Source organism: Magnolia sinica, chromosome 5 (assembly GCF_029962835.1).
Source record: "Magnolia sinica isolate HGM2019 chromosome 5, MsV1, whole genome shotgun sequence".
In the NCBI taxonomy this organism is placed as follows: Eukaryota; Viridiplantae; Streptophyta; class Magnoliopsida; order Magnoliales; family Magnoliaceae; genus Magnolia; species Magnolia sinica.
In genome coordinates this window covers 23,030,699-23,174,877 of record NC_080577.1, presented here as the reverse complement: position 1 = coordinate 23,174,877, position 144,179 = coordinate 23,030,699, and the positions used below count along the sequence as shown (strand labels likewise).

Below are 144,179 nucleotides of genomic sequence, written 5' to 3'. Positions count from 1 at the left end.
AAACAAGGGAGCGGGGCCGCTGAGGTAGCGGACCACCTAAGCTCCGAGGAAAAGAAGATTACAGCCCTTTAGATTGTCTACATTGGCAGCCCATTCTATAATAAACTGCTTAGCTCTGCGCACTAGGGACTCCAACGATTTAGACTCATCTCTAAAACATCTGCCGTTGCTGGGAGAAGGGTTAAGAGCATGCTAAGAGTCACCATGTACTTTTGAGAACTTCAGGCCATTCAGCTTATGCAACAAACTATACATAGTGACTGTGACAACCTCACAAAGAATATATGACACTATAAAGTAGAATACAAGATGGAACAGAGTGAAAAATCAAGGCTTTGGATAAGTCGTTGAATAGTATTGTTTGACGCAAGCATGGAGGCAGAGTTTGATGTCAGAAACCAAAAAATAAAGTAAATAAAATCAGCACATACATAAAGTACTGTTAAGGGCGCTGGCATGCAACGGTTTCAATGATCATTAGCATTTAGCACTTTGAAAGTCTTAACTATTGCCAACCACCAGATACAAACTACCAAGATAGAATCAGCATTGTCCTGTTTTTTAAACACCATGTACAAATGAAATGTAACCATGAAGCTGATCTCAGGGGAATGAAACTTAACAATGAAGCTCTGTCACTTTTGCTCATGCTGGGTAAGATAGGATTAGAAACACCAAAACAGCCAACAATTTAACTCTGCATAAGTTCCTATCCAAGGTTTACAAGGTAAATCTGGATAAAGGGTTTGCTTGGTAATGCTTCAAGGACATATCCCCCCCATGGAAATACTTCTCCAGAGTTCAAGAGATGCAGAAAATACTTTCCTCCATAGGAAAATCTTTCGCATCCATAGAAATATCTAGCCCACAGGTTTCAAAACTATGGAGCGAATGGTAGTTTGTTGAGAAATTTGATGCATATAATATTTTTTTTAAAGTTCCTTTCAGATAGAATTCATGTAGAAGAATATCACAAAGCATTGAGTACCTCAAAATTTAAAGCATTTTCTATTTCTTCACTGACTAAGCAACCACATACAAAATTCCCTTCACTTCGGGAAGCCTTTATCAAGTTAACATTTACAGCTATGTCTGACACAACCTAAGAGAAATTTCGTCCACTCCAAAACAAGATAATAATATTGGAAAGGAGTGCAATTTCAATATAAGCATGTGAGAAGTAGCTAAGAGATGTTCCCATTACCACTATGAATCCGAGGCTTTCTATGTGGAGGTAACGGCTTCTTCGAATAAGAGCAGTTCCATTCCCCTCCACCTTGAGCATAATAGTCCATAGGATAATCCTGGCCATTTGTCTCCCCATCCGCATTGCTTTCCTCAACACAGTTACAGTTAGAGCAGGATTCTTGCTTGCAATCCAGACCATCTACCTTTCCACCATCTCCACATTTTGAATTTACCGACACTTTAACCTCTGTCCCTTTCTCCCACCAACCCCGAATGAGCCCAAGTGCAATCTCCGCCTCGAATGGTGTCAGCAGGGGCTTCCTAAAAGCATCTCCCCAATCAATCGAAAGCCGAGGGCATGCAATCTGTATCCAGGCATCAACAGAGTCTCCAAACAGTGAAATCCTAGCTGGTGAAATCTCCGACATCAACACAACCGTCCAAACAAAGCCCCTCTCTGCCATCTGTTTCTGCAACCGGTCAAGAATCCTGGGGTTCCCCTGCCGTCCAAGAGTCCCGAGCACAATCCCCCACCGACCCGCATTCCTCGCCTTCAAAATTGCATTCTTCCGAGCTTCCTTCATCCCTGCATGATCATACTCCTCCAAGAACAAGACTTTAAGATACGGGTCATACCGAAAAGCTTTGATTCCCGGGTTGGCAATCATAAACGCTTCGAGATGGAATCTCCCATCGGCAACAAAAACAACCGCATCGACACTGTTCTTCGGAATTGTAGGCGACGTGCAACCGAGAACCTCCCCAGCTGACAGTGGCTTCGACTGTGGAACAATAGCCTCAAACCCCGCATCTGACAATGCTAACTTTGCGGCCCGGATTGCAGTCGAGAACTGAATAGTGCCCGCCAGTGCGATCCTCTCCTTCCCCGGACCGAAATTCAGCTTGACCGTATCGACGAGGTGGCCGACATCAATCCCAATCTCGACGAAGACATACAGGGACGGGATCTTCACAGCATCGATCGGGACCAGGCAGCTGTGGCCGTAGTGGATAAGGAGGTCGGCGTCGAGTGCGGAGGCGGAGAAGTCGTCGACACAGCACGCGCCATACGTGACGTCCCCGAGAACGAAGCACTCGTTGACGCCGGCAAAGGTCTCAAAGATGTCGCAGAGGACGAGAGAATACATGAGGAGGCCCTCGGGGAATTGGAGAGCGACGCGCTTGGCGCCGGATGCCGAGATGCGCCAGATAGATTTGTGCACCTCGAAATTGTAGTTGGGAGGGAGGAGGGAGAGAGCGGCATTGAGGGCGGGGTTAGACGTGATGGAATCGGGGATTTGGGTCTTGAAGAAGCGTTTGGGCGTTTTTCTAGGGTTTTGTTGGGTGGGGATTGGAAGATTTGAGGGTTTTTCCTCTTCCATTTTTTGGGTAGGAAAGGAGAATTCTAGGGTTTTCCTATTCAAGGAAAGTAACGGAGAGGTGTGGGCTGTGAGATTTTCGGGTCTGAATTTCACGGGGTGGGGTTCGAGACCCGAGAGGCGGAGGAAGAGATGGCTTTTGTGAACAAGAAAGGCTTTTATACTCTGGCGGACTATGGTGGATGATACACATGTACTTAAACGATGATGATTATTTTATCACGTCATGGAAGCTTACAATTAGAATTTATTACATTATAAACTATAGGACATAAAAAATATATGTCAGCGGGGATAGCTCAGTTGGGAGAGCGTCAGACTGAAGATCTGAAGGTCGCGTGTTCGATCCACGCTCACCGCATTTCTATTTTTTTAAATTAGTTCTTGCTGGTTATTTATCTTTAATAAATTATGGATTTTTAAGGGTTTTTCATTCTTTTAATTGTTTTTTATTTTCTATTTACCTTTGCTTTTTATTTTTTTATTCTTTAATTGTTCTTCTATTTTATTTACTATTGCTTGTTATTTATCTTTTAAAAAAAAGAATTGCTGTTAAGGTTTTTTTTTTTTTTTTTAAAAATCTTTAATGAATTAAGGACTTTTGAGGTTATTTAATTCTTTTACTTATTGCAATATTTGAATTATCTCTAATAAATTAATGACTGTTAAGTTATTTGCTAGTCCTGTCTCTCATCCTGTCCGCGCTGATGGAAGTTATTTTGATAAACACTTTTTTACCTTCTCTTCCTGTCTACACTCTACACTAATTCAAGCGCATTGGTTTTTCTTATTTTTCTTCACTTTAGCTGCATGTTTTTGCCTTCTGCTCTAATGGAAAAACTTAAATACCCTTTTAAAGTAATTTCTCTTCATTAAATTAATGACCATTAAGTAAATTGTAATTTGCTGACATTCTTTTTTTCTTCCTATTCCCCAATTAATTAGTATAAGGCTACATTATAATGATGATCTTTTCTGCCAAATTGGCATGCTTTTAAAAATAATAAAAATAAAAAATAAAAAACTTTTAAAATTATTTTGAGGTGAGATTTCAAGGGGCAAGTAATTTGCTTAAAGCACGTGCATGCAATAAATCAGTAAGTAACAAATATTGTAGAAGAACACTATGGTAAGATCCACGGGGATTGTTGAAATCTTGAGTTAGTGTTCAAAGGTGCCTAAAATTTATGAAACATCATGATGTTTATGAAATTAAACTTTTATATATACACACACACTTGGGGTTAGCTTGTCAGTACAAGCAAGCACTATTAGGGGTTAGCTTGTTGGTACAAGCAAGCACCGTCCGTGTACACTCCTGTTAGCCACCCCCACTAGGGAATCGATACCAAGACCTCAGTGTTGCAATGAGGTATCTTCACTCAATCTACCACTTGAGCTATGGATGAGGGTGAACCATCGTAATGTTTACAAAATTAAACTTATATATATATATATAAAGAGAGAGGCCTACTCATATGGGCACCATCTTAGGTGAGCACACATTTAGATCCTTACTCTTGCTCCGATGGTAGATTCTTAGGGGTTGTTTGGCACCATGGATTGGAGGGGATTTCAAATCCCCCAGTTGTTTGGCAGCATAAAGTAATTTAGGGTTTCTAATCTCCTCTTAGAGGGGGTTTGTAATCCACAGTGAGAGCTTGGATTACACTTAAAATCATTTCAATAGTTGTAGGTGTAATATGTGTGTCACTGTACACTATCATTTTATTGGGCACATGGCCCACTAATGATGATCAGCACCGTCCAAACATTGTCCATGTAAATGAACGATTAAAAATCGTTGGTTAGTCACTCAGACATGATCTTGTGCTTGTGGCCCATCCGAGACTTGAAATTTCATCATTTTCAGGCAAAGCATATATTTCAATAGGCTTATCACAATCATTGTGTCAAAAATTACATATCTCACTAATTAGAGATATTAAAGTTGATTTAGTAATTAAATTCAAACCCCTGTAAATATATCATGGATAGGTACGTTTGGATTAAAGTTTATTCACACTCCAGGGTACCAAACACACGAGGAGGATTGCAAATCCAGGGGGTTTCTAATCCTGGGGGTTCCAAATCCACGCTCCCAGATGGGCCCTTAGGAGTTTCAGCTTCGATGGTAGACTCTTAGGAGTTTTAACACCCGGTCAAGGGTTCAAGTTTCCATAGGTGGTGAAATCCCACTATGGTGCAAGTGTATGGGGGTGTGTGCGTGTGTTAAAATAAATAAATATATATATAACAGAACGCTCACCTGCGAACCAATTCGTACAGACTACACACGAACTTTTTTGAGAACTCATCATATCTGATGAGTCTCGAAATTTTGAACGGTCCACATGAAGTAGAACCTCATAAAACCCCCTGGTACCAATTTTAATTTACTTTGAACCAAAACTTCGATGGGCCATGAAAAATGCAAACAATTTCTTCCCTTGATTTGAATTTCTCTTTGCTATGGCCCACCAGAATCTTAGATCAGGGTGAAAATTCACCCCCTAAGGTTTCATGGGATTACGTATCTTATGGACCGTTCGGATTCGACACCCATGACACATGTGCAAAGGTGCGCACGTGCGCATGCCTCTCTCTCTCTCTCTCTCTCTCTCTCTCTCTCTCTCTCTCTCTCTCTCTCTATATATATATATATATATATATATATATATATATAAGCCAAAAAAGAAGAAGGTGAGCACACATGTGCACCTTTGCATATATGTCATGGGCACAAAATCCGAACAGTTCATGTGATGCGGCACCCCTTGAAATTTTATGGGCCCAATTTTCAACTTCTTCCAAAACTTTAGTGGGCCATAGCAAAGAGAAATGCAAATCGAGATAGGAAATTGTTTCCTTTTGCTATGATCTATTAGAGTTTTAGATCAGGTTGAAAGTTAGGCCTGTGAGGTTTCAAGGGGTGCCGCATCACATGTATCATTCAGATTCTATGCCCATGACACGTGTGCAAAGGTACGCACGGGTGCTCACGTAAGAAGGTGTGCAGGTAAGCATTACTATACACACACACACACACATACTTTTTAAATTCCTTTTTGTATTTACAAAATTTCTTTTTCAGACTTCTTTCCCATAGTTTTTTATTTTTTTCAAGAACCCATATGGATTTTGATTAGAGGTGGGCATTTGGGACCCAATCCGGTTGATCTGACCCAACTCGGTACCGTTCCGAACAGAACCGATGGCTTAGATCGGCCTGATCAAGTCTGGCCACCCAGATCGGTTTGTATTTCGGGTTGGGTGCGAATAGAGGTGTATCCAGACCGACCCGACCCGGATACCCGAACCGAATGGATCCGGCCCGAACCGAACAGACCCGACCCGGCTGGTACTATAAATAGTCATTTTGATTTTTACCTTAACCCCACCCCTCTTTTCTTTCTTACCAAGTTACCCTACCGAGCGACCCTCTTTTCTTTCTTACCAAGTTACCCTACCGAACAGTCTTCAGATCTTCTTCCTCTTTTCTTACCCTACCCGATCTTCTTCCTCTTTAGTCTCCTCTTCTTCTTCAATGCCCGATGTCCGTCATTGTCCCGCCCGAACGAGCGCACGATCTGAACCTGAAATTCTCAAAGATTTGAATCTCACCATCTTGGTTTCTTTTTTCCTTTTGTGTAGGGAAGTAGGAAGAATCTGAGAAGGTTTTTTCAAGATCAAGAAAAGGGAAATGCGATCGGTCGGCACTTTTCGACATCACGAATGATTCACCGATCATAGGGATTGCGATGGGAAGCTTGAAAACACCCAATTTAGTGGCAAAGAACAGCTGTGAAGCCAAACAGACACCATGATCGGGTGAGGGGTTGTTGCGTGGCCAGGTTAAAACCCTCTTGCAGATGGTTGAGGAAGAGGCAGAGATTTTGAAACTCTCTTTCGATGCACGCCCGTTCCCCCCTTTTGAAGGCCTATTGAATCCGCCCATGGGTATTCTCGCTCCAACACCAGCCAACACGCCACTCATTTCGAATCTTTTGGATGGTGGAGATGCTAATGTGTCGCAGATCGTCACAATGCTGGTAGCCCATGAAAATTCCTATATAACAGAGGTTTGCATTCCACCCAATACACAGCTTCTTTCTTCCTTGTTTTCCCTTCCTTTTTTTTTTTGTTGGCTTTTGGGTTAGCTTGTTAGTACACACCCATGTCAGTACACACACTTCATGTTAGCCACCCCCACTAGGGATCGATAAAAATGTAAACATCAACCTTCCCTATTTTCTTCCCCGTTTTCTTGATAAATAAGATGAATGCTGGCGCAACCCTTACTGGTAGTAATGAACGCCCGACGTCCGTTACTACAACTTTACATAAGGGAAAAAAAAAACTCAATCCGAACCTGGGTCAATCCGATCCGACTCAATTTTCCTGTCCGAGTCGAACTCGGATCGGTCCAGGTCAGCAGGGTTTAGGATCGGATTGGGTCAGAGGACCTGGACTCGGTCCCAGATTTGACCGAGGTCGGGTCAAGCCATGCAGAACTCGGACCTGATCGAGTTGGGCCGAATCCAATTCGACTCGGTCCGATGCCCGGCTCTAATTTTGATCTTTACAAGTGATTGCGGCTCTCTCTCTCTCTCTCTAATTGTTTCAGTTCTTTCAAATCTCACGTATCTGCAATAGAGCAGCTGGATTCGTCTCTCTCTCAAATATCTTGTTTTTAGGTGTTAGTCACGGATTGGGCTTGGGCCGGACTGAACCACTTTAGCCTGTCATGGACTCCAGTCAGGTCTGAGCTGAACTTTAACAATACAGACTGGGCTTGGACTAGCCCAACCCTCACCTGACCGTTGACACCCCTACATTTAGATAAATTAAATTACAAAATCCATAAAGAAATCAATACATTAGTTTGGTTATTCTTACATTGAGTGAATTGTAGTGGGTTCGAATCCCACGTCGTCCATTATCATCCATGTGCTCATGATACTAACACATACCTGTCCCAGGCAAGTCCAAGTCATCGTCACCTGACGTCCACGGGTCCATGTGGTCATGATACATAAAGGCATGTACTGTCTCTTGATGTTCCCTGCATAGAAGCATGTGCATGTGATTTGGTGATCCAATGCGTGTTTTGGTTTTATTCAACTCATTGAGTGGTTTTTTTCCAATTTTGAATTTTTGGTGCATCACTTTCCATCCATAATGGGTCACCATATCAGTGGTCCAACTCAAAACTCAGCTGAGTCAACTCAACTAAGCGTTTTACTCAGAATGTCTATCAATGACATGAACCATCCATCGTATGGTGCCACCTTTACTTGTTGATCCCTTTGGGACCGTCCCATCAGTGGTAAGGAATATGAATGGTCCATATCAATTGTAAGAGAGAAGGTCCAATCATTGATACAGACAATTCATCATGTTAGGACTACTTCTCATGATTGCACATTCCACTTAAACAATTACTTAATTGGGTGATAATGACCATCCCATCAATGGCTAACCCATGGTCCATGTTTATTGTAATAAAGAATGGCCGATTAATGATTTAGACCATCCATCATGTGGTACCCATCTTGCTTGCCAATCCCTGACAAAATCACATTGATTAGGTTACTGTGATATCTTATCAATGGCTGTGAAACGAATGTTTGACAATTAGCCTCGACAATGAATTGTGTGGGGCCCACCTTTGGTTGTGCTTCCCTTTGAAAAGTTACTTGGACTGGATGATCCCAACCATCCAATCATTCGCTAGGAAAAAAAGCAGGTCACACAGTTTATAATCGAGAAGGTCCAATCATTGATTTAAGACTCCAATGGCTAAGATGAAGGGGCTGTATGGTCCAGCCACTAATTTGGAACGTCCATGAATTCGCACAGCGATATATATATATATATATATATATATATATATATATATTTGGCGGTGGTTTCAACGGGAAAACCTTTCAGGGGTTTGCTGGAAAAAAAATTGTGAAGTCACTCATTTCTAAAAATCTGTTTTGCACAAATATGGCTTCTTGATTCCCGGACAAGCCCAGTTATGCCCGTTGTTTTATGATTTTCAGTTCCAATAATATGATTAGTGCTGGCTTATCAGAATTGAATTTGCGGCTCAATTTGATTTGAACAAATATGACCCAAAGCGCCAATAGGTAGCTCCATAGGTCAAACCATATCGGTCGCCTATTCAGCCACTTGTTCAGTATGTAAATCGGAACAGGTGATATTCAGAGGGTAGGGTTCGTCCTCTAATGATGGGTTATACCTTTGGCTTCAAAATGAAAAGACTTTTCAATACAAATAAAAGAAAAACAAGAAATGAAACATTATGGTCGGTCGCAAAAAGCAGCTGCAGAACACCTTTCTAGATGGAGACTTGAATCCAACGTATGTGCATAGACCCAAATTACGAGTAAAATTATCAGCTACTTGATTAACGCCATGAATTATACTATAAAATGTAAACAACAAGTAAAATGTAAAGGATTACACTAATAAATGTAATTAACTTGTAGAATTGTAGATTAATTACACTAAACAATGTAAATGAACATAATTGAAACATATATTGAGTTTGATTGGGTTGGCATAAGACCAATTCTTCCTATTGAATTCATTTGCTATTTATAGCCTTGATCCGGCCATTTGGATGCTTCTCACATTCCGATAGTTGTTATAACCATTCAACACTACTTGGCCTTCGGGGTGCTACTCATGTTTTGACAGTTGTTATAATCGTTCAACACTAATTACTTTCTGGATGTTTCCTACATTCTGATAGTTATTATGACCAGTTAAGCATTACTGGCCTTCTAAATATTTCATTATAACCTCGTCACTTGTCTTAATAACCACTCCAGGCTTCCTTGTCGACTTGACCGCACTTCACTCGACCACCTGATCGACCTCTTAGACGACTATCGACCGCTTGATCGACCTCCTCAATGACTATCAACCTCTTGGTCAAGCTCCCGAATGACTATCGGATACTTGATTGAGCTCTTGGATGAATATTGTTCGCATGGTTGAGCTCCTTTGTTTGCTTTTGAATTCATATCAACTGCTTCCTATCTTTTCATCCTATTAGCTGTGATTATGTAAAAAGTATTCCAAGCATCTTTGAAAATATTTAGCCTATAATATTTTTCCCTTGCTATAACACGTGTCCTTTCTAATTGGATTTCTCAAGAATGATCATAAATACGGTACAACATCGCCCCCCATATCGCTTTGCCTTTGGTAAAAGGTGAATGTGGTGCTAATTCATTGTTTGGCACAATAAATACGATTGCTCAGCAATGTAAAAATATCAATTTAAACCATCTTGATCGAAAAACATTAAAGTTAGCCAAACTCGACCATCTTGGCCGAAAAACAACAAAATCGATCATCTTGGTCGAACTTTGTAGTCTTGGTAATAATAAAAAAAAACAATAAATTCAACTATTTTGGTCGAACTCAGCCATCTTGGTCGAAAAAATAGTAAATTCGAGTATTTTGGTGAAATTTGGCCACCTTGGTCGAAAAACAGCAAATTCAATCGTCTTGGTTGAATTCAGTCATCTTGATCAATAAACGACAAATTCGGTCGTCTTAGGCTCTTAGTCAAATTTGGTCATCTTGATCGAGAAACGGCAAATTCAGCCGTCTTGGTTGAACTCTCAATAAAGAGAAGAATAGCAAGCGCTAACTCAACGAATTGATAAAGGCAAGGGCAAGGCTTGAATCCATGGCTTCACGTAAATTCATAAAGATCGCGCATAATTAATGTCATACCAAAATTTCCAAATGATAAATAATTGATGTTGGTAAATTAAACAACCGCAATGAAGTTCACAGTATTATGAAAGCATATAAAAGGCAATATACTATCATCTTGAATCAAGTAAGCTTAAAGGAGAAAAACCCTCACCTTTGTAGTCAAATCCTTCCTCAACTGAGGCTAGATGTTTACGCACACTTCTTTAATCTCAACCTTATCCTAGATCACATGATTTGCAAGATCAAGATTTAGTCTAAAGTTGTGTTTATGGTCTGGGTTTTCAATTAGTGATTATATAAGTTGTTCAAGGTAACTTTGTGAATACCGAAATTTTCATGGCGGATGTATGAAATCAAACGGCTAGGAATACTTACGATGAGGAAAGTGTGCTCACCTTTCAGGATGTCGAACTCGACTTGACCCTGAGCCTGAGTTCAACAACTCAGTGATTTTGTAGGCACGATCCCATCACCTTGGGCCGCTGTCTCTTCTCTTTCTCTCTAACTTTCTTTCTTTTTCTTTTCTTTTCTTTCTCCTTCTTTTTCTTTTATTTTATTTCTTTCTCTTTCTTCCCCTGCTCTTTTTTTGCCTTTCTCCTTAGACTAGAATGTCTAGCAGTACCCGGACCATGCCCGACTCAGACTCAGGCTCTGAAGCCACAAAGGCAACAGGTTAACTCACTCTCAAACTCACTCTCTCCTTCCCGTTTCTTTCTTCTCTCTTTTGTTTCTCTCTTTTCTTTATCTCTTTCTCGTTTCCCTCTTGCTGGGATTTTTTATAGGTTGTAAGAGTTTCCAGGTTCTTCCTACATAATTCCTATGCGGTTGTTGTTGTGCAACGACGAAAACGGAGCAGCGAATCATTGTCTGTAGGTAGGGGTGTACATCGAGTCAAACCGAGTCAAGCTGGCCTCAGCTCGACTCGGCTCCGCCACTAGCTGACTGTAATGTCCTGGATTTTCATTATTTTGGATTTCCAAAAATCCTTGAATTTTTTTATATAATTAACTTATATTATCATTTATTGACCATTAATACTCAATGTTAGTTTATACATGGGTGATACCAGTAAAGAACAGTACAAATTCATTAAATCAACCGTAGAAAGCCGATGAACCCGCCCGATCAATAAGTATCGAGTTTAGCCTCGTAATTTGTTCACATAAGGCCCAAATCTAACTGACCTACCACTGATTAAATATAGCCCCTGGACCGCAGTACATGCACCATACTCAACTTAGAGATGAAATAAATACATTTAGGGGGACCCAAGGGGTCCCACGGAGCGAAACCACAAACCCCAGGGAGGTGGCCACCGCTGAAGGCTCCAGAAGAGCGCGGTGGCACCGCCACAACGGCGGCGCCCCACCGCCAATCCGACCATGTGGGTCCCTCCCACGTGTAGGGGTCCCCTCTACACGACCCTAAACCCCTTTAAACCCCTCTTTTACCCCTTTTCAACTCGTTTTCACTCCCCCAAAACCCTCCTTTACTCTCATATCTACTCGAAACTGAGTCAAATAAGGCCCGGATCTTGACTAATAGATCAAATCAACCCCATTACTATTTTAACCCAAAACCGACGGTTTAGAGTAATCATGGCCAAATTTTCATTGTCATTAATTATAAATAGACTATACTGTGAACTTAATTAATCCATACCTCAACAACTGTGCCTAAGAAATCCTCCTACTCAATTTATTCCAAAAATGCCCCGATTACCCAAACAAGCTCTATACCGCTCGTTAGTGGGCCACTAGTTCCAAAATTGTAGAGGAATGTCCATCTCACTGGACTTAATGCCCCACACAGACACCAGACCCTGGAAATGCCCTAAAATAGTCAAATTGCAGTGCCTAGCAGGGACTTATAAACTGCAAGTCGCCTAGCCTAATTTGGGGAAGTCTGAAATTTACCTATTTAGCGTCGTAACTGATGTTGCAATTGTAGGCTTTTCGTCCATCGAATCTTTGCCAAATTTACCCCAAAGGCTAGAAATAAATTTAGGACCACGCCTATAAAATTTGGCCGTTGATCGTGGAACGATGACCGTTTATCACAAACCGGGCCTCTACAGCAAAACACCGCATCCGTTTGCCTTTAAACTTCACCCAACCCTTCATCAGGCCTTAAGGTATCATCCAATGGCTTAGATGGGCCAAGGGTCCATCAGAGCCACCCCTATAATCCAAATTAGGTCCCATTTAGCCATTTTTGTGATTTTTCAAACCTTGGGGCCAACTGAAATAATTCCACCCATATAAAAGCTCCAACCCTTCTCTCGCAGCCATTTTCAGCAGCTGAGAGAGAGAGAGAGAGTGAGAGCGAGAGTGAGAGAGAGAGATGAGAGAGAAAGTGGGGGCCACCACCTTGCGTGCACCGCTGGCGGCTGGATCTCGTCTATTCCGGCATCTTTCTCCCCTTCTCGCTCAAAATCCCCAAATTTCTTGCTGTTGGAAGAGGGATTTCATCCTAATTAAGGTAATGTAGTGATTCTCCTTTTAATCTTCATTAATTTCAGCTTTATCTTTAATCCTTGTGCATCCTACACAATGTAGGGCCCCGGTACTTCAAGCCTACAGACCCGGCACAGTTAGGATCGCATCTTCACTCTCCGATCGTAATTAGGTGCGGACCATTATTTCTAAGTTTCCATTTATCGACCCTTGAGGGTCTCAGTTAATGATGTCTCGTGTTGAATGGGTTATAATAGCTAACATGTTCATTTTCATGTTTAATTGTATTATATGTTATTGGTTGGATATGGATGCTCATATGTTCGATGAAATGTCTAAGTGGTAGAACGTGTTGATTTGTCAATGTTTACATGCTTGATTTATTGCGTTAGTAATTGTATTACTTTATGCATGTCAGCATGTTTGATTTAATGCTTTAGTGAATGTAGTACCCTATGGATACTCATGTGTTCGATAAAATGCTTAAATAGATTTGTTGTTCCATTAATGCTTACATGTTTGATGAAATGCATAGGTCGTTGCGTAGTAGTATGTATGCTATAAATTGCATGATGTGGTGTTTGGTTCATATTGATGCGTATGATTTCTACGATGTTGGGTCAGTCGGTAAATCGCTCAAACCAATGGGTAGCCCGAGTTAGGGCGGCCACCCTAGGCTCATTCGATCGACCTGGGTTGAACACAGATGACCGACAGTAGCAGCTGGACTACACGGGCTGCTTGCACCCAATGTCGGTTGTGTCGTGGTTCTCCCAAGTCAATTAAATTAGTCCACTAACCGACTGATCATGTATGTTCATAATGTATGATACAACTAAATAGAATCTAGAATACCCCGTTCTCAATGGATCTGTCCATTCATAACCATTAGTGCAAACGATCCCACTAAGACTCATGAGTCGGGCATGGTGGTATGGGACAGTGTCCGAGCTGTCAGCCTACGCTAGGGTGACGAGCCTCTCCGTAATGACCAGTGAGCAACTAAGACTCATGAGTCGGGCATGGTGGTATGGGACACCGTGTCCGAGCTGTCGGCCTATGCTGAGGTGATGAGCCTCCCTATAGTGACCAATGAGCATTAATGGAGGTGATAAACCATTGTTCGAACGGCCCCTGTCAAATTACCCCGCTGATGATTGTGTGCTAGAGTACCGTTCGAATGACACGAGCGTGAAAGGAATTGGGTGAGGAGCCCTTTCCCTATGGTAATTTAGTTTTATGTTACAAGCCCATATCTCGGAACTGAGTAATCATACTCGGTTTGGGTGACGATTCATACCGAGTTGATCCTCATACATTTAGGTATTATGTCGTACCTTTGAAATTGTTGATTTGTGAGATAAATGGGTGATACCTAAAGTTGGATTAAGGGACACTGGTAATGATTTGTTACGTTCGGCAATGAGCCACGTGATCCAGATAAAGACTCGTGATATAACGTCGGTATCCTAGTTTCACCAATATACTGGATAAATTGAACTTAATAATTACTCGGCTAACATGATCATGCACCGCATTGCATTAGCTTAGAATGTGGTGAACATGCGTAGTTGTCACGTGATGAGGAAGTGTTGTCATTCGCGAAACAGGTGGTTGGAGTCACATGTGAGGGAGTATTGTTTGAAAAGGGCATCCATCATGTCAAATCTTCATATGCGCATTTAAAAAGAGTATTTAGGAAATGTTTGATTTTTTGTTTTATAATTACTTGCGTTGATTGTGTCGATAGCATGTGTAACTTAGAACTAATAGAACCATTGAGTTAGCTACTCACTCTCACCTGGGATAGTGTTTTAAAACACTAACCAGGCATATCATTAATGCAGGTACCAGTGAAACCTCAAATAGGTAGGCTTATATCAGGTTGTGCCAACGTCGTCACATTTTAGAGAATTGGGAGTAAACTGAAAGCTTTACACTTTAAAAATCTTGGGTATGTATATTGTGGTTTGTATAATCCCATTTTGGGCAATCATTACAATTGAAATTGTATCTTTAACTCTTAGCCCTATATTTCTGAATCTATTGTTATTTCTACCTCGCTTTGGATCCGCTAATTAGAATTGCGCTACTTTGATTATCTGTGTGTAAAATGAATTTGAATCTGAATAAGGACACACGTGTGTTTTCATTTGGATAATACCTGAGAACTCGGGATCGGAGTTTATGTACTCGGGTGCCGATTTTCGGGACGTTACACTGACCTCAACTCGAATTCGGCTCGGCTCGGTCCTCAAGCCTGACTGACCAGCTCGGTTTGATCAGTAACTCGGGCCAGCTCGAGCCGAGTTCACCATTGAGGCATTTTCACAAACACTTGGACTGCACCTTCAAAATCTCACTATATTTGAGATAGCAACAATGGTTTTACAAGTATTTTATCAAACACCTTCTAAGCAACATAAAAATCAAGAAAAAAAGGGTGTTGGTTTCATATACATACCTTCCTTTCCACCAGCTACACTTCTTTGAGTCATTTCATCAAACATTTGGTGAGCAACATCAATATCAAAGTAACCGAGTCACCGAAATGGTTCGATCCGAGTTCGATTTGAGCTAGGTTCGATCTGAGTTGAGTCGAGCTAGGGCCAGCTCGAACTCATTTTCGAGCAAAAAAAATCAGCTCGACTCGGCTCAAACTTAGCTTCGAACCGAGTCGAATTGAGCTTTTTCGAGTCGAGTCGAGCGAGCTAATCGAGCTAGGTCAGTTCATGTACACCCATATTCGCAGGCGCAAGATCTCCTTCCAGATCTTTTCTTCTTTCTTCCGTAGATCGAACCGGATCAGGATGGCCCATTAATCTGGTCGTCTCAGATTTCTTCCAAACTTGTAAGGTGAATCAGGTCATATCCGATGGCTTGTCATGACCAAAAATCTCGGAAGGAGACTTCCCTTTCAGACAACGTAAGGGCGTCCATCTTTACGTGAGAAACCGGGGAGTGTCTTACCTCTGTTTCTTTCCCTTTCTTTCAAGCTTCTTGGGAAGAATCGGAACTCCCTCTCCTCTGGTTTAGACGGTTCCAATCGGTGGATGGCGTGAGGTGAAGACTCCTCTCATGCTCGCAATCGCAATTTTCTCGTCCGTTGTTATAGCGAGCGGAATTTCTGTTTCCAATTCGAACACTAGTGATCAGGTGGGGTCCACTACTATGGATATCTAAGGGATCGAGTCTCTTCATCGAATTTGTTATGAGGTGTTTGTTGAAGAGCTAAAATATGAGGCAGGTCCGAGTTCTAGGTGGGCTGCATTATCAGTAAATGTGGGAGGGTTCTTGAACTGCGGCTGGTCTTTGTGAGTGCATGCACGCGCGTCCTCGAGTGAAACTGTAACGCCCTGAACTTTTCGATACTCGAGCATCGAAAGTCCTCAAGTGTTACCAAGAATTTAACGTAAAATGTACACGTGTACGATACCGACCTAATGATCCTGACCTTACACCTAGTCTATAACACCATTTGACCGTTAAGAATGATCCCCAACTATAAACCAAGTCATCGGACCGTTGATCATGTAATTCGATATATGTACTTTCCTTTGACTGAACTGGTAAACAACTCTTTATCTATAATGATTTAGACATAAGTTCTTTTGTAAGAATTACATAGAAACATGCCTACAACCAGATAGAACCATTAGATTCCACAAAACCTTTACACCCGTAAAAATTATGAGAATGTTACTAAACTAAACCCCTAAATTCAAGATCACATGGTTCCCACAACCCATTTAATACAGAACTTTACACCATGTCCTTATATCACGTAATAGCCGTACACACCGGATTTCGACCCTAGTTCATTGTAAAAATAACCCAATTGTAAGGATCAACTAGGAACCATTGATCTGGGGCCACCTGATCCTTGGATATGCTTCCATTTTGGGCCTAACCCCCTTAAACCAGATGGGAAAGCGAATGGATGGAGTAGATTTCTCTGGATCATCAAGGTGGACCCTACTTTCGCATGGTCGGTGCTCACGGCAGAGGTACACTCGCTGTGTACCGAACCAGCAGACCGGTCAAACAGCGTTCGACCCGTAAACTTTAAAGAGAATTCGAAGGAGCGGAAGATCCGCCATTGCGATGGGAAACAGAGGGCTGCAGGACATTTCAATGGGCCATCAAGATGGACCCAGATGGATGATCTGGACCGTCCATTCGAAGCGGAACGAGCTGCCGACCAAGACCTGACGGAATCCCGTCAGAAATCGACCAGGAAGCATTCCCAATCGTCCACAGCGTCCAATTGACAACGAGAATGGGACTCGATGGCCCACGCCAAGTCCGGATCAGTAACCTTTTCCCCTGGGTCTGATCTTCGTAAGAAACCTAATGGAAGGCCCAGATTTAGCAAAGGCTTCAGATTGTAGGCCCCACTGAGATTGCCGTAACCTGCTTTACGCAGGGAGCGTGCGTTCGAGGAAACCAGATGATTTGGCACCAAGAACGATCAAACCTGGGATCAAGACACTAATCCAGGCTGCTCAATCACCGGAGAGAGGGATTCTGCACACTTCCACGCTGTCGGATTGATTAGACGAAACAACCTTCCACCCCGAATTCAAACCGACACAAGTTACTTCCACACTTTCGCAGCGCAAAGTTTGCACAAAACGGCTGCGAGAGAGCTTGCTGGAATGCTCTGGAAGGGACGCAGCACCCTATAAATAGGGTGCTATCCAACGGCTGGAAGAAGGAAAAAGAGAAGGAAGAAAAGAAAGAGAGAAATAAAGGAAGAAAGAAAGAGAGAAAGAAAGGAAGAAAGGAAGGAAAGAAAGAAGGAAAGCGAGTCGACTCGCCAAGTTCGAGTCGAGGCCAAGTGAGGGTTTTATCCTTTAAACTTACATTAATTTAAGTTGATATATTTATCTTGCCCTTTTATGCCTTCATTCTAATTTATCACGTCTTTTACGTACCATCTGTCTTAATTGAGTTGATGCATTTTATCTTACCTTTACACTTGTCCTTTACATGCCTTTTATCTGTACTTAGATTTTCATTACTTTTCTTTTGTTTTCATTTTAAATTGTTATCATCAATTGTTGGCCCTTTTGATATTTTTACATGATATCCATTGTAAGAGGTTTTCCTAGATTCATGGGAGGCTATGGATACAAGCCTTGCTCTTGCCTTACCATTGATTTGGCTCTGCCACTCTCCGTTACCAAGAATATACGGTGGTCGCTCTTCTAATTACGGAGTTGGTCGTTGCCACACTTATTAAAGAATCGGCCGTTACCGCTCTTCTGTTTAATGAGTTGGTTTTAACCTCTCTCCTCATATTCAAGTTGACCTTCGTCACTCGCCTCTTATTCAAATTGTTATTGTCACTCGTCCCTTTTTTCCTTAAGGGTTCGGCAGATGTCTTGATATTCTTAACCATCCATGGATAAAGGAATTCTCTCTTGATACAAGTACTATGTTGGGAATCCTTCCTTTAGTGATCGATTAAATATCGTGGACATAATGCGTTTTCGATAGGGGCCCTGGGGTGACATGTAATTCTATATTTCTCGAGTGAGAGTGCAACATCTAGTGTGTGTAAATCGTTCTATACACGCGACACATCAGTTTGGGGAACTAGATGTCACTTAGTCGTTCCTTTTCCGGTTTTGGGGGTTGGATGTCGCTTAATCTCTCTAATCCGATTTTTCTTGGAAAACTGGATATCGCTTAGTCGCTCCTTTTCCAATTTTTAGGGGTTGATTGTTGCTTTAGTCGATCCAATCCGAGTTGCGAGATTCACCTGATCATGCGTGGTGTTCATCTTGGGACAACCGCGTAAAATCATGTTAAACATGGGACACGCCGACGAATCTCCATAATATGGGATGTGGGGCGAGTCGGATAACTATAATCATATTTCACATTGTGACGATTGCTAAGAGTGATACACCGCACATACTCTTCTAGGCATGCATCTCATATAGATTGCTTGTGCATTGATACCTCTTGTAGTATGGAGTACATGATGTATCAGAACATTTATCTTGCTTTCATGAATCTCTTCAATTACTGTTAATCTTAAAGGATAACCATGACTATGATGGATGGGAAGGTACATATATCAAATTACATGATGGATGGGAAGGTACATATATCAAATTACATGATGGATGGTCTTGTCTTAAAATCAACGGACAGATGGCTTGATCTATGAATAAAGACTATTCCCAACGGTCAAATTCACGTTGGAAAATAGATGTAAGGTTAGGTTAGCTAGATTGGGAAATAGATGTAAGTAGGGGTGTACATCGAGTCGAGCTGGCCTCAGCTCGACTCAGCTCGGCCACTAGTTGACCTCAGCTCGAACTCGGCTCGGCTCAGTCCTTGAGCCTGACTGGCCTGCTCGGCTCGGCTCGATTCAATCAGCAACTCGGGCCAGTTCGAGCAAGATCGAGCCGAGTTCACTTGTGCAGCATTTCCACAAACACCTGGACTGCACCTGCAAAATCCCACTGTATGTTTTTTTGAGTCGTGAATTGCCTGAGATGATGGTGCTATGGCTAGCTTCTTCTTGTTCTGATCTTGAATTTTCAGAGCTATCTGATAGGACTTATCCACCCTGTAAGGTCAAACCATAGTCATGTCTCATGGAATCTCTCATTCGCTCTTGGAAATCTGCTACAATAATGAGCCACTAGTTGTCATTGATTCTCATTCACCCTACAATGAATCAAAAGTTTTTTCGTGTTTTCCATAATATATATCAGAGGAGTGAGATAAGGTCCTTGAAAGGTGATTTTACAAGTATCTTATCAAACACCTTCTAAGCAACATAAAAACCAAGAAAAAAAGGGTATTCGTTTCATGTACATACCTTCCTTGCCATCAGCCACACTTCATCGAGTCATTTCATCAAACACTTGGTGAGCAACATCAATATCAAAGTAACCAAGTCACCAAACTGGTTCGATCCGAGTTCAATTCGAGCTGGGTTCGATCCGAGTCGAGTCGAGCTGGGGTTGGCTCAAACTCAGCTCGAACTCATTTTCGAGCTCAGAAAATCAGCTCGAGTTGGCTCGTACTCAGCTTCGAATCGAGTCGAATCGAGCTTTTTCGAGTCGAGTCGAGTGAGCTAACCGGGCTAGCTTGGTTCGTGTACACCTCTAGATATAAGGTTAGGTTAGCTAGATTGGTACCGTACACATGTACGTAATAGGTTAAATTTTATGGTAACTCTCGAGAACTTTCAATACTCGGGTAATGAAAAGTTTGGGGTGTTACAATAAATGTAGGCATGCCAGAATTGAATTTTCTACTCAATTCGAACCAAACAACTATGACCCTGAGCGTCAATATAGGTAGATACATAGTATATGACCCAGATCAAATGAGATCAGCCACGAATTCAGCCACTCGCTCAGTACGTAAATCTGAACAAGCGATATTCAGAGGGTAGGGTTCATCCTTTGAAGATGGGTTACACCTTTACCTTCCGTATGAAATTACTTTTCAATTGAGATAAAATAAAAGTAGGAAATGAAACCTTATGGTCGGTCACGAAGAGCGGTTGCATAACACCTTCATAGATGGAGACTTAAATCCAACGTATGAGCGTAGACCCAAATTACAGCTAATATTACTAGCTACTTTATTGACGTTGTGGATTATACAATTAAATGTAAATAATAGGCAAAAAGTAAAGGATTATACTAAGAAATGTAATTGACTTGCAGAAATATAGAGTGATTACATTAAGAAATGTACATGACAAGTAATTGAAAGGTTAATTGAAACATATATTGGATTTTATTGGGTTGATATGAGACCAATTATTCCTGTTGAATTCATTTTCCTTAATCCGGCCATCTAGATGCTTCCCACATTCTGACGGTTGATATAACCATTTAGCATTGCTTGGCCTTCTGAATGCTTCCAACATTTTGACGGTTGCTATAATCATTTAGCACTACTTGGCCTTATGGATGCTTTCCACGTTCTGACGGTTATTATAACCGTTTCAACACTACTGACCTTTTGGATGCTTCATTCTAAACTCGCCATATGTCCTAGTATCCGCTTCAGGCTTCCTTGTCGACTTGACCACATTCCACCTGGTCACTTGATCGACCTCCTTGATGACTATCGGCCACTTGTTTGACCTTCTAGATGACTATCAACCACTTTATCGAGCTCTTAAATGAATATCAGCCACTTAGTAGAGCTCCCGAATCACTATCATCTGCTTAATCGACCTCCTATATGAATATCAGTCATTTGGTCGAGCTCTTTGGTTTGCTTTTGAATTCCTCTCAACTGCTCCCTATCTTGTCATGTCAGTTGTGATTCCGTATAAAGCACTTTAAGCATCCTTGAAGATATTTAGCCTGTAATATCTTTCTTTTGCTATAACATGTATCCTTTCCAATCGGACTTCTCAATAACGATCAGAAATATAATATAACAAGGCTAGTCAAAACTACATTTATATTGATGGATTTTTTTTTTCAGTATATTGATCAAATTAACGATATGGATCATCAAACCATGGTCCCAAATATTCGAATCCATAAGGTGCGACCGACTTTGACACTAGTGGGCTATTATGGAGACCCTTATATTGTAGTTTTATACATGTACAATTCATCTTGTGCGACACTGCACCCATGTGGACATCTCTCTTTCCAAGTTACACCATCACATGTTGCCTCCTTTCACATCACCGTTCATTTCCCCTTCACCGGCATTGGTCCATCCAAGTTCCTTACAAATTTATTGCTTTGAACAGGCAAGGTCGATAACTCTGTCTCAACAAATAAAAGAGGATGATATTTGAACCATTCGTTATGGAATTTGGTTATGTGGTACACATGTGAGATTTATGGGCATACTAGAACCGATCGGGTCCAATTCAAACTGAGACCACTGACCATTGGTGTTGAGATAGAGCGGTGCTTGGTTGAAAATGCAACCAATTGTTTATTCAACCAACTGTTAAATGCGATGTCATGCTATTTACAGAGGTTGTGATATTCCTCCAATGAGATCATTTTTGCCATGGGAATCAATGACTTTTGATGGTGCAACAATTGTGTGACTAAGCGAAAATAAAACGAAAAATGGATGCGAAAATGCAAAAACCTACCACTAAAGCGGGATCACTAATCTCCCTGAGAGCAGTGGGGTGCTTCGTGGAGCAGTGCACTAATGAGCAAGGACTGAGTAATCTCAAAGTTTCAACGTACCATCGACCTAGAGTATAAGCATAGGTGGACGATTTATAAGGCTATGATCTTCCTTCATATCTAACACGGAGATGCATATGGAATTAAATTATAACCACAACTATCAATAAGTTGGTCTAGCATGATCGCAGGAATGAACTTGACCATTCCTGAAAAACTAAGGGTTCCACAACTGATGAGTGATGGAAAGAGCTAAGCTAACTGCCCTGGAGGACTAGATAAACAATGTTGCAATGAACTGATTACTTGTGTTGGGTTTGGTTGATTGATCGTGGATCATTCTCATTTATGCCTTCTTCTGCTATTTATAGATTTCTTGATGCAATCATGATAATAACCGTTCTCTATGTGGCTACCTCACATGCTGCCCATTGTAAAGGAGCAATTACCTTTATTTGATCGTGTGTGTCCTTTGTAAAATGCGTTCTTATCGTATCAATAACCTTCAATGTGTTCTCTAGTGTTGATGGAGCCCTACCGAGTATGAACTCTTATCATTAAGTTACGTGTGCGACGTACTTCTTCAAATATTTGTTCAACAATGAGTTGTCTTTTGTATGTTTAGCCCATCACGTGAAGATATCATTCATGCCACGTGGCCATATCTACATCATCCATCTAGGACTAGCATATCTTATCCAAACTGTGGGGTTCTCTTTGTAGGCCACAATGCTCATAATCCTAACTATTTAGTTAGATGGCCCAACTATAATCTCTGCTTGTGGGAAATTGGACTCCATTAGTGTTATTTTTATGATTAAGACCTCTTGACGAATGATCCCAACCATGATGATGTTCAAGGTCCAAAACAAGAAGAGAAAAACTTTGATACTTTGGCAAAGCTGGACGGATGATACCACATGAACTTATAAACTACCGTAAGTTGTATACATGGTGTTAGAATAAATGAGCGTATCATGTTTGGTAAACCTTAGATTATCATTATTTTTTTTATTTTAAAACTATTATAAATAAATAAGAGAGGAGAAGGAAATTTTTAAATTTCAAATTTGAACATAAATATGGTATAAGAGCAAGGGTTTTTCATAGTCTTGTTTACACCCATTTTTTGCACTCCCTCGTTGACCAATAAGATGCCACCACTTGTTGGCACTACATGTCGAGTAATAACGTAATCATACCCATGCCCAAAAGTAACTTTTGCCCGTTATCTTTTGATAACACATCACCTGTAAAAAGCAATGACATAAAAACGTATGCATGCCTCGAGAGAAAACAAAGCAATGAATAACACGTAGCCCTAATTTTTGTGGCGTGTGACCGAGGCAGCATGCATAACATGTTTATAAAAGACCTACCGGGTCAAGGAACTTGTCCTATATCTGAATATGCTTGGCCTTCTCGCATAGCCCTTTCAAAAAGAGAGATTTTCCTATATATATTCAATGCTCTCGTGGCGATTATGAAGATTCGAAGTTCAAACTAATATTTGGGCAGATGGGAGCCAATGGATTAAGTTTTAATTCGGATTTGTCGAGCTGGTCCCATCAAATCTACGGATCTTTCTAGTTGCGATGGAGGGATATCTAAAAACATTTTAGGCCGTGACTCAACCGGATGAGATAAGGCCTTAAAAGTTCATGAATCTCTATAACTACTTTGTTAAGAGATTTGAAAACAGTCTCTGATATATAAAGATCCCTTGGGCAGAGATGAATGATTAGAGAATAATTGAATGGCGTGGCTGCGAAGAATCTTATGTCATAAAGGAAACCTAATGAGAGTTTTGCCGCCTCCCGAAGTTATAAAAAGAGAATGTGACGAAGAGTTACAAGCCCACGCTAAACACAATTTACTTTCAGTCTTTATCTTTTATCATGTTTTGATTCCTCTACTCTTGTCTAGCCATGCTAAAGAATGTTTGAAGTTTATATTAGCTTAGATCACTATTGTCCAGTGCCATCGTTGCAATACACTTAGGAGTAACATAAATATTAACAACCTTCCGTGGATAAATATTCATAACCTTCCGTTCTTGGATCTCGATCAACCAAATCCTTATTTGGAAGATCACATGCCCTGATCATATACTGCTGACCTTTTGCCTAGATTATTTGTTTATACGGGCGATTCAGGTATTTATCTATCGTTTTATTTTATTTTCTATTATATTTGTTACTATGTCGATTGTGCAAAGTATCATTTATAAATGATTAAAATCTGTATTATTTATAGCCTCTTATGTTTTGATCTATTGATCTTCGCTCCATTGAGAAATACATTAGCTGCGATTACTGACAATATAAAAAAAGTCCTTGAACACACGAGGCAAACTATAATCCATCATGAGTAACTAACTTATACCTTTCTGTAAATCGCCTAATTGTTGTTATAACCGGTGGTTGAAAGGGTGACTGAATCTTATATTCAATTTTAAACATTCCGTCTCAGCATAGGGGCACCAACGTTCAATCAAACTTGAGTCGAGTACGACTTTGGCATGCCCACACTTCCCTAATCGTACACGTTAATCAAATACATGCTTTTGTTAACATGTGTGGTGTTTATGTTTGATTGACTTGCAATGACAACTTTAACCATAGCTCCGACCATTTTCTTTATAATCATCTGCATAACCCAAAAACCATCAACCCACATGTGTGGCCTGGAAAAAAAAAAAAAAAAACCCATCCACTTTTCAATTTCAACATGAACACATGGCACACGTGTAATTTGACTTGAAAAATGATCGAACACAATTAGTTGTACATATAATTAATTACGTGTAAGGCTTACCCATAACATTTGTGTAATGAGAGCAAATTAGGTGAGACCTCGGCCTCACCTAAGAGAGCGCGGCCCTTACCATGGGGCCCACATTGATGTACTTATTATGCATTCACGCAGTCCATCCTTTTTTCTGCATCATTTTAGTGCATGATCCAAAAAATGAAGCATATCCAATTATTGGGTGGACCTGTACCACAAGAAATAGTGGTGATCGACCATTAATGGACAACAAAAATTTTTTTTATCAAGGTGATATTTGTTTTTCCCTTCATTTAGGTTTATCTGACCATATCAACAGATTGGATGTCAAATAAACACCATGAAAACATTAAACTATGCTTTAGGAAGTTTTTAATGGCAGGGTTTTCAATCACTAGTCTTCTATAGTAAACTCTTTAATTTTAGGATCCCACTATAAAATTATCTAAAAAAACATACGGATAGCAAGAATACAAAATAGATACATCAAGGTGGGGCCTCATAGTAAGGGCCACATCATCTTGTGTGAGGTTAGGGTTTCACCTAATTCGCTCCCTTATATAATATATATCTCATTTAGCAAGGTAACTCCATTATGAAAATGGGATACTAAAAAAACTAGGTCAATCTAACTATTAAGCGGGTTATACTATAGAAATAATAAGGGATTTTGACTGTCCTAGCATTGAGGTGCGGTCAAAATCTCCAAAAGTAATGAAAGTATAAGATATTTTGAGAGTAGCCCGTTGGCAAGTTTTTAAAAGTTTTCTAGACCAAATTGACCCTGCTTTGAAACTCGTTGCCCATACAAAGCTTCTTTTTTCTTCTTTCTTTGTTGTTTTCCTGGGACTTTTTCATTTTTAAACATGTCTTCCAAGAACCCATCACCACCCCTTTCAACTGTATTTTCCAACGTATGTTCACTGCCACTAACTTTTCCGACGTATAGTCACCACCAACAACTTATAAGGCATTAAAAAAATATTATTTTTGCTCAAACGCCCACATTTCTTAGAAATAGAAGTCACTGATCGGAATACATTTTAAATGAATTTTTTATTTTTTATTTTTTATAATAGCATTTTTCGTATAGATGGAAGACACTTTTGGTTGTGGATATGAAAGGATGGTCGTGGTTGTTGTTGTCGTGGGGAGAAGTGAATGTCGGAAGGGATTTGAGGTAGATAAGGATGGTTGTAGTTATCATGTAGAAGACAATGAAGGAGATAGAATTTGGATTTTGTAATAGATTGCATTGGTTGAAGTGGTTGTTATATGTTAAGGGTTTGGATTGTTTGTGTTAAGGGTCTAGGTTCTCATATGTTAAGGATTTGGATTTGGGTTATCATGTGTCAAGAGTCTCAATTGTCATGTGTTAAGAGTCCAAGTTATCATGTGTTAAGAGTTTGAGGCATGGTAGTCATATGTTAAGAGTTTAAGTCATGGTAGTCATGTGTTAAGAGTCTGGATTATCATGTGTCAAAGGTTTATGTTGTCATGTATTATGGGTCAAGGTTGACACACAGTAACCTAGACCCTTAACACATGACAACTCCGTCTGTGACAACCTTGACCCTTAACATATGATAACCTTGACCATTAACACATGACAACCTCGACCCTTCAAAAGCAATGGCTATGGACTAAAGCCGTAGTTATTGTCTTTTCGCTATAAATATAGTCCGTAGTCTTTACTCCATTTTTTGTAGTGAATGCATGACAACATTGACCCTTAACACATGACAACCTCTACCCTTAACACATGACAACCTCGACCCTTAATGCATGATAACCTCGCCCCTTAACACATGATAACCCTCGACCCTTAACACATAACAACATTGACCCTGACCCTTAACGCTACAAGGACATCGTACTTGGAGCCCACTATCGAATATGTGTTAGGGGTCGAGATTATCACGTGTTGAGGGTATAGGTTGTCATGTGTTAAGGGTTGTGGGTCCTACCATGGGATGTGTCGATGATCTACTTCGTCCATTAGATTCTAAATTTAATTTAATGTCACGGGCTAAAGAATAAGTCACGTCTAAATATTTTATGACCCCCAAGAAGTTTTCAATGGTAGGTTTTCAATTTCATTGCTTTCTATGGCCAAACAATGAGTTACATTTACAGATAAGGTGAACCCCATCACAAGGAAATAATTAGGAGTGAACAGCCACTGACCATTGTTATTGCTTGTTGTGGGCCATCGTGGTGTATGCAATTTACTATGCCATGTATATCTTAATAGAACAATTTAGAGCATGAGCCCTCTAAGGAGGCGGACTAAATGCTTAAATGGATTACACCACAAGAAACAATGGTGATTAAACTCCTATCGTTGAAAACTTATTAAATGAACTACACCACAAGAAAACTTCTAAGGGCATTTGTACACCATTTGTGGGGTCCGTCACTACATATATGTAGAATCCACTCCATCCATTAACCATATAATTTAATGGAAGGCCATGGTTGGAAGCATGATCAACATCCGTTGGTCGCATAAACCACATCACAAGAAAATAGTTCTCATCGAATGAACGCCGTTATAGGTTTTCAAGTTTTGTATGCCACGCATAAAATTTATTAATTAGAGATTAGCATATTCTCATATAATATAAATAAAGGCCTACAAAGAAAATGAACGGACTTGATGTAGATTTCAGTAGGCATAATAACAAATCTTATTCGCTCGAAATATGTATAAGGATAAAAGCAATTTAATCCAAAGCTTTTAAAAACCTTACCATTAAAATATCTCTCAAACTTCCATTCATTTTGAGAATTTTGATCATAAGGCTAGTACAATACAAATCCCAGATAATACACAACCATCCAAAAACCTCCACATTTATACAAATCCATCTAATGTTAGGCTTGTTTTAATTTTTGGTTATCCTATCTTCATTCCGACAGTATGGTAGAAAGATAGGATGTCATAAAACCACTACAATTGAGCCTGACCAATCAACCAATTAGATTTAAAGCCAGTTGTACGTGAGCTTCTTCTTTTTCTTTTTCTGTTTAAATGGCAAGTCAAAATATAGGTTACCATGAGCTAGAGGCTTATTTGATTATCTGAATATCAGATCGGTGGATATTAATGCACGATTAACAAATGTAAAACATATAATAAACTTATTTCAACCAATAATGTCTATAAATATAAATGGTTAGTGGTTAGGATTGTTCGACCGATTTGATTTTAGGACGGAAAATCAACGACAGCCAATAGGTTCACTATCTAGATTATTTAGTTCAGTTAAAATTTGTCACGTGTGTAATTTATGAGTGCCTACATATGCATGTGTTAACTCGGATGCCGATTGCGTCCTACCCCGGCCGGATGGTAATCCATCCGGGCAGGGCTTTGTGGGGCCCACTGTGATGTAAGTATTTTATCCATGCCATTAATCATCTTTCTCACATCATTTTAAGACATGATCCAAAAACGTGAGGGAGTCCCAAGGCTTAAGTGGACCACAAAATGGGAACTGAACGTCCATCATTAAAAACTTCTTAGGAGCTCGAGAAGTTTCGGATCAAGCTAATATTTATGTTTTCACTTTATACTTGTCTACTTGACCTTATGAATATGTTGGATGGTAAACAAACATATTGGTGGCCCTTAGAAAGGTTTCAACGATAGGTGTCATTATCATTGCATCTTCCTTTGGTGTGGTCCATTGGAGCTGTGGACCTGCCTCATTTTTTGGACCATAATTTAGAATGATCTGATAAAAGCGATGAATGGCGTGGATAAAACACTTACATCACGGTGGGCCCCACAAATCCCTGCCCAGACGGATTATTGTCCGGGCGGGTAGGACGCAGATCGCCTCTGTAATAACTAGAGGTGGGCATGTTGGACCCAATCTGTGGATCCGACCCGATCTGACCCGACTCGGTACCGTTCCGAACAGAACCGACGACCTAGATCGGCCCTGATCGAGTTTGCCAATCCAGATCCGATCATTTTCGGGTCGGGTTCGGATAGAGGTGTATCCGGACAGAACCGAACCGAAAACTCGAACCGAAATGGTCCGAACCAACCCGACCCGACCCGACCCGAATGTAAATATATCTTTAAACAAAAATTTCATCGCCTAAGCTTTTCGTTCGGCGCCAAAAAGTCCCGCCCAACTCTATCTCTATATCTGTCTATCTCTCTCTATATTTGCCTCTCTGTCTCTGTTGAAGAAAAAAGTAAGAAGAAGGCTAATTAGATGTTCTTTGATAGATCAAATCCTCTTTTTTTGTTGTTGGGTTTTGTAGCTTCATGCTATTTCTCTGTTGGAGAGAAATATATACAGAGAAATGGTGTATAGTTTAATTCGAAAGAGAGAGAGTCGTACTCGTAGCAGGTTGACGGTCACACCCGAAGTTGACGGAAGCAGATTGGTTGGATCGGCCGGTGTAACAGGTCTGATCACGAGATATGTGTTATATCCAAACCGTCCATCTATTTGGTCAGCTCATTTTAAGGCTTGAGACAAAAAATAAGACAGATCTAACCATCAACTAGACCACACTTCAAAAATTAGTAGGTGATTGAACGTCTGCCATTGAAACCCCTTTTAGGGTCACATAAAATTTGGATCAATATGAAATTTGTTTTTCCTCTTCATTTGGTACTTAAGACCTTATGAAATTTATTTTTCCTATTCATCCAGTTACTTGTGACCTTATAAACAGATTGGATGTAAAATAAACGTTATCGTGGGCCCTACAAATTTTTTAACAGTGAAAATCATTATCTCTATTGCTATTTATGGTGTGGTTCAGATGATCTTTGGATATGATTCATTTTTTTGGATAATGCTCTGAAATCATCTCTAAAAATAGATGAATGGTGTAGATATAATAAATACATCATTGTGGGGCCCACGTAAGATGTAACTTTGATCTCCTTTGAACTGTTCTCACAACTCGGAGATCGAGGAGCGTTAGTGTTGTCTTTGCACAACACGTACCAAGAGCAGCTATAGCCCATAGGCTAGGGAAGCAGACTGCGTACTGAGTAACTCAGTACAATAAGCGTACTGAGTAAACTCCATGGGCCACTATGTCACTCGTAAATGGTATCCACTCCGTCCATTTCTTTTAACACATAATTTTAGGTCTCTATCCCAAAAATGGATTATATCTAAACCTCAAATGGACCACACCACCGGAAACTGTGAGAATTGAACATCTACCGTTGAAAAATTCTTGGGGACAACAGAGGTTTTAGATCGAGCTGATATTTGTGTTTTCCATTCATCCATGTCTTCTCATCTTATGAACAAGTTGGATGACAAATAAACATACTGGGGGCTTTAAAAAAATTTCAACAGTTGAAATCAATAGTTCCACTTTTTCCGGTGGTATGGCCCACTTAAACTTTGTGTATGCATCAATTTTGGGTTGAACCCATAAAATGATCTAAAAAAACGAATGGATGGCGTGGATAAACCACATGCATTCGCAGTGGGCCCAACTGAGTTTACTCGACACGATAAGAGCATACTACACGAACCAATTTCATAGGTTAGCTGATGCTAGCTACAGATAGCAATTATAAAGCTTCTCCAAGAAGCTATATCACCGGTGTAAAGCTTCTTCAAGAAGCTACATACTAGTAGTTTTTATTCAACTAAGTAAATTATGTGGGCCCATCGTGAATTTTTTTGGTTTTTCTACACCGTCCATCAGTTTTTTCAGATCATTTAAGGAGTTGATACTAAATTTTAAGTGAATTCAATTATCAAGTAGATCGCACCATATGAAGCACTGATATAATGATTTTCATGCCGTTGGAAAAAACGAACGATTTAAGCTTTTCCTAATCTGATCCGACTCGATTTTCCTGACCAAGTCGGAGCCGGATCGATTCAGGTCAACAGACGTTCGAATCTGTTCGAGTTAGATGATCCAAACTCGGTCTCGGATCAGAACGAGTTCGGATCAAGCTCTACAAATTTCAAATCTGATCGAGTTCGGCCGAATCCGATCCGACTCCGTCCAATGCCCACCTCTACTAATAACTCCCTGATACGAAGATAGACTCTAGAATTTTCTAGATTGTATGCGTTAAAAGCAGCATGAAATCTCTATAGCCCTGTTTCGTGCCACGCGTAAAACGCGGAAGTATGTGGGGCCCAGGAAGTTGTATAGATAAAATCTGCTCCATATATCAGGTTATGTCCTTGATGTCAAGACCTAATGCAAACAAATTTTGGCTAGATTTACAACTTATATAGAGCACACCACGTGGAACAATGAGAATAAAATGTCAACCATTGGTTTGTATGTGGGGTTATTATAGTGTGCATCTTGCATCAAAACCATTAAAAGACATAAATCAGGAGGATTAAGAGAATTTGAAAAAATAATATAGGTAACAAGCTCAGGAAAGTCACATCAAGCGAACTTAATGGTTATAGGAGAAATTATATTAATTTTCCATTATTGTGTATTATTGAGTTTTTAGTTCAAATTATATTATATATTTACGGTCAAAATAATTTATTTCATCTGATTAACGGAGTGGATTTCACTTATAAGACATAGTAGACCCTCTAGAGCCGAGGTGTTTTATGCGCTGCGGAAAACAGATGCAAGAGAATTCCGGTCCGTGGATTGCCTTCTTTTACGACCTCCGAGGTTGTGACTTGTGAGGTGTTTTACACGCTGCGTAAAGCAGACGCAAGACAATCACGGTCCTTGGGTTTTGATGCTGCTCACATCTATGAATCTCCTCTACGTACACGTGGCATTTATCTCAAATCCACACCGCCCAATTTGGGCGATTCATCATAAATTGTTCATTTCATCAAGATCAATAGATTAGATGATCTTGATCTTGTAGTAGTTTGGTATTTTTATTGAATCTGGACTGTTTACTTCCATTGCTTTACCGTGTGATTGGGTGCCCGTAAAGATGCCAGCCACTATCATTCCTTCGGTGTACTTTTTATATATATTTATAATCCATCTACAGTGGTTCCTGCTGATTGGGCGGTTTGGATTCGACGCACTTGCCTTGTGTGCGTATGGGAGCTTCAAATCCATCAAGAGCATACTCGAGTGCGCTACATCAAAGCCACACGAACATGAGAGTTGAAAGGAAAAGTTTACCAACTTACCATTCGTAATTCGTAAATGGAGGCTTTATCCGATCATTTACATGGTGGGTCCCACCCAATAAACGTCTCACAAGTTCCGCGCATACATAACAGGTGGTCACGTGTGGCTGGCATACGTGCAGTTGAACTGAAGTTTGATTGATTCTACAGTGAATAGATCGATCCAGATGGTTCATATTCGAAAATACTGCCCGATCAAGAACTTACTTGATGGGCTTCACACCTTTTCTCATTTGTGGGTCCGCCAGCCAATGGTTAGCTGGCTGGCCTGAACACGGATTGAGTAGGATTTGATTGGATGACCAAGTACAGTTGGGCCCTCCTTAGTTTGAAACGGATAGGGGCTCTGAGGGGCCACTGTGATGTAATTGTTTTATCGTCACCATCCATTCATTTTGCCACATGCTATTAGCATTCAAGCTAAAAAATAAGGCAGCTTGAGGAGGCAATCCCCGCCCATCTCTAGTTAGGAATGGGGATGAGCTTTGAGTAGCCACCGTGATGTACTTATCTTATCTACACCGTTCATTGAATTTTTCCTATCATTTTACGACATAAGCCCTTAAATGAGGCAGATGTAAGTGTCAAGTGGACTAAACAATGGGGATTAAAATCTTACCATTGAAAACATCTAGGAGCCACGAAAGTTTTGGATAAACCTGAAATTTGTGTTTACTCATCATCCAAGTCCATGTAACTTTACAAATAGGCTGATGCAAATAAACATCACGGTGGGCCCTAGAAAAATTTCAGCAGTGAGAACATTATCACTGCTGCTTCCCGTGATGTGGTCTACTTGAGCCTTGGAAGTACCTCATTTTTGGTGTGGTCCACTTGAGCCTTGGATCTACATGGTTTTTAAGCTTATATTCTAAAATGATACGAAAAACTAGATGGATCGTGTAGATAAGACTCATACATCATGGTGGTAACTCAAAGCTCCTGCCCGTTCTCACATGGGACAAGCCTGTTAGGACGCAATCCAGGTCGCCAATAGGAATAAATAGCGGTAAAAATGACAACCCTGGTTGAAACCTTCTTACGACCCACCGTGACAGTTAAGTGCCATGCAACCTGTTTATAAGATCACAGGACTTATACGAAGGAGAAACAAAAATATGAGCTTGATCCAAAATTTATGTGGCCCCATCACGTTTTCAACAGTGGGTGTTTAATCCCTACTGTGTAGTCCACTTTAGCCTTGGAACTGCCTAATTTCTTGCTCTTATTAGCTAAGATGATATGGACGAACAGTGTAGATAAAACCTATACATTACAGTGGCAGGGACGAGGCGGAGTAAAACTCAATCCACGTCCTCGCAGAGCATGCTTGGTACGGACGCGGACTTCTTGCAAAAGCTCTAGGGTAAAGTTCCTGCGCAAGGATGCTGAGTGGGGCCCACTATGATGTCCGCGAGAAATCCACCCTGTTCATCCCTTTTTCGAGCTTATTTTAAGACAAATGACAACAAAATAAGTGGATTCAAAACTCAAATGGGTCACATCACTGGTAAATTTTGGGAAAGAAATTACTATAGTTAAAACCGTCCGGAGCTCCAACTTGATGTTTATATGCCATCCAAACCGTTTATAAGGTTTTTATCATTGGGATGAAGTGAAAATATAAAAAATTTAGCCCACACATAGAATGTTCATGGCCACAAGAATGTTTTAACAATTCTCACCGAATCCCCACCTTTTCCTCTCGAGTGTCCCACTTGAGTTATGAATCCACTTTATTTTTATTCATATGTCTTAAAATGACCTAGTAAAATGGATAGGCAAGATAGATTTCTCACAAAGTGCATAGCATCCTTGCGCACGAACTTCTGCTGAAGGCTTTGGCAGGAATCCACGTCCGTTTGGTAGTTGTTCCTGCTGGACGCGGACGAGGGGGTGTTGCCATCACCACCCCAGCAGTGGTGGTTGATGTGTTGTGGGGCACAATATGATGTATGTGTTTTATATCCACGCCGTTCATCCGTTTTTTCCCCTCTTTCTACAGCATAAACTTAATAATTGAAGTAGATGCGAAGCTCAAGTGGACCACACTATGGGAAGTAGCGGTGATTGAATGCCGTCGCTACAAACTTCCCGAGGCCACAAAAGTTTTGAATCATGCTGATATTTGTGTTTCCCCTTCTCACATGTCAGAGTGACCTTATCAACCGATTGGATGACAAATAAACATTATGGTGGGCCCTAGAAAGGTTTCAACGGTGTCTGTCATTATCATTTTGTGGTGTGGCCACTTGATCTTCGGATCTGCTTCATTTTTGGGTTCGTACGCTAAAATTACCTGGAAAAACGAATGGACGACGTGGGTATAGAACACATGCATCACTTTGGCCCCACAGGGCCCAGCACATCAACACACACTCCTGGAGGTGGTGTTAGCTGCACCACCTAATCTGTATCCATTCATACTCGACAGGCCCATATCTGAAAGTGGCCCGCCCTCGCATATCGTGGTACAGGCAGAGGCAGTATACAGATCAGCGTTGAAGTAGCAATTCATGAGCTGCAGAGTCAGCATCCATGTTCATTGATCTGGACCGTCTAAATCGTAGGCCGTATCAACGATTGAACACGACTTATGGTCTACAAATAGATGCCTATAGAAGACACGTAGTACAATGATCTCCATTCATTTGACAAGGTGCTACGTTTAGATGGTTGAGAGCATGAGGCCATTTGTATGAACTGGGTACACAGGAACGCTACACTGTACGGTGGTCAAGCAATCCACCGTTGTCAGATGCACGGTCTGATGGGGATGCGTTTTGGCCGGTGGCCCCAGCACCAGCAAGCTAGCGGGTGTCAAAGTTCTATGGGGCCCATCATCATGTATGTGTTTTATCCACGCCAATCATTTATTTTGGGATCTCATTTTAAAGTATAACTTAAAAAAATGAGGCAGATTCAAATGTTAAGTAGACCATGTTACAGTGGTGTATTTGTCTTATATCCATGCCGCCATCTAATTTTATGGCATGAGCAAAAAAATAAAGTAGATTCAAAACTTAAGTAGACCACATAAAAAATGAGGGCACATATCATCATACATGATGCTGTGGTGTTAGTAAATATATATCTTGGTTTCATCTCACAATACGGCTTTTCATTATTAATTTACTGGCACAAAATTATATGTATACCTTTGGAGGAGTAAAATGTTGCATGCCATGTGGCAGCAATTATTAAGCCGAAAAGACAGCATGCCCAACATATATATAAAGACCCGCGGAGAGAAAAATTTCTACAATAAATCTAGTAATGATACACTTTATAAGAATATGTTTTTCAATCATTTTAAATTGAGAAATCTCCTTGGAGATGTTCGAAAGGTTTGCAATTAACACAAAAGTTTTGAATGCCTGATGATCAAATTGATGTTCTAGCATATTAGTTGTAACATGGATCCAGATTATGAGAGGGTTGACATGAGTATATTAGGTCCTTAGCCGTACATCAATCGGAATTTGAAGAATTAGAGATATTGATTCAATGGATTTAATCTCATCATTTTCACTATCATAATGGACTAAGATCATAAAGTGTTGGACAACACCAATTAAGGCATTTGGATGCACGTACAAACTAATTGATTTTGGGTTCGGAATCAACAATAAATGTCCCATACTCAATCCCAAGTCTAGACAATAAAGTCTTTAATGTCTCCAATATGATACCATCTACATAAAAGCAGTGAATTGAAAACCTACAATTCTAAATTTACAGAGATTTACTTATTCAAAATGTATGTCATATAAACAAATGATCATATATCAGCAAGGAAATCCACCGATAGTTTTGCTGCATTGATAACACATAAAAGGAACGTGTGGTGATGAGCTCAAGTCTCACACCAAACACAATATAAGATCGTTGTTGTCCAACGTCCGTCATTACAAGAATGTAGAATTAGATTAAACATCCATAACATTAAGTTCGTGAGTCTCGATCAATCGAATTTTTACTTAGGCAATCATATTTCTAGTCACGTCCCGTTGGCTATCCACTTGGATCATTTGTTCATGCGAATAAATTAGGTATTTATCTCTCATTTGTTTCTAGTTATTTTTACTATATTAATTATAATAAGCTTCATTCAAATATTAACACATTTGGCATTGTTCTTTCTTTTATTTATTAGTCAATATCTATTCATTTGAAAATTATTGGTTGTAATAACAGGTGAAAGAACAATTCTCTAAACACCACGCAAAAAATTTTGATTAGAGAAGATTAACCTCCACCATTTCACAAATCACTTAATCGCCAATCAAAATTGATGGCTGCCTCAACAATTAGATTTCTAAATCCTGTCTTACTCAATTATTCTAGTATAAGATCACTAATGTTTAATTAAACATTGAGTTGAGTATTATTCTAGTACACCCACAGTTCTTAATCACACAAAAAATGAATATATGCCCTCCATCGTACATGTAGCATTATTTTTGATTGAATTTCTGAAAATCTAAATCTCAATTGGCCCCACTATAAGAAATAATGGTGATTGAACGCTCACCATTGAAAATTTTCTGGGAGCCACCCAAATGTTTACTGGGCATACTATCTCTTAATAAGGTCACGAAGACCTGGACGAGTGGACAACACAAATATCAACTTTATCCAACACTTTTGTGGCCCACAAAAGTAAAGCTGCGTCCATGATAAGGGCCCACCTGAGAAATAAACAATATCCTCACTGACAGGTTCGTGCAAAGGTGTTAGGAACTGGTCTTACGAACCATTTTTGTTTCCTAGTCATGTTTCATGTGCGGTGAAGCTATTCCAATCACTGATTCACACGCATCGACCATTTAGCGTCGGACCTTCCAGATGAGCGGTCTGGATCATCCATTCATGGGGCAGAAACGGGCGAGACTCCGAGATCGAGCCTCAGCGAACCCTTTCACAGGGCTATCCATCGGGTCCAATCACCTGAGCTGCTACGATCACCCACGTCACCACACACGTGCACCACCCTTCCGCTCAGCCCTCGTGCGCGTAGAGCTTGCGCATCTACACGCAGCCACACGTGCCAAATGGCACACACGAACAACATCCATGCTGGACGCGGATTTCCTGCGAAAGTTCCTGCGCCGTAAACTTAGTTGGGGCCCACCGTGATGTTTGTCAGGAATCCACTCCGTCCATCAGTTTTTTGAGTTCATTTTAGGAGATTAGAAAAACATTTTGCACGATCCAAGACTCAAGTGAGCCGTACCAAAGGAAAAGGTAGTTAGGGAAATTTCTACCGTTGAAACCTCCCTCGGTTCGACAATGATGTTTACATGCCATCCATACCTTTAATAACGTCATTCCTACTGGGATGAACTGAAAACAAAATTGTTACCCTGATTCAAAACTTCTGTTGGCCCACGAATATTTCAACTATGGACGTTCAATTATCCCTTTTTCGGCCCACTTGAGTATTGCATATGATTCATTTTTGGTCTCATATCCTAAAATGTACTCAGAAAACGGATGGACGGGGAGGATTTCTCAAAAACATCACAGTGGGCCCCACCTGGGTTCTCAGTGCAGGAACTTGGAAATCCGCGTCCATCCATGCTTCCGACAGTTGGGTCCATCTGGCCATATCCTGGGAATAAAATATGGTACAGGCTGGTGTACAAAAACTATGGGACTGCTAAAAGAATATGTCCCAGCCGTCAAATTGCTCTGTACAGTGCGGTCCACCCAAGGAGTAAAACGGCCTGGCTTTTTGGCACGGATTAGGCACCCTCTATCTAGGAACAGACGAAGGCTTTGAGGGCTACTGTGATGTATATGTTTTATCCACACCGTTCATCCAATCTTTCGTATCATTTTAATGCTTGTGCGAGAAAATGAGGTAGATCCAAGTCTCAAGTGAACCACACCACAGGAAGCAACAGTGAAACCTTCCTAATGCTCACCGCAATGGTTAGCTGCCATCCAACCTGTTTATAATGTCACGTGGATGAAGGTAAAACACAGATATCAGCTTAATCCAAACTTCTGCTGCTCTCAAAATGGTAAGTGTTTAATACCACTGTGTGGTTCACTTGAGCCTTGGAATTACCTAATTTTAGAACTGTTTCCTAAAATGACACGGCAATTTAAATGGACGGTGTGGATAAAACCCATACATCTCAGTGGCATCGCAGAGGCCCCCTGTCAGTTCCTAACTAGAGATGGGTTTCCAGAATAGGAAACGGATTGGCTACTCCCCCTGCCACCAGCCCCGTGGCTGGTGTTCGGTCCTCTGTGGGCCCCACTATGATGTATGTATTTCATCCATTCCGTTCATCTATTTTTAAAGATCATTTTAGGGCTTTATAACAAAAAGTAGAGGCATATAAATCTCAGGTGAACCACACCACAGGAAAACAATAGTGATTGGATATCCACCATTAAAATCATCCTAAGGCCCACTGTACCGTTTATTTAACATCCAATCTGTTGATTAGGTCATACAGACCCAGATGAAGGGAAAAAACAAAGATCAGCTTTATCCAAAACTTTTTTGGGCCCCAAAAAGTTTTTAATGGTCTACGTTCATTCAACACTGTTTCCTGTAATGTGGTCCACTTGAGATTGGGGTATATCTCAATTTTGGTCTCATACCATAAAATGATCTATAAAAATATATGGACGTCATGGATGAAACACATACATCATGGTGGGGCCCACAGAGCACCGACCACCAGCCATTGCCTGGTGGCAGTGGGAGTGGCCAATCCGTTCCCGACAGAATATCTAAACAGTGGGGTCTACTTGACGGAAATCTCGGATCTCGCACAAGTGTGCCGGCTGCCTGTGATTGGGCAGATACACACGTGTCTGGCTTTTTAACAAATGAATATCTGATTATTAGGTTTCATAGGCTTTTACCCTTTCTTTTTATTTTCCATTCAAACGCAATCGCGGACGTGGTAGGGGCTGGAGCGAGCTGAGCGACCCCTTGCCTCTCCCCCTCCGATTGTGCGCATTTAACCCCGTATATAAGCTGATCGATCTCCCATCTCTCCAGAAAACAAACCCTAACCTCTGAATTCTCACAAAAACCAGATCCTTCGCCGCTCTCCCTCGAATCTTGAATCCTATTGTCGGCATCATAGTCTCTCCACCGTCGATCGCGAGATCGCGCCAGAAATCTAGCGAATTGTGGTAATTTCTTCCATCTCGATTCGATCTTTCTTTATGCAGTTTCTCTTCGGTTTCGATCTTTTATTGTTTGAAATTTGATGAGATTTCGATAAGATTCGGTTTCTCTTCTTCCATATCGAAGAAAGATCCCATCTTGTTTCTTCTTTTATTCCTTTTCGATGATTGTAGACGTTTTTAATTGCATGCGATGACAACCCTCTATTGATAATCAAACACGTAGAGCAAAGATTTACAGGAAATTACGTAGTTTCTCATAAAACTACCTCCAAAGATTTCTAGAAGTGCTCTTTTTTTTTTTTTGTAAGAATATTGATGGATTTAGCTGCAGCTGCGAAGTGGAGCATCCATTTGAGAAGATATGAGTTTTCTTCTTCTTCTTTTCGTGGTGAATACAATAAAGAATTGCCATTAGTATTTGTCTGGATTCATCAATTATGGTTATGGTGGGCTGCCCTGGACACGTCTTCGTACTCTTTCTACCTGCACTCTCTTTACGGGTCCGCTCCAAGCATGCGTTATGTAGGCACGGGGTAGGATACCGGAGTCAGATCACCAAACAAGGTGGTTGCAAGATTTAAGGCATTCCAAGAAGGCTTACTTTTAGCATATATCATGTGATGGTTGTTTGCTAGAGTAAAGAGGCTTGCCTCTTCTGGCCAATCATTTAGTGGCCTCATGCCTTTCGCCTAGTGGGTCCCACTGTGGATGACCCACATGAAAGAAAGTCTGACACTTTGGAGATGGGGTGGCTTCTCAGGGTCACCTATAGACAAGAGGGATCTGAAATTTGGAAAGCAAGAGGATAATGACTTTGAGTAGGTACCTTACTTGCAAGGTGGGGTCTTTGGAAAACATGGGCTTGACTTTTGGGTTGGAATTGGCAGTAAACTGCGCTTGTGGGAGGACATTGGATTTGTGAGGAAAGCAGCCCATCTCTCTATTACTTACCCTTGCCTAAAGGGGCAATGGTGAAGGACTGTTATGAACTTTTAGCAAAGCGTGAAGGGAAATGGCACTGGATTTAGGTGTGGCCGTGGGGAAACATGTTTCAAAATGTTAGCAAGCTTAAATGGCTAGGAAGCAGGAGCATGAATTCGAAGCATATTTGAAACTAGAGTGACACCTAAGTAGATGGTTTGTGCAACCAAGTGTTTGCAAGGTCGGAATCTGATGGACGAGGAGATAGGGCAATTTGAAGAGTTTATGTGGACATTAAAGGAGGTTGATATTGATACAACTGAGAAGGATCAAAAGATGTGGATGGCTACCTGCAATGCTGGCTTTTCATTAAAGGCTTTCTTCCTTTATATGGCTCATTGTATGAAATGAGTGTTCTCCATGTGCATAAGTGTGAGGAAATTACATCCTAGTAGGGTGGGGAATTTTCCTTGGAAGGTCATTGTGAATTTTTTTTGGGACATAACTTATGTAAAAGAAGCTTTGCCTTCCCAAACATGTGTTTCTTGTGTTGGGCGGAGGAAACTGTCAATTTTAGTTTGGCCAGAGATGTGTGAAGTAAATTTTTTTGATCCCTTCGGGATTAGTTTGTTTTTTACTTATTAGTGAATCCTTGGAGGATGTAATCAAATGATGATTTGAAGGTCCTTTCACAATTAGAGGCAACATTATTTGTAGAATGGTGTAGTATGGGGCAATTGTCCAAAGAAATTGTGGAGTTCTTGAAAAGTTTTCTTCAGGGAAATTGTTGAAAGAAGATTCATCATTATGTTTTTTAATTGGGCCTTCACAAGACTTTTTAAGGGGCTCTCAAGATTGATTTCATTAAAGAGTATGTTAGGAATTATTTCCTTTAGGGATTGGAAGATGGCAATTAGTTGTGGGGCTGAGAATTTGAAGGCTAAGGTTTCATAGAAGCATCTTTGGCCATTTCTAGAAGTTTAACTTTGATGGCTACTTCATTGGCACACAAGCCTTTTGAGGATGAGTGGTGGTCCATAGAAATGATAAAAGGTGCTATCGCTTTGACCTTTCTGGGGCCAATAATGTGGTTGATTTAACTGTTGGGGAGGCCTTAGCACATTGGGAAGGTGTTAGAAGTTCCACATTCTTGGGGTCCTTGGTGATAGAAGGAATCTTAAAAAATGTTCCTAATGGATGTCTTCTATGGATCCAGGTTTGTGGAAGTTCGCATATTGTTGCACAAATCATGAAGTGGAGTGGAAACAGATTTGGATGCAAGAGCAGGGAAGCACTTGTTTCAACCAAGCATAAACGACTAAGAAGCAGGAGTGGGAGTACAAGTCCAAAGTGTGACTTGAAGTGAGAGTGAGAGCGGCGCCTAGTCAGAAGGATCTTGCAACTATTTGAGATTAGGCTCTTGCCTCTGCCTAATAAATATCTTTGTTTCCCTTTTGCCAAGGATGCGAATAGTATTTGTCGATACCTTTATGAAAGAGTGAGGAGAGGGTCACTTGTAGCCAATCCTCGTTTCCCCTTGCTTGAGTCGTAGTGTTGGTCTCTTCTAATAAAATTTCAGTTATCATTACAAAAAAAAAAAGAGAAGAAGTTTGGAACTGCCTCCTGCGTCTCTTCGAGACGAACAAAGTTATGGTAATTTCTTTTGGGAAACTCAATGGAGGCTAGAGATATGGGATCACAACAAAGGGGCACTATTCAATTGAGATCTTTGTTTGTTGGCAGTGCTTTGATCAAATCTAGAAGGAGCAAAGGAACAAGATATTTGAGAATCGACCCAACAGTATCAAGGGTGTGATGGAAAAAGTGAAAGGAGAATAATCTCTTGGGCCCTAGTGTGCAAAGAGCTTGCTAGGGTGAAAAAGATTGATCTCAAGAGAGATTGGGTGGAAGCGGTCAATGAAAGCACCAACACTGAGGCTAGCAGACTACTATGGAAGCTCAAGCGTGGAAAACTGAAGTTAGGTTTTGATGGGTCCCACCTAGGAACCTGGACTGATAGGTATTGGAGGTATGTCATGATGATAGAGCCATTGCCAAGTGTATTGATAGTATCGGCCGATCTACTAGTACTACACATGACTGACATGATATCTAGGGGGATTTCTAAAAATCCCTCATATCGACGAAAATGTCACGTGTATTGAGTCATGTGTCACGATGTGCTGCATGTGACTAACACTTACCCAGGGGATATGTAAAGTTCCCCTTTATCGATAAAAACATTGCGTGTATTGTGTGATATATTGTGATGTGCATCTATATCACAATATATAGCACAGGGTCCAAACTTGGGAAATTCAGGGAAAATTCTGAAAATTTGTTACCATTGAAAAAAACCATTTTCCCTCATTTTTTTGGGTGGGAAAATGTGTGTTGGTGTGTTTCAACCACTCGCATTATTTCACACCAAAGCACAATTTTGGTGAATTTGTGCTCCGAGAGCAAAACGGGATGGAACCCACTCGGTGAGCAAAGTTAATTTAAATTCATTCCTTTTGTAAAGATTAGGAAGAAGATAGATGCAAATCCATATCCATGCATGATTTTCATGCACTGACATGGATTTGAAGCATGAATTTTTGAGAAAACGGAAGAAATTGGATTACTCCAAAAAACTGTTTTCACCCGTTTAAAATGCAAATAGAGTGGGAAAATAATATGTTCATCAGTGTAGGTTGATCTACAGATTCGCCACTCCTTTTATTTTTCAAAAAATAAATTTTAATTTCAAAATAGTGAGAAATGATTAAAAAAATGCATTTTATAAATATGTCGATCAGCTGGAATTGGCTGATCTACAAATCTGTTGATGAGTGTAGTACAATCTGCATATTGGGCATGCTCTTGTTGTGTTTTTTGAAAACAAATATTTTTTTATATAAATAAAATAAAAAAAGATATTCTTTTAAATGGAAAGAAATACAAACTAAGTGTATAAATTAGTGCATTATATGTGCCGAATGAGTGCATTATCTCTTAGCTGATGAGTTGTTGATTGATCTACATGTTGGGCACATTCTCATCTTTTTTGACAACAAATATTTTTATTTGGACATAAAAAATAATTAAAATATTTTTTAAAATGCAAAGAAATACAGATCTTAAGTGTATAAACTAGTGCATTATATGTTCTGGATTATTACAGTATCTCTTAAAAATTGCATTAAATGATATTATATAAATTACATCATTTTTGTGATAGTGCATAGTCTGGTCCTCTATGCAATGGAAACCTATTATGCATAGTTTTTTTTTTTTTTTTTTTTGTAATGTTTGGACTTTTAACCGTGTAATCCAATGTTATCAAAAGTGTACGATTCACGATATGAATTGTACAATTCATATCGTATCGCATGGGTGTACGATTTGAATCGTACACCTGAATCGCAAATTCTAAATAATTGTACGACTTGTATGATAATCCTATCGAATTGTACGAATCGTAAGATAATTGAAGATTGCGTAAAGGGGCCCAAAAAATACTTAAAAAAATCAATTTATTATTTTTTAATTCAATTTCTTCATTTTCTTTGTACCCTTTTGCTCATACAATATGAAAAAGGCTCTCCCCTATTAAAACTGTCTTATTTTTTCTTTTGAGAGAGAGAGAGAGAGAGAGAGAGAGAGAGAGAGAGAGAGAGAGAGAGAGATCATAATATCTTTTGATTCACAATGGAATCAAATGCCATTTTTTCTTTTTTCTTTTGAAGAAGTAACGGGCTTGTATTAAAAAGAAGGAACAGAAAAAGAAACAAAAAACAAAGGGACTGCTGAGATAGCAGAGCAGAAAACAACAAAGGGAAGAGAGAAAACTAGCATCCTAAAAACAGAAAATCAAAGCCCTTAAGCGCCGGCACATTAGCAGCCCATTCAATCAAAAGTTTTTTTGCCCGGGAACCCACAGCTAGGAAGGAGGAATGAGAGTTGTTGAAGCATCTGTCATTTCTTTCTTTCTACACCGCCCACCAAATAGCTACAATGGCCATTCTCCAAACCGTGGCTCTGTTTTTGCCCAAATTGAAGCCGTTCTAATAATCCAATAAGAGCGCAGCTGAGGTCGGCGTACACCCTATGACATTGAATCTTGACATAAAATCCTCACGAATGTGGGAAATAAAGGGCCAGTGGACAAGAAGGTGATCCACTGATTCCTCATTTTCCATACAACAGGGACAAATGTTGGGGAGTTGCAATCCTTTTTTCTTCAAGTTATCTATCGCGAGAATCCGATTCTTAGACGCGAGCCAAGCAAAGTAGATGAATTTGGGGGGAGTTGGGTAATGCCAGATAAAAATGGTAGCTCGGGAATGAGGGGAAGGAGGGGATAAAAGCGCATATAAGGATTTCATGGAGAAACGGCTAGATTTGTCGCTAGGCCAAATTGTTCTATACGGCTGGGATTGATTCGGAGAAGCGCTGGAAAGACAGTTGAGGAGGTTTGAATAGTCGCTTATCTCCCAATCATAGAGGTTCCTGCAACAAGGGATGTTCCAAACGATGCCTGAGTCCGTAACGGAGTAGAATTTGACTATAGGGGAGTCTTTGCTGACAGCGATGCGGTAGATGGAAGGGAATCTGTCCTTTAAGGTCAATTCCCCCATCCAGATGTCTTCCCAAAATCGGATAGCCTCTCCATTCCCTAGTTCAAAGCCCGTGTTTTGAACGACAATATTTTTGGCTTGTAGAATTCCTTTCCAAATGTATGACGCTCTATAAGCTGAGGAGTCTTTTGTCCACCATCCCCCCAAAGAAGACCCATATTTACCTTTGATCACATTGCACCATAAAGCATCTGGTTCTAAGCTTAGCTGCCATGTCCATTTCCCCAAAAGGGCTTTGTTCATTATCCTCAGGCTTTTAACGTTCGCTCCACCATCCCGAAAATGACGGCAAACCTCCTTCCAGTCAAGGAGATGGAATTTTTTCTGGTTCTCCTTACCACACCACAGAAAGTCTCTTCGCAACTTGTCAATCTGACGAAGAACTGAAGGAGGGCAGTTGAAGAGAGACATGAAGTATAAAGGGATATTCGATAAGGCTGCTTTAATGAGAGTGAGTCTGCCCCCCATGGAAAGGAATCTGCATTTCCACGTAGCAAGTGATTTGTGGATTTTATCCACAATCTTATCCCACATGGGGGGGGGGGGGGGGGGTGGGACCTATGGCCAGAGGGAGCCTAACGAACGTAGTTGGGAGTTTAGCGTGAGAACAACCGAAAGTTTCCGCATAGAGATGAAGCTCCTGGTCCGTAATGTTAACCCCAAAAATCTTGGATTTCGCCATATTTATTTTCTGACCTGAAACAGCCTCGAAGCATCTGAGAGTAGTGTGAAGGTTGATGACGGCTTCATCCTCTGCTTCGATCATGATGAGGGTATCATCACCAAATTGGATGTGGGTGATCGGGGTAGGGATCCCAGGCGTATAGATTCCACTGAATAGAGCAACATTCTGACCTTGCAACAACATTTGAGAAAGAGCCTCACCAATAAGAAGAAAAAGGAGAGGAGAGAGAGGATCCCCTTGTCGCAGACCTCTGGAAGAAGGAAATAAATCTTTCGGGACGCCATTGAGGAGAATGGAGAAGTGAGCCGATTCGATACAGGCCTTGATCCACGATGTCCATTTGGCGCCAAAGCCCATACTGACTCGCAGATATTGCAGGAACCCCCAGTCTATGTGATCGTAGGCTTTCTCAATATCGAGCTTGCAGAAAAGAGTCGTCTTTCCTGATTTGTGGCAGGTGTGAAGGAGTTCGTTAGCAATAAGGGCACTGTCAGTGATCTGTCTCCCTCGGATAAAAGCATTCTGACGTTTCGAAATCAATTTCCCTATCACCGCCGATAGTCTGGTAGCCAGAATTTTTGCCAGGATTTTATAAATACTGCTAATCAGGCTAATGGGTCTGAATTCCGTGGAGTTTGCTCTTGCAACTTTGGGTATGAGGGCAATGAAGGATGCGCCAATGCCCTTCGAAAGCTTGCGTCTAGAGTGAAATTCATAAGATCAGGACGAATCGTTTCCCAGAAACATTGGAAGAAGCTGATGGGAAAACCATCAGGACTTGGCGATTTATCACCTTCCATAGTAGCAATGGCCTCTTTAGCTTCCTGATCCGAGAAAACAGCCTCCAGCTTGTCAGCGTCCTCCTTTTGTAAGGAGAAAAAAGGGATCCCGTCCAAGCGAGGTCTATTCCATCCCTCAGAAGAGAGTACAGAGATGAAATGCTCCACAGCCAATTTCGAAATCTCATCTAGGTCATCTGTCTGGCAACCATCTTTGGATATGCTGAGAATGGCGTTCGCCCGGGTCTTCATGTTGGCTATGGAATGGAAATAATGAGAATTTTTGTCGCCTTCCGATATCCATCTTGATCTAGATTTCAGTCTCCAAGTGTGTTCATCTTCGAGGACTTTGGAAGGTAGAGATTGGATGATCTGAATTCGCCTGGAGAGAAAGTCATCTGTGAGGACGAAGTCTTCAGCCTTGAAGTCGATGTCTTGCAATTCAGCAAAGAGAGCATCAGTCTCGAGCTCTCGCTTGTGTAATTCAGATGCCTTCCACTCTTTTATTTTTCCCTTGATGAATCTGAGTTTGCAGATCACCCAGTGGCCTGTAAATTCGTCGGTGTGAAAGGAGGACCACCAATCCACAATTTTCTCCTTGAAGCCTTCAATGTGGAGCCATGCGGAGAGGAATTTGAATGGTTTCGGACCCTAATTGATATCGGACTCGGAGAGAAGGATAGGACAATGGTCTGAAGTTGTTCTAGGGAGAGCGGTCTGGTTAACGGCAGGATAGATATTGATCCAGTCTGAGGAAAGGAGAAATCTATCTAACCGAGATTGGATCTGGGACTTGCGGCCATTGGACCACGTATATTTGGCACCTGTGAGAGGGAGGTCCGCTAGCTCCTGATCTTGAATCTAGTCAGAAAAAAAATTCATGGCAGAATTGGATCTCCTTTTGTGGGAATGTTCCTCCACAAATCTAGTGACATTAAAATCGCCTACGAAGCAGCAAGGGCCTGAAAAAGACTGTCTGATGGCGGTCAATTCGTTTCAGAAAGATTGCCTTAGAGAGTAGTTGTTAGGGCCATAAATAGAGGTAATGAGAAAGGATAAGTTAGAATACTTATCTTTGAGAATGACCACTTTCGAGAAGGAGCCTGTCAACGAGAGATGTAAGTCCCACTTGGAGGATTTCCAGGCGATAAGAATGCCACCTGAGGATCCGACCGCATCTAAAGCCACAAACTGCCCGTCAGAAATACCCCATATTGTCGATAGCAGCGAGACAGAGAAGGAAGGGACCTTAGTTTCCTGCAGACATATAACGTCTGGGTTTTTTCTCTTGATGGATAGCTTAATCAAGCACCTCTTCTGTTTGGAGCCAACGCCCCTAACATTCCAAGAGAGGATGATCATTGGGGAACTGAACTACCCCGGTTTCCCTTACGCCCACGTCTGATGGAGGGCGTCGATGCTGATGTTGGAGACTGTCGAAGCCTGAGAAGCTCTCTATTGCTCGCGGTTCGGGGAGTTTGATTAGCCTGCGTCTTAGTTGGAGAGAGGGGTCTGCTTCTGTTCTCAATGAAGTGAAAAAGCGCAGTATAATCTTCAGGTCGTTTCTCGAATGAAAGACCCAGGCATTGACCCATGCAGCCAACTGCATCACGAATCCATCTTTTATTTCGGATTTTTTCGAATATTTCTTCTCTGTTGCTACTGTCCGTTGACCCTGCTAGGTTTTGTCGTTGATCCTGAATAGGAATATCAGTGCACACTTGCAATGGTTCGGCCGTGATCACATCGCTAGAGTTCTCCTCTTGAAACAGAGTAAGGGGACCCAGGTCTGCCCAGTCTCTCCTCTGTGCCTCTGAGGAGAGGGGATGAGGGGATGGAAGAATCAGAGCGAGATTCGGAAGGGTAGAGTTCTGACATATCTCCTCTTGGGTCATCAGCGGTAGGAATAGGATGGGAGAGAGTTGTGGAGTAGGGGAGTGGGAGTAGGTTTGGGGGTCGGAACGATACTGGTGGGATCTCGGGTCCAGGATTATGGAAAAGATGAGTATTGTGGGTGGGGTGGAAAGGAATGGTATCGGGTATGTTAATGGAACCCCATTTAGAGGATGGCAGACGGATTCGGGTATTGCATGGACCCGCATCAACGGAACTCAAATCGATTAGGGACGTCAGCTTAGGGGAAAGTGCACGCTCGTCCACGTGTAAAGATCGGCTATCTTCGAAGGGAGTAGAGGGTGGCACGCGTCGAAATCCTTTAGTAGAGGTGGCGTCTTCGAGCGTGTCGCATTGATTGGATTGCAGGGCTCGGCCACGTGTCATTACCGGCTTCGATCGAAGAGGAGAGACGGTCGTCATCAATCGAGGGGAAGTACGTTCAAGGGCACGTGGCGCGATTTCCATCGAGCTCGAATTCACCCCGCCGTATTCGGAGATATCGTCAGACAGGCGATTTTGGAACGTGGCTGGGGGGTTGCCATGTCTTCCTCGAGAAAGGAGATTTCTGTCTTAGATTGACAGGGTTGCAGATGCGCAGACGGCCTGATGGTTCGGTAGTCCAACGGTGGATGAGGTGCGTAGTCCTTCTTCCCGTTGTTTCTCATGCGATAGCAAGTGGGTAGAGTTCGTCGGCTCTCTGGCATTCCACACGTCTCCCCATTTGGGTTGAAATGAATTTGGCTGTTCCTTCTGAACCGGGAGATAGATAATCCGGTTATTAACCTGAACTTGGAGATGATTCGGAAGAGGGGATCCCTTTGATCTCCTAACTCGAACTCTAATAACGCCGAGATCCACCCCCATTTTCGTCTTTGAATCTACTTCAAGGATGAAGCCAAGAGTAGATGCTGCTTTGATGATGAACTCGTCGGACCAGCACTCCATCGGAATATCCCAGATGTGAACCCAGACGTTTTCTTTCCCAAAAATAGAGTATTCTTCCCAATCCATTATACTGATGACAGGGCCCGACACATGCAGATGGCCCGCCATTTTTAACATATCAGGATTCAAGCCTGGACAAACCCTGACCCACAACGCGTTGTAGCCCAGGGGTTTAATATCTGAGTTGCCATACTGAAACCCAGTGCAGGCTCTAATCCATTCCCTAACTGATGGAATCGTAGCATCTTCCGTCGTTAGTATGACCACTGATTTTTTCTAACCTGATTCTATACTCAAGAAAAGTACAAAACAATTTTTTTAAGGACTCTTGTATGTTTTTTATGGCAAAATTTTCAAAAGAAAACAAAGGAAAACAAAGGAAAAAGGCAAGAATCCTTTACTATCATGATATGTATACCACATACATTTTCTCAATTGATAATATCATGATATGTATAACTTTTTTGGTACATGTTGATGGTAAATGGATGATTGATGTGTTTTTTAATCTTTTATGATTTACTTATGTCTTTTCGTGTGTGTGTGTGTGTGTGTGTGTGTGTATGGGAAAAGGTTCTATACGGTCGAGCTCATGGGAACTCCCCATGAGGTCGAGCTGTGTGGGCCCCACCATGATGTATGTCAAACATCAACACCGTGCATTTGATGGGTACTCTTTAAATTATGGGATAACCCAAAAATCAGCCGTATACGGAACTTAGGTGGGCCATACCATCTAAAATCATGTGAAGACATGCCTAAAATATATAAAAGCACTCGGTGGGGCCCACCTGAAATTTGGATGCATCTAAAACTTGGTTTGACCCCTCATCCAAGTGGGACACACATAATGGATGGACTGAATTTGTGAACCACATCTTGGTGGACCCAAAAAATGATTATGAATGTTTTAATGGAGGGTAACCCCTCTCAGCTTTTGCATATGGTGTGGCCCACAAAAGTCACGGATTGACTTGATTTTTAAGCCCTAGGCCCACTACGGAATGGTGCATCTGACTGATGGGGTAGATGTTTGACATACATCATGGTGGGGCCCACACAGCTCGACCTCATGGGGAGTTCCCATGAGCTTGACTGTATAGAACCTTTTCCCTATATATATATATATTGTAAATCAGAACAAATCTTACGATTTACAATACGATTTGTGATTCGATACGATTCAACCCCTCTTACGAATTAGATAGTGTCCGCGACATAGCTACAACGCCATGTAGTGCACCAAAATAGTGTATTTTCTCTGTGGCGTGCTCGTAGTGTACGCTACAAGCTGCATAGCGTATGCTACACCCAGTGTTTTAAATATTGATGATATTGGCCGATATATCTCACGATATATCTTGTATCCCACTTGTGCGATACGTAACCCACAAGTAGTGGGATATATCCCACATGTTCGATCCGGTGAGCATTTTTATTATTATTTATTATTTATTTTTTCCCATGTAAACCATATTAAATCAATGTCAAATTGTTACAAATCCATGATTGTTCACGTTTTGCATGAAAAATCATGGATTGGGAGATTCGATTTTGAGATTTGGAGGAGAAGGACCAAGTTGCGGAAAATTGGAAAAAATAAAAATCAAACATGTATGTAACCTTATCTAGCGATTCTTCTTTTGCTTTTGAATGTATTGCTTTTGTTTCCACATGTCTTCTTTCATTTATAAATTATATGAATAGACTTTGAATATACTTGCAGTTTTTTTTTTTTTTTGGGTATGTATGGAGGTGTTTGGGTGGTTGTGCATCGTTTTCTGTGGCGTGGTTCATGTGATGGTTGGATATGTTTGGTTTTCTTAGGTTGCTCATAGTTGGCTATGGTTTTTACGGTGTAGCCCATTGATTGCCCAGTCTAGTAGGGTGGAATCATTTTTTTTTATTTTTTTATTTTTTTGTTGTGTTGTGGCTGTCTGTTGTTTTCTATGATCTTGTTTCCCATCACATGGCTGGCCATTGTTTTGGTTAAATACTTAAATGTTAGTATGTTTTTTGTTTTTTGAGAATTTAAATGTTAATGTGTTATTTGTTGTCTATTTGGATTTGTGAATACAAATGAATTTTTTAGGCCTATTTTATTTTATTTTACATTTATTCTTACTATTTAGGGATTTTTTACTGTTAAATTCCACACGGAATTTGATTTTACCAAATAATGCCTCCAATAACTGATATTCCCTGACAATGCTTTTTAAGTGGAGAAATTACACTACCGCCCTCCCTTGCTTTTTTCCTTACAACAAAGTGGAAAATTGAAAGTTGTGGGGTCTACATGGTATGTGTCTCACATCCAGCACATCTAACAGATGCACACCAACATTATGATTATTAGACGAACAAAAAAATATGGCGGGTGCAATCGTAAGGTGGGCCAATCCATAAAAAAATAATGTACACCATTGAAAAATCCCAATTCGAGTGTAGCACATTTGGTGATCTGATTGACTTGATGTTTTGTTCGTGTTATCATCATCGTATGGTGCATACATTTAATGGGTTGGATGTTATTCCCATGTGGGCTCCACAAGTGTTAGTTTTCTTAAAGAAAAAATTTAAATGAGGGCATTTTTATAATTTTATCCATAAAAAAGCTCCTCCATGTAATTTGTAATCATGGAGGCATTATTTGGTAGAATCCCTGCTATTTATCATATTTTCCCTATGTTTTAATTAAAAAATAGAGGTATGGTGTAGTTTACGCTACATGCTATAGAGGGTTGAATGCTACGCAATATGCTACACTATTTAAAACACTGGCGATACCCATACTATAAAACATTGGTCAGGTGGATCAATTATCTATTCATTGTCATCTTGCGAGGGAGGTTTGGAGAAGTATCCTTTGTCTGTTCGGTGTCCAGTGGGTGATGCCTGGCTCCTTGGCTAATTTGTTTCGGGCATGGCACTCGGGTGTATTGGGTAAAAAGAATTCTGCTAGGTGGAGGATTGCGCTCCTCGCAGGCATCTGGATCCTTTGGCTTGAGAGGAATGATCGCTGCTTCATGAATAGAAGGTGTTCATCTAAGGGTGATAATTGATAAGTACGGTTTATGTATTAGCAGTGTTCGCCATATCGATACTATATCGACCGATATTATTGGTATCGCACTCTTGCGATACGAAACCATCCGAAAGATATTTAGGGAAAAAAAAAATCAAGAAATAGCTGTTATCGATCAATATATCACTAAATATCGGCCGATATTCCTACATATCGCATGATATCACTAAAAATCGTGCGATATTATAACTTTTATCGCGGTTTTTTCGCCGATAGCTGCCACCTACCATAGTAAAAATTTGACAAAATCAGAGGAAAAATGAGTAAAAAATTTTGAAGAGGGAGGATTTGGTACCTGAACAGTGGTTGGATTTGATCGGAAGCTTCACTTGGTGGGCCATTCGAATCAGAGATTCACGTCATTTGAATCTCCTTCTCGAAAATGGAATCCCAAGCTTTCTGTATTCAAATGCCAATTTTCTTTGCGGGATTTGTAGAAATTTAGGGTTTCGGAATCGCGAAACCCTCTCCTTGCTCGACTGATACTTTCCCAAAAATAAAATGGCTTCGAGCATTCGACCCTTGCAATATAGATGGATGGACGCAGACGCATCCGACGCCGCTGGGATGATAGGTGGGGTCCACCTTGATGTTTGTGAGATATCCATTCCGTCTATCCATTTTGCGAGATCATTTTAGGACATGCGATAGAAAATGAAGGGGATCGAAAACTCATGTGGGCCGCACTAGAGGAAACAGTGGGGATTCAGTCACCACCGTTGAAATATTTTGAAGGCCACGGAAGTTTTGTATCATGCATAAATGTTTTATGTTTTCACTTATCCCTGTGGGAATGACCTTGTAAATGGGTTGGATACCATATAAACATCAAGGTGGAGCCCACGAAAATTTCAGCGATAGAAAACTCTTTCCCTAGTTTTCCCTCTCATATTGCCCACTTGATTTTTGGATCCACCTTGTTTTTTAATGCATTTCTTAAAATGATATCGGAAAACGAATGGACGGAGTGGATTACTCAAAAAATCAAGGTGGACCCCACCAACCACATTGCACATGAACTTTGTGCTACACGCATTCCGCGTGCCTTTTTTAAGGAAGCCAATTGGCTGGTGTAGCGTGTACCGCATGAGCTTTGGTACAGAGTAATCTTTGTGGGGCCATCTTGAATGTATGTGGCTTATCCATGCTGTCCATCCATTTTTCCAGCTCATTTGAGGGGTTGCGCGCAAAATTGAAGCATATCCAAAGCTCAAGTATACCCTACCACAGGAAAGAGTGGGAATAATAATTTCCACCGTTGAAACCTTCCTAGGACCCACAGTGATGTTTATTTGTCATCCAACCTGTTCATAAGATCAAAAATACATGGATGAAGGGAAAAAACAAGTATTAGCTTGATCCGAAACTTCTGTGCACCCCAAGAATTTTTCAATGGTAGAGGTTCAATTAATACTGCTTCCTGTGGTGTGGTCCACTTAAACTTTGGATGTGCTTCATTTATGGGATAAAGAACTACAATTATTTATTAAAATGGATGGAAGGAGTGGATAAAATACATAAATCAAGGTGGGTCCCACAGAGTTTACTCAATACGCTTAGTACCGAGTAAGCGTACTAAGACCGAATTACTCAATGCGCAATACAACAATCCACTTTTGTTCCACAGGGCACCTCTATTTACACCACCTAGCTTTGTAGGTCCCATCATGAGGTATGAGTTATATTCAAACCGTCCCACTTCACGAGCTCATGGTAAGGCCTGAGCTGAAAAATAAGACATCCAAAAATCAAGTGGACCACACCGTAAAAAGCAGTGGGGAATTGAATGTCTACCATTGAAACCCTTTTAGGGGTCACGGAAATTTTGGATCAATATGATATTTGTTTTTACTCTTCATCTAGGTCATTGTAACCTTATGAACAGATTGGATGGAAAATAAATGTTTTGGTGGGCCTTATGAATGTTTTAGCGATAAGAATCACTGCAATCTGTGGTGTGGTACACTTGAGCTTTGGATATGAATCATTTTTCGGATCAACATCTAAAATGGTCTCGCCAAATGGATGAACGGTGTGGATATACTAAAAACTTCATTATGAGCCCATTTTAACTTTGATCTCCTTTGAACTGTGGTACAACTTGAGCTCGAGGAGCGTCAGCGCTCCTCTTGCCAAGAAGGGTTCTGTCCTACCTCGCTCGCACCATACTCCGTCCGGCAGGCATCTGTGGGGTCCACCATGATGTAAAGGGTTTATCCATGCCGTTCATATCTTTTCTCAAATAATTTTTCCACACGATCCAAAAAATGAAGCAGCTCCAGAGATCTAGTGGACCACACCAAAGGAAGCAACGGTGATAACAACACCCACCATTAAAACCTTTCCAGGGGCCACTGCGATGTTTTTCTTACCATCCAAGCCATTCGTAAGGTCATGTAGACCTAGATGAAGTGAAAACACAAATATCAGCTTGATCTGAAACTTCTGTAGCTCTCAAGAAGTTTTTAATGGTGGCTGTTCAATCACCACTTTGTGGCCCACTTAAGCCTTGGTTATGCCTCATTTTTGGTTTCATACCCTAAAATGACCTTTACATCATGGTGGCCCCCCCAGAGAGCTCTACCTGGTCAGATTATAGTCTAGGCAGGGTAGTCCACTCCCCCGTTTTCGCACGACACGTACCCACTCAATTTTTACTTCTTTTGCTTTTCAATGAATTGGTTGTGTTTTTATACATGTCTTTGATACAATTATAAATGTCATGCATTCAATTTAAATATAGTTGCATTAGTTCAGTTAAATATCGCATAGCTTAGGACCCTATACAAAAGAAATTTATTATGTGCATCTTTTTTTTTAGATGTTTTGATTTAAAAGTGTGTATTGAGGGCTTTTTAATAATCCCTGAAGTTTCATTAAAAAATTCAACCATTTTCCCAATGTTTTTTTATTTTTTATTTTTTATTTTTATAAAAAGGATAACTTCATTCAAAAGAGATGGAAAAGATACAAAAAGGGAAGAGAATCTGCTGAGATAGCAGAAAACTAGCAACCTAAGAAAAGTAAATCAACAACCTTAAGACCGATTACAATCGCCCATTCAAAAATCAGATTTTTAGCTCTAGACTAGACGGTATGAGCCGAAGTAGCTTTGTCATTGAAACACCTATCGTTTCTTTCCTCCCAGATTGACCACCAGATGGCGAGGATAGCCAACCTCCAAATGCGAGTCTTGGCTTTTCCTATCTTGACCCCATGCAAGGCCGAAAGCAAATAGCAGGCTGACGATGGATTACACCAGTTAATGCTAAAACGACCAAAAAATTCTGCCCAGATTTGCAAGACAAAAGGGCAGTGGATGAGGAGGTGATCCACAGATTCCTCCTCTTTCATGCAACATAGGCATATGTTAACGATCTGCATGCCCCTTTTCTTCAGATTATCCACTGTAAGGATTCTGTTTTTTCCTACAGGCCAGCTAAAACAAATGAATTTGGGAGGGGCAGTGTACTTCCAAATGAACGGGGCAGAGGGAACTGAAGAGTTAAGGAAGGGATAATTGTGCGTAGAAGGAGAGAACTGAAAAGACTCCTCTTTTATCCGGAGACCATATTAGCTTGTCGGGAGAGGAGAGGTCTGGAGCAGCTTTGGAGATGAGGCCAAGAAGATCGATGAACTCGGAGATCTCCCAGTCATGAAGGTTCCTGGTGCATTTGACGTCCCAAACAACATTCTCGTTCGTGATGGAGAAGCAGCTGGCAACAGGAATATTTTTGTGCAGAGACAGATGATATATGTTTGGAAATTGTAACATCAATGGCGAATCACCTATCCAGGAGTCTTCCCATAAACGAATGGAAAGGCCGTTACCCAGCTCGAAGGTTATGCTATTGAAGAAGTCCTTTTTAGAACGCAAAATTCCTTTCCATAGGGGGGAGGCCCTATAAGCTGTGGAATCTTTGGTCCACCAGCCACCTGGGGAGTAGCCATTTTTGCCTTTGATTATAGAGTTCCAGAGAGAACCACCTTCAGTACCCAATCTCCAGGTCCACTTGCCAAGGAGGACTTTATTCATAATCTTTAGATTTTTGATGCTAGCTCCTCCTTGTTGGAAATGCTTGCAGGCCTCCTGCCAGTCGAGCAAATGGATTTTTTTTTTTATTATCCTTACCACACCACATGAAGTCACGTCTCAACTTATCAATGGTCGACAGCATCGAGGGAGGGCATCTGTAGAGGGACATAAAATATGTGGGAAGATTGGACAAAGCTGCCTTGATAAGGGTCAGACGACCCCCTATCGATAGATATCTGCACTTCCATCTCGCAAGAAATTTCTGGAATTTAGCAACGATTTTGTCCCACATCGATTTTGGAGGGATTTCGACAGTGAGGGGAAGCCCCACGAAAGATGAGGGGAGAGAAGCAGAATGGCAGCCAATAAGATTTGCATAGCTGGAGGTTTCAGCATCCGAAAGGTTGACTCCAAAGAGTTTAGACTTGGCCAGATTAATGCTCAATCCTAAGACTGCCTCAAAGCATCGAAGAGTAGTATGAAGGTTTTCGATGTAATCCTAGGATGCCATGGATATAATAAGAGTGTCGTCGGCGAACTGGATATGTGAAATAGGAGGAGACACCCTAGGCATCTTGATGCCACAGAGAATACCTGCCTCCTGACCTCTCAGCAACATTTTGGAGAGGGCTTCACCAATGAGAAGGAATATGAGCGGGGATACAGGGTCGCCCTGCCGAAGCCCTTTGGAACTGTTAAAGAAGCCAGTAGGCGTGCTGTTTAGAAGGATAGAGAAGTGAGCCGAATTGACGCATTCTTTGATCCATTTTCTCCATTTCTTGGCAAAACCCATGCGGCCTAACATGTAATCCAGAAAACCCCAATCTACATGGTCGTAAGCCTTTTCAATATCCAATTTACACAGAACTGCTTTTTCACCAGATTTATGACAGGAATGTAGGACTTCGTTGGCTATGAGAGCACAATTTACAATTTGTCTGCCCCTAATGAAGGCACTCTGATTCTTCGAAATGAGCTTCCCCATAACCTTTGATAGACGGGAAGAAAGCACCTTGGCAAGAATTTTGTGAGGACCCCCTATTAGACTGATGGGTCTAAATTCAGAAAAAGAATTAGCTCCTGCCACCTTGGGGATAAGGGCAATGAAGGACGCTCCTAACCCTTTAGATAATCTCCCTCTGTTGTGGAATTCGGCCATAAATTCCATGACTTCTACTCAGATGATGTCCCAGAATGCTTGGAAGAAAGCCATTGGGTAGTCGTCCGAGCTTGGAGCTTTATCCCTACCCAGCGAATTGACTGCCAATTTCACCTCGTCCTCCAAGAAAGGAATCTCCAGGAGGGAAGCTTCCATCGAGTCAAGCAATTGGAAATGAATGCAATCAAGGCGAGGCCTGGACCAACCTTTATAGGATAGGAGGGATTTGAAGTGATGAATGGCATGATCTGCTATCTCCTTTTTGTCCTCTGTGCGGTCGCCATCCGCTGTGATGCTGAAAATGGCCTTGGCATGGGCACGCATACTGGCAATGTTGTGGAAGAATTTGGTGTTTTTGTCACCCTCGTTGATCCATCTCACTCTCGATTTTAGCTTCCAAGATGTTTCATCTTACAGCGCCCTGGCCGATATGTCTTGGATGATCTGAATACGTCTACCCAGAGCTTGAATCGACATCGAGGAACCCTCGGCGTTCGAGTCAATCCGCTGGAGGTCCAATAGAAGCGCATCCATGTCAGCTTCTCTCTTGATCAACTCGCATGCTTTCCACTCCTTCAGCTTCTCTTTTAGAAGTCTGAGCTTGCATAAGAGTTTGTGACCAGCAAACCCTTCGACCTGGTAAGAGGACCACCATTCCGCTACTCTTTGGCTGAAGCCATTAAGAGTGATTCAGGAGGAATTGAATCTGAAAGGTTTTGGGCCCCAACTGTCATCTTCCAGCATCAATAAGATCGAATGGTGGTCCGAGGTAGTTTTGGGAAGAGCCACCTGAGACGCTGAGGGAAAAGCCTCCAGCCAATCGGTAGACAAAAGGAATCTGTCGTGCCTGGATTGGATGGGATGAAGACACCCTTAGTCCAGATGAACCTGGCCCCTGAGAGGGGAAGATCGACCAGTTCGTGGGATTGGATCCAGTTGGAGAAGTCCTCCATAGTTGAAGAAACTCTTCTCTACCTAGAATGCTCCTCTGCGAATCCGATAACATTAAAATCGCCTACAAAGCAACACGGGCCTGAGAAGGATTGTTTAGTAGAAGTCAGCTCATCCCAAAATGCTGGTCTAAAAGAGTCCAATGTAGGACCGTAAACCACCGAGATCAGACAAGAGAAGCAAGAAAACTTATCTTATAGAGTAATTGAAACCGAGAAGTCACCAATAGAGGAGGACTGAAGATCCCATTTGGAAGATTTCCAGGCTATAATAATGCCGCCAAAATTTCCTAAGGCGTTGAGGGTGACACACTTAGCGTCCTTTGCATTCCACAGAGAAGCCAAAAGAGAGTCTTTGAATAAAGGAACCTTAGTTTCCTGAAGGCAAATAATGTCCGGATTTCTGCGGCTAATTGAGTCTTTAATCAGGCACCTCTTCTGTTTGGAGCCCACCCCCCTCACATTCCAAGAAAAGGATTCTCATTGGGGCATCGGTCTTCCTTGGGATCCATCTTCCTTGCCTCATTGTGGAGGCCGACAAAAGGCCTGTGCTTGGTTGTAGCCTCTGAAGTTCCCGATTGCTGGTGGTCCTTGGGATGGGTCTCGTCGGAGTGTGATGAGGGGGCAGGGGTCTTCCTCTGTTTTCGATACTTTAAAAGAGGGCGATGCAGTCTTCAGGTTTATCCCTAAACGTTAGTCCGAGCAACCTACCAATGCGTCCCACAGCATCTCTAATCCATTTCTTGTTTTGTAGGGAGTCGATCTTTTCATCCCTACTTTTGTCTCCAACTGTAATCATATCTGAGGGTTCCTGTTGCTGATGGGAGAAGTCAGCACACATCTGCAGGGGTTCGGCAACAATCACATTGTCATGGAGATCTTCCTGGAAAAGGGTGATGGGCCCCATATCTGCCCAGTCTCGAGATTGTGGATGGAGTTGGAAGGGGATGATAATGCTTGAGAATCAGAGAATCGGCTGTTGGCGTCCTCGGTTCTGGAGGCAACTTCACCCATAACATAGGAGGAATGCATCCTGTGTATTTGAAGGGAAGAGGGCTGAAGCAGGGCTTGCGAAATTGCTGAGGGTTGATTGAGTGGGTTATCAGGGAGAGAGATGGTTTTAGGAATCGGAAGGAGAGGATGGGATTCGGGAATGGGACAGGCTGGTTTTAGATATGAGTGATGACCGAGGGCCCAAGAAGAATCCAGACCTGAATTCTGGGCAAGGCCCGCACGTGATTCTATTCTCACAGAAGCTGAAGGAGAGGTAATGTGTTGAGAATCGGATACGATTTCCGAAGATCTGGCATAGGACGCGTCTTCTAGAGATCTCTCCACGTGTCGGCATCCTGTGTAGAGAGTGCCATAAGACCTTGGGCGTCTCAAGAGGTTATGATGGGAGTGGATACGTGTCGTGCTTGGAGCCGCGCACGATGGCTTCTCCGTCAAAACATTAATTGAAGGACTCTCTACTCGAGGCGATGATTTTGAAAATGAGGCACGTGTAGGCTTAACCGGCATCAGGGGCTGACGCAAAGCGTCTCGAGATTCTTGGGTGTCAGAGGCCGGCGGCGAATTGTCTAGTATTGTGCCACCTGTCTTCAACGACTCAGGTTGAGGCTCTATCTACGATGGGGCCAAGGATTTTGACAGAGGCCACGCCCGGAGGTCCGCGAGAGTATGGGTTTTGTGCTCCTTCACTGTTCTTCTCTTACTGAACCTGAGCCGGAGGCGGAGTTTCTTTCACCCTCCATAGATCTCCCCACCCGAAATACACCATATCGGGCATCTCTGCCTACAACGGGAGGAAAATTTGATGATTGTCAATGTTAACTGACAAATTTGGGGGGGGGGGGGGGGGTGGGGTATGGGAAAGCCCTTCTTTCTTCTCATTTGAACTTTGATAACACCGAGTACTTCCCCCAGCTTCATAGCTTCGTCTTCGAATTGAGCTCGAGAAGGGAGCCTATGCATTTCGCGGCCGAGATAAAGAAGTCATCGTTCCAACATTCTAGAGGGATGCCCCAAATGAGGACTCACATATTCCATCCCAAAGAGGGAGTAATCTTCCTAGGACATGACTCTTGCCACCAGCCCTTCCGAATGAAGGTGGCCTGCCATGGTCAACATTTCATGATTGATCCCCAGGCATACCTTTACCCACAAATCGTTGTAGCCTATGGGTTTGATAATGTAATTGCCGGGGTGGAAGCCTGTGCATTCTTTAATCCAGTCTTTGACTTGTGAGAGCGTTGCTCCATCTGTTGTGATAATCACCACAGTATCCTGAAGCTCAGCTCTAGCTTGATTGAAACTATTCTGGTTGACCGGGATGGTGAAATCCTAATGTACTTCGTAATGGTTCTCTTTGGCTTTAACGAACGGGGCATTATCTACGCTATTGGATTGAGATTGGATTTGAGGATGCTCCAAGGGGGACGATTTATGAAGGAGAACAGCATCTCTAAAAGAGAGATCGTCCGAGCGCGTGGAAAGGGGGATCGGAGAGTGAGAAGAAGGTTGCTTAAGGGGCTCAGAACTGGCTGTCTTATGGTTCTGGTCTCTGTGTTTCGGTCCAAATCTCGCACGTTGGACGAGCATCGGAACATCACCATATTTGACTCTGTGGAGCATTTCGATTGCTCTGGCAAGCTCTGATTCAGAGCTCATTCTGACCAGAGCGAAGCCTCGATAACAACTGCTCTCCCAATCTCTTGGCATAACAACGTCCATGACCGCGCCTGCTCGCCCGAAAACCCTAGAAATGTTTATAGGGAGCCAACCATCCGGGTATCCCCTAACGAATAATGTAGGATAGGAATATCTACTCCTTCCCGCGGATGAAGACGATGAGATGCGCTTCGGATGGGAAACCTGGTTCCACTCGTTACCCCCATGGCCTTCCAGGTCTTCGTTGTCTTCGTCATCTGGAGTACACGTAACAACTACTGCTTTACCTCTGAGAGATACGTCTTTACCTCGCCCCGCCCTGGATACTGCCGGGCGATGATCGTTTTTATCATACCTTGACGATCGTTTTTTTCAACTCAGGGAGTTGAAGGAATGAAACCAACCATTTTCCCAATGTTTCCCCATGTTTTCCAAAAAGTGCGATAAATTATGCGATACAAACAATATATCCCATTCGATAACTGATACGTATCTGTATCCCAAGGGTGCGATACATAACGCGATACCGATATTTCGAACATTGTGTATTAGGGAGTGGGTACCTTAGTTGGCTGTTTGTTTTTTCCTTTTCTTTTGGCTTTTCCTTTCTGTTTCTTTTTTTTTTTTTTAAAAAATAATAATTTGTTTTTCCCTTTGCCTTTGTGGCTTCGATAAACTCAGTATCTTTCAAAAAATAAAATAAATAAAAGGTCAGGGGGGGGGTGTGGTTTCAGGCTAGTATGTGAGGACTCCAACAAGGCAGAGGTCTGAGCGCTGGTGACTGTTGGCTTAAATCAGATGATCGCCTGATTACCATGTGGTGATAAGGCGATTCAACTGATGCTGTAAGATGGATGACCTCTTCAGGATTGTATCATTGAAGGTGATCCAATTGGATCTTATAAATTTGGGGGATTTGTAGGTCCATTCTTGTTTCCTGCTCTCATATATGTAATGAAGCTGATGTGTTTGCAAAAGATGGTGGGGATCCTTGAGTGTTGGGACAGCTTACAGCTAAGCTATGGTATGTTGTAATATATATATTTTTTAATCTCTGTCTTTCTTTTTTCTCATTAATAAAACCCAAGTTGATGGGGAAAAAAATGCTGGTTTCTTTGCTGGAATAGATGGAAAATTTAACAATTAGTTGTTCTTCGGTTTCCTTTCTTGGTTTGGTTCAGTTGTTAACAATAGTTATATTATTTTAGTTATAAAGTCATCCATGATTGGAAATGCTTCTGTAGTATTTTTGATTTGTTGTTCACTCTGCTGCCCAGTGGAACTTTTGGATTTGTTCACTCTGCTGCCCAATGAGAATGATAAGTGTCAAATAATTACTTCGTTTTATTTATGTTTTTCCTCCCCTTTTGAGCAGATTGATGATGAATCTTGTTGGTGGTATATATAACTGAAGAACTATTAAGTTTGAGGTATGCATTGTGATTTGACCAGAGCTCAGAATTTTCTTTCTTAATGTTTTATTACATGTTCGATTGGAACTACAGAAGTGAATCATATAATTCAGGATCATCATGGCGATGCTATTGGTTGGAGCATGAGGTTTTCACATAGAAATGACTCACTCTTGGTTAGATGATGTGAATGTGCCTTCAACATCAAGTTCGCACTCTAGTTCTCAGCATGCAGTTCTTCAATTTTCATCCCCTTCTTCCTTGAGGCATGGGTGAGGATCATTGCACCATTCTTTGTGAAGTTTGTCAATATTAATTTTCCCTAATGCGACTTCCTTGTTTGAGGAGTTGGTTTTTATCTGAACATTCTTTTATGGTTGCCGGTTTTCATGTGATGTTTATGTTTGCAGTGTTTGTTGTAGTGCTGATTATTTATTGAATACTGAGAATCTCGGCAAAATTTTCTGTTATGGCATGATGATCGAAGACCTGTTTATGGTGATGCATTTAGTTTGATATTTGAGTGAACTTTATTTTTGGGTTCCTTTAATTTCAGGACCTTCTAAATTTCAAATATATGCAGTGAATCCTGATCATTAACCTTTTCATACATTCATGCCATTAGAATTTGGTAGATGGAGAGGCTTGGTAGACACAAGTGCATCAATTTCAGGGATTTTATACATGGATCGTCACACGGAACATAAACCTACTGATCATCTACCTTTTCACACGTCCGGCTAATCTTTTTGACGAACCAGGATTCTCAATGCTGATCCAAATAGCTTGCTTGGGCAAGATTATGATGATGATTTTTACTCGCTGTTCTAGTGTGTTGATGGTCATGCTGTTCTGGTGTAATATTTTGGGGACATTGTGCATTTACAATGCATTGAAACTATATTCTTAATCCTTATGAAAAACAGCATAATGATTCTGGCATCCAAGCTGCAATTAACATGCTTATATCTGCAAGTTGATTCTGCCTACATGCCGCACCATCCATAATTTCTTTGCAGTCATCACTGAATAACTGAATGTTGACCATTGTGTCTTGACTTTTTGGATCACTGAGCCATGCTGATCCTTTTCAACCTCAGTCACCAAATTTTTTCCTTTTCCTTTTTTGATTAACTTCTTTATATTTATTCTTATATTCATTGATATTTCACTGATGCCAGTGGAGGCAATGTCTACCGCTTGTTAGCATTGAGGGAGATCACTCCTCGAGCGAAACATTCAAAAAGGCTGTGGGGAGAAGCTTCTAAAAGGGCTGTTGATTGCTTTGGGCCCAAATGTGAATCAACAGATGCAAGACATGGTCTCATTACATGGTAAGTGTCTCCCTCTTCTGAACACACTATTTCTCTTGCAGTTATCTCGCTTTGATTTTACTTATGGCTTCACACTGGTTCATTAAAAAAATGGGACTAGTGTAGAGAAACTAAGGTTGGTTTCTTCTGGAGTGTCTGTAATTGTCTTTTAAATAAAACAATTATCATTATTTCAGGGTGGAAGCAGAGTCATTACGGCATTTATCTGCGAAGTATTCTCCTCTTGTTCCTCCTCCACGGTCAACTATTGCTGCAGCATTTAGTCCTGATGGGAAGACCCTTGCATCTACGCAGTAAGTTGACGCCTCCTTTCTTTGTTTTCATTGATGCCAAGAGGTTCCTTCTTATAATGATCGTGTCCTGCTACTTTGTTTGACTGTGTCCTGCTACTTTGTTTGCAGTGGTGACCACACTGTTAAGATAATTGATTGCCGAACTGGAAGCTGTTTAAAGGTGTTGAGTGGCCATCGACGGACACCATGGGTGGTATGCCTGCAGTTGCAATTATGCATCAGAACTCGCTGTTGATGCATTTTCTCATTATTTAACTCTTTATTAGAAAACAATCCCTAGTCTGGATGAACTGTTGCCATGTCCCTTTGGGGGCGTTTGGATCATAAGTTACTTAAGATAAGCTACTTATGCCTTAAGTAGCTTATCTTGATTTCTACTTATTAAACTGAAATGATTAAGTAACTTTAAATAAAAAAAACTACTTATAATTGATCATAAACCAAACTTACTTATCTCAAATAAGTTACTTATCTACTGCTGCAAGTAGAAAAACTAACTTATTTGGTGTATCCAAACGGGCCCTTTATGTCTTTTGCTGGATGTTTTGGTCAGAGATAATACCATGTGTCTAGGAAGTCTCATATTTGCATTAATTTCTTTAAAAAAAGAAGGAAAAAAAAAACACAGTTCTTCTCTTGGCCTTGTTCCTATTACTAGTTATTCTGCCATGTCTTTCTTTCCAAAAGGGGGATCCTGCTTCTAACCAGCAGAATCAATGCGATCCTTAGATGGCACTATGTCCCAGGAGGTGAGGGTGTTGGTGATTAGGGACCCTCTTGAATTCAGGTTTGGACATGACCTACTTGAAAGCCATAAATTGGATCTTCCACCAGAATATCACTGCCATCAAAGATTTTGCAATTCGTTCCTTTCCAAGCTCCCCATAAAACTGCATAAGGAATCATCTCGTTCTTCTAGAAATCAATCGAGAAAGTTTTTGCAACTTCTCCCATCTACTCGAGATTCTGGGGCTGTTCTTGTCATTAAGAGGTCAGAACTCCTGCTTTTGATGATCATATTATGCTTCAGTGGGTCCACTTTCATTTGGAGTTGATAACGGAGGATGTCGCTCCTTGTCACTGCCATTTGAAGTTTACAGTTGTGACAATCTCCAGTCCAGAACCCTCTACAGGGTTTACCTCAAAAATTTATAGATTTTTCTCCAGTTACTAAACTATATTTTTATTCTAATGGTGAATGGCATATGTATGATGTATCTCCTATATTTATGATCTTTCAAATCCCTGTTTTATGATCTGCTGCAACCATTTGGGCTTTCATTTTTGTTAATCTCCCTTATTTATGAACAACTGTTTATGTGTGTTCATGTGTGTGTTTGTGTCCCTCAGTTAACAAACCTGATCTTTTTCCACTTCATTTATTGTGGATACCCCATGTGTCCCTTGCCCCATAGTTAATAAACCTGATCAGTTCCCCCTCCATTTATAGTGCATAACCTATTAATCAATCCTTCAAACGAGCCATTTCTGGTGTGTGGCTGTGTAAGCATGCACATGCGTATGCAGGGGGCATGCGTGTAAACCTGATCTATTCCCCCTTTATTTATATTGCATAACTTATTAATCAATACTTCAAACGGGCTTTTCGGTGAAAACACTCCCATCTGTCCTATGTGATATTCTCTTAATGAATCATCTGCAGGTCAGGTTCCATCCTGTACATTCACAAATACTTGCAAGTGGAAGCTTGGATCAGGAAGTTCGCTTGTGGGATGCAAATACTGCAGAGTGTATAGGATCGCGTGATTTTTGTAAGTCTCTTGCCCTTCACCCTATCTGACATTTCAAACATGGTAGCAACAATCTCATATGTATTGCATGAGTTTAACTTGTTTGTTTTGCATTTCATTGGCATATCTAATTGTCTTTAATTTTCTTCACAAGCAGATCGTCCTATTGCTTCTATTGCTTTTCATGCCCAAGGGGAACTCCTCGCTGTAGCCTCAGGTCACAAGGTAATTTCATATTTAGGAATCTCACAGGATCCTTTGAATTATTTTATTTTATTTTACTACTTATTATAGTTGAGGTTTTTGGACTTGGGGTCTTGTGGTTTTCTAAACTTGACATTCGTAATCCTGTCTTAGCTGTATATATGGAACTACGACAAGAAACGAGAGGCACCCTCGCCAACCATTGTACTGAAGACACGGCGTTCACTGAGGGCTGTGCATTTTCATCCACACGGTGCCCCATTTCTTTTGACAGCCGAGGTCGAATGGTTTCAAGGTTCACTTTTCATTGACCATTTGCCTTTTCCTACGTACAAAATCTAATTTAGATGGCTGGTTTCAGGTAAACGATCTTGATTCTCCAGATTGTCCAATGACACTAGCAACATCTCTTGGTTACTTGCGTTATCCTGTTCCTACCCCTGCTGTATGTTTTGCAAATGATCATACTTGTGCCCATCCAAATTTGGAAGCTAAAGTGCCATCCACGTCTTTCCCTTACTTTCTCTGGCCTACATTTGTAAAACATGGAGGGATACAGCATGGAAATAGAGCCATTGGTTCGACCAATGGTCAGCAAAATGCAGAATTCTCTGTTTCAGCTAACCACCAAACGGATTCAAATATACGGAGCCAAAATACTTATTCAGTGTCCCCTTTGGAGATGTCCCCGGTGATACCTTCTGACTCAAGTACTGCGACAGAAGATGTAACTGCTAATGGTTTTCTGAGCGAAATGGAAAATGCAGTTTCTATGAGTCGAGTTCAGCGTTCTCTCAGTATAGCAGAGAAATCAGATGATGCCAGCAATACTGTACCACCCAATTTTCAATCTAATGGAGCAACTCCCCAGATGCCCATTAGGAGTGTTGAGGCTACTTCTGGCATCCAGCTATCACAGCTTTCTGGAAATACTCTTCAAATGCTCTTAAGAAGTGTGGACATTGGACAACTTCCTCAGTTTTCTTTTGGTGATCAAGGATGTTGGGAACTACCCTTCTTGCAAGGGTGGTTATTGGGCCAAAGCCATGCTGGCTTGCATCCATCTATACCTCATAATGATGGACCTCAAGAAAATTTGCCTGGAATTCGAGCATCTGATATCCTGTCATCGCGCATTCCAGAGGCTTCATTGGCTTCTTCAGCTATGGAAACGGGTTTTAGCCAATCTAGGGTCACTGGACGATCTGGTTCCCGACATCGTTCACGCACTCGTTTGATGGCACCTGCAGGATCTGGGGATGTTGCTGCTAATAACATTGCAAACATTGAAAGTGATCCTCAACCTGGTGTTCATAGAATTGAAGATGAACTTGCTACGTCACTGGCTGCTGCTGCTGCTGCAGAATTACCTTGCACAGTGAAGTTAAGAATATGGCCACACAATGTACAAGATCCTTGTTCGCCGCTCGATGCAGACAAATGCCGCTTAACTGTACCTCATGCTGTCCTTTGTAGGTATAAGCCATTTTTTCATGATTAAAAATCATTGCTTCTCATTAGTTGAGGGATGGAGGGATGAAGGGAGGCAGAGATTTCTATGGTGTCGTGCACATGATGGTTGGATTGGCCTGATTTTTGGGGCACCCATTTACATGGTGGGGCGATCTGCTGGGCAGGTTGGATGCCAAGGTTCTAACTAGTGCCTAATTGCCACCTGTCCAACAGGTTGACCTGACCTTGAAGATGGCCTGATCCACTCATCAAGTAGGCCACATGTATCAAAGTGGCTGTTGTTCATTTTTTTCTTTTGTGTTGCCCACATGCTGTTGGATCTGCCTGATTTATTTATCTGGTGTTCTTCATGGTGGGGCCAATGGATTGCCAACTGCAACATGCCAAAGCGTTTATTGACACATGGGATGGCTAACCGCTGATCCAGGCTGTCCAGTCTTTCATACCCCCAGAGGCAAACCATGGTTCTAAGATCACACCAATCTGATGACCTTAGCCATTCGATCAATGCTGATATCACGAAATGGACTGTAGGTTCAATTTTCATCTTGAAACATGTATACAATAGGCCTCACCGTAGATTGCGTATAATTCCAAAGGTGCATTTTGGTATGCTAACATCCCATTTATCGCTTCAAAAAAAAATGGATGGCTGTTACAAAATGGCCTGAATTCAATAGGGTTAGGATTATCTGATCAGTGGGGTTTTTGCACCGTGGCTTGCCCCCAGTGGTTTGAATGAATGGACCGGTCTGTATATGCGACCGGCTGTCACAGATGTTAATTAAAAGCGCTGGGAGGGTTGCCAATCCTCCCATGAAGGCAGGGTTGGTGTCCCACATGTCAGTTAAAAAGCTTTGGGGGCGTTGGTAATGTCCCAGGAATGTGATTAAAAATGAAAGCCTCAGGTCGAAGGTCCTATTTAAGTCCTCTTTGTAATTAAGAACACCATGCTTCACTTCAATAGAAACTCCATATAGAATTGATGTGCCTGCCAGCCCAAGTCTGAGTAAAGGAGTAGGTGTGGGTGGTCTTATATAAAGCTTTTTGTGAAGTAACCATGAAATTCAAATATGATTAGAAAAATAGAATCCATAAAGCTGAACCCAAGAACCCAAATTGTTGGGATGGGTCCTTGAAATGATCATATACAGGTACGTCGTCCATCAATGTGTAACTTGCCAAGTCTGAGTAAAGGAGTAGGTGTGGGTGGTCTTATATAAAGCTTTTTGTGAAGTAACCAAGAAATTCAAATATGATTAGAAAAATAGAATCCATAAAGCTGAACCCAAGAACCCAAATTGTTGGGATGGGTCCTTGAAATGATCATATACAGGTACGTCGTCCATCCATGTGTAACTTGCCAAGTCTGAGTAGAGGAGTAGGTGTGGGTGGTCTTATATAAAGCTTTTTGTGAAGTAACCATGAAATTCAAATATGATTAGAAAAATAGAATCCATAAAGCTGAACCCAAGAACCCAAATTGTTGGGATGGGTCCTTGAAATGATCATATACAGGTACGTCGTCCATCAATGTGTAACTTGCCAAGCTGTGCACAAGTTGTGTGCTGTAGGTGTGAAAATCAGGCTAATCCAGTCACTAGATGCTGACGCTTGTACCTTGAATTAGACCATTTGTTTCGATGATGTGGCCAGTCCAATGAGTGGATCTCATGATTTTCATGACTTGTGATCTTCATGTGACACTTGTGGGAAAGATGGGGGTGTATGTGGAAGTTTGCATACAAACCCTGTCACACGTATGGTCAGATACAATTGGTTGACTGCTACATTATGGTCTAATTGGCAGATTATTGCTGATGTGATGATGTCGAATCCTCCCAAGAGCAGATCCCTACCATAGTACCATTAAAATCACCTGGCACAAAAAGCAGGTTGATCCATTCATTAAGTGGGCTACACAGTAGAAAACAATGGGCAGCCGCAATCTGATCCAAACTTGTGGCCACCTGATGATCGGATCGGCCTTAGTTTTTCACCAAGTGGTGTTCCTGGTGGGGTCAGCCTTTTGGATAGGTTAGATGTCGGACACACATGACTGTTGGGTATAATGTGCTAGTCAAACTGTAATTTTGCGGTTCAACTATTTGTATTTGAGTATATAAAATTTAATCTAGTAAACAATCAAGATCTATCTGCAGTTCTGCACATCTGGTGTCCATCAATTTTGTTAGATATTTTAAATTCTGCTGTCACTATGTTATGGTGGGTGACATAAGCAATCTCTTTTAATATTAATGCATGTTTTTCTATGATGGCAGTGAAATGGGTGCCCATTTTTCGCCATGTGGGAGATTCTTAGCGGCCTGTGTTGCATGTGTGCTTCCTCACATGGAAGCTGAGCCTGGGTTACAGTCACAGGTGCAACATGATGTCACAGGGTTTTCATCTTCACCAACACGGCACCCGATATCAGCTCACCAAGTCATCTATGAGCTACGGATTTATTCCCTAGAGAACGCAACGTAAGGCTTCAGACCTCTTGCTTGTTCACATCACGTCTACAAACCCTTTTCTGGTAAAGCAGTGTTTCATATGTTCATGATAATTTGATGTTCTTTGCATCTACAGCTTTGGTTTGGTGCTTGCATCAAGGGCAATCAGAGCTGCTCATTGTTTGACTTCCATTCAGGTTAGTTACTTTTTGAAGATTCTCCCGTCTCCTCATATCTATCAGTCCCCTTTTATTTTTGGATATATCTTGACCAAGAAGTATTTACAGTCTTATCTACCTGTTATTAAACCTTTAAAATCACTGTCATGTGGATCTCTTTGTAATTGTGTGTATATTCAGCAACGTGCAAGGCAGAACTCTGCTCAAGTCTATCAGGTTTATGTCTTTATTAGCTAGAATTTTTTGTTCCACCATCCAAGATGTGTGCATTTCTTTGGATAATTGAACTACAGATCTTTTGAAGCCAGGGGGAATTGTAACAAGGAGGAAACAGTTAAGATAGATAACGTAGTTCAAAATTATAGATGAAGGTTATGCATGCAAACTTTTAGTAAATACAGGGAACCAGATAATTGAACTGTGCAAAATCGTGGAAGATGGCTAGAGGAATTGGAAATCCTCTTAAGAAGGAAGTACAACCACCACTAAACAGGAAGAGATGTCAGTACAAGAGATCAAGGTCTTCCAAACACGTGGGGGGACCTCAAGAAGAGCTAAAAGTTCAGTTTGCTGAAGCATGAGATATTTTTCCAAATGAGAGCCTTAAACATGATGGGGATGTTGTTACATGTCATTACTATGAGATCCACATTTTGCACGTTTTTAGAAGTCTTTTTCTTGGCAAGTCCCAGGTTTGGTACCTATCACAAAAATTTCTCTCCCATGTAAGTGTCCTCTACGCAGGTGAAATGAGTCGGATTTCCTAAAACGTATCTCTTGCCAAGCAGGTTCACTCTTTCTATGTGACGAATTATTTTTTAGGGCTCGTTTCTTGCCATGCAGCTTCAAAATGCCAAAAGCACTTGAGGGGACTGCCTGCCGACACATTTTATTTTTAATTTTTTGAAAAGTGAGAATATTATTAGAAGGGACCGAAAAGAGAACAACACAAAGGAAAAAGAAACAAAGAAAAAAGACAAAAAACAGAAAAGAAACCTAAAAATAAAAATAAAATACAACAGCAACCCCCTGGCTGAGCACAACAAAAACAAGAGAAACAAAACTAGGAAACAACAACAGCCCCACCGCAGAGACTGAGGGACCCCTAAATGAGCTTGCCAAAGCTAAGGAGCCCAATCCCTAAACAACGCGAGAACTTTTGAGAGCACCCCAATGGAGGAGGAGTGCTGATTCCTAAAGCATCGGTTGTTCCTTTCAGCCCACACAACCCATCAGAAGATGATCCTCCACTTTGAGTCAGTACTCTGAAAGATTTGTGATTATGCAGTGCATCTGAAAAATCATTATATATTAAAGGTAGCAAACTTAACACTTAGCTGACAATGGAAGCAGTGTCCTTGAACATTTGAAGTAATTGGAGATCTTGCAATCCTTGATGAATATAATGGTTTTCTCCAACTCATTGACTCCTTGACCTTTTGACAAGACCTTAAGTTTTCAGTTTTCTGTAAGGCTTTTGGACTATATTTAAGCTTCATGGCAAATGAACTTTTCAAGGCTCTTTCCATATTAGAGTTCTGGCCCATAGTTGTTCAAAGTGCGAGGAGGGGAAGCAGGAGTGGGTTTGGACGGGGGGCTAGGAAACATCTTGTTGAAAAATTTAGCCAATGTAAATGCCTAGGAAGTGGGTGCTGGAGCACGAGCCTAATACATGAGTGTATGCAATTTAGTTCTGGCTGCATGAAAGGCAGAAGGTGAATGTATGCTATAGGACTAGCACTAGTCTAGCTAAGTCATTCCGAATCCTCTCATGTTTGATGAATAACCATCATTGTTGACCAATCAAAGTTGTCACTCTCTTTAAAGTGCTGAACAGTTCTAACATGTGCCCTGCAATCCTTTTGTTTGGCTAAATCTTTCCATTTGCTTAAGTAGGATGCATGCGAGTATTATTGCAACGAGTCGAAAGAAAAAGAGCTTAGTATTGTAGCTAGAACTCTGAATCCTGAATGTAAACCTCCTCTAAGTGGGTTATTATGTTTGTACTTTGTAGGTGTGTCCAAATGTCAAGGAGTCATCTCTCTTATCTGTGGGAGAAGATTCTTGTCCTACGGTCTGTGGTCAGAGAATTCATTCCAGCCATGTTGTGCCATAAAGGTCATTATGTAAAGGTAACGGTGGCAACCGTTACACGTTTCGGGGTCGTAAAGGCCGTGAGGGCCGTTATGGAAAAATGATCCGTAAAGGCCATTACAACCCTCGTAACGGCCCTTTACGTCTCCCGTAAAGGCTGTAGAGGCCCCGTAGTGGTCTACTACGGGGGCCAATATCGGTTTTCCGTTTTTTTTTTTTTTTTTTTTTCAATCAAAAAGAGAGACTGTAACAGCTGTTACACCCTGCATAGTAAAGGTAATGGTGGTGGCTGTTACGGCCACCGTTACTGTTACCAAGTATCTTTAAGGTAACAGTGGTGGCCGTTACGGCCACCGTTACTGTTACGGAACACCTTTGCCAGACATGGGTCTGGTTCCCCATATTTTATTTTTCTTCCCTTTAGCTTCTGCTTAGGTTTCTCTGTTTTTTCTTCTTCTTCTTCTTCTTCTCTTTCTCTTTTTCTGTGTATAGCTTTTCGTTCTTGTGGGGGTCTTTCCCTGCTCTTTGTAGCACTTTTTCCCTTTTAATAAATTCTCATCTTTCAAAAAAAAAGAAGCTTAAACATTGTGAATCCACAGTAATGGCTTTGAATCTGATTTACATGATTACTTGTCTAGAAACTCAGATTTTAGGGATGTGCAGCATGCTCATTTTTTCAATAGTTGACAGAATTTACTAAATATCAAGGAAAATTTGAAATTAAAAATTAAGGAAGAATGTTGAAGGAGGGGCAGAGATTGCCCAGTACAAAGAGATGTCCAGCTAAACCTTCCCTGGCATGAGCATCCACCACCTCATTAGCCTGATGAGGAATATGATTAAAAATGCATTTGGAATGCCAGCCACAACCCATAACCATATGCTTGTCAGCCTCCATGAACCTTGATTCTTCCTCGATATCCACAAATTTAACTGAATTATCGAAATGACGAACTTCCTCTAAAGCGAGGAACTAAAAATATCGAGTCCTCTAAAACTGCTCATTGTCTACGCAAGTCTTTCACACCATTTTTTGATTGGTAAGTAATTCTTTATTAAAGGAGAGGGCCCAAAGGGTGAAGGCACATTACAAAATAAGCGCATTACAGAGAAGAACTGACCAATGAGATGCAGCAGAACCTGAATCAATTGGGTCAAGACCTGAGGCAGTCTTTTACATCTTTTGGTTTGGTAGGAGTGTCAGTTTTAATCACCCCTTGCTATTTTGAACCACTCCACCAATACGAGGACTTTGCAGGCAAGGGTTTTTATGAAGGGGAATTGGAACCTCCTGGAATAATTTCTTCATGGAACACCCAAAATAATGTCAAAGGTGCAAGATCCATCAGTCAACAGCATCTTACTGGTGTCAAAACATGAGTAAATGACATAGTCACAAAATGCCTTCACAGCACCATTACAAGACACTGCTTTGTTATCAAGCACCATTGTGAGACTGGATCGCAAGTTTGCAACACCACTGCTGCTAGTACAGAAGCACCATCGTGCAGCATACTTGATCAAGACTTCCATGCTGCACTGGAGATAACTTCCATAGTTGTAATCAGTGTACCTAATTGCCAGTCCCCTACGTTTTCTGTTCGAAATCGTGCTGATACCGATTATGGTCATTTGATCTGGATCACTAGTCTTACCAACCAGAATTATGGTTATTTATTCAAACTCTTGATTAAGATGTAATGTAAATTTGTATTTAGAATGTCAATGTAGAGATTTTTAAACTTTGGTATGTGTAAGATTTTTATACTTAAAGTACATGCACTGGAGACTACCGCCATAGTCACAATCAATTTACCTAATTGCCAGACCCCTGCATTTTTTGTTCCAAATCATTCCCCGATCCAGATTATGGACATTTCAATCTGGATCACTATTTTTGCCAACTAGAACTATGGTTATATACACTTAGTGTTGATTAAGTCGTAATGTAAATTTTTATCTAGAATGTAGACATTTTATACTTTGGTATGTGCAACAGCATGCATATAATATAACGCTATGCGTATGGGATCTACAATAATAACATTCACCATTTAATGTATAAATTGCAATATCAAGTTTGGATAAAGCTATATTGCATATGCTTGAGTATGCACTGGTGTGATCCCATGATCCTACCATTGTAACATGTACTGGAGGAAGCAGTGGTCATCTTACCAGGTTCCTGTACCTCATACTGGAGTGACCCCAATCCTAGTAACTTAAGTCATGATTGTAGTCCCTCCCCACACTGTCATGATCAACAGAGCATATTCCTGCTTCCTTGTTATGGTTTACTAGCTATTGTCCTTGATATCACCGTTGGTTTTGCATTAATAGTAACCCTTCCTATCCCGTTGCTGGGTTGAAGGGGGAAATATCTCTTTCAGTTCAACATCATTTAACAATGCAAAACATTGATTATGCACACAATCTCTCTCTCTCTCTCTCTCTCTCTCTCTCTCCCCCCCCCCCTCCCTCCAAAAAAAAAAAAAAAAAAAATGATTATGCACAATCTCTCTCCCCCAAAAAAAAAAACAAAAAAAAACCATTGATTATGTACTCAATTATAATGCGGAAAGTGAGACGTCTCAGATAGAGATACATTTTTCCTCATTAAGGCTTTTAGTTTTGAGTCATGGGATCTTTCTTTCTGATACAAGATGAAAGAGCTCCAGGACATTATTCTTGAAAATTGTAGTAATGGCAGAAATTACAAAATCACAAATTATTCTCTGCTCCTGAAATGGCTCTGAGCCAGACACAACCTTAATAACAAGACCTCCTATTCATCAAAATCTTAATGCCATATTGGCTCAACTGTAAGTATTATGAGGTTCTTGTTGAAATTTTATGTTTTTAATTGCTTAAATGTTGGAATTTTATGCGTTATTGCAGACCTTTATTGAGTTTGTGCTTCAACCTTTGTTTCTGCAGTTCTCACCCACATCTGAGCACATACTATTGGCATATGGTCGGCGACATAATTCCCTTCTTAGAAGCATCGTTCTTGATGGAGAGACGACAATACCCGTTTACACAATTTTGGAGGTATGAGTCCATGATGCTCATAATGTCAAAACTTGTCTTGGCCCATCTTGTTTTCAGAATTCTGACTTGAGATATTTCTATTAATGTACATTTATATTGAATGATCTCCTTCTTCTACTTAAAGTATGTTTTTTCCCTTATATTTTTGAAAGGTTATGATTTTATTGAATAAAGAAGGCCAAAACGGGCAAAAGAATTACAAAAAAAAAAACCTACAAAGCAGCCCAAGAAGATGAAGAAAGAGAATTTTCCAAAACTAAAGAGTTCAAGGCCTAACCTATAACATATAGCTTGGCCCGTCTAAAGACTTCTGCAACAACCCCACTGTGGTTGCAAAAATATTGGTTGTCCCCCACCCCCACTCACACAAAAGGCCCAAAGGCCAGCTAATAATGGCCTTCTCCAAACTTTCCTCCCTCTTTCCTATACCCCACACCCGTGCCAAGGGAGTAAGAACCTCTCAATCAACTCTGACATTACCCACGAAACACCAAAGAACCCAAGATTTTATCCCAAAACTCACTTGTGAAGGGGGCAGTGCATGAAAGGATGGTTGATTGGCTCCTCATTCCGCAAACAAGGGGGGCAAACATTGGTGATTATCTACTTCTTCTTTCACAGATTATCCAAGTTGTACCAAAGCGGTTACGTTTCAGCTGTAACGGCCTATATGTACTGGTAACAGCCAAGGCCGTTACACGATACGGGGTCAAACAGCCTGATCGAAAAATTGAGCCCATAACGGCCGTTACAACTTAGTATAATGGCTCTGAGCTGTTATGCATAGTAACGATAGAAGAAAATAAAAAAGTTAAAAAAAAAAAAAAAAAAACCTCTTCTTCTTCTTTTATTGCGGTGCCACGGTAGGGGTGCCGCTCTTCTTCTTCTGCTGCTGCTGGTGTGCTACTCTCTCTCTCTCTCTCTTCTTCTTCTTCTTCTTCTTCTTCTTCTTCTTCACCTACTAGAGGCTACAGCTGGGCTGCCCTCTCTCCCTCTCGTTCTTTCTCTTTTTGTGTACATGGCTCTTTCCGAGCCAAGTTTTTTTTTTTTTTTTTTTTAAATATTTTTTTCCTTTACTCTGGCGGCATATGATGATAAGTGCGCTTGCACGTTAGTGGTTGTTTCCCTGACCGTGGGGCCCACCTTGATGCATGTGTTGTATATCCACACCGTCTGTCTGTTTTGCCAGCTCATTTTAGGGCATGGTCCCAAAAGTGAGGCAAATCCAAATCTCAGGTGGACCACACCACAGGAAAATAATGTTAATTGAATGTTGCCATTAAAAACTTCCTATGGCCCACTGTGATGTTTATTTGTCATCCAACCAATTGATAAGGTCATGTAAACCTAGATGAAGGGAAAACACAAATAGCAGCTTGATCTAAAACATTTTTGGTCCCAATAAGTTTTTAAGGGTGGGAATTCAATCCCCATTGTGTGGTCCACCTGAGATTTGGATTTGCCTCATTTTTTGGACTATGCCTTAAAATGAGTTGGCAAAACAGATGGACGACATGGATATACAACACTCATGTTAAGGTGGGCCCCACGTTCAGGGTCTCACCCACTAGTGGTCCACCTGAGATTTGGATCTGCCTTATTTTTGGGAACATGGCCTAAAATGAGTTGGCAAAACGGATGAACGTCATGGATATACAACACATTCATTGAGGTGGGCCACACGTTCCAGGCCCTAAAAAATTGTACATGGGGCATATATGAACTCAAAATTAGCCAATTAAATTATAGGATCGTTGTTGCTAAGTCACAATCTCAAAATCAAATTGTTTGAATGATTTTAACAATTAATTTGCAAACACTTGTTTTTTTTTTTTTTGTTTTTTTTTTTTAATTATTTTTTATTTTAATGGGACCATTTGATATTTTTCCTTCTTCACCATTCAATAAATGTCCATTGATCCATTAGTGGGATAAGTGCGAATAGATTGCATAAATTTGAGGCTGATTTGGGGCATGGAGTTGTCTGCCAAATGGCCCCAAATTGATGACATTGTTCACCCGAATTTAATTTCAATTTTTTTCTTAGGATTTATTGGGGGGAAATGATACCAAATTGTTAGGTATAGGAATTACACGACACAAAAGTCTTTGGAATCTATGTTAAAATAAAATGTACGCGAATCGCGAGATATGGAATACTACACCAATACTGTAAATAATAGTAAAACTTGCAAACGTGAGATGTTTTGGTATTACATAAATTTAACATTGATATTATATAGTTAGAAAACTAGATATAGAAGTTTTACATTCAATCCTAGGTTGTTAGGTTCATAAATTTATCAGACAAACCGATACAACACTCTCACCAAGGAGTGAACCTTCACACCAACAAAAACATATTCAAAACAAAAAATAAATACATATTTGAAATATTTAGATTATTCTAGATTTTTGGATTATTTTTTTTTCAAATTTTTTTGAGCAAAATAAAATAAAATGAAATTATAATAAAATAAAAACAAAGGATTGATACGGGTGTAAGGGTCGTTATGGCCCCCTTTTATGCTGTTACGCCAATACGGGTGATGGTTATGACCACCGTTACCGATATAGAACATCTTAAGATTATTCACCCATAAGCACCTTCTTCCTACCCACTAGCCATGCTAACGTCGCAACTTTAGGGGAGGGGTGCCTGTAAGACCAAAGAAAGGAGGTGTGCACTTTTTCGTTGCTAGGAGAAGACCTACAGAGCAACCCATAAAAGGATCAAACTAGGAATTGCCCATACTATTTAGTGAAACAAACCATAGAATCTGAAGACGAATTAGTGGTAATGATGCCTAAGAGCTACTTCGACCAGCCAATGAACCTTTTCTCATCCTATTCCAAAAGATTCCTTCAACATGGAGGTATCTAAACCACTCTGTTATCTAAGGCCAAGGAGCAATAAGCAATAGGAATATCCATAGTCGGGGATAGAGTCATAGACTAGCTAACATCAGGGAATCATCATGTAGAGCTCCCTACCACACATCATCTCAAAATCTGTTTTTTTTTTTTTTATAAAAACCATCACCCTATGAGAATCCTGTCCCTTGAACCTGATGCTTAGCTTGGTGATCCCCTTCCACAATTTCATAGCCTTATACAAAGAAAATTCCTTTGTCCACCAACCCCCCTCCATTACTCCATGCTTGTAACTTCCTTCTAAGGTTGCTCTCCTCCATGGCAAATCTCCAATGCCATTTGCCCAAGAGTGCATCGTTCATCACTTCAAACTTCTTAATGCCTGTATCCCTTTCACCATATTTTTAACATACTAATTCACATTTCATCAAGTGGAACTTGTCCTTTTCTTCATCCCTTTGCCATAAGAAAGTGCATCTCATCCTCTCCAGCTTCTCCAAAACTTCCTTTGGGCACCTAAAGAGGCACAAGAAGTACAACGGAGGGCTTGCAAGCCTCAATTGTGTCAATCCGCCTAAGGAGAGATGCTGACGCTTCTGTGCAGGTAACTCCCTTTCCACTTTCTCAATCACCCCTTCCCAAGCCCCAAATATGATGAAGGGCCATGCTCTACCTTGCATCCAAAACCTTTGCAAGCTCTTGAACCTCCTCTATTATGATGCCGATACTCAACATTTCACTTTCGAGAATGTTCACCTCGAGAGCCGACACTACCTCAAAGCAGCGAATGGCCTTTCTCAAATTGTCCACCTTGGAAGCTTCAACATAGAAAAATAAGAGAGTATCAACAACGAATTATAGGTGGGAAATTTGGAAATCTCCTCTATCCACCTTGAAACAACTCAAGAGACCTGCTTTGAACCCCATTTCTAGCATCTTGCTTAAAGAATCCACAACCACCACGAACAAGAATGGCGATAGTGGATCCCCCTGCCTGGACCTCTCAAGGATTTAGAAAACCCTTTGGGCAACCCATTGAATAGAATAGAGAACATGACTGACCTAATACATACTTGGATCCACTCCCTCCATATTGAACCACAACCAATTCGAACCAACATGTAATTCGAGAAGTCCCACTCAACATGATTGTATGCCTTTTTCTATGTCAAACTTACAAACAATACCTTTTTTGCCTCCCTTGTAACGAGCATCGATGCACTCATGGGCGGTCAATGTACCATCCAGAATTTGTTTTCCTTCAACAAAAGCGCCTTGAACTTTAGCTCAGGATTGATTGAAATTTGATGGCCAACATTTTTTACTAGGATTTTATAAGGAGCTCCTATCAGGCTTATGGGTCTAAAATCCTTTCCCTCATTCTTTGACACTAAAGCAATGAACGAGGCACCCATCTCAGTCGAAAGCCAACTATGATAAATTCAACCACATCCTTTCTCACCAAGTCCCAAAATACCTCGAAGAACCCTAAGGGGAAGCCATCCATCCTTGATGCCGTGTCCCTCCCCATAGAATTCATTGTTGCCTTTATCTCCTGACTTTCAAGGGCATTCACCTCTACGACGGGATCAATGGGAAAACTCGACTATCCGGCTTCAGCCTATCCCACCCTTCCCAGAGAGAAGATCTTTTTAGAATTTAACAATAGTGTCGCAACTTTCAATTTCTCCTCCAACCTTACCCCCTTTACCACTACACTATTAATCTTATTATTTCTCGCCCAAACACTAGCTATCCTGTGGAAAAGCTTTGTCCTCCTATTTCTCTCCTTAAGCCATGTGGCTCTAGATCACTGCCTCCATTTGATTTCCTCTTCTTTTAGGCAATTTTTTTACTCAAGCGAAAGAGAATTCTTCTTAGCTTTCTCCTCCTTCAAGAGCTCTATCCGCTCTTCCTTGAGATCAAGTGCCCGAATTTCACTGAGATTATCTTCCAATTCCACATCCTAGCCTCCAAGTAGCAAGCACCTCCTTTCTCCACCTATTGAGTTTGCCTCTGGGAAGCTTTAATCTTTGGAATAATACAAATCTGGGATGACCTTCCACCACGAATGAGGTCTGCCACTCCCTCATCAACTTGGTGAAGCCATCCATTTTAAGCCACAATAACTTAAATCTAAACGGCCTAAGGCCCCAATCATCCGAATGAGGTCTGCCACTCCCTCATCAACTTGGTGAAGCCATCCATTTTAAGCCACAATAACTTAAATCTAAACGGCCTAAGGCCCCAATCATCCTCTTCTACCTCCAACAAAAGCGGGCAATGGTTAGAAGTAGGACTCAGAAGGCCATGCTGCCTCACGAGGGGGAACTTGTCCACCCAACACAGGGACACCAAGAACCTCTATAGCTTTGACCTAACATTCTTTTCTTGCCCATTGGACCAAGTAAACCTTACATCTCCGATCAGCAAATCAACGAGCTCATTCCTTTGCACCAACTCGGAGAATTCCCTTATGCTATGGGTGACGCAACCCCATAGATTTTTTGAAGGAGAACCTGATGACATTAAAGTCTTCTCCTATGCCACCACAAAAGCCCCCATCTCCTACCACCAGCATTCAACTCTTCCCATAGAAGACCCCTTTGACTTGGAATGTTCGGGCCATACACTATTGTGAAAACCCACCGAAACCCCAAGGCCACATCCTTGAAAAGGACCGAGACAAAGAACTAGCTGCACCACCAACCATCCCTCACCCAGACATTGGTGTTCCAGATCACTGGCATACCACACCTTTCACATCGACAACATTCAACACCACCCAAATATTTCATTCTCACACCCCATAGATCGTCAACAATCTTCTGATTCATGGGATGCATCTTAGCCTCTTACAACGTAACGATGTGTGCCTTATAATGCCTGCACACATCCCTAATTTGTGCTATTTTCTGAGGGTAGCCTAACCCCCTTATATTCCATCTTATAATCTTCACCAACCACCCTCTCTTCTCTCTCTCCTTTTCCTCACTTCTAGATGTGGATCCTACCTTGTAGTTAATTGACTGACAAGGCCTTTCAGGTCCCTGCTCCCTTTTGTTACCTTGAGACTTTCGGTCTGTTTGGAAGCCCGGGCCTTCTAGTAACCCCTCTCTTCAACGAACTTTAACAGAGCTAAATAATCTTCCTCACAATCCCCAAATGTCACCCCAATCAGCCTCCCACATGCCCCACTGCATCCCTTACCCAGCGCATACCTTTTGCCATTGGAATGTCACTCCCCTCCCTCTGGTTCAGAAGCCATATGTTTCACCTATTGAATGAGATGTGGGAGCTTTTACTTCAATCCTGTAAGCATTTCATATTCTCCCTATCCATTATGAGAAAAATGATATTGTTTTTTGTAAGGTTAAATGGTTATGCTAAGGAGGGATGAGAAGGGTATGCAAACTTCTACAGTTACCGACGGGGATTTGTAAAGCTAACATGAAATTGATGGGTTGCTGTTATGATGATGGTGATGCTAATGACCATAGAGTTCCCATGAGCACTTTGGGCACACATCTGAATTATTTTCTCCTTTTTGGGTGGGGAATTGCTTCTTTTTTCTTTTTTTTTTTAATAAAAAAGTTAGAGGTTCAAAGCATCAAAGAAAAAGTAGAAAGGGACTATGAAAATGATGATGGGAAATTATCTAATACAAAGTAGAAGAATCCCACTAGCTACATTGTAAAGCATCTAATGAGCACTCCACAACATTATTGGCTCTATAGGCCATTTAGCCATCGACCACGTAGCCTCGCGGAACACGTGATTTGAGGAAAGATCTTTGAAGGGCCTGTTATTAGTTCTAGCCAAATCAACCATATGATGGACAAGAGAACCATCTGCCATGACACCCTTTTCTTCCTTCCCTTCAGAACACAATGTGATGCAGGACAATTAAGCACTTGCTCTAAAAGCTTGAACTGATAGAGTATGGCGAATCAATTCCTTTATCTCATAGCACATGCCCTACATCCCATTGGTTAGGACCTCGGCCGAATTCCCCTTATGGGCTCCACATCACATGGGTTCTGCCTCATACAGGTGGGGCCCGCCTCACACGGGCTGCCCACCCCGTGTGCCCCTGCATCCCACAGGCCACCCCACTCGAGCCCTGTGTGAAAATGCCTCTGCATTATAATGCCATATAGAGGACAAATCCCGGATTTGACAAGTGATGGCCGAATTGACTTCTAAATTCTAATAGTGCGAAGAAGCTTTCCCACACTTTCCTAGAGGAGCAATGCAGGAAGAGATGATCCACATTTTCCTAATCTTGTAAACACAAGATGCCCCGTGGGAATTATCATCTACCTTTTCCTAAATTTCTCTAGTGTTAGGATCTTGTTTTATCCCACTAACCACCCAAACTAAGCCACCACCCGAGGGGGTCCTGGGTGCATCCAAATGTGATGGATTTCTTCTCAAGAGGCGGATTTCCGAAATAACTCCATTATGACATCTTCACTCCTCGTCAATAAGATCTCTTTTGAACGTAGGATTCCACACTGTTTATTCCTCCACCCTCCTGATGCACTGAGCTATAGAAGCATCTCCTCCCATGCTGCCTGATATTAAGTGTGAAAAATCCATGCTGAAAGGCCTCTCCCCACAGTCTATCTTCACAAAATCTTGATACGAGATCCATCTACAGGAGTGAATGAGATTTCCTCTCTAAAAGAATTAGTACTTTTAAGACAATGTGACTCCCTTCTTAATGTTTGAAGTTCCATAAGAGGATGATAAATCCCACTTTCCTCACCACACTTGCAAGCCAAAAACTTATTCTATAAACCGTCCTTTTCCTCCCCAAACCTCCACGACCACTTAGCTGGAAGAGCTACATTAAAGAATTTCAGCAATCTTATGTTGAGACCACCTTTCTCCTTTGGTTTGCAGACCTCGGTCTAGTTGACGAGATGTTCTTCTTTCCTTTTGCACCACTCTATATGAATTCCCTTGAGCCCTTTCAATTCCCTCTACAATGCTGGTGGGCCAATGAAATAGCAACATGAAGTGTCATATAGAGAGCCGCTTTGATCAACGTAATTCAACCCTGAAATATAAGTGCTTACTTTTCCATCTCGATAATATCCCTCGAAGGGGTTGTTTGGGGTGATGGATTTGGAGAAGGGACTTGTGAAATCTATCGATTTCAAATCTGCCCCGTTTGTTTTTTGTTTGGGGTTTGTCAAGTTTATGGATTTCCCAAATCCACACTCTACACCCATGGATTTGGGCGCAAATCCAAATCCCCCAAAAAACTAAGGACTCTGCAAATCCACAAAATGAGAGGCTTGCTGAAAAGCAAGAAAAGTTATTTCGTTGTAATAAATGCTCCAAATCCAATGCAAATCCATGAATTTGATGAGTTCATATATATATATATATATATCCCAAAGTGTCAAATCAATGGAAAAAAAATTCTCTATTTCCTTTCTTTTCCCTCGGATCCCATGTATCCAAAGCTTACCTTTCTTGCTCCCAAACATCTCTTCATTGTCTTTATTTTCATTATCGCTAAGCCACACCTCTAGAAGCTCACTCTTGTAAATGTTAATTTTTCTGACCCTATACCACTTGAAAGCAGACTATCTTGGGTGTGTGTGTGTGTGTGTGTTTATATATATATATATATATATATATATATATATTGAAACAATGATGGAATTTCATAAACAAAGGCCGAAGTGAAACACTGTACGAAAAAACAAAAATACAAATGTACAAGCAAAACCCTATCAAAACCCCCAGCACAAATTAAGAATTCGACGCTTCCACCCACTCCTTTACATTGAGGATCACCTTCCTCAGAACATCTATTACTGTACCCTTTCTATTTCTAAAACACCTATCATTCCTTTCCCACCTTAAAGCCCAAAGAACCGCTAACAAGCTTAGCCTCCATACCCTTTTCCCCAATTTCCCTATTCCCCCACCATGCCAAGAAAGAAAAAATTCCCCTATCGACCTCAGAAACACCCAATCAACCTCAAATTGCCGAAGAAGCTGAGTCCACACCTCCCTTTCGAAGAGGCAATGAATAAAGAGGTGATCTACCGATTCGGCATCTTTGTAGCACAAAAGGCAAACATTTGGAAGGATCATATTATCTTACGCAGGTTATCCATTGTCAATACTCTGTTCCTCCCTAGTCCCTACAAGCCATCCGAAAACCGCCACCTTCAAAGGAGCACCGTATCGCCATAGCAAAAAAGTTGGAGCTATTCCATCGGAACCATCTTTATCACACAGAAACTGATAAAGAGATCTAACTGAGAACAATCCTGACTTCTCTCATAGCATTTTATGGAATCCGGCTTTGAGACCCTTGGAGAAACCTTCTCTAGCATTTGAAGAAGCTGCAAAAGTTCTTGAAACTCTTCGTCATCTAGATTCCTTCTACAACACGGATTCCAAGTGACTACTTCCTCCCTCATTGAGAAGCAGCTACTGACCTTCATCCCCTCTTCCCTAGTTATCCCTGCTAAGAAAGGGAAACCTCTAACACAACTTCACATCTCCTACTCACCTATACTTCCAAAAACTTATATTTTTCCCTTCCCCCAAACTAAAACCTATACCTTCCCATGCTCTGTCTTTCAAAGCTGCCACTGATTTCCTGTCCACATGCATCTAAAGTTAATTAAATATGATTAGTAGAGAAATGATCCAATGCTCTCAAAGCACATAAGTTACAATGCTTCTAGTGCATCTGGAACTTGGACAGTCCAATTGATCAATCTGGACTTCCTAATAGGTGCAGCATGCATTTCATGTGCTAGAATGGACACTGACCAGATGATCCGGTCCATCCATAACTTGGATATATATATATATATATATATATAAAACCATCTGTTTTTCGAGCCTCAGATGGAATGCCAGAAGCATTCTCCATGACATGCCCCCAAAATTAGATCTCTCAAATTGATGATTTGGCCTTTTTTCCATGAAATCTTGACCATTCATCTTATAGGCTATTGATTAGATGGCTAGAATGGTCTGTTTGGTGTAGTTTTTACATGGTTATAGTGTTCTGGACCTAATGGACATACTGGATCAGTCAGTTGGACTGTTCAGATGTCCCAATGCAGCTAGAGGCACTATAATTTAGTGTGTTCTTAGAGCACTGGATCATTACTCTTAACTAGCATTTTCTGAAAATTATTCATGTAAAATCTTTAAAAATGTAAAGTTAAAGAAAGTATCTCTGCTACCATGTGGCAGATACATCTCTACCATATATAACGCAAGTAGCAATTGGACAATTTTGCCACCACAAATATTTTTAGGAGAGTTGTAAACCTTGAGATTTGACAGGACATTAGTAGGTTTTAATTGGACACTAGAAGGGGTTTCCAACATTGGCCAAGGGTATCTAGGGAATTTTCAAACTGTGCGTGCTTATCAACGGGTGGCTTGGATTTTGCTTGCTCTAGGTCAACGAGTGGTGCGGGGCGCGAGGGCATTCCTGCCATTTTGTATGCAAATAGCCTGCACCCTCTTCTTCTTCCCTGCATGTAGCCTACAACTGCTCTCTACAGCGTGTATCACACAATCTCCCTCACTCTGTCCATGGATGCATGTGCCATACCCACTAGTTTCCACAACTTAATGGATTTTTAAGTATTTCAGTAATTAAAAGGAATTATATAAATAACTCATTTTTTCTAATTTTAGTTATGTTTCATTGATTATTCTTTTCACGTGCATTTATTGTGCCTGAATGTGACATTGAATTAGCCAGTGAAAGTTTATTCCAGGCATTTTGGAGCTACCAGGCATGTAATACTGGAGTCTTTGGCATAATTGATATAACTGCATCTTGAGTTTTTCTTAGATGAGTCAATAGATCAACATCTCTTCTTTTGTTGCTTTCAGTGAAGCTACCAGTAAAAACTTGTTTTGTGTTATGTGATTTCCAGGTTTATAGAGTTTCGGATATGGAGCTTGTGAGAATTCTTCCGAGTTCAGAAGACGAGGTTAATGTAGCATGCTTTCATCCTTCAGTTGGAGGAGGTCTTGTTTATGGAACTAAGGTGAACACTGGAGAAGCAACTATCAGTCACTTCAAGGAATTGCATGCATCTACAATCTTGAACTCACAAATCTTCTCTGGAAATGCAGGAAGGCAAGCTTAGAATCCTTCAATTTGATGCTTCTCATGGCACAAATTCCGCAGGGCATTCCTTACTCGAGGTCGAGGGAGATAATGCTTGAGGTAAAACTAGTTTACAGTTTATTCTTCGTCTCTTTTTTTTTTTGTCTTCTTGTTATCCAAAAGTGTTAAGTTATCATTTCATCTTTCATCATGTTATAGCTTGATGATTTACTTTTCACAGTGATTGATATTTCAAATTGGCTATGTATCTGATTTGAAACATCTGCTTATTATGAATTTTATGGGTGATGTGAGTTTTCTTTTCTTTTTTTAATTGTTTGTCACAATGCTGGTGAGATGGATTGTACCCTATGGGCACCAGGATGTTGTCAGCGTCCCTTGTTTGGAGTTGAACTCATGACTGGGATGTTCCCTGAATTGTCTGCTTCCTCAGCAAATCATGGATGGAAACTCCAATTTGCTATCTTGTCCACTATTTCTAAATACATGCATCCCTTTATTATTTAGCCTTCAAAAAGGCAGTATGGCCTTTTCCAGCTTGACTTGCTTGGTTTTCCGAAGCGTTGAGCATCGGCTTAATGGAAATTTCTGATTTTAAGTCAACTGTAAAAAAAAAAAAAAAAAAAAAAAAAGGTCAACTTGAAAAGGATTTAAAAAAAAATAAAAAATCAAAAGCCACTGTTTTTTTTTTTTTTGACTAATCAGATAAAACCACCTGCAAGAAATTCTGCAGATGTATCCACCCACATGTGAGGGATCTCTTTATTTTACCACTTCCTGTTAAATCTAAGTAATGGCCGTTAGCATATTTCAAAAAATGATGGAGAAGCCCCTAAGAAGTGGCCATGGACAGGATTTGGACCATTGAAAAGTATGGGGACACCAATCTGGACTGTTCCAAGATACTGGGCAGTGATCTAGACTGTTCAACAGTAGGTGGCTAGCAATTTGGACTGTTCAAAAGTAGGTGGACAGCTATGTGGACCATTCAAAAGTATGTGGACAGCGATCTGGACCTTTCTAAGATGGCGGACAGTGATCTTGACCATTCCAAGATGGTGGACAAAGATCCGGACAGATTCTTCCATCAATATGTGCAAAGATATGACCACTTATTAAGGACTATTTTTGTCATTTTCAGAAATATGCTAATGGATGTGACTTGGATTTGATGGGAAGTGGTAAAATAAAGAGGCATCAAAATGTGGGTGCTAATATCTAAAGAAATTTTTTGTGTTCTATCTAATTATTGCATAAAATGGTCTATGTTTTTGAAACGGGGTAGATGATGTAATTAGGAGGATCGAAAGGCTAGTGAAATCCTGAGTGGTGTATCGAAAGGTCAGTTCAGCCAGTGATCTTTCTACTACCTTTGTGTAGTGTAGGGTTGTATTCTTTCCCTGCTTTGTTGGCTGTTTATAAATTTTTGTTATCCCTCAAAAACAAAAAAGAAAAGAAAACACAATGATTTTAAGTAAAGGCTGACTCAATGATGATCTGGCCAGTTTTTATACTTGAGTTCCTTATCTTCTTCTTCTTCTTCTTCTTTTCCCCTACTTGTTAAAATCCTTATATAAAAGAATCTCCTAAAATCACTTTTGTTATGGAAGAATCCAAAAGGTTACATTACACCTATCCCCATGATCTTTTCTTTTCTTCTTGTCCAATTTAGATTCCTAGCAACCCAAACAGCGAGATATTCTACTTGCATGGTGAGTTGGTGACATGCCCTACAGTAACGATGAGAGGCTTAGACAACAAGCAATCTAGCCTAAGAAGGAATATGGTGTTAGGCTGAGAGAGGGAGACTATAACGGTGAGAAACTTAGACAACAAGCAATCTGACCCAAGAACGAATATGCTGTTAGGCTGAGGGAGGGAGGGAGGGGAATCAGAGCTGAGGGAGGGAGGGAGGGGAATCAGAACCTAAGGAAGGAGAAGCAGCAGCAGAGGAGGGGGATGGGTTGTACTGATGCATGACATGCTCTGCATGAAGCAGGTTATTGATGCATGATTGTTGACAACAAGTTGTTGGTCAGTACCAAATGGGTGCATTATGTCTCTTCGGGATGTGGTAGCATGGATCATTTGTTCATGCATTGTGCCTTCATGCAGTAGAAGTGGATTTTTTATTTTTTATAAAGCTTATTTAAGGTTGAAAGGGTTGCGCCTTGTTCAATCAGGGAGATTTTTACTGAGTGGGATTTTGGTAGGAAAGGAATGGCGGCTTGCTGTTGTTGTGGTTTGATGGGTGATTGGTTTGAACCCAGTAACAGGACCTTTAGGGACAAGTGATGTTCATTGGAAATGGTCTTTTCGAAGACCAAATGTCTTCTGATATGGTGGGCTAGATCATCTGATATCTTTGCAAATAGGCCTGTGGATTCTTTCATTTGTATTAATTGGGCAATGCCTCATCATCCCCTTTGTATTCTTTTCCCTTTCTTTCTAATAAAACTCTCTCTCTCTCTCTCTCTCTCTCTCTCTCTCTCAAAACAAAAAGAAGAAGAAGAAGAAAGAAAGAAAGAAAGAAAGAAAAGTAGGAAGATGTAGTTGTTGAGAAAGGGTCCAGATGCTAGGTTCTTTCGGTGGAGGCTTTATGAGCAGGGAAGAGGGTACTGACTAGGATGGCTAAAAATAGATAGATTTTAAGACACTAATTTGTATATCAAATAAATTTCAATGCCAATTTCATTCATAGGAAAAGTTTTTTTTTTGAAGGATAATGGAATTTTATTAAAGGCCTGCACGCAACAGCGAAACAGGAAAAGAATTCCATTCATAGGGAAAGATAATTTAAACACCTTGAGAATTTTCAGAAATTGATAAAAAGGCCCATGTTTTGGACTTCTTTTCCTGTACTTTTCATGCTTAGTTTGCCTTTGTCTATAGAATAAGTTGACCTAAACCTTTTTCAGAAAGTTGGAGAGTTTTTGGAATAGTGACACTGTCAAACATGGAAACAGTTCACCAATTTTCATCTAGTTCAAGTTCTTGAAAATAGGCAAAAAGATTCTTGTTATTTCATGTTATTTATGATCGCATTTATTACCATTTGCTGTCAGCTTTACAATACACCACAAATGCCACACTCAAACTGAAGTCTTTTAATCCTGTGTGCTTGTTGGTAATGATGTAAAATATTCGTCCGAACTAGCCTCATGTCATGGAGCATGAAACGTCATAGCAATCCATCTTAAAGAGAACAAGTGCACTTCAAGTTTTGATACTGTATATATTTATCTGTTGGATGCAGAAACATGGGGGGGTACAGTTGGCAACCGTAGGTTATCTACTGCATAATTTATTGGCCTCAAGTTAGCCCATAGCCCATGTCTACTGTGTTTTGCTGAGGGAAGCCTAATACTTGGCACTCTTTGGCTAAGGAAACATTTTTCACTTGGGAATAACTTATCTTAATGGACGTATGTTCACCCTTTTCTATTTAATAAAATTTAGCCTTGATAGAAAAAAAAATTATATGTTTTTACTTTTGCTTACCTTTTCCTCAAATAAAATTGCTTCTAGCTGTTATCCTCGAGGATGTAATTGGGTTCTCTCCTGTTAACAATCAAACTTGAGTGAGTTGGAAGTCATTATTTGTTTATCACGGTGACTAACTTTATTTTGTTTTCTTGTGTTGTAGGTTAAGACACATGCTTCAGAATGCTGAAACCACTTATGTTGTGTCTGCTATGCAATTACAATCTCTCTATCTCTCATCTTGAAAGGTAGAATATTTTTGCTTTGTTAAACAAAGACTAGTAATCATGGTACATTGAGTGAACAATGCAGGAGGGTCCCAAGTCATTTTAGATAATGAGGCTCAATAATGGCTATTTTTATTCCAGCCATACCAAGAGCAAGACCAACTACAGAGTCAGATTAAGAAAACAAAAGCCCTTCTCCTTGAGCTACCTCATAATTTGAATACTGACCTTTTAATCATTTTTCTAATGTGCCTTTGTTGGTTTAAATCTCTCATCTGAACCCCCTTCCCCCCATTTTCCATGAAAAGGGGCTTATGTGTTATTGAAAACTTCCTAATAAATAATAACCTTATCCTTAAGAACTATCCCCATATGTAGTTTTCCAAGGGCCCTACTTTCATTGCATTCCAACGTTTCTTGTATGACAAATAGGGGCCCTTGCATTTTGGTTGCACAGATGAAATACCCCATTTTGCTGATCTTGTGCTGTGGCTCAAATTAAAAAGCTGCAGCTCTGCTAGGATCCATATGCTCGCTAGTACTTAATGTTAGCATTTCATATGTATTTTATCTTTTGGGTTTTGTCCTCTTTAAAAGAAAAAATAAAATAAAATCCATTGCATTGCAATCTTTCATTTTAGTAAAACTTGCAATCTAATTATTATTGCTTTTCTAGTAACAGCTGTTGCCTGATGCTTGAGGGAGAGAAGCTGGAGTTATTATGGAGAATGCTTGCATATACCCATTTTGCTGTAGAGAGCTTATTGGTGATTGCATCCTTCGCTTACATCTTACATTCCACCTGTAAAACGGAAACCCTCATTCATGTTTCACAATCTGAAGCATTTGTTTGTTCAAGTTACGTTTCTCCTCCAATGTAAGTTATAGTCCTTGTTTGTGCTGAGCAATATGAAATCGTGCCCCCTCGATTTATGCAGAGAATTTCAGGGATGGTTGTTCTTTTTATGATTAGGCAAGTATGTTAGCAATTGATGTTTCAGCTGAGGATCTTTTGCCATACACATCTACTGCAGCATCAGACATGCATATGCATGCTCAATTATGCGTAACAGGGAGTCGAGCTTATCGTCTGTAGACACGCTTGAGCATGGCTCCTTCTGCGAGATAAACTATTCTTACTTTGGAACCTTGACACATCCATGTACGTCTTCCCTTCCATATGATCTTTCCGAGGTTCTGAATCTGATACTTCTAGCGGACAGGGTCCCAAATTGGCCATTTATACATTAAATCACCTGCCCAGTGGTAAGTTGCGCTGTTGGCTTCTCCCTCTCTCCTCCAACCAACATGCCGCTTGCATATGACGTCTATACCATGCCAATGATAGGCCACACCACGAAGAAGTGCTGCCACAAATCAAGCTAGTATGGTCATCGGGTGAGCCACACCTTTTGGAATTAAAGGACAGTCAATGGTCTTGACTCAGCACATGTATGACCCACCTAATGAGTGGATCCAACCTGACATTCGACATGTAATGAGGCCTAACCTTTGCACGGTCAGGATTCTCTAGTGGCATGTTGGTGGGAAAGATAGGCTCCGTGGCAAGTTACCATGCAACTGGTGCTTGTATGTAATCAGCTATGAGACTGACACAATTTAGTACAAGGGAAGAACTTTGATACTCTGGCAGTGACGTATTATAGATAGGCACTTAACAAAATTACCAAGAAATTGCATGCGCTCTGTGGACGTTTGTCGGACGGGTTATAAGAAAACATCCAATGGTCCTATTTCAGCGAACAATTGTCCAAGAATTGGAGATTAGGATTGCAGCCAGTGTAAGGCTGCTGAAAGGGGATGGTGTCTTGAGCTTGATGCTTAAAGTTCACGTTTTTTTGATGTACCATGCAAAAACCCAGAGTTAGGAAGGTTACTTTACAAAAGCTACTTATGCCTCAAGTAGCTTTTATTTGTTTCTACTTACTCAGATTCAAATAGCTTAAGTGTCAGGAGAGTTAAATTCACATAAGCTACTTGTGACTCAAGCTTTTACTTACACACAGGATAAATATGTTTATTGATAGCTGAGCTTCTACTTATTCAGACTCGATAGCTGAGCTTTTATTGATTTCTACTTACAGGATAAATATGTTTGATAAATGACATACTTATCAGCCAAAAAGTCAAAAAATATATTTGGTTTCCCACGTCAGATAAGTACTTGTCCCTCAAGTTTTTTAAACCCACCCTTTAATATCTATCAGCCATCATGTGAAACCCACACTTGATGTGGATCGTCCATCATGTGGGCCCCACCATGGATGTGGGTCATCATCATCTACACCTTTGATGTGGACCGTCCATTATGTGGGGGCCACCTTGATGTAGGTCATCCATCGTGTAAGTGGCCCACCGAAATAAATTATCCATGTAAGACCCACCTTCAATGTCTACCACCCATCATGTGGACTGTCCATTGTGTGGGCCATCCATCATCCGGGGCTTTCCTTACATGCAGAGCATTAACCATTAGGGGCTGAAATCTGATGTGGACCGTCCTTTATGTGAGGCCACCTTCAATATCCATCACCCTTCATGTGGAGCCCACCCTAAGTATGGACCGTCCTTAGTGTGTGCCCCACCTTCAATGTGGATCATCCATCATGCCCTGCCCGCTTTGGATGTGGGCTATACGTCATTTGGTGGGCTTACCATTGATGCGGGTCATCCATTATGTGGGACCCACCTTTGATGCGGACTACCAACGTAAATAAGATTCCCTTGTAGACGTTTGCCTTAGCATATACCCCACGGGCACCTCCTTTACATTGGGGGGGAGACGCACTGCACAGACTGCTCCTGAATCAAGACACGTTCAGTATAAAGCAAGAGTACACTCGTCAGGCAGTGCCAATCATACACTACATGCTTGTTTAGGATTATTATATAAAATTAGTTGAAGAAAAGTGATGCATGCAATTGAGGTAACATGCGCACAAGTCTTCGAAAAACAATTTGACCCCAGTGCCTTTTAACAGTAGAAGCTACATAATTAATTAAGAAAGATCCAAAACTAAACTCTCAAGTGGGCTGCTGCACGGAAATGCCTACTGCTGAAACGCTTTCCTTTCCTTTCAAGGGGTGTTTGGTAATGTGTAACATATAATAACGTAATTGCTTTTCATGGAAAATCCCCGCTTTCCAGAAATGCATATTCAAGTTTTTCAAGAAAATTATGGCACCATCTCTGAAAATTCAACAGCAAAAAAATTTCAATCCATCGAAACCATCCGGCTTGGATACAGCTTGGATCCACCATAACCTCAAACCCACGCGGATGAAATATATTTTTCAGTCTGGACCATCCATTGGATTAGCTACACGTCAAGATGAGATTCATTTTTCAGTCTGGACCATCCACTGGATTAGCTACACGTCAAGATGAGATTCATTTTTCAGTCTGGACCATCCAATGTATTAGCTACAGAGAAGATGAATTCTACGAGTGGTAACTATCTAAAAGAGGGTTTGCCGGGTGGTGTACACAGATTTTTGCATGGTAATCTGGATAGCAGGAGAATTGCACAAAAGCTGTGTGGGAGGTGACTGGTGTCCACGACCATTATCACAAATATCATTTCAAAATATCCAAAAAAAAAAAAAAAAAAAATCTAATTATCTCAATATTAATGCAAAACTTATTTTAAATTAACTATTTCAATATTAATTATATAACTAGAATTTTAGCAGTATTGATTACCAAAATAACAGCTGTTTTGTTTTGTTGCTAATTTACAGGAGAGGAATGATCCTCCCCAATGCTTGTCTGCTGTGTACGAAGAATGCCCAAACAGTGGATCACCTCTATTCACTTCATGTCAAACTCAGTACATGTTCTTTTTTCAGCTTTGGTATGGTAGAATTAGAAAATGGTGTCTTGCTCTGTTAGCTGCCCTTTGAACTAACTAGGGGGAAAGGAATGACTGATGCTTTAGGAATAGCAGCCGTCTACAGATAAGTTATGTTGCAGAATTCCGTGTTTTCCACCCACAGAAACAGCCCCAGACGTCTTATCAAGGAAATCCAATTTCTTCTCCCCATGGATTCCACATATCCCCACTTGTTACCTTTTTTTTAAATGCATTTTGTAGTTTATTTTTATAGGTTTCTCTATGGTTTTTTGGTTCAAGAGATTCATATGAAGATAATTTTTCATTAGATCAAAGATATGTTATGATGGTGGTTTCTTGTCTAAGGAAATCTGAAATCAATCTGCTAAACAAAGGTGACATATCAGCAGAACTGGAAAACAGAGAGGATAGGGAGGGGAGGTAGCTACAGATCACTGCAGTCAAAACTGATTGAGTGGTAGAACAGTCCATGTTCTGAACTATATCAATCGGTGGGTCCAACTGGAAATGAGCAGTTGCTTGCAAATCATGCAGAACAAAGATTGCTCCTCAAACAGTTAAAGGCTATTCCTGTTAAAGGCTGATTTGCGACCAACATGCAGCAATATTCTTCCACACCATCCATTTGTGGGTCACTGCTCAAACAGTTGAGACATCTTGGAAAGCTCTCTCTGCTGTAACCAGTCCACGGTACGAACACAGCTAATAAACTGTCTGGACCATCACAAATAGCTTCACCACCCATACAACTCTAGTGGGACCTTACTGTAACACCCATACAACCCTAGCGGGACCTTACAGTGACGGTATACAGTGCACCACACAGCCAACCTCTTCAACAAAAAGTTATTTCTCAGAGGAAATTCTTCATTGGAGTTTCAGCTCTTCATCCCCTAGATCTGGTGGGGCTAGGCCAAGCCAACTTAGCCAATAAAAAGCAAAATCAACCATTGGAATTGTGTTGTAGTATAGAAACTGGAAAAAGTAGATAGGAATTTCCTTCCCATCAGTGATAGTGTCAGTCTGGTATTGGGGCTCTGTTGTTTGCTACAATTATAAGGGCTATTTTCCATTTTGAAATGTCGATACTGGGGAACTCACTAAGGACTAGATTTCGATGTCGTTACATTTGCTTTCAGCTAAATGGTGCATTCATCCAAATTATCATTGCTGGAGTTTTGGTGGGAGCTCAATTTAGGTCACTTGCAACTTGGAAAAAAGCAGTAGCAAATCATTTTACCCAAACCAAAATTAATTGTTTACAAACAGATATTTTCTACAGTGCCGTTAGCGGGCCATTCAATGCAGTTCAATTCAACTGTGCATAAACCTAAAAGAAGATAACAATGAATAACAATCTCAAAAGCTAGGTCTCAGTATGAAAGAAGACAAACACAGTAAAACATATAACAAATTTGTCAATGATGGAAGATCAGAGGGGCAGAAACTGCTCAAATATAAAGGTCTAGAAACACCTTCCCTACTAAAGCTATGTGATGAAATTCGTCTATGATGACTGCCAATCCCCAAAAAACGTGCTTTTCCTTGAAGCTTATGAGATTTGCTTCCAAGAATAACCCTTCATAAATCTACAAAACAATGATCTAGAAACCTTGTCGCATTCAAGAGCCCATTTAAACTCTGAAACTAGAGTCTCTCTTATAGGACATATGCAACTGAAAGAAGCCCAAAGACTGGCTAGGATCTTCCAATCTGCATGCCTATGTTTTCTTTCCCTACGAAAGAAAAGAATAACCCTTCTTTTCTTTTTCTTTTTTCTTCTTTTGGCTTCTTGGGGAATCCTTGTTAACACTATCACAGCAATAGTTTGGATCACCTAATCATGGGCCCCACTTGTACAAACTGAAGACCAAGCAAACTATAGAAAACTTTCGGTCAAGAAGATCATATAGTATCACATGATACATGCGTGGATCCAGGATAATGGATGAATAATACTAAATATCGTATTTCAGTCGAGAATATCATACAGTACCACCTAATAGATACATGGATTCTGGATATTGGATGAACAATACCACGTATCATATGAAAGGGTCATCTAGATGCATGGAAAGTTCCACCTAATGCACAAATGTCCATGTACAAGGGAGCATTTTTGTGTAACGGCCGGCATGGGCCATTACACAATATGTGGTTGTAATGGCCCATGTCAGAATTTAAGGATCGTGACAAGACCGTAACTGAATGTTATGACTTGTGATCATGTGTAACGGCCTTAGGAAGTTATGTGTAGATCTGCACATGCATGCACAAAATCAATATTTTTCATCTCTTTTTTTTTTTCTTTTTTTTTTTTTGGAACTTTTAGTAATTTCGGGTCATTTTTGGATGTATAGCGACAAATTTTTTTTCTCAAATTTCTTGAGGAATGATGTTTTAAATGCTTAAGGATATGCATTAGTGGGATGAGTCCCATGGATTGCATGAATTTTGGCTTGTTTTGGGGGCATTTGAGTGGGTCCCAAATCGGCCCAACATTATTCTTCCGAATTTAATTTTAAAATTTCCTCAAATTTCTTGAAGGAAACGATGTCAAATAGTTACAAATATGCATTAGTGAGATGAGTTCCACAGATTGCATGAATTTTCGGCAGTATTCATTCGAATTAAAATTAAAATTTTTTCCCTCAACTTTATATTGAATCATTGCGTGCATGTGCTTGTATATAAAATATTAATATAGGATTCTTGAAGTCAATCTAAAGATTCTAAACCTCTCAAGTCAATACTATCATCAGACAGTCAAAACCAGGAAAAGGATACATATTTGAAATCCTCCCATTTTTCTGAAAATTTTAATATTTTTTTCTTTAAAATAAAATAAAATCAACCATTATGTTTCATAAGGTCCAACAGTCGCCATTATTGAATACCTTAATCTCAACAATAAATGGCTAGGATTTCAAAAGATGGCAAGCTCATATTTGAGGAACTGCTTATTACAAGCTCGGATCTCATGCACGTATGTAACACCCCGAATTTTCACGGCCCGAGTTCACACTCATGCCCGAGAATTCCGGGTGTTAATAATGTAACAATTGAATACTTCAAAATCACACGTTTTTTTTTTCATTTACATCACCTTCATGAAGGTAACCATTAATGAGAATAAAATCAATTGTACTTCTTATTTCATCAAGACATAAAATTCAACTAACTGTCTAATGCCCTCTCAAATGGAAGCTTATTATATCATCTTAAAGTAAGCAACAGAAATTAAATAAAACTAATCGTAGCACTATCATTCTTCTTTACTCGAAAGAGTTTTCCATATAACGATCATCGTCCATATCATTAACCTATAATTCACTAGAATTCTTAGGCATGAATGTGAACTCAGGCCATGAAAATTCGAGACATTACGATATATGTCATGTTCACATGTGCACAATAACTCGTTTCTTCAAAATATGATATGATCAAGGTATTTTGTAATGGTAAAAATGGTCGTAATAGCCACCACTGTTACCTTTACGATACGGGGTGTAAAGACCGTTATGGGGGTCATAATGGCCATTACGGTCTCTTTTTTCTTTATTGAAAAAATAATAATCCGAAAAACTTGTATCGGCCCCGTAATGGGCTGTTACGGGGGTTGTAATAGGCTATTATGGGTCATTTTTTTCCATAACGGTTGTTACGGCCTTTACGACCCCGTAAAGTGTAACTATTGCCACTGCTATCTTTACGTAACGGTCTTTACGGCCTCATGATCGCCTTGACAGCACACCATGAATATGATCCTGCAAATGCACTCTTTAGGGGAAAGACAGATGATCCGAGGAGGTATCGTAAAAAAAATCCCACCATCATGGACACCCCTATCCAATGTCCACACATCCAAACACGACATACTAACATTGTCTGGGAACTAAACCCCCTAGGCATGTAGATCTTCATCATAAGTGAGCTTTTCACAAGCATCCCAACGAATCCTAAGGCTTTAGAAACACCTTCCCTCTAATGCAAGTCAAGCAGAATGCATTCACCCAAACAATTATCGGCTTGAACCTTGCCAACATACCTCACCCTTTTTTCTTTTTCTTTTTTTGGGTTAGCTTGTTAGTACACACCCATGTCAGTACACACACTCCATGTTAGCCACATCCACTAGGGATCGAAACCAAGACCTCAAGTGTTGAAACGAGGTATATCCACTCAGTTTGCCAGTTGAGCTATGGATCTGGGTGTGCCAACATACCTCACTTACTGCTAACTAAACTCCGCGTGGGTGGAACTCTCATTAGATCCACCCCCTCCTAGTATACCGCCTCACATTCACCCTAAAACCCAAAAAACATATTTTCTAAAACTCATGTAAGCCGCACCATAAGAAATAGTTGGGATGAAATGTCCACCACTAGATTTGTGTAGGGTCCACCGTGGTGTTTATATGTCATCCAATCCATTCACTTAGTGTGCCTCATCATGATGATAGGATTACCTAAAAATTCTAGCATTCAAAAAATCAGGTCGGCCATACCACAAGAATTTAATGGTTTTTGTGTGAGTATTAAACTAGGTGAGTGTTGAATCAGCTTGCTTATTTTGGGGATCAAGGCCAAACAATGCATGATCTACGTAATAGATGGAGTGAGCATGTCACATTGTTAATCACTTTAGAGAGAATTACCACTGTTAGGTACCTACGCGAGGCAGGCAAGAGTTTTTACATTTGATTTGGGGTGAGAAAAAAGGAGAATATTTTCAGTATGTATCATGTGGCTAAGTTTCTTCAGCAAGAATATTAGTTCAAGTTCATTTCACCTATGTTGCAACTCAAGATCAACAACATGCTGCATCCCCATTGGGGCCCACATGCTGAGATGATCTGAGGATCTGACCCGTCCAAATTGTGGATGCTATTCCACTGGTGGCTCAGTGATAAACTTACACTGAACGGATGCTTCTGACCATCACTACATGTAAATCAGTATCAAGCATTGAAAAGACATTTCAACGGCTCAAATACAACTACAAAAATCAAAGCTCGGGATACTTCTTGAAGCATGATTATTGCACTATAGCTCATTAATGATAGAAACAAGAAGATCAACGGTTCCCAAAAAATAGTGCCATATCTCATGTTAGTACCAACAGTTGACAAATGCCGGAGACCCTAAATCACAACATAGGTGAAGGAACTCTATTAATTCCACCTGCAATTTGGGGGTACATCCAAACGCATCCCCAACCAACAAGATGCTATAATCCGTACTGCTATTGCAATATCAGATCTACGAAAATACGAAACCCTAAAACCATAATATACCATGCATCATATATAAAACCCTAAAAATCAGACAGATGAAAGTGCCTGAAACAGATATATTCATGAGAATTATAGAAAGGAAAAAAGCAGGTGTTTCTTATCGACAAATCCGACGGCAGATTGAGATTTTTTCTTCTTTGATTCAGTTGATATCGGAGTCGTCGAAATCGTCTTGGAAGGAATTGAAGAAATCAGCGTCGGCGAGCCTGTTGTCGGAGACGGCCCCCGACAAGATGTCGAGGGGATCAGCATCGTCCACGTCCATGCCCACCGTCGAACCTGGATCGTCCATGTCAAACAGATACGTCGGAGATGGCTTCATATCTCTCTCTGAGAATTTCGCCGCTTTAAGAAGGCTGGGGAAGGGTGGTGTCGGAACTTATAGGGGGAAAGTATTCAGGTACTCGACCCTGCGCGGTATACTCGGGTTCTCAGTTCAGTCATGTGGGGTCCATTTCTCGGAAATCGGGACCATTGCCCTGCTGCTGCCCTCGAGGATAGATATGCCCTTGAAACTATTTCGGACCATCTTTCACTAGAATGTGGACAGTTGCTGTCTCTCCTCTAAACCTTCTGATTTCTGGGCCACAAAGGGGAAGGTTGGAAGAGTACAATGGACCAGTTTTCGGAAGCGGATTGGGTGATGTACCACACACCAGCGATATGGCTGGTGTGTTGACGTCACCGAGTTCTGTGGGTCCGTTGCCAGGTATGCGTCATATCACAACCGTCTTTTCATTTGGCGAGCTAGTACTAAGGTTTGAAAGTTGGGCAGGTTCAACCCCACCGACCCATGAACGACCTTACATTGGGTTGGGCTCGGGCAGGCTATATCGGGTCCGATCTCAAGCTTGGGTTATACAAACACCAACTCGTTAAAACTTGGGTTGGGCTCGGGTTAAGATCTCAGGTCCTTGGAATTTTTGTTCTAATCTTTCCTTAAGTAGTTGTTTTTGGGGTAATTAGCGCTTTACTCGATTGCTTGTAAAATTCGCATCAATCACTTTAAATTGTATCTGCATGGCTCTAAGCGTGTAGATTAGTGAGCGCTACGTTCTGAAATCCAGGATCCATCGCTAAATCCAGGTGTGTTCCGGAAAATTTTTGGAAGATCTGGATCGGACTGGACCGCTGCGTCGAAAGTCCGATAGCGATGATCTTAAATAATTATGATCACCGAGTTGGGCTTGACTATCATCTCGAAAATCAAGTCCATGTGATGTTAGGTCGATTTGCTTGTGTTCGGAGTGAAGAGTGTGAGAACGGTTGGAATTTATTTAGCTTTTATGAAATCGAGTCGTGTCGCTTGCGTGACGATTTTAAGCTATCGGCCGTTGGATTCGACCCAATTTCACCCTACGATCGGGATGGTTGGCCCAAGCATATCCTAGTGCTTGTGGACCTAATCGAGATTCCGTGAAACAGTTGAATTGAGTGTGGTCCGCCACTACTGCTCAAGAGCCGGTCGGTATGAAAACTCGGCTGACCTAGATCCATGGTCGGTGAGCTTAAGTCCGACCTTTTGTGGTTATAGGCCCACCGGAAGTGCTTCGTTGGATCGAGAAAGGCTTACTTTGGTTATAACCTAAGTATACCTTGTCCTAGGGTTATTTTCATCAAGAATAGGCCTATTTATAGTCCTTAAACCCTAGTCCTCTTTTCCATACGATTTTCTCTAACCCTAGCTTGGAAAGAGAGTGGAAAAGAAGAGTCGGGATATCAAAGCAACATTGACAATACCAACTCGACCGCTACCACAGGGAATCTTGAACTGCAGAGGATCCAGCGAAGGCTCCAGAATGTTGGCATAGAAGGCCCGAACAGTGCTAGCATTCGCGCGATACTCGCCTTCAAACAAGGGACCCCAACCAGCCCCTTCTAGGCGCTCCAACAAGAAGAACTCACCAAAGAGCCGCGGGTCAACATGAGCCTCAAAAAGGACTCTACGCCCTTCATAAACTCCATGCGACAATTCTATTAACAAGGTCCTACTAACGGGAGCTCGAGGATCCAGGTCCCGCTTCGTCTGGATTTCACGTGTGGCGGACGTGCTCACGGCGGCTCCTCTCGGCCTCCGTGCACGGGTTGGGCGGCTCGGTCCGGCTTCATCCACGGGCGCTCTCTTCTTCCCCATCAAGGAAAGAAGGGAAGAAATGAAAAAGATGGCCGTCCCAATCTCAAAGAGGGCCATGAGAAATGAGAAAAAGGAAGAAATAGGAAGATGGTGAAGCTTCCATACAACTATTAGCCAAATAGGGATAGCAAGGGCTCAAATGAGAAGGAAAGAAGGAAAAATCAGCAATGGAAAGGAAGATTTGAAGATGGGGTGATGGGTTTGCACGAAAAATGGAGGAAGATGAAGATTGGGGAAAGATATAAGAGGATTTGGAAGAAAGGGAGAGCTTGGGAGTGGGTTTTGTAAAGGAAATACGTAAAAGAAAAAGATATAAGGGTGAAACCGTGGAGGGGTGGGCCACACAAGGCCTATGGACGATCGGCCCGCGTCGGCCCGGCCCGCCTGGCCCGGCGATCGGCGATGGCATCGCCGGTCTCTAGACAGTCCGGCGATGCCTCGCCAATTTGGTGAGTCCCTCCTGGTCTCCCTTGGTCTGAATGATGTGGTTCCCCCCTGGGCCCCACAGAAAATGCCCCGATCGGCCCCTTGCATAGTTTGACGCCTATCGGGTCATTCTGACAGAAATCTGGTTCAAACAGCGATTTCTGGAAGGTTTAAAGGTGAAAAAAAGGGAAGATAGACCGTCTAAACTCATTAATAGAGGGTCTAGGAAAGGTTTCGGGTTGCTGTGTGTGATCAGGTAAGAGTACAGACTCGATCTCGGCGAAGGTTTTCAAGAATCTTTCGCCGATAGAAACTACGGAGCACAAACACAAAGTGATGATAGACCCGCACCCAAATACACTAAAGTGGCGACAACGTGCGGTGTGTGGCCATAACTCAGGTCCGGTTTAATCCAGATCATGCTCTGATACCAACTTATAACGCCCTGAAATTCGGGGGTCGAGCATAACTCAGCTCCCGAGTTCCAAAACATCACTTATGCAACATATTTAATGATGAATGTATGTTGACTGTATTAGTGCATAAGACATGTATGGACGCTATTGCTTGAATCTAAGGTACCGAACTTACCAGTGACATCCTATTAACTATGGTACTTGATCCGCTAAGACTCATGAGCCGGACATGGTGGTATGGGACACCGTGGTCGAGCTGTCGGCCTACGCTGGGGTGACGAGCCTTCCCGTAGTGACCAATGAGCAACTAAATTCGTGAGCCGATTATGGTAGTATGGGACACTATATTCGTGTTGTCGGCCTACATTGATTGGTGACGAGCCCTTTGTAGTGACCTCGAGCATACCTGGATACCGCAAGGAGGTGACGAGCCAAATTATGGTAGTAAAGGCATGAAAGGCGTGCATTGATTGGTGACGTGCCCTTTGCTACGACCTCAAACATATGATCGTATGAGATGACTAGGATTGACGACCCTAGCATGGATCACTGCTTGGATGGTGACATGAGGAAGGTATCTTAGCTTCCCAATTCTGTTGTGTGAAACGGACTAATAACAACTTGGTAATCATATCCATGCACCGCATTTGCATGTGCTTTGTAGATGTGGCGCACTTTGAGGCGATGTCATGCGTAACGTAAGATGAAGACGCTGAGGGTGTACGCGTGAGGGCACGCATCATACCGCATTCATACTTGCATTAACAAGAGTACTTAGGATTTATTTAATTGTCCTGCTTTATCATTACTGTTTGATTGAACTGATAACATGTTAACCGATTGCCTTATTGTTCCAGAGTTGATCATTCACTCACACGTTCTGGCGGTGTTAAACACCCACCGGACTTTGTCTTAGGCCACGATGTTGCGAGATGTGGATGCGGCGTCGAGGCGAGCGGGAGGCTGGATGACGACAGTGCCTTCTCCTATATGCGGTTTAGAAGGGTTCTAGCGAGCCTCGGTCGGATGCGCGGGATCTCTGGGATTATTTTGAGAACTGAAATGATGTAATTGATACTTATAATTTTGTTACCAAACACTTTCATACGATCGGCTTGTATATGTAATTTAGGGATTTACACTTGTACACATATTTTCTATAAGTCTTCCGCTTGCTTTATTCACTTATCCCTGAATCATATTTGTATTTTGGCTTAATCTATTCCATGTTTTATGCACTAATACAGACAACATACATTCATCATTAAATATGTTGCATAAGTGATGTTTTGGAACTCGAGAGTTGAGTTATGCTCGACCCCCGAATTTCAGGGCGTTACAAGTTAAACCTAAACCTATAACCTTAACCTATAAGTTACTTATAAATTATAATTGAGTGTGGATCGTTTGTGTTCAAGGCACACTAGTGATGTTGGGTCTCATTTGTCCACGTCATTTCCAAGGACTCGAGCCAGTAAGATATGCTAGATTTCTCTCTCCCAAATAGATTGCGTATTACGCTACATGACTTTTAATTGAGTAATTGTCCTATACTTTAGCTTTTTGATTTTAAGAAAAAAATTAAGTTCTTTATGATAACTAATCACATATAGAATTAATCAAATCATATATACAAAAAATAAGTTCTATATTGAAATACAATAAACTAATGTAATAACAAAAATATTAGCACGTATATACCCGACCTTGGGCTTGGGTTGAGAATTCCCAACTCGAGGTTCGGTTGGGTTGGGTTAGGGTTGAGCACCAACCCGACCCAACCCGCTCGACTTTCAGCCCTAGTACACTATGCATGGCATTGATGCATGAAAATTCAATTAAATAAATCACAATCAGCATAACAATCACATAACTACCATAATCACAACGGAGATGAAACATATTGGGATTACTCACCAGAGATCTGGTGATATAGATTATGAGATCTTATGAACGGATTGGATGGAAAATAAATGTTATGGTGAGCCCTACCAATTTTTTGATGATGAAAATCATTAACCTGCTTCTATATGTGGTGTGGCCTATTTGATCTTTGGATGTGATTAATTTTTTGAATAATACTCTAAAATGATCTCAAAAATGGATTAACGGTGTAGATATAATAAATACATCACTGTAAACCCATGTAACTTTGATCTCCTTTGAACGTTCTTACGACTGGGAGCTGAAGGAGCGTCAGCGCTAGTCTTCGCACGACACGTACCTACACCAGCCAGTCCGCTACCCTCTTTACATAAGTTCTGCGTACCCGATGGATTGGCTGGTATACCTCACACTACCGGTAGTTCTGGATGGTGTGTTGACGTTGCCAAGTTGGAGTGTGCACGAGAAGCATTGATGAAGCTATGATGAGAAGCAGAGATAAGAGAAGAGGGCAAGGGACTACACGTTTAAAGATTGAAGACATGATGGAGATTGTTGTATTTGATGTCTTAAATCTAATCAAATTCTGTGCAGATTTCGCACAACTGCAAGAGTGCAGGATTTGTTTTTGATTTTGATTATGTTCTCTCCGATTTTGTTTGGGATTCTTCCTAAAACTATATATATGAGTGTAAACGGGATTGAGAGGTATTATTCTAAGGGATTCTAAGGCTTTCTAAAAAGGTTCTACAGTTTCTAAAAGGGTGGAGCAAGGGAGAGATTTGATGATTGCTTAAGTCTGATAAGTCCTTCTTCTTTGTAATTTCTATTTTCATAGTGAAGATCTGCCACTTTGTGCCGTGATTTTTTCTCGAAAGGTTTTTTCACGTTAAATATTTGTGTTCTCTTATGTTTGCTTGGTGCTCTTGGATTGCTATCTTAGATCCATCTCTGTGTAATTCTGCAGTCCAAATCCCAACATCTTATCCACTAAGCTATTCCCCCTTCCTCACTTAAACCTAATCCTCTCCCTCTTTCCATGTTACACGTGGTAGGTAGCTCTACGATGGGTCCATGCGTCTACTCGCCCCAATTGAGGTGGCCTATGTTTCAAAAAATTACATTGATCGGACAATCCTAGCCGTCAAATTTCTTCCTAATATCATTCGGTGTCTCCATTTCATTCAAAATCCACGGCACACGTGGACTGGATCAATACCGTCCATTTTTTTAGAATTAGTAAATAAGCTCTTATTAGTAGATATGCTAAATAGTTTGTCAGTGCATCATCCCTTGAATGTCCCCCATTAAAAAGTTCATGGGCCCACTGTAATGCTTGTTTGCCATCCAACAAGTTAATTAGGTCATATAGACTTGGGTAAATAGAAAACATAAAGATCAATTTGATCCAGAACATTGGTAGCCCCCAAGAAGCTTTTAAAGGTGTGTGTTCAATCAACATTGTTTCTCGTTGTGTGGTCCACTTAAAATTTGGACCGGCCTCGTTTTTTAGATAATGCCCCAAAATGAGCTAGCAAAATAGATGATGGATTCGGATTCAGCAGTGACCCCTCTTATCCGTGGGTGCTAGAAAAGCTATGTGGGACCTACCATAATGTATGTGTTTTATCCATGTCATCCGTGTGGGTAAAAAAAAAAATGAGGGAGATTCAAAATTCAAGTGGAACACACCATAGGAAAACAGTGATGATTGAACAACCACCGTTGAAAAGTTACTTGGGCCATTGTAATATTTATTTGCCAACTGGTTGATTTGGTCACATAGACCTTCGTCATCTTAATACCAAACTTTTGAGCATTCAATCACCATCTCCTAATGTGCAGTCCATTGGAAATTTGGATATTTCTCATTTTAGCAGGGTGCGGCTTCGCAGATCCCTGGACCCAACAAGGTGATCAGTAGATACTTGATTGCGAGGCCCACGATATGTGTCTTACATTCATGCTGTCCATCTATTTTGACAACTCATTTTAGCTCATGGTAAAAAATAAAAGCATACCTAAATCTTAGGTGGACTACACTACAGAACCAGTGGTGATTAAATACCCACTATTAAAAACTTTGGGAGCAAATAGAATGTCTATTTGCCATCCAACCCGTTGATAAGGTCACAAAGGCTTAGATGACGGGACAAAACAAATATCATCTTGATCCATAACTTTTGCATACCACAAGAAGTTTTTATAGGTCAATAACTGCTGTTTCTTGTGGCGTGTTCCACTTGAGACAGATCTGTTTTATATTTTTGGGATCACAGCTTAAATGATATGTCAAAATGGATGGACAAAGTAATTCAAATCACATACATTAAGGTGGGCCCCATAGTCAGCAATCCACGGACATGGATTCCCTTCCAAAGCCTTTCACAGGAATTGCTTATGATGGGAAGCCACGTGGGGCCCACTGTGATGTTTGTGAGAAATCCACCACGTCCATCAGGATAATTTTAAGAAATGGGCCCAAAAATGATCCAAATCCAAAACTCAAGTAAGTTGTATGTCAGGATATGTGTAGGTAAATTCCTACAGTTAAAGCCTCCCTGGGTCCTCTGTGATATTTATATACCATCCATACGGTTCATAAGGTAATTTCTACCACGATGAACTGAAAAAACAAAAATTATCCTGATTAAAAGGTTTTATGGCCCCACATAGGTTTCATCTGTGGAAGTTCAAACCTCTGTCGAACAGGCCACTTGAATTTTAGATTTGGGTCAGTATTGGGCTCATGTACTTAGCATGATCTGGAAAGGTGAATCCAATGATACACCAAAGTGGCGCGGTGCCCAATACTGAGGTGAAGGGGTCAGGACGCGGATTGCCATTTAGCCTTTCAACTGTTGGACATCGCTCTTTAAGGTTTACTCTAATGTATGTGTTTTATCCGTGCTGTTTATCTATTTTTACTGATCATTTCATAGCATGAACCCAAAAATAAAGCAGATCTAAATCTCAAGTGGACCACACCATAAGAAAACAATGGTGATTAAATGTCCACCATTGTAATGTTTATTTGCATCCAGCCTGCCAATCAGGTCACATAGACTTAGATGAAGGGAAAACACAAACATCAGCTTCATCCAAAACTTTTGTGGTCCCAAAAAGATTTTAATGGTAGGCGTTCAATCACTCTTGTTTTATTGTGGTGTGTTCCTTGTGAGATTTGGATTTGGCTTCTTCTTTTTTGTTTTTGCTTATGCCGTAAATTGATAGGAAAAAATGATACGTCATGGTACAACTGAGCACTGTCCAGTAGCTACTTGCTACTGACAGAGGGGTCACTGCCTAAGTCCGAATCCTGCACAAAAACGAGGATGCTGGACTCCTAAAACGAGGATGGTGGACTCATAAAGAAGGCTAAACCGTTGAAATTGATCTGATGGTCTCATTCAAGTATGGCTCTGGCTCACTTCAAGTTAGTACGGCTTTCCCTCGCGTGATCTTTGTTATAGGTGAAAATGGTATGACTGCTTATGAGGTCAGCTTGGACTCCCAAACACGCGTGCTTTCTAGTCAGAGGTTAAAGGGTAAAGTCAGGATTGATCATAACGGAGGAGCTTTTATACTATTCTCAGATCAATTTGAAGAGCAATGGATGCCAAGCTCCCGAGCCAAGACCACGACCTTATACATTTCTGAGCTCCTACCAAGCCTGTCCGATCCCTGAGGAATGCCTGGATTTGTATGATCAGCTCAACTAGTCGAGAGCTCAGTCACGACGGTCAGAAGACCATTCAATTTGACGAGATCAAGGGCCATTCAATTTAACAAGATCAAGTGGATGGTTATTCAGAACGACAAATTTTACTGAGGAGATGAGCCCATCCCCTGTGCCCAAGCGCAGACAAACCAAGGAATTAGTCAGCTGATTAACAACGGTCAGTTCTGAAGTCCGCCTTGAGCTTACCATGGACGTCAGCCAGATTGATCGAGGGCTCGGCTCAGCTTGGCTTTCACCATCCATCACATGATTCTATGGCCGAACACTTCAACACTTATCACCTCTACAAATCCTGTGTAATGGTTGAGAAACATGCACAAAGATTGCACCTGTGATCGAGAACCATTTCTAACTTCAATAATGACCCATCTACACTCAAAAAATGAAAATGAAAAAGGTGTCCCTCTTCAGAGACCTAAAAATCCATCTATCCAACATTTTTTGCTGGCTGATCATAACTGTTCTCGGGTCAAGCAAAATCAAAGGTGGCACATCTATTCAATAGCCTGGATTGATCAAAGTGATCCACATGCAATGTTCGTACAGTAACGGCACTAGGCAGGGCGCGACACTTGATAAGCATGCACTGAGAAAACCTGCTTGTTGAATAGGACTATTGGATATTTTACATTCTTAGCTGTCCAAATAAATGTCTATCAATCCCAATAGTCAGTTAATCAAATAATCTTTTGTTTTGTTTCATGATAAATTTAAACTGGGGCCGTAATTTGGACGGTTTAGTTTGAATTACTTGTATATGAAGTATGCAATTTGTAAGTAATTTCTACGTGCGCGTATCATCCATCACATGCTGCTATGGTGAAATACATTTTCGTTGCAAACTATGGAGGAGCGAATTCAGTCAGGTGGTAACCGCAGTGCCCACATTAATGTACGTGTGTATATCAACGCTGTCTATCCATTTTAGGACGTGGCACAAAATTGATATGATACGCATTTACTGACAAATCCACCCCCTCCACCCATTTTCGGAGATTATCTTAGGATATGCTACTGAAAATGAGGTAGATCCAAAACTCAAGTAGGCCTATTCACAGTTGAAACCTTCACAGAGGCCAACGTGATGTTTATTTGTCATCCAACCAGCTTATAAGGTCATATGGACCTAGATGAAGGTAAAACACAAATGTAAAACTTTTGCCGCTTGCAAGATGTTTTTATAGGTGGGAGTTCAATCTCCACTGTATAGTCCACTTGAGCCTTGGATCTGACTCGTTTTTGGATTCATATCCTTAAAATGACATGTAAAAATGGATGAACAGTGTAGATAAAACTGATACATCACAGTAAACCCCACATCGATGGATTATCCTCTGGGTGAGGGTGGTATTGTGGCTCAAATGGTATTTTGGGCAAGTATTGTTATCATCATCTCATGCATTTCTTTGAATTTCGTCATCAGGCTGTCCTGAACTTGTGACATATCCACCCTTGAATGGATGTTGTGTCATCTTCTTCCACTTCAATCGCGTTCACTGATACTAATTAGATCAGATGAGCCCTTGGCATAACACCCCTCACACTTACTGGTGCTTCGGCGGCCGGCGGTTGAACAAATGCCTCGGGAGCCTTGTCAGTCAATGAGGCACTCAAGTCGCGGGAAGGGTGCATTGCTCTAGGGAGTGCTCAGAATTAGCGATAATTTTGAATCCACCTTTCACACTAGTGACCTTCTGTTCTAAATAGATGATTTGTTTGGGATGCATTGGTCGCCATGTGGAGTTCCATCGGAAGGCTTGACTTGTCAGTGTCGACCAGAACAACTGGAGGCAATATTGGGGAACCATGGTGAAGCATATCCTAATAAAATGAGTTAGGTGTTCAGGAGATCCGCGACCATCAAACTTTGCGAGCATTTGAAATTCACGGGACGACAATTCATCCACCTCAGGCATTTACAGGACTTGATACGTGTACTATCCTTTCTTTCTTTTTTTCTCTTTCCAACTTCAGTGCATCAGGGACTGTTTTGTGCAGGTCTTCCCGTGTTATCTGCAGTGGTTGAGCGGATGCGTGTTCGCGGGGGCTGTTCTTGGCCGGCTTTTTAGTTCTTCTAGTGGGAGACCCTCTACAGCTTCTTGTGGCCCTTATGTGGACTAATAGATCTAAATACCATGTGGACTAATAGATCTAAATATTTTCATGGCAACAAAAGCTTGGTATCAGGATAAGTTTTTTGTATTTTCACTTCATCCCAGTGGAAATGTCCTTGTAAACGATTTGGATGGCATATAAACATCAAGGTGGAGCTTAGGAAGGTTTCAACAATACGAAACTCTTTCTCTAAATTTTCCTTTCCTATGTACTACTATGGGTGTACATAGAGTCGAACCGAGCCGAGCTGGTCTCAGCTCGACTCGGCTCGGCTACTAGCTGACCTCAGCTCAAACTCAGCTCAGCTCGGCTCGGTCCTCGAGCCTGACTACTAGTTCGGCTCGATTCGGTCAGCAGCTCAGGCCAGTTCGAGCTAAGTTCACCATTGCAGCATTTTCACAAACACTTGGACTACACCTTCAAAATCTCAAAGTATTTGAGACATGGTTTTACAGGTATTTTATCAAACACCTTCTAACCAACATATAAATCAAGAAAAAAAAAAAAGGGCGTTAGTTTCATATACATACCTTCTTTGCCACCGGCTATACTTCTTTGAGTCATTTTATCAAACACTCCGTGAGCAACATCAATATCAAAGTAACCGAGTCACCGAACTGTTTCGATCCGAGTTTGATTTGAGCTGGGTTCGATCCAAGTCGAGCCGAGTTGGGGCAAGCTCAAACTCGGCTTGAACTCATTTTCGAACTCAAAAAATCAGCTCGACTCAGCTCAAATTCAGCTTTGAACCGAGTCGAATCGAGCTTTTTCGAGCCGACTCCAGCGAGCTAACTGAGCTAGCTCGGTTTGTGTACACCTCTATGTACCACTTGAGTTTTGGATCCACATCATTTTCAGTTGCATATCCTGAAATGAGCTTGGAAAAATAGATGAACCGACATAGATTTATCACAAATATCATGGTGGGCCCCACTTACATCCAAGCGTCGGTGACTTCCCGCTAAAGGCTTTTCGTAGGAAATCTGTGCCTGACATTCCTGTCAGGGGCTCTACAGGGGCTACTGTGATGTATATGTACCATCCATGTTATTCATCTAGTTTGACAAATCGTTTCAGGGAATGAGCCCAAAAAAGAAGTAGATAGAAGGGTCAAGTGGACCCAACGCAAGAAGCAGTGAGGATTAAAAATCTACCGTTGAAAACTTCCTAGATCACATGAGTTTTGGATAAAGCAATTATGTATGTCTTCCCTTCATTCTGCTCTACATGACCTTATGAACAGGTTGGATGGTAAATAAACATCACGGTGAGCTATGACCGGTAAGAACTCAATCCGTACCTCAATCCCCTCTGGTTCATGTGGTGTGGTTCACTTAAGCCTTAGTCTGCCTCCCTTTGGATTTATGCCCTAAAATGATCTGTTAAAATGATGGACAGCATGGATAAAATATATACATTATGGTTGCCCCACAACCTTGAGAGTACCGTTCATCTCTAAGTTGGATAATGTCAACCGAAAATACAAATATCAGCTTGATCAGAATCCTTTGTGGCCCACGGGAAGTTTTCAATGGTCAATCACTGCTATTTCTTGTCGTTTGGTCCCTGAGATTTGAATCTCCTTCAGTTTCGGGCCATGTCCTAAGATGGGAAGGAAAAATGGTAGGACGGCATGACGGCAAGGACAACACGTACATCAACGTGGCCCCTCAGTCACGACCTGACTGAATCCGCGCCCAAACTGTGGTTCTTCACTCAACCGTCTGAGAAACCCAACGAAAGTTCCCTGCAGTGAAGAAATCAGCGATTAAGAATACATACCACATCGAAAGTTCCCTGTGGTCAAGCACATCAGCAGCAGTAAAACACCACCATCGAAGTCTACGATGCTAACACAACCGTTTGATCATGGAAGCGGTTCCCATGTGATATGGGCCATACCAAACTTCCACTGTATGTGTTTGACCTCGACAACGTGCAGCGGGCCATACCAAACTTCCATTGTAAGTGTTTGACGACGGCAACTTCCCTATAACGTCTATAACGTGCAGCAACACAGTCAATCATGAAAAGACAGCAGCAACAATGCAACCATCTACATTAAAATAACTTCTCCTCAACAGAAGTCAACACAAAACGCCAAAGACTTCTCTTTCAAGTTTCTTCCTAAGCACATAAACAAACCATGCACCTTTTCTACACCAACCATTCACCACTCTAGGCAAATTACAAAGACCAGCATCAGAGCCTGTGTACTACAACAAGCTATCTGCCTTTGCAGGCAGCCTCCTAAAGAAGCTTAAAGCTGGAGAAGGCAGCCTGCTCCTAAACCTGGGTGGCCTCAGTGCATACAGCCCCCACAGGCCCGCTGCAACCCGAAACGGCACAGCGTAAAATCCAACGGCCGCGATCAAACAAATCAACACGAACAGGAATGTGGCCCGCGGATCCCGCCAGCTCAACAGAGCCTGAGCTCGTTCCCCCTGCGTTGCCAAGTCCCCGACCACCGTCTGAATCCTCCCCGCCACGCTCCTGAGCCGATCGTACCTCATTCTCACAACCTCCGCGCTCCGTGTTGTGGGAAACGAATCGAATTCCTCATCCAGCTCATCTGGGTACACCGACTCAGCGTGCGAGAGCCGAGTATCCATGTGAGGTGGGTGGCGCGGCCTCAACCGGTACCGCCACAGCCCAACGAAGGCAATGAATAACAAGACAGTTGGGAGAATGAGTTCCGGGTAAGAGACGAACACCAAGAAGACCACCAGAAAAAGGACTGAATACACTGGCCGCTGCCAGCTTCGTACCGATTCCAGCCACCGGCCTGTGGCGATAAGGCCCGATAGCACCGAAACAAGGCGGAAGAAGTTAGCTTTGCTCCGCCGCATACTCCACATATGAGAATCATGATCGAGCATGTACTCGACCACCTCACGTCCAAGGGGTGGCTCTGTTCGGCTCAGTCGTGCCGCCACCACATTCATCGCCTGGTACCGCAAGTTCTCAACCTGATTGACCGTCAGCGGTCGGATATAGTGCATCTTCGGCAGCAGTGGCCATGTGTACATATGGAGCATGTTCGCCATGTTAGCGCACGAGAACCTGACGGCTAGGTGGAGTTCCCCCATCTTCTTCACCCCCGACGTGTGGAGCATCAGAAGCGGGTATGCGTGGGTGTATACGCGGTCGGATTCGAGCGTAGATAGACGGATCCTGACCTTCCCAATTCGCTGATCACGAGGTCCACTACCAATGCCGGCTGACGAGTTCTTGTCTAAGTGGCAATTGTCGAACACACCGATGGTGATTACGGTGCAAGGATCAAACACTTCCCATGTATACTGCTCGTTCCACTTGGGAGCTAAGCTGTCGATGACAGTCCGTGTGCGGACCCACTTCTGACCGTACTTGGCTACGCAGTAGGAGTCCGTCGATCCGCCCTTCCCTTCTTTGATCTTCATCGGCAAGAGCCCGGTTGCGCCCAAGATGCCCATCTCAAGCACACCAATGTGAGGCTTCCAGAGCTGTTTTGCAGTAGGCCGGACATCGCTGCTGTATAATGTCGATTCATCGAGCACATGGTAGCCGCCGTCGAGGCACAAGCGGAGGTGAATTCGGCTACCGAATCTGCTCATGAGTTTCGAATCATTGAAGCTGTTGTAATTCTTGTCGAGTCCGAACCACTTAGAAACCGTGAGCTTGTCGTCTGTCCGTCGTTCGATGGAATGCACGGGGATAAGGACCCGGCCTAACAATTCATCTCTGCCGGGACCGATTCGGTCTTCGACGGATACCATCAGATAGTCTTCAAACGGCTCCGCCACGACGAATAGCATGTCCTCGTTCCAAACCGGATTTGATAAGCTCCGGTTCGCAGCGGCCAATGCCGACCGGGTCCGAAGCACCTGGTTCCCGACCTGGGCCTTGGCGAAGAGCTCAGGGAACCGCGCCATTGCGGCACCTTTCTCACCGGGGACGAGGTCCTGCGCTTCGATGACGGATACACGGAGGTACCACAGCTTCGGCGACAGGTAGACCTTGGATTTGATCGAACCAAGGCCGTCGCCCTGCACGCTCGCGGCCTTGGAATGCCACGCCTCCGAGAAGGCCTCGTCGGCCTGCGTCCCGAACCAGACCGACAGCATCACCTCCCCCTTCGCTTTCTCGCCCTTCTTATCCTCCATCCGATACCATTGCGGTGCCAGCGGGCTGTCGGGCGGGACCCGTCTCGGCACCTCGCTCAGCTCAAACCCGATCCGCCCGATGAAATCATCCCTGTCCTTGTCCTTGACGAACACCTCCACCATCGAGGACTGTATGCAGTCCTTCGAGAAGGCGAATACCTGGTCCCACTCCGGACTGTTCGACGAAATGCCTCTCTTCTCGGATACCAGCTTCGTCACTCCCCTGTAATTCCCAAGCTTCACCTCAGCATGGGCGTCGCCGCTCGGAAGGTCGCGGCCCTTCACTACACGAACATACAAGTACTGCATTTGCTCGACGAGGTCGTAAGTCGAGCTGGTTTTGTCCTTGTTCGACGGCCCGCCGCCGAGGTGGGGGTTTGTTTCCTTCAGCAAGAAATCATTCCCGCTGACGCCGGTGTGAAAACCAGATCCCAAGGAATCGGGCACGGCAGAAGCCGGCCCGTCCGCTGCAATCACCACCGGTTTGATGTTGCTCGGCCCAGGCTCTATCGGCTTCCCCTGCTGCTGCTGCTGCTGCTGTTGCTGTAGCTGTTTCTGCTGCTGCTGCTGTTGCTGCTGCTGCTGCTGCAATTGAATAGATTGAGAGGAAGCTTGGTTCATCTTCTGCTGCTGCTGCTGTTGCTGCACGGTATTACCGTTGATTTCTTTGTTAGCCAACTGGGCCGATTTGTTCTGAGATGAACGGTCTTCCTTGGTCGTGAGATAGAGCTTGAGGCTGACCTCGCCGCGAATGTGGGAGAAGAGGCTGCGTTTATCTAGCGTGAAGAGCTGGGCCACCTCCTCGCCTTCGCGAGCAATGCTCGAACCGGAGATACGGACCTTGCCGAGAAAATTGCGGCTGTTGCTGGACTTCTTCTCGTTGTAGATGCTGACGTCGACCGTACGGTAAGGGAGGTCGCCCGTGTCGCTGACGTCGAAGATCAGCTTCTCGTTCCAAACCGGGTTGAGGTCCTTGTATTTGGATTGGGTGCGGAGGCGCTGGTTCTCGAAGTCAACCTCGACGAATGGTGAGGATGAACCTTGGCCATCTTTTGGCATGAGGTTGTGGGCAGCCACCACCTCCACGACTAGCTTCTCTTTGGGCATTTTCTCTCTGGGTGGGGTGGGATGGATGTGTAAAAAGCGAATGAAAGTGGAGTAAAAGTAGGAAGAGAGCCTTGTTTGTAGGTGTGAGTGGCGGGAAAGGTGAGAGAAGAAAGGGGTGTTTGAATAATGTGGAGAAGAGCTTGAAAGGTTTCAACTTTTTAATCTAACTCAGAGAGAGAGAGAGAGAGAGAGGGAGGGAGATGAAATGGGGGTTTAGAGAAGGAGGAAATGAAGGAGAAAAATGAGAGAAGGGATGAGATGAAATGGGTCTTCGTTCTGTTGGAAGATATGAAATGGGTATTTGGAAAGGAGGATGTGTGTGTGTGTGTGTTGTGTAAGCGTGTGATGAAATGGGTGTAGGAAGTAGAGGGGAAGGAAATAAACGGTAAAAATGGAAAAAAAAAATAAAAATAAAAGAGGATGAAATTAAATGGGTTTTTTTTTTGGAGGGACCTATGAAATAGGTATTCAAAAAGGAGGAAATGATAGAGAGATGAAATGGCGGTTTCAAAAGCAGAAGAAAAGAAGTTGTGCCGTGTAAAAAGCTCTTTTCAACCCTTCTCGACTGCCCAAAGAGCTATAGAAAACAAAACAATAAGAAAAACGAAACATGCGTGTGGTAAAATACAAAGTAACGATAGCTTAGTCACTCATCCCCTCATCATCCCATGCACGGAAACCTCTAAACATAATAGCCCAGCTTAAGAAAGAAGAAGAAGAAACAGAAAAGAAAGCTACAACTCAAAACTCATTTCCTTCTTTTCTCTTCCTTCATTCATTTCTAAGAGAATGAAATATCTTCTCCAACACGTTTTTCTCCCCTCGAAAAACCAGAGAAAAAGCAGTCCAACCCAGAGAAGAGAATGGAAGGGAGGTAAGAGAGAGAGGGAAGAAAAGGGCAAAAAATAAATTGAGGGAGTATTGTGGGAAGGTGTGCACGCGCGTTGGGTAATGGAAACGGAGACAAAACGGGAAGCTCTAGGACTAAATCCGGTAAAGCAGCAGAGGCAGGCTGTCTGCCAGTGACCGAGACGTTAGCCATCCAGCTCCAGTAACGCGTGCAGAATCTGCAGAGAATCCCTTCTCTTTTCCCCATCAGGAAATCAACGGAACCCTCTACAACCTCCTGGCAATGGGGCCCATCTTTTCCCAATCCAGACCGTCCGTATCGTCGAGCGTACTGTGGGGACCACTTTGTTTTCTCCCATATCAGATGCTTCCAACCATTCATTCGTTTTTCCTATTCTTTAATATAAAATGTCTCAAACATTTCATGGCTAGATTCCTCCGGCCCTGGAGATCTCTATGTTTCCAAAATGCTTGGTTTGACCAGTAATATCGACGGTCTGGATCAGCTGCGCATGGGTACCACTCCAAGAAATGGTTGCGTCAGTAAAGCATTTGACATTCTGGTGCGTCCATACCCTGTCATTCCTTAGGGTAGGTATATTAAATGCTAAAGTACACGTGAAGCATTGTATTCTATATCAAAATCTGACTATATGCATGCACACCTATATCACCTGTCGTGCAAATACTTCTATCATGACCGTCCAAGCATTTGTCCCACTGTATCTCGGGAGATGACACGTGTTAATTGGATTATGTTATTGCAGGACATTTCTTTGCTGAGTCCTAACCGTATTTTTGGTGACCAAGAACGGATGCTGTGAAAGTACGTGTACTAGTTTTTTGGGTAAGGCCATGACACAACGTACGAATTTCTCTTATGATACGGTCGTGATACGTGTACATACGGAGTGTTGGGGTACGAAGGCTTATGAATTTCTATGCTCTTGCAAGCACGGTATAATTCTTCGATCTGAAATCTCCACCGAACGAGCTTCTTGGGCGCGTTCTTTTTAAGAAAGGGTTAGGCTGGGGTAGAGACTGTACGGAGTCTTAAGGAGTGGTGAAGGGATTGATGTTGGACGTTGGGTACCCAACTCAGTCTGAGACCGTTCTCTCTTTTGCTTTTATCATGATAAAACAACAAACAAAGAAGAGATTTTTTATATTTTTCTGGGAAGTTTGAATATCATATTCCGAATATGATATTCGCATGCATCAAGCACCTCAGTTTAAGCCGTTCAATTAGTGGGCCCCACGTTAATTTTAACGGTTGATTTTAATTTTGATAGCTGATCATCAATGTTTAAAATGGAGTATGTCAACCGTCTAAAACTCAGCAACAAAATGACGATTTGATTTTGAATTTTCTTCCCAGATAAAGTGGGTCCCACGGCATGAAAGTTCAATTCGAAGAAAGCATGCGACATGTGTACGGTGGTCGTGAGCAGGCGTATGCTTGTTGAACAGTCACTCTCTGTCAGAGTATTTTCCCAAAGAAAGGTACTGTTTATCTTCTTGCACTGGTTGCCAGCCCGTGAGGGGACTTCTGAGGAGGTTCGCCTATACTGCTCCCCCTTCTGCCCCTCCACGTGATGATCACGACCGTTCATCTAAAATACCCTACCATCTATAAACTAGAAGTAAAGATTCACACAAATCAGAGGTAATTAACAAGCACAAAACGGTAAGTTTGAAACTGCTTTACTAACGCCACTTGTAACTAACTTACAACTGCGCGTTAGAGAGTGAATGTTTTGGAACATGACACATCTACTATGCGTAATTTCACATGAACGGTTCGGATCATCACGTCGTGGGGTAGAAAGTGTGAAAAGCGAGGGCGAGACTGCGGTACCGAACGTTCTTGTCGTTTATCGGTCCGTGACATCTGACTCTGTTTTTTTTTCTTTCTCTATCTCTGACAGTAATTAGAGTAGCGGATTAGGTACAGCTCCGGCCTCAACCAAGACGGTGCATACCTTAATGTGGGGCCCAGCGTGATGTGTTTATTCTACCTGCACGCTGGCCATCCATTTTGCCCCATCATATATGGGGCCTGTTTGGGATTGAGGATTAGGAACCCCCGGATTCCAAACCCTCTGGATTTGGAATCCTGCCATTGTGTTTGGCACCCGAATCTAGAATCCCCTCAAATTAAAAAATAGCTACGCCCGGTGTATTTACAAGGATCCCACTAGTTCATACTTCACTGTTAGTCACCCTCACTTGGGAATCGATGCCAAGACATCAGTGTTGAAACAAAGTATCTCTCACTCCGTTTACTACTTGAGCAATGGATCAGGTAACAAGGTATCCTTCACTCCATTTACTACTTGAGCAATGGATCAGGGTGTCCATGGTAGGATTTAATTACTAAATCAGCGGTAATATCTCTAATTAGTATATATACATATATGTAAAATGTTTGACACAATTGTAATATCTATAATTAGTATATCAATGTAATGCTCGACACAATGGCTACAACGAGCTTGTTGAAATATATACTTTTCCTGATCACATCCAAGTGACTAACCAATGATTTTTTTACAGTTGATTTATACGGATAATGTTTGGACGGCACATATAATTGTATTAAAGTAATTACAGTGATGCAATTGATAATCTAATTGTTTTGGGATATCAACGGGCATATGGCCAATAGATTAATAGTATAGTGACATATGTTACACATGCAACTCTTAGAAGGATTTAAATGTAATCCAAGCTTTCACTATGGATTTGAAACCCCCAGGTACTTCATGTTATCAAACATGCTAGGGGATTTGAAATCCCCTTAAAACCCTCTTAAATCCATGGTGCCAAACAACCTCTTAGGTTATGAGCTGAAAAATGATGTAGATCCAAATCTTTAGGTGGACCATAATAGGAAATAGTCGTGATTGAACACCCACCACCACTAAAAAATTTCTAAGGCTCGCCATAATAATTCATAATTTTATTTGACATCTAACTTGTTTATAAAGTCATGTGAACCTAGATGAAGGAGAGAAATAAAAAATAAAAAATAGCTTCAATGGTCAATCACCATTATTTCTGATGTCCTGGGATTTTGGTCAATAATTATGATTAATTTGGAAGTATGGGATCCTTACTCTTGCTCGGGTGGTAAACTCTCGAGAGTTTCAACACCCGGTCAAGGGTTCAAGTATCCACAGGTGGTGAAATCCTACTACAGCGTGAGTGTGTGGTGGTGTGCGCGCGTGTGTTTTAGAAAAAAAAAAAAAAAACTTGTAAGCGTGCCTTCTGATGAACCTGCAAAGAAGAAGGGAGATATGGACAGCGAGAGTGTGCCGATAGCCGACTATAAATCCTCCAATGCTTAAGTTAGACTAATAGATTCTAATTAAGGATAAATACTAGGTTTTTAATTTAACTCCATTTGTTTAGGGTAATTGTATATATAATGTTTTTCTGGTGATTCAAAAACTGTCGTATATTAATGAGATATGCTAAAGAGTCCCTATTTTGATGAGAAATTGTCTCTAAAGATGTTGTCACCTCGGTCGGCACAATCTTTGGCCAATATTAAGCTGGGTCTTCCTATTATATGGATTTAGGGCATAAATCTCTCCGGATTACCCATACCACCTCTGGCGATGATCAACCTGGTCAGCTCGGAGCTTGAACTCCCTCGTGGGTATCTTGAGCTCCTCCCCTTATGACCTCATTATCCATGTTGCAGATATTTCTGGTGAGGCAAGTCCTCTCCCACCGAGCTTCATCATCGGACAGCTCACCTCGAGAACTCGTCTCTGCGTTAGGCAGATTGCCCATCCCGTCTCCAAGCCCTGTGCTCTAACAGCTTGGCTTGATAACATGTCGATAGCCCTTCTGCTAGGACCATTTGTCACCCCAGCTTAGGATTTGCCTAAACCTATAGGCACATCACTTGTACATAATGGTTGCTCTTCCCATGTGAGGGACCAAGTCGGTTTTTCCCGCAACAATTTCCAATAAAATACATACACGAAGGCTCCTCGGTAAAGGCCGCGCCTTCTTAAGTGAGGTCAAGATCACACTAATCCACTTTCGTGGAGAAGGTAGACAATTCGCTGGAGTTTCCAAAAGGACTCGGATTCAGTAGTGACCCATCTAACAATGATAATGGTCGGTGCTAAAAAAATCTCCATGGGCCTCTCTCCATGGTGTGTGTTCTATCCACACAGTCCTTTTATTTTTTGTTTCGATTATTTTAAAGGGTGGGCCCATAAATAGGTAGATCCAAAGTCTTTTTATTTTGTGTTCAAATTATTTTAGACAATGAGCCCCAAAATAAATATATTCAAAGTTTTAAGTGGACTACACCATAAGAAACAATAGTAATTTAACACTCATCATTCAAAACTTTCTAGCGTCCACTGTAATATTTATTTGTTGTGTTTTGTTTTTTAAATAAAAAATAAATTTCAAAAATAAAAGTTTGTTTTAATAAGTAAATAAATATATTAATAATTAAAACTTTTAATAAATACAGTTTGCAGTCAGATGGTAAGAGAATGAGTTTTTGCTTATGCGATCAGAGTTCAAATCTTCTCAAAGACGGTGAGAAGCATCATCCGCGTGCACAGCGTGGGCTGTAGGGTTATTTGGACGCTTTATTAGGTGCACTTAGTACTTCGCGAGCCTTAGTCTTTTTGGCACTAGTTCAAATCATTTTGAGTCATGCTGTAACTTGAATTGAACTAGAGTCTATTATGAAGTATTTTAACCTTAGTGTTGATTGAGAGTGATTGTGACGTGGTTCTACATATGGCACCTATACCACGTGTCGCTTATGTGGCTACAGTTTTTATTGTTGGATAATTGTTTCTGTTTGAATGGGTACAGAAATAACCGTTATAGAATAAGGAGTCATGTCCTTTCATGAAAGAGAATTGTTTGCTGTGAATGAGTATAGATTTCTTAAAGAGGCACATTAACATCTCTTCAAAAAGAAATTCATGACCCTTCAATTGATATAAATTCTGGATACTATAATTCAAAAATTAATACTCTTAATTCTTAAGATTATATCATTTTCTGTGCAAGTATTCTTAATTTGACCTCCTGTTAAGTTTTTTTTGAATGTCTTAAAAGTATATTGGTGTTAAATCTAGAGATATGTTCAACACTTAAATGTATAAATTTTCGTGTTGAAATTCGAATTGAGAGTTTATTGTATCTCAAAGATAATTTGCAGATATCCTACGTTTGCACTTGCTAGAATTAATCGAAAAAGCGCAACAAATTTGTCTTGAAATATTGTCTATTCAAGTCAAGCCTTGATCTCGATAGATCCGATTGTCATCTGATTGTCTCATTATCATTTTCTTCTATCCTCCGTTGTGTACAAAATTCACTTATTTTCTAATATTTTTACCATTCAACCTAATTTATTGATTAGAAGACATGGACCTGAACAAAGGAAAAATACAAATATCAGCTGCATAAAATTTTTAAGGTGGTAGTTCAATTACCATTATTTCTTATACTGTGGTTCACCTTAGATTTGGATTTGCCTTTTTTTCTTATCGGAATCTTATTAAAAAATTAAATTGACGAATGACATGGATAAAATAAATACACCAGGCGGCACTGGAGGGTCACTGCCTACCGAATCCAACACGGCCTCAACGGATTGGTTGGCACATATGGCGTGCACGTTACAGTAGCTCACAAAGTTATGGGCGTGGCCCACCACGAGTAAACAATATCAGTTGAATTTGCTACAGTGAATGATTAGGGTTGGGACATGGCCCATCTATAGCAGTGCCCAACAGATGAACGGTTCCCATCATCGGACCACGGGTTGACCGGACACGAATTCCGTGACAGTAGCCATGGCAAGACCATAAAACTAAGAACTCCGCAGGGCCCACTGTGATATGTGTGTGACATCGCCTCGGTCTATTATCTTTGGCAGCTGATGCTAGGATATGAAGCCAAAATCTGACAGACCCAAAACTCAATTTGGTCAGACCGCAGGTAACAGTGGGGCTGCAGACATCCACCGTTGAAACCTTCCTGGGTCCCACGGTGATGTTTATATGCAATCCAACCGATTTAATCCGCACTAGGATGAAAGTAAGAAACCAACCATCGGCCGTGATCAAAACTTTGGTGGGGCCAAGATGGTTTCAGTGGTAAGCATCACCTTCTCCACTTTTCCCTGTGGTGTGGCCCACTTAATTTTTGGATCAACCTGATTTTTCGGTTCCAGTCTAACATAGAGCTGGTACAGATAATGGACGGAGTGGATGTAACACAAATATCACGATGGAACCCATGGAGCCGGTACAAATAATGGACGGAATGGATGTAATACTAATATCATGATGGAACGCACGGAGCTTTTTTGTCGCAAGGGCTGTCATTGCAGGAAGCGGCTTGCGTAGTGATTAACTCGCTAGGCTTAGGGTACTGAGTAAACTCAGTGAGGTCCAACATGATTTATGTATCTGATCCGCTCCGTCCATCCATTTTACCAGATAATTTTAGGGAAACGGAGTGGCTACTCCAGGGACACCGGCCAATGGCTGGTGGTCGGTGCTCCATGGGCCCCACCATGATGTATGTGTTTCATCCAGGCGGTCCATCTCTATTTTTACATATCATTTTATGATAAAAGTCCAACAATTAGGTATATATCCATATCAAGTGGACCACATTACAGGAAATAGTGTTGAATGAGCGTCGGCCATTAAAAACCTTTTGGGGCCCATAAAAGTTTTTGATCAAGCTGATTTTTGTTTTTTGCCTTCATTTAGGCCTGTATGACCTAATCAACAGATTGGATGTCAAATAAACAGTACAATGGGCCTTAGAAGGATTTTAATGGTGGATATCCAATTACTATTGTTTTCATGTGGTGTGGTACACCTGAGATTTATATACCTCTCATTTTTTGGATCAAGCCCTAAAATGATCTTTAAAAATGGATGATCAGAATGGATGAAACACATACATCATGGTTGGTCCCACGGAGCACTGACCACCAGCCCTAGGGACGGTGTCAGGAGGAGTAGCCAATCCGTTTCCTAATTTTAGCGCCTGAGTCCAAAAATGAAGCATATATAACATTCAAATGAACCACAATATAGGAAACAGTTGAATTGAACGCATGGGGTTGAAAATTTCTTGGGGGCCATGGAAGTTTTGGATCAAGCTTATATTTGTGTTTTCCCTTCATCCATGTTCGTTTGATTTTATGAACAGGTTGGATGACGAATAAACATCACTCTAAGGCCTAGAAAGGTTTCAATGGTGGAAATCAATATCCCCACTGTTTCCTGTGGTATGATCCACTTGATATTTGGATATGCTTCAAATTTGGGCTCAAACATTAAATTAGATCAAAAAACAGATGGACAATATAGATAGACAACATACATTCAACGTGGGGCCCAACTGAGTTTACTCCTTACCGAGTAATTCGATACGCAATCCGATTTCTTGTACAACACACCAGCAACCTAGTTGGTGTGGGTACGTGTCGTGTGAAGACATAGCTTATGCTCCTCGAGCTCCGAGTTGTACGAACAGTTCAAAGAATATCAAAGTTACATGGGCCTCAAAATGATGTATTTATCATATCTACACCATTCATCCATTTGGCCAGATCATTTTAGGTCTTCATACCGAAAATGAGTAATTTCCAAAGCTCAAGTGTACCAAACACAAAAATAGAAGTGGGTACAATTAGAGCTGTGCATAATCCGACCCGATCCAAACCGAACCGAAGGCCTGAATCGGTGCGGTTCGAGTAGGACCACTCAGATCCGATCGTACATTAGATTAAGTTCGGATCGTGGTCAATCTGATTTGAATGGATCCGATTCAGTCGGTACTATATAAGTAATAAATTTTATTTTCATTTTTTTACTACCCGTCTCATCCGAACAAAGCCCTAATCCCTCCCTTCTTTTTCTCTACCTGAATGGTGCCGCACCCATCCATCTCTCCTCCTTTCTCTCCCTCGTTCTCTCCCCTCCTCTCTCTTTCTTTCTCTCCTTCTTTTCCACCTCTCCTTCTTTCTCTCCTCCTTTCTCTCCCTTTCTCTCCCGATCTTGATTCAGCCCAGTCAGAATCGACTGGACAGACTCAACTAGATTCAACTCAGTTCGGTTTTCCTAACCGAATCGGACTCGGTTCGGATCAGGCCAGCAAAGATTTAAATCGGATAGAGTCAGCCCTATTGGACTTGATCCTGGATCGAATCAAGTTTGGGTCAAGTTATTGAAAAAATAGGATCGAGTAGAGTTGGACCCAATCCGGTCCGACTCGACTCGATGCCCACCTCTAGGTACATTGAATCTCACTGTTAAAACTTTTGTAGGCCCCACCGTTACATTTACTTTCCATCCAAACTATTTATAATGTCACACATACCTAAATGAAGATAATTAATTAAATTTTTTTTAAAAAGAACAAAATCTCATATTGATCCAAAATTTCTGTGACCCCAAAAGGGTTTCAATGGCAGGCTTCCTCCACTGCTTTTTACAATGTGGTCCACTTGATTTTTGGATCTGTTTTATTTTTCAGCAAAAGGCTTAGGAAGAGCTAACCAAGTCGACTGACGGTTTCAATATAACTCTTACCTCATGATGGGACCCACATAACTTGGTGACGTCAACACACCAACCAAGTTGCCAGTGTTTGGAACACCAGCCAATCCGCTTCTGTTGTTGCAGGATAATGAACGTCAGTTTTCAGCTGAGGTTCTCTTACAACGCTTGGCGGGAGAGTTTCCACACTATGATCTAATTTTGAGTTGGTAACAAATTCAAGTGATCCACACCGTTGTCATCCATTTTTAATCGGCCCACACCCAATAATAATAATAATAATAATCCATGTGCATCCGAAACAGGTGTGGTTAAGTAAAAAGAACTGTGACCGTCCATATTCAACTGGAAAAGCACCAAAACTTCGAAGGCTAGGATCTTCCAATCTGGAGAGAAGGTCCACCGTATCAACAGCTTCCGTCGGGGAACTATCGGCCTACATATACTACCTCGAGTTCGAACCTTCTTCTAGTTCACACGCGCGACTGTCGGTCGAATCAACCGAATCGTGCCGCGGAATCCTCCATCCACGACTGCTGAGCCTGTTTTACCAGCAAAGTCTGTGGGGCCCACCATGTTGTATATGTCAAATCTACTCCACCCATCAGGTTCTATCCTGCATGTTAAGTCCTGAGGCTAAAAATCAGCTGGATCCACGTCCTCAGGTGGGCTACATCACATAGAGCAATGGGGATGGAATGCCAACCGTAGGTTTGATTATGGGCCCACCATCTTTGTATCTTTCATCAAACCCGTTAACAAGGCTTAAATCACTGGGATGAAGATAAAATACAAAAATCGGCCTTATAAGAAACACGGGAAGGAAACACTGTTTGAATTTAGCAGTTTTGATAACAATTTTACATTGTTTCGTTGGTATGGTGTGGATCCAAGGGTGCATATAAGGGTTCTCACCTGATGGATGGACCGGATTTTATACTAAATGGCGGAGCAGGTAGAGCTTGGCTGTTTTAGTCACTGCTTAAAGCAGTTGCTGTAGACGATTCCAGTCCCCCGAACATGGCTCCCAAACCATTTCTACGGTACCCAGGCTCCTAACTTTAGCATCGAGGACCCCCTGCACTAGCCTTATTTGCACTAACCATGTCTTTCTTGTTTTTTTCTTTACGCAGATATTCAAGGCTCCAAGAACGCTTAACCAGAAAACTGCGTCAACAAGTCCCAACTATTAAATTGTGGACATGTAATGAACGGTAGAGCATGAATAATAATCCCAACAAATAAATGTATCGATGATCATGACTGGATGTTTAAGATGGTCCCACCAATCTGAATTATGGGGAAAGGATTGCGTGGTGTGGCACTGACCTTGGTGGTGTGTTTACATAGGCAAAGTTATGTAGATCCCACTATGATGTTGTATAATATCCACACCTTCTATTCATTTTGTTGATATCATTTTAGGACATGAGAACAAAAATAGGTAGATCTAGAGCTCAAATGGACCACACCACATAAAACAGCAGGAATAATAAATGCCCACTACTAAACCTTTCTAAGGCCCAACGTGATGTTTATTTAATACCGAACTTGTTTATAAGGTCACACGGAACTGAATGAAGGGAAACACAAATATCAGCTTGATCTAAAACTTCAACTTTCGGTGGCCTAAGAAGTTTTTCAATGTTAAGTGTTTAATCCCAATAGTTGTCCACTTCATCTTTAGATCTGTTTCATTTTTTAGGCCATGCATTAAAATAATCTCACAAAATGGACTGATGGAATAGATATAATACATACATTATACTGGGCCCACAAAACTTTCACACTTCAACACACCATCCACGTTCCACGCCATCCATTTCCCAATTGAGACGGTTTAAAATGAATGTTCGGATTTGTTTTGTGACGTTCGGCTTAGATTGAGCCGTCGAATCAAATCATGCCACCTCTAGAAAGCAAAGCAAAGGCTACTTTAAAAGCTCTGGGGGCGCTACCATGATGTACATGTTATATCCAAGTCATCCATCCATTTGTCAAGTCATTTTAGTTATGTGCTAAAACTAAGATGAGTGCAAAAAATGAGAAGGGTGCAAAGCTCATTTGGACCACGCCATAGGAAAATAATGGGGATTGAATGTCTACTGTTGAAAATTTCTTGGAGCCACCAAAGTTGTAATCAAGATGATATTTGTGTTTTCCTCTCATATGGTTTTATGTGACTTCATGAATATGTTAAATATCAACCAATGGGCCCTAAAAAGGTTTCAACGGTCGGCATCATTACTGGCGCTACTTTCACCCCCACATTATTTTTGGCTCATGCTCTAAAAAATGTATGGTTGGCAGATAAAACACATTATTATAGCTCACATCCTGTTCCACCTGGCTAATGGATGGGTCACTATCGAATTCGAGCTGGCATCCACCCCATTCAGACATACAATTTCAGCCCCAAGACCATCCATCATAATCTTCTATAGTTTTAGTTAGTGGACATTGTAAGTAACCTAAATGCAGTTCTCACCATTCAATCTGTTGTGGGCAAAATCGAACTGATATATCATATGGAAAGTTCAACCAACTATGAGAGAAGTGTCTCTAAGGTGAATAGAGAAACAACAGGACATGCTTGTCTTAAGCTGACAGAGTAAAGAGCTCAGAGGGCATGGCAAGTGACTCTCTCGACAAATAGATGAGCCCCAAGCCAACCCAAGTTGAGTTGTCTGATGACAGAGTTCGGTGTGAGGAAAATCATCTCATCGAGTTCATTTATAAATATGGGGAAAGAACCTGTAAAGCAAGGAACTCGGGCGACGAGCTCCCTAACATTCCAATTTGACCAAATCGACCATGGCCAGACGCAGGACGAAAAATCTAGAGAGAATCCCGTCCCAGACTGAGAAATGAAAGGTTCAGAACGATCATACCTAAAGATCACACCAGTTGAGATGGGCTCGACGATATATTCGGGAGTACATTCTCATCTAAATAAGGACCCTCCAGCGTATCTCATGAAGATACGCATGTCTTGAAATTGCACACCCTATAAGTATAGTCATTGTAATCAAAAGAAGATAAGTGAATAAACCTAAGTTCAAACCTTTGATTCGAGTCTACCCATCTAACTGAGGTTGTCACGTCCCAAACTCGGAAACTGGGCTCACAAAATTTTCGATCGCCGAATCTGGCGCCGACAACCTCCGTAGAACCCCATTCTCGGCTCCCTGCGCCCATTCACCAGGTTCCAATCCTGGGATGCTACGAGGAGGATTTTCAACACCAGTTTAATTCGTAATAAGCATAACCAAGGGCATAACCCACAAACAACAACCAAAAACTCCATCATCACATTTTCACTATGATAAAAAACTTTACAAGTACAATGAGCATAAAAGAAAATACAATGATGATGAACAAAAAGCTCCAAGATGATCTGCAAAGCGCTCCTGCCTCAGCGCTGCTGCGTTCCAACGTCACCTGTACGCAACGGTCGTGCATAAGCTTAGGGAAAGCTTAGAGGGTGGTGTAAGTATGTGCGCAAGGTAATAGTTATGTAGTATCAGAGTAATGCGGAATATGCTGATGAATCCATGAATATCATTAGCCGTACCAAGGCTATGCAATGCAAGATATGAATGATATCAGCCATACCAAGGCCATGCGATGCGAGATGCAAGCTCAAGCATACGAATCCTCATCTAAGTCCACATATCAATACAGCTCAACTCTGGAATATCACCGGGGTCTAGTACACTTCAACCAGATTGCCGCCCCATCGCCCGCAATAAGGTGAGTGGAAGAGACCTCACTATCCTCCTGCCAATATCGGCCTCGGCTCGTCGATAGCGGACCCATTCCTCGAGCTGGTCAGACTCAGCCTAGCTTTGCCCCCTCCTCTCAGGCGGGTAAGGCCGCACCCCCTTCCAACCGACCACGACACAGTGGAAAGCGCGACCGTCTGTTAATCGGCACTCGGCGCTCATGCACCTACTCGGTCTAGACGTTGGAGCAATCTCTTGGTACCATAAGAGTTTAGGGACTTTCACCCAGGGATATTTGTAGCACCCCATGTAGAACAAGATTTTCGGTATCCAATCCTGCTAGCCACGATACTCTTGTGGAGGCTACAGCCCTAATGTCTCTAGGGCGTATAGTACCATATCACACAATGTGAATGCATGAATCACACTATCCAGTCATGCAGCAGTCCTGCGTGTATCTTGCGCTCATGTAGGGCAGCACCGCCTATCCGGGAGCCCATAAACAATCTGCCCGAAGGCATATGCTATGATCAGTCACTTCTCATATCAAGCATACATATGATGCGTATGATCGTGAATCATGGAACTATACTAAGCATGCTATATGGTAATGGATGCAGTTCATAACGAAGATGGGCTTAGACGGCCTACACATTACATGTACGGGCCTATCAATGAGCCCTAGGGAGAGTCATAATGTGGACATTTAACCAACACTATACTTGCAATGTGGACGTCAAACCAACATTACTCCCAAGGCATAGCCCGTCGTAAACATCATTACATAAACTATGTTGGGATTACACATTGCAACGAACCTTAGGTACATCCCATTGGGCCTTCATTATATCAAATGGGCCATATCACATGGGCCTTACATTCGTCAAATGGGCCGCATTAATGGGCCTCACCAATGGGCCTTATGTACATTACAATGGGCCATAACCCATTAGGCCTTAAAATACATCACAATGGGCCTAATCACATGGGCCTTATGTATATCAAATGGGCCGCACCAATTAGGCCCCATGCACATCCAATGGGCCACACCCAACAAAGTGGTGGTGATGATTTCCACCATTAAAATTCCTAAGGCCCACCACCCAGTATATTATATATAATATAATATATAATTTATATATAGTATATACAATATTAGATATAATATAATATTTTTTATATATATACACACACACACACACACGCACACGCACACGCACACACCCACCGTCCCCTGGACGGTGGGGATAGAACACATAAATTACAGTGGGCTCCACCGTCCGCCTGGACGGTGGGAGTGAAACACATATATCATTGTGGGCTCCACGTGGGGCCCACCATAATGTTTACATACCATCCAATCCGTTGATAAGGTCCCACGAACCCAAATGAATAGGAAGAACAAATCTCAGCTGGATCCAAAACTTCTGTGGCCCAGAAAAGGGTTCCAAGGGCAGACGTTTAATCCCACTGTTTCCTATGATGTGGGCCACCTGAGCGCTGGATTAAGCTGATTTTTGGAGTGGGCCCACTTCAGGGAGTGGCCCACCCAATGAACGGTGTGGATTTCCAATACACATCATGGTGGGGCCCACGGCTGGGGCCTGCGCCTCTAACACAGCAGCCGACGCTGCTGTGTTATGTTATTTTTTTCTGTTTTCCTGTTTTCTATGGTTTTTCACAGGTGGGGTCCACATCTTAAGAATCCACTCTCTTCAATGGCCCTCCATGGCTCAAGACAAGCAAAACAAGCCCAATATTGCGTATATTTCGGTGTATAGAAACATTGGAGGGTGTTTCAACGATAAATACGTTGTTTACTATGCTATGGCCCGCCTGAAAGTCAGATTGGCCCCATTTTTCGGCTCAACGCCTAAAATAATCTGGAGAATGGAATGGATGGCTTGGATTAGATCTATTCATCAAGGTGGGGCCTACATAGATAGCCCTCCCAAAAGCTTTGAAAACAAAGCTGAATTTTGTGTTTTAACAGTGACGTCCAGCGTCCTTGGACGCTGGACGGATCCTCACAGCACATGCATAGAGGGCTTTGCTCAAGTGGGCCACCTCATGATGAATGATGTGGGTACAACACATAAAAGGTGGGCCCCACTTCTAGATATTTTGGATAAAAAATACATACCTCGTGGTGGGGTCCATCCAGGTGGACCACACAACCATATCATCATCACATAAAAAAATTAGGAAAAGTGGGAGAGAGAGAAAGAAAGAGAGAGTGGGACACGCGTAATGGAGGGACCCCGACACTATGGGCCCTCCCTTGTAACCAATCATACATTAAGTGGGTCCCATTACACATAGGCCCATTAAATCAAAATCCAACGGTGGAGATCTCTTCTCCACTAAAATAGACGGTCTAGATGACCCTAGGTATACAAGAAAAATAAACATCATAATGGGGTCCATGGAGAATGGCCCCATCATGGAATGATCATGATGATCAAAGTGGGTCATCGGCCACATCTTAGGGTCCCAAGTGAGATCCAAACCATTGGTCGGTTGGCCTCACTTGACTCATCTTAAAAACATTAAAACTACTCTATTAAAGCACCCACTGCTTGATCTTCTTGCTCCCTTGGCTTCCTTAGCTCCTTAGCTTCGATTCCAACGGAGGAGATGAGGTTTAGATGGTTGAGATGGGAGATGAAGGGGTAGGAAAGTGGGCCACCTTTGTTGCTTGGGAAAGCTTGAAGAGGCTCATACGTATGGTGCTCTCTTGCTTGGGAAAGTGAATTGAAAAATGAAGGGGAGAGAGAATTGTAAAGGGAGAGAGAGAGTGATGGGTGATGGAGTGATGGATGTGGTGAGTGATGGGTGTAAGGGACTTTTTGACTTTTGTGGCAAATGGTGTAAGAAAAGTATGGGCTTTGTAAGAACTTTTTGGCTTTTGTGGTTGCTTGGGGAAGGGTGAGAGGTGATGGTATACTTGACATGATAGGATGGATTAATTGATTGATTGATTGAGGTGACATCTTGTAGAGATTCTCTCGGAATTCGCACGCGCGGCATTTTCCTCGCACCGAACGCTGGCTTACATCTCCTGGCCAGAGTATCGCATCGGCGCGCGAGTCGCGGCAGAGGTCTCGGAAGGTTCGTGGCCGTCATCGGCTCCCCCCATTATCCACATCTTCCTATTTCTTTACAGGTTTATCAGTTGGTGCACCTTCACAAATGATCACATCTGTTTGTTAGATTCCGGTGATAATACAATCAACAAGGATTTAGAGCAATAACCCATCAAAAAGGTGGCCTTTTTAATGAACAGTTTAGATCAAAGAGCATTTTCACCAATTGTCTATAGCGGTTTGCATACTTCAGCTTCACCCACTTTAACCCCTGGTAAAACTAGCTCTTTTTTATCGTACAATCAGTTGCCAGGGACTTATTTGATACTCCTGTTGCGTATGACGCTTGATATGTAAGCACTTAGAAATAGTACATGTGACATATATTAACTCAAATTAAATTGACTTAATTGTGCAAGCAATTGTCATCAACTTAGGGCGTGTTTGGATTCAAGGTTTCGAATGTATAGTATCGTATTAGTGGGGTTAATGGGACATGTCCCTCGTTTGAAAACGAACGGCGGGCGATGCATTCAACGCACGTGAATACGCCCGAGAACCACTTTGCATCATTGATGGGATTGTACCGCGCAACCGGCCGGACGTTCAGTTAGATGTAAACAGGAAGAAAGCATTTTCTTCTTTCACTGTGTTGCTGGTAATGCCCAGTATGGCCGTCTTTTGACAAATCCACACCGTCCATCATCTTCCTCTCGAGATTTAAACCATGAATGGTGAGCTTTGATCATCCGATGATGTGGCCCACTGAGACAATCAAGTTGAAACAACAGCCGAACGGTCTTCTTTTGATCATTGTAGTGATCATGAGGAAGTACATGGCCATGAAAGGTTAACATGTTTTTGATGGGTTTTACTCCCTTTACCTGATGAACGGTTCAGATCCACTTTTCACTGCATGATGGTGGCCCACAACAAAAGGACGGAACCTCTGTTTCGCAACAGAGTTGACGTACGTCGACTCTATGAAGTTTGGTGGCCCACTTATTGAAGCTTCTTGGAAAATCCACTCTGTCCATTGGATTTAGGATGAAAAACCATCCAGAAGGGAGTGCTATTGGAGTGAAATCAGCGTGGCCTATGAGGGTGTTTACTCCGCCGTCCATTTCATGTTTAACGGTTGAGATTCTGCAATAGTTTGCATAGAAATGAAATGACACCTAGGCAAGGTAATGCCCACCCTCTAAAGTGTATGAATGGCTCAGATCATTCAATGGAACAGTGAGTGGGCCCCACTACACGCACGTATATACATCGTGTGGTCCTTATCCGATCATTTCCAAATATTGATTTGACATGAAATTGTATACATGCTAGAGTAATACGTCCTATCCAAACATTGGTTAGTGGCACGTCTCCGCTGGATGTATTCTGAATATCGCCCAACGTATACGTGAACAGTACCAGATACAATACAATACAACTAAAACGTGAATCCAAACACGCCCTTAGGATTCGAAACCAAGGTTGCTAGAACAATCCTCATTTGATTCTTATACACTTTTGTTTAAATAAGAACACAGTATATTGGTAATTATTAACTGTGCAATAAATGTCTACTAATTTAATCATCAAATAATTATATAAGTGTAATTGTTTATTCATAATACAGCTAATCTAATAAACATAATTTGAATAGTTTATTTTGAATTTTGTATAAGAGGTTTTTAAGTATTTCTAAGAGTACGTGTATCATCTATTGAACTATACCAGAGTATCGAGGTTTTTCTTGGTTATAAGCTATAACCAGATAAGTTTCACATGACTTGCAGCAATGTTAAATTGGCAACTTATATGTATGGATGTATGTGTGTATATATACACACATGGTCTAGGCTATTTATCAACAGGGATCTGTAGTCAAAAGTAGCGTGGGCTCATGTGTTCAACGGAATTGGAATTGGGAAAAAGGTACCCATTTATTGGGCGCAGATTGGGTAATACCGTTACTGTGTTACAGGACTTAGCTTGAGAGTGACAGTGGGTTGTTTGGGGTCCACAGTGATATGTGTTTTATTCGGGTCATTTATCCATTTTAAAATATAAATTTAGATCATGAGCTCAAAAAAGAGGCAGCTCGAAGTTAGAGTGAACTATACCACATGAAGCAATAGTAATAATAACCTCAACTTTAAAACCTTAGTACGACTTACCATGATGTTTATTTGCTATCTAATCTATTTAAGGAAAATCTGGATGAAGGGAAAATATAAATATTAGCTTGATATAAAACTTCTATGCCTCTCAAGAAGTTTTCAACAATAAGTATTCAATTCTCACCATTTTTTTTACTGTGTGATCCATTTAAGAATTTGATCTGTTTTATTTTTGAGCTTGTCACCTATGATAATTTTTTTAAAAAAAAATAGATAGACGGTGTAGATAAAACACATACACAGAGTCGCTGGCAGGACCGTCTGTCTCTAGCTAGCTACTGGTGGGTAGTACCCAATCCCCTACCGTGTGCATATGGCCAATGCGATAGCTGTGTAGTTATGGTTCTTTTGGTCAAGGCATGTTTGTCCTGGTCCCCTGGATTTTCAGTGAAAACCTTTGCCAGTAAGTGTTGAGATTTGGTCTGTGGAATCACACAGATATGGATCTAGGATAGCAATCCAAGAGCACCAAGAAAACACAAAAGAACACAAAGAGTTAACGTGGAAAACTCTTATGAGAAAAAACCATGGCACAAAGCGACAGAAAATTTCACTATGAAAGCACAGATTACAGAGATAAAGGACTTACTCGTCTTGAGCAATCCTTAAACCTCTCTTTTTCTCCACCCCTTGAAACTCTAAAACCCTTTTAAAAATAGTTAGAACCTCTTAGAATACCCTCCCAGTCCGTATACAACCCTTTATATAGTTTTAAAAAGAAGCTAAAACAGAAGAGGAAATAAAAAATGCAAAATCCGCGTTTCTGCAGAAAATCTGCGTAAAACCTTAATGACATCGAATTAGATTCGATATCATTGAAAAATGACAAAATATGTTTAGCGAGCAGGAGTGAAAATTCGAAATAAATTCGATGACATCGAACCATGTAAACCAGATTGAAGACATCTATTTATAACGATCTCCACCATATCTTCAATCTTCAAATATGTAGCTTCTTGTCCCCTTCTCTTATCTCTGTCTCGCATCATAGCTTCATCACTTCTTCTCATGCACAATCCGCCCTGCTATTACGCCATCGCCAAGCTCAGAGAAGTTGCACAAAACTTGAACTTTTCCATATGAACGAACTTGGTGAGCATGTCTGCTAGATTCATGCTGATGTGAATCTTTTCCAATATTACACCTCCTTCCCTAAGCACCTGTTGGATAAAATGGTGACGAACATAAATATGTTTAGTACGTGAGTGATAAACAGATTTTTTAGCCAAATTGATAGCGCTCTCGCTATCACAGTTAACTGGCACGGCCTCCTGCTAAAGTTCCAATTGATTTATATGCCTCTGAGCCAAACACCTTCTTTAAATGTTTCCGTCACTGCCATATATTCTACTTCAGTCGTGGAAAGAGCCATCACAGATTGAAGCTTCGACATCCAATTGATTGCTCCACCCACTAGTACAAACGAGTAACTTGAAGTTGATTTTCTGAAATCTAAACTACCTATGTAGCCTGAATCCACATATCTTACCAACTTTGCACCTGTCTTCTCAAAAGTTAAGACATAGTCTTTCGTACTTCCAATGTATCGAAGTAACTATTTCACCACTTCTCAATATTGCTTACCGGGGTTTGACATGAACACCGACTACCTGTGAAATATCTGGTTTCGTGCAGACCATGATATACATTAAACTGACAACCACATTCGAATAAGGCACATGAGACATAACCTACTTTTTCTCATTTGATTTAGGACATTATTCTGAGGAAAGCTTGAAGTGAGTCGCGTGAAGAATGCTCATCGGCTTTGCCTGGTCCATCCCATACTTGATCAACACCTTTTCAAGGTATTCTACCTGTAATAATCAAAGTTTGTTATTCTTCCTATCTCTATGAATATCTTTGCCAAGAACCCTCTTTGCAGCCCCCAAATCTTTCATCTCGAATGTCCCTGAAATTGAGTCTTCAGTATGTCGATTTCAAACATATCATGACTGACGATCAACATATAATACTAGGATGATGAATTTTCTATCACTCAGTGTCTTGTAATAGACACAATGATCGTATTCACTCTGAGTAAATTTCTAATTCAACATAAAAGAATCAAATTTTTTATACCACTGCCTAAGTAATTGTTTCAAGCCATACAACGGCTTCATTAACCTGTAGACTTTTTTCTCTGCCCCTTTAATTTCGTAGTTCTCTTCTTGTTTCATGTAGATTTGCTCTTCCAACTCCCTGTATAAGAATGCAATCTTAACATCCATTTGTTTTAGCTCGAGATCGTATTGGGCAACCAGCACTAACACAAATATGATAGACATCTGTTTAGCCGTCGGCACGGAAATATCTGTGAAGTCAATTCCTTCTCTCTGAGTATAACCCTTCGCTACCAATCTAGCTTTGTATCTATCCTGTTTTCTTTTGAATAACCACTTGCATTCGATCACTTTTCGGCCCACTGGAAGCTGCACTAGCTTCCATGTGTGATTTTTATGCAATGAGTCCATCTCATTGTCCATAACTGTTTTCCACTGTTCTGCATCAGGCTCACTGAGAGCCTCCTGAATAGTAGATGGGTCCCTCTCATCTGTAACGAAGGCATATGCAATATTAGAGTAGTCCCTGTATATTGTTGGTAACTTGTGATCATGTGGTGGGTTTCTTCTCACATGTGGCTGCTCCACTTGATCATGTACCTCTGTTTGTGCATCTGTCTCTGCCTAAGTATCATCCATGTTAATCTGGATGTTTACGGTTAACCTTTCTGGTTATTTTTGCTCATATTGATCATTCTTGTGGAATAGAGAGCTTTTATCAAATCTGGCGTCACGGCTAGTGATGACATTATATGTGACCTTGTCGAATAACCTGTAACCTTTCACACTAATACCATAGCCAACAAAAATGTACTTTTTGATCTATGGTCTAGCTTATCTCTCTCAACTGACAGTATATGAGAGTAAACATCACAATCAAATATGCACAAATCTGAGTAGTCGATCTTATGACTACTTCATACTTCCTCTGAGATTTTACATTCAATTGTCATAGACGAGAATCGGTTCACCAAGTAGCAAGCCATGTGAATGGCCTCAGTCCATAAGTCATTGCCCAACGCAACATTACTTAACATGCATCGGGCCCTCTCTAAGAGAATCCGATTCATTCGATCACCCACATCGTTTTGTTCGGGCATGTGGCGCACTGTGTTGTGCCTAATGATCCCTCCATCATTGTAATATTAATTGAACTCAGTGGAAGTGAATTCTCCACCATCGTTAGTCCTTAAAACCTTTATTTTTTGCCCTAACTGTTTTTCCACCTATGCCTTCCATTGTTTGAATATGGTGAAAACTTCGGATTTACATTTCATGAAGTAAACCGAATTTTTCTTAGAGTAGTCGTTAATAAATGAAACAAACCATAACGACCCTCCAATGGAAGCCTTTGGCGATGGTCCCCATATGTCAAAGTGCACATAATCAAGCACTCCCTTACATACATGTTTTTCAGATTTAAAAGATAATATCTATATCAGAATTTTTAAAAGTTGGAATCAAACAATGATCAGATAGTACCTTCATGCCCCGCTCGCTCATATGGCCCAGACGATCATGCCACATACGTACAGAAGTGAAGTCCGCAACAACTGTACTGCTCCACCTGTTGAAGTGCTTTTGATCAACCTGTAAAGGTTCCCGTACCTTTGCGCTCTCATAACCACGAATGTCCCTTTTGAAACTTTAAAGACATCATCAATACCAATGAACTTGTACCCTATAGTCTCGAGTGCACCGAGAGAAATCAAACTTTTCTTCATATCATGAACGTGCCTGACATCAGTGAAGCTACGTTCCATCCCATCAAACATCTTGATGCTTACCATACAATAGCCACAATATTACAGACATTGTCATTGCCCATAAAAACCTATCTACCATCGCATTCCTTGTAACTGACAAACCAACTTTGATGAGGAGTCGTGTGATATGATGCTCCTGTGTCAAGTATCCACTCGTCTTTATGATTGTTCTGTAAGTGACCAATCATGAAAATAGACAGAACATCACCACTACTTGTCTCTTCATCAAATGTGACCACATTAACCTTCTTGGAAGAAGTTGCTGAATTTTCTTTATTTGCTTTAGGATTTTTACAATCCTTCTTCATGTGTCCAAACATCCCACAGTTCCAGCACTTTAATTTTTCTTTGCCCTTTCCCTTGGATTTAAATCTAGGTTTAGAAGATCTTGTACCTCGCTCAGAATCTTTGCTCCATGTAATCAGTGCATCAGAAGATGTTTTCATGTTACCGTTTAATTTTCTCATGGCATTTCCTTGAAAGGCTGAGATGACGGTGTCGACACTCAGGGTTTTATTTGCAGTACACATCGTGTCCTTGAATGACTCATAAGATGCAGGAAGAGAATTCAACAATATACATGTCTGTTCCTCATCTTTAACCGCTTCCTCCATATCCAACAATTTACACATCAATTTATTAAAGTTTCTGATGTGGGCTTCCAGATCTCTACCCTCTGCCATCTTGAAGGTATAACACTATAGCTTCAAGTGTATTTGATTTTCAGAGGACTTTTTCGCATAGATATTCTCTAATTTCGCCCACAAACTAACCGTAGTTTTCTCCCTCAAAACATTATAGAGAACCTCATCCGTGAGACATAAACAGATGGACGCTAAAGCATTACTATCAAAGGTTTCCCATTATTCGTCTTTCATATAAGATTTCTGCTCCTAAAGAGCCTTAATCTCATTTTGCTTAGTTAATAGGCTAATCATCTTAACCTTTCAAAACTCAAAATTATTTTTTTCTAAGTACTTCTCAATATCAAACTTGGCGTTAGCCATTATTGCTAATCCTTCATATTCATATCTGTGCCCAAATGATTGCTCTAATACCACTTGTTGGGATGTGGTCTGCGGGATCACACAAATATGGATTTAGTACAAAGATAAAGGACTTATCCGGCTTAAGCAATACATAAACCTCTCCTTTTCTCCACCCCTTGAAACCTTAGAACCTTTTTAGAAATACTTAGAACCTCTTAGAATACCCTCTCAGTCCGTATACAACTCTTTATATAGTTTTAAAAAGAAGCAAAAACGGAGTAGGAAGCAAAAAACACAAATTCCGCATAAAATCTGTGTAAAACCTTCGTGACATTGAACTAACTTCGACATCATCGAAAAATGACAAAATATGTTTAGCGAGCAAGGGTGAAAATCTGAAATAAATTTGATGGCATCGACTGGCTTCGATGTCATTGAACCATGTAAATTAGATTGAAGACATCTGTTTACAACAATAAGTTCTTGCACTAGGATGGTATATGGCCCACTATTATGTTTGTGAGAAATTCACATGTTTATCTATTTTGCAATCCCATTTTAGGAGATATGACTCAAAATCCCATTTTAGGAGATATGACTGAAAATTAGGCAGATCTAACACTCAAGTGGGGATTCAGTGACCACCATTGAAAACAATTTGGATGACCATGGAAACGGTTTAGATGGCATATAAACATAAAAGTAGAGCCCAAGAAGGTTTTAGAAGGTAGGAAACTCTTTCTCCACTGTTTCCTATGGCATGTCCAAAAATGAGATCACAAGACATGGAAACGGATTGGCTACTCTCCCACCAGCGAATGGTCGATGGTTGGTGATCTGTGCACCCCACCATGATTTATGTGTTTCATCATGTCGTCAATCTATTATTTTTCTAGATCATTTCATGATATGAGACCAAAAATGAGGTATATCCCAATCTCAAGTGGACCACATTACAGGAAATCGTGATGAATGAACGTTAATGATTAAAAAATTTTTGGGGGCCATAAAAGTTTGGGATCAAGCTGATATTTGTTTTTGTCTTTCATCTGTTTGTATGACCCAACGAACAGATTGGATGTCAAATAAACAGTATAGTGGGCCTTAGGAGAATTTTAATGGTGGATATCCAATCACTATTGTTTTCCTGTGGTGTGGTTCACTTGAGATTTACATCCCTCTCATTTTTGGGATCAAGCCTTAAAATCATATGTAAAAATGAACTAATGGCATGAATGAAACACATATATCATGGTGGGGCCCACATAGCACCAACCACCAGCCACCGGGCTGGTGGTGGGGGAGTAGCCAATCCGTTACCACAAAACATATGACAGGATGGTGGATTTCTCGAAAAGATAAAGATGCCACCTAGCATCCCAGTGCAGTGGAGGAATTTCCTGGGAAGTGGGAAAGCTTTGGCCGGAATCCGGGTCTTGTAGTTGTACCTCAGATTATATAAAACCTCCGTGACATGGGAAGCGGATTGGCTGGTGTACCGCACATCAGCGATACTGCTTGTGGGGACGGGTCGTGCGATGACGAGCGTTGCAGCTCCTCCGGCTTATACAAACGGTTCAAAGGAGATCAAAGTTACATGGCCCTAAAATGATGTTTTTATTATATTCACTTCGTTTATCCATTGTATGAGATCATTTTAAATCACAATACCAAAAATTATTCATAGACAAATCTTAAATAAGCGGGCACAATGATTCTCACTATTAAAACATTCGTAGGCCCACCACAGTGTTTATTTTCCATCCAATCTATTCATAAGGTCACATAGACCTAAATTTAGAGGAAAAACAAATACTATATCGATTCAAAACTTATGTGAACCCAAAAGGGTTTCAATGGTAGACATTCAATCCCTACAACTTTTTGCATTGTGGTCCACTTAATTTTTGGATCTGTCGTATTTTTGGATTCAAGCCTTAGGCCACGCTCACCAAATGGAATGACGGTTGGGATATAAACAGACCTCATGATGGAACCCATAGATCTTGGTGACATCAGCACAGCCGTGTTTTTAAGAAATCCACTGTGTCCATCCTCTCAGTGAGCACATTTTAGAGTACAAGGCCAAAAATTAGTCGGATCCACTACTCAAGTAGGCCAAATATGTGAGGATTAAACGTCTACAGTTGAAATATTCACGTGGCCACAGATGTTTGGAATCAGTATAATATTTGTGTTCTCAGTTCATTCCAGTAGGAATGACGTTATTAACGATATGTATGGTAGGTAAACAACACTGTCAACAACGGGGAGGTTTCAATGGTAGGAATATCCCTACCTACCTTTACCTTTAGTGCAGCCCACTTGAATCTTCACTTTTACTCTCAGATTTTAAAATAAGCTCAAAACAAAGATGGACGTACTGGATTTCTCAAAAAACATGATGGTGGCCCAACCTAGGTTTCCAAGCGCAGGAACTTCCTGCCAAAGGCCGCGTCCGCGGTACACCAGCCAATCCGCTTCCTGTAATATGGTCCACCATGTAGATGGCCTATTGCAAACCCCGCAATGACTGAAGATCCTGACCATCCCTTTTGACCATCAGGACTATGCTCATCATACATATATTGATGTGGGCATATCCAAATGGTTCAATTAATCAGTCCAAGGTGGATTGTCCCATGTAAAAGATCATTCTACCAACTCGAAATTGGATTTCTCTGTTACAACATAGCAGAACAATAATAGTTTTTGGCAAATACAATTCAATACATTGACCTAAGGAATTCCTATTGTGATAATCTTAGATTTTACATATATTCTGAATTACGTACATAAATGGAAGATTTCAATAGTGCACACTCAATCCCCATTGCTCCTCACGGTCAGGGCTTTCTATGGGCTTGGCTTGGGCTGGGAAGAAGTCTGTCCAAGCCAGCCCAGGCTAAATAAAGAGGCCCAGTAGCTATTCTTGATGATTATGCATGGTCCAAACCCAAGTCCCATAATTAAAGAGGCTTGACTTTTTGGTTTGGTTCTGGCCCTCAGGCTTAATATTCTAGCTCAAGCCCCGGCCCAAAGTGGGCTAGGCTCGAAACTCCATTTAGTCAGCCCTGCCTATGGTGGGGCACACTTGAATTTTCGATTGGACCGATTTCTGGGCTCATGTTTTAATATGAGCTTGTCTAGATGACTGCCCGGGCTACTTACATAAGAAATTCGCACCCGTGGCCCCATATTTCACACTCTCAGTGGCACAATGCGCCTTATTCCGGCTTTCAGTTTGGAGAAGTAGAGCCTATTGTTCCGTAATGCATGGACTTGATGAGGCTCATCATAAATGGCCCATGCCCAGGTCCATAATATCATCAGTTTGGATATGTGAAAAATGAACCCAACTTATAAAACAACACCCAATGGAAAGCCCAAGTCACTTGGGCCTAGTACCGTTTAAGACCTCATTTTATGAGGGGTGACAACGGCTGGATATGGGCAGAGCCAACCTAGGCCCCCCGACACTATAGGAATCATAGACCGGGCCTAATATGAGTATGAAAAGGTTTGGTGGGATAAGCACGACCCATGAAGACAAGAAGGGATCATTTGAACGTACTAATTGTTGGCAGATGTCTAAAATTTGTTTGAAATGGGGTTTGTCTATATCATTAATAGATGGCCCAATGCCGTTGAAAAAATTTGAAATTTTTTCAGCGGCTTGCTTAACACTTTTGGAGATGCTACTCGATACGATGTCATCTACCGGTTTTCAATAGTTGTCGATGCTATCGAAGGTCTCATCGACAGCGCGCGTAGAACTATGTAAGTGCGCAATTTATTTTCAATTTTGATTGTGATAATATATATATATATATATATATATATATATATATTTATTAAGACATCCGTATGAGTTTCAAAGTTAGGATTTTCAACAAGGTTTTTGGGATTGTTCGGATTAATAAGTTCATTAATATCTTGTAATATTATTTCATAGTGGATTGTGATATTTTATTTTATTTTATTTTTTGTTTTGTAAGAATCTTTCACGTAAAATTCATGTGTTATGTGTGTTTTGCTTACATTTTGATTTCATATCGTATGGTTGAATTCAGATTTCCTTCCATGTGATCCTAAACTACTATTGTCTTTGGACTAGACATCCAAGCCGTGCATTCAATGTTCTGGACTCTGTAGGGGTTTTAGCATGCAATCAGTCCTTGTAAATCATCCACAAAGCATCACATACACAACCATGATAGTTATAGAACTAGCCAACGGTTCACATCTGATGTTCTAATGTTGCCCTTCGGGGAGTGGACGGACCTAATTTTTTGGTCGGAGTCATGTAAAAGTGAACCCTTTCCAAGGCATGGCTAGAATCATCCTGCACATTATATGTTAGAAAAACTACTTTTGGATATACCGAAAATAAAAAATAGAATAAATAAAAATTATCACTAGGCTGAATCACGTATAAAATACGCTGTCCTTAAAGCGTGATTCGCCCCCTTATCAATTGCTGATGGGTTACAGGCGAATTGCTTCCAGGATAAGACAAGCCTTATCTGGATCCAGCGTGCAGCAATCACGATAGGTCCACTATGGAACAATTTTAACGCAGTAGATTTATTCTGGAAGATTTAGACTATAGAAATGATAATAGTATTCTAGTATGAAGCTATGGACTGTATTTGATTTGATGTGAGAGATGGTGTGTTGAGATGATGAAATCGAACTGTAATGGTCCAATTTATATAGGCCTCAGGTTTAGACCCGTTGCTGTGTGGTATTCAATGGTCCAGAACGTTTGAAAAACGTTTCTGGCCTTTGTCCATTAATCTCAGACATTTCTGGTCATTAGATCTGTAAATCTGACCATTGGATCATCCTAGCCCGTCCGTTTTCGGACTGTTGTGGCTTTTAAGGTAGCTATCCGTTTAAGAAACGGCTGGACGTTTCGGATTTAAGATCTGACTGTTCTCAGTCACCTATAAAACCCAGGCTCATTTCTAACATTTCAGATCTGCACTGCCTTAAGGCTCTGACTAGACCCATCGCACCGAGGTCGCACCGTCTCGCGCTGGTTCGCGTAAGGTCGCGAGGGAGCGACCACTCTGCGACACGATGCGCACGTGCGAAGTGCGCCATCTAGCGCCACTACAGCCACTACTGCCACACTGCCATACTACCTCACTGCCCACGCCCTCGCCCTCGCCCACGCCCACGCCGGTGCCCGAGCTCGAGCGTGCGTGCGTGCACGCAACCCGTGTTTCATCTCCTTAAAAAAGCTCCAAGTAAGAATACCCTTCTCAACATCTTATATAAACCACAAAACTTTTCTTTGCATTTCCGATGTAGGACAAAGCGCACACACTGCACTTTTTAATTTAAAAATTCAAAAAAGTATTTTGGCGGGAAAATCCTGAAATTTTGAAAAATTTGAATTTTCATTTTTTATTATTTTTTAAACCACTGATTTTCAACAATCCCCCACTGGTTTTTAAAATAATGAAAACTCTGTCAGAATAATAACAGCTATTATGTATAAAGAAAGATATCTTGCGATTTGAATATTTCCTTAGTATAAGCATTTTAAAGTTATTTCGAAATTTCTGGTTGTCGCAGCATTGAACCAATTATTCCTTTATGATATAACCGAAAATACTACACACATAATAGCTTATGCGTTAGGTGTTCCTTTATAATCTCGCTTAGCACTTTTAATGGTCATGTGCTTATTCTGTTTCATAAACGATCCCAAGATAACTCTAAGTCTCATGAGAAGCGGCACCACTTCTACGTTCACATAAGTGAAATCCTTCTAGTGTTTCCGTTTAAAACACTTGTCTTGTTTGACTGGATTTCATTAAGAGTTCAATACTCATCCCTCTTTATAACGGCCAGCACTATCATCCTGAATGAGGTTATCAATTTATTTAGTGCTGAAACTTTTCACTTATCAGTGAATTATTGTTACCCATTAAACCCAATATTTAGAGATTTTCTAATTTAGGGTTGGGTTTCTTTCACTGGTGAAACTTTAAGTAAAGAGTTTCAACCCCATCCCTCTAGATGTTGTCCTTACTACCTCTCTCGTTAGAGGTTTAGTAAAAGGATCAGCCAAGTTATTACTTGATT

The 144,179-nt window shown here is 41.3% G+C and overlaps 4 protein-coding genes, 2 long non-coding RNA genes and 1 other non-coding gene across 14 annotated transcripts; 3 read left to right on the top strand and 4 right to left on the bottom strand.

Annotated features, from left to right (window-relative positions):
- Positions 1-980: 980 nt before the first annotated feature.
- On the bottom strand, positions 981-2,686 carry LOC131245758 (uncharacterized). The gene has a single exon (XM_058245434.1). It carries the CDS (start codon positions 2,568-2,570, stop codon positions 1,185-1,187), a length of 1,386 nt encoding a protein of 461 aa, XP_058101417.1. The 5' UTR covers positions 2,571-2,686; the 3' UTR covers positions 981-1,184.
- A 169-nt stretch (positions 2,687-2,855) lies between these two features.
- TRNAF-GAA (transfer RNA phenylalanine (anticodon GAA)) lies at positions 2,856-2,928 on the top strand. Its single transcript has one exon. It is a non-coding gene; the product is annotated as a tRNA-Phe (tRNA).
- Positions 2,929-38,733: 35,805 nt separating this feature from the next.
- On the top strand, positions 38,734-90,720 carry LOC131245756 (uncharacterized). 8 transcript variants are annotated; one of them, XR_009170975.1, is made up of 17 exons: positions 38,734-39,005; positions 62,126-62,180; positions 62,276-62,434; positions 63,344-63,496; positions 63,673-63,789; positions 63,898-63,982; positions 65,453-65,561; positions 65,698-65,765; positions 65,898-66,023; positions 66,106-67,220; positions 69,500-69,703; positions 69,810-69,870; positions 74,884-74,997; positions 85,809-85,922; positions 86,011-86,104; positions 89,658-89,736; positions 90,398-90,720. XR_009170975.1 is itself a non-coding variant. In XM_058245433.1 (16 exons), the coding sequence occupies exons 3-15, from the start codon at positions 62,325-62,327 to the stop codon at positions 86,101-86,103; spliced, it is 2,469 nt and encodes an 822-aa protein (XP_058101416.1). In that variant the 5' UTR covers positions 38,734-39,005; positions 62,126-62,180; positions 62,276-62,324; the 3' UTR covers position 86,104; positions 90,398-90,720. The 8 variants fall into 8 exon arrangements, 2 of the variants coding, with proteins under 2 accessions (XP_058101416.1, XP_058101415.1); XR_009170973.1 differs by having other exon boundaries at positions 90,392-90,720; XR_009170971.1 differs by having other exon boundaries at positions 89,652-89,736.
- LOC131245757 (uncharacterized) lies at positions 79,434-81,446 on the top strand. The gene is made up of 2 exons (XR_009170976.1): positions 79,434-79,947; positions 80,042-81,446. It is a non-coding gene; the product is annotated as an uncharacterized LOC131245757 (long non-coding RNA).
- A 1,897-nt stretch (positions 90,721-92,617) lies between the features above and the next one.
- Positions 92,618-95,313, bottom strand: LOC131245755 (uncharacterized). Its single transcript, XR_009170969.1, has 2 exons — positions 94,692-95,313; positions 92,618-94,627 (listed from the first exon to the last, which is right to left on the bottom strand). It is a non-coding gene; the product is annotated as an uncharacterized LOC131245755 (long non-coding RNA).
- A 3,557-nt stretch (positions 95,314-98,870) lies between these two features.
- Positions 98,871-99,250, bottom strand: LOC131245754 (small acidic protein 1-like). Its single transcript, XM_058245430.1, has one exon. The coding sequence runs from the start codon at positions 99,206-99,208 to the stop codon at positions 99,029-99,031; it is 180 nt and encodes a 59-aa protein (XP_058101413.1). The 5' UTR covers positions 99,209-99,250; the 3' UTR covers positions 98,871-99,028.
- A 12,373-nt stretch (positions 99,251-111,623) lies between these two features.
- On the bottom strand, positions 111,624-115,064 carry LOC131245753 (FT-interacting protein 3). The gene has a single exon (XM_058245429.1). The coding sequence runs from the start codon at positions 114,853-114,855 to the stop codon at positions 111,820-111,822; it is 3,036 nt and encodes a 1,011-aa protein (XP_058101412.1). The 5' UTR covers positions 114,856-115,064; the 3' UTR covers positions 111,624-111,819.
- Between the last annotated feature and the right edge of the window lie 29,115 nt (positions 115,065-144,179).

Excerpts from the sequence above, each read along its gene's own strand:
- LOC131245754 (XM_058245430.1), bottom strand. The coding sequence starts at position 99,208 with ATGAAGCCATCTCCGACGTATCTGTTTGACATGGACGATCCAGGTTCG.
- LOC131245756 (XM_058245433.1), top strand. The coding sequence starts at position 62,325 with ATGACTCACTCTTGGTTAGATGATGTGAATGTGCCTTCAACATCAAGT. Across the intron at positions 66,024-66,105 it reads CATTTCTTTTGACAGCCGAG|GTAAACGATCTTGATTCTCC; the intron begins GTCGAATGGTTT and ends GGCTGGTTTCAG. Across the intron at positions 67,221-69,499 it reads CCTCATGCTGTCCTTTGTAG|TGAAATGGGTGCCCATTTTT; the intron begins GTATAAGCCATT and ends CTATGATGGCAG.
- LOC131245753 (XM_058245429.1), bottom strand. The coding sequence starts at position 114,855 with ATGCCCAAAGAGAAGCTAGTCGTGGAGGTGGTGGCTGCCCACAACCTC.
- LOC131245758 (XM_058245434.1), bottom strand. The coding sequence starts at position 2,570 with ATGGAAGAGGAAAAACCCTCAAATCTTCCAATCCCCACCCAACAAAAC.